At 38.1% G+C, this 134437-nt stretch overlaps 3 protein-coding genes across 3 annotated transcripts; 2 read left to right on the top strand and 1 right to left on the bottom strand.

Annotated features, from left to right (window-relative positions):
- Positions 1 to 4556: 4556 nt before the first annotated feature.
- On the bottom strand, positions 4557 to 10619 carry LOC108676664 (the record flags this gene model as incomplete). The annotated part of the gene is given in 4 exon segments (XM_018164784.2): positions 4557 to 4745; positions 6596 to 6700; positions 8221 to 8849; positions 9948 to 10619. Coding segments are annotated over 4 exon segments (1166 nt in total), but the record flags the coding sequence as incomplete, so codon positions are not given.
- A 32124-nt stretch (positions 10620 to 42743) lies between these two features.
- Positions 42744 to 104705, top strand: LOC108676643. The gene is made up of 14 exons (XM_047885384.1): positions 42744 to 42972; positions 43390 to 43511; positions 43856 to 43966; positions 44502 to 44565; positions 44936 to 45047; positions 50431 to 50435; positions 87504 to 87515; positions 89445 to 89542; positions 90078 to 90087; positions 101946 to 102067; positions 102410 to 102520; positions 103055 to 103118; positions 103518 to 103747; positions 104538 to 104705. The coding sequence occupies exons 1-14, from the start codon at positions 42834 to 42836 to the stop codon at positions 104703 to 104705; spliced, it is 1368 nt and encodes a 455-aa protein (XP_047741340.1). The 5' UTR covers positions 42744 to 42833.
- Positions 104706 to 127599: 22894 nt separating this feature from the next.
- Positions 127600 to 129191, top strand: LOC108676654. Its single transcript, XM_018164773.2, has 4 exons — positions 127600 to 127820; positions 128048 to 128169; positions 128513 to 128623; positions 129099 to 129191. The coding sequence occupies exons 1-4, from the start codon at positions 127682 to 127684 to the stop codon at positions 129189 to 129191; spliced, it is 465 nt and encodes a 154-aa protein (XP_018020262.1). The 5' UTR covers positions 127600 to 127681.
- The last annotated feature ends 5246 nt before the right edge of the window (positions 129192 to 134437 follow it).

Below are 134437 nucleotides of genomic sequence, written 5' to 3' on the forward strand. Positions count from 1 at the left end.
CAAGGTAATGATAAAGCTTCCAAACTTGAGCGAAACTCCCTCCTCTGGTCAGTGTAAAGTGCACAGCTCAAGATGAAATGTCTGATTGTGTCTTCTGTGTTGCACTCGGGGCAGATGCTAGAATTAGCCATGTTGAAACGGGCCAGGTGGGCCTTCACCCCCGAAACATCGTTGAAAGTAACATAAATGCATCTTTTTATACCACACCCACGTCCCACAGCATATTATCCGGAAAAGATAGCGGCGACTAATACAATCAAAGAGGTCCGTTCTTCCGGAAGAAACTGATAAGAATAAGTTGTTAAAAAACCTTTAATAAAATTTAGAATATATCTCATTTCTAACAAAGAAATTATTTAGCAAAATATTTTGCATACATTGGGATCATAATTCGAAAAATAAAGATTTTCTTTTAAAAAAAGCTGTGGGTCAGTCGAGGTATATCGATATATCTAAATCAGATAGTCGACGGACGTTGATGATGCCTATGTAGTATCATCTATGGACATCAGCCTAATGGCATGCAGTCTGAAGAAGGTGACAAGCGTTCTGCAAAATTTTAAAACGAATGTGTGGTACAGAATTATACAATAAAAAAAAACCCTAAATATGCAGCACACAGGCATAAAATGATAACAGTTGCTGAGGTACCGGAAATAAAAAAAAATTCTACAAAAACCTGCTATGTATATGCTTTCTTCAAATGCCACCTCACACTATTTTTGTTTTCCTCTCAAGGGACCGCGATCCACCGCATCAATCGATCCCCAACTCTCGCTTGGTTTCTGATCTCCGGGAGAGTAAACTCATTTCATTGTATGGGTTAATGAGACTTCACTAGGATAAACATTCTCAGGGTGATACACTCAACTATTTTTTCTCTGGAATAATAAATTTGCCTCTCAACAACTGGCTTCGGCGCTTGCGTCTCACCTCAATTCATTTTAGCTCCATGCGTGTCTACATTGTGCTTCCTATATACTCTATTAAGATGAACTCGGTGTTGATTGCTGCTAAAGAATAAATAGTTACCGGCTCTACCGACATTAGCGGCCCAAAATGTAATATTGTCAAAGGAGATATTGTCAACCTATCGTTTCTTCTCATTATAACGATACTATTACATTCCTCAGTCACATTTCGGCATCTTTGCTTATCTTTCGGATTTGGACTGACGAACATCATCTCTTCCTCGGACCAATGTTCTTTGTAAGGGACTTTCATGACTTCCAGGAATCTTGATACTCCTACCCCGACATTGTTGCCGACAACCACTGAGCCATAGCGCGGAGTGTCACATTCCTTTCCGTGAACTCAATATGTACTCTTAACCCAGTGTCCCTATCAGGCCTGAACACTTGCTAATTAATGCCCACATACTGTTTGGTATAGCCGAGTCTCTCACTTGTCAGACAATTTTGTCCATATCGCCATAAGGCTCTCTCTCAATCACCATCAACACCCTTTCATCTCAGAAAGCTATCACCTTCGTTTGTGTAACTAAACTGACTGACCTAGTTGGATCCTGATCCAAAGGTATTTGCCTCGTTATATAGAGCAAGGTAGTATAGATCGACATCATAAAATTCCGTTTTACGAATACCGCAGAGGCTTTTCCTCTACATCGAACACGATTTTCGGGCTCACGTCGACCGCTTGAATTACAGAACGTGAGACTTCTCGATAACATGCGGGAATAATTTTTAAAATCGTAGAAAGCCAACTCTCTGACGCAGTTCGACACCTAGAGGGCCAACTTGACTGAGTTCGGCAGACGCTCGCACTTCTTCAATTTGAGCTTTTTTCAATCTGTTGTCAATAAGTTCTGCAACATCGCCCGAATCAGTCTGTCGAGTTCGACCTCACCCTTCATTCATCCCAACAGATGATTGTAAATGTCATCAATAAGGAGTTCATTTATGTTGTTCCCTATTCACAAAATCATGCCACCTTCTCAATCAGCCTTCTTTTATAGTGATAGAGGGTCCAACGATGATAGAGATAGAGGGTCCAAATAGATAGAGGGTCCAACGATAACTATATAACATCAACTCTTTTTAGCGCATTTTCTCATTTATGGAAAAAATGCACTATTGTGCTCGCCATGTCCGTCCGTCCGTCTGTCTGTCCGTCCGTCTGTCCGTGACCTCAAGTTTTCGTCGACGAGAAAATGCGCTCTCTGTCACTCACTGTAGTGAGTACTGAGTTATATTTTTTATACGAGTCCGCTTCCGTTGTTCCCGTTTTGGCTTTTTGAAAAATAAGTATTCTTTTAAATAAAATAGTTGAATAAGAGAAACTCTAAAGTAGTTTTTCACTGTAACTCTTTTCCATATCCACATGTTTATGTGTTGAAAAGGCTCGCGTTCCTCCAAATCACAGCATCCGTCGCTAGCTTATCCAAATGTCCTCGGCCCCAGACATTCAAATGTATCCTCATTGGAGACTCGGACCATCACTTCAAATAGCGTCGGTCTCCTGTTTTGATCAACATTCTTGATCCGTCCAAAGCAAGCGAAAGAATCGACCGTGAATTTACTTTGTCGGTCTAGTATTATTGCATTTGCCTTTCATTACAACCTGATCCAATGCCTCTATCGCCAACTTTAATGCACTCATGTTCAAACACACGCTCCTGGGATAATTTTTCATGTTACCTGTTAACACGAGGTTAAATATATTAGGAATTCGGGCTTATTCCCGTAGACTCCCAAGGAATCATAGGGCTGCAAGCAAACCACGCTAACCAACTCTGTTTCGTGTAATTCCCCAGCTTGACCCACTTTAATCCAGCAGCCTTCGCCTCGCTCTCGACAGATCTTTAGCACATGTCTGCTCCGGTCTTACGGCTTTCCCCTTCCCCTTCGGATACCTTATACCACACGGTATAAGCTATTGATTCTCTTCAGTTCCCAGCCAAAATTACTGAGTATATGCAAGAATAAATAATTGAAAGAGTTTATTACGCCCTGGTCAGGACGTAACTGTCGATATTGTCCGTTGGTCTTTGTAGCGTGTGTCCTATTTAATCCCACTCGCACACAGAGAATTGAGATGGTCATCAACATCAGGATGTGAGATTAGGGGTCATCAGCAATACACTTTTTGCACTTACGTAAGCCATCGGGGCCCAGTTTAGCCCGGCAAAAAGGCGTATCTGTGCTACAAGCTTAAAGCGTGTTACAATTTGGAAACTATGACTCATTCCTTTTTCTGAGAGTGCACTTATTTTTATCATGGCTAATGGGGATCTGACAAGTTCTCTTAAAAAGGCTGGCGTTGTAGATCTTCTCGGTGCACAGGACTTGCAGAATATGTATTCGATCGCTATATTGGTGAAAGACTGGAGCTTATGGGGATGATGGTCAGGAGATTATGAGGATAATGGTCTCAGTTGATTTAAACGGCAAGGAATGAGTTACACCGAAGGCCAGGTCTTACAGCATTCGAGTCATACGATTCTATAAAGTCAATTAAGTATGTAAAATGTATGAGAAGTTTACATAATCAATCGTCGACGTCGATGCAATATCTTCGCTACCAATATTTCTGAGCTGACATTTTTTCAATAAATTTTCATTAAATGATGCCCCATTGGTTTATACGCATTTTATTTAAATGACATTAAATATAAAAAGAACCTGATAAGTAATTATAAACCGCAAATTCAGTTTCCGCAAATAGCGCATTCATCTCTTTGTAACACAAACGTAACATAATTCCTCATCTGTTTATTTTACAGGCAATCCTTAGTTACGCAATTTTGTCTATTCTTTTTCTATAATTAACTCCTATAAGCCCGTACTGCTTGATGTACGATTAAAAATAATGCACAGATTTACTCCTTAATGCACGAATAACAGCAACAATGCACAGATTCACTCCGTAATGCACGAATAACAGCAACAATGCACAGACTTACTCCGTAATGCACGAATAACAGCAACAATGCACAGATTTACTCCGTAATGCACGTTACTCCGTAATGCACGAATAACAGCAACAATGCACAGACTTACTCTTTAATGCAAGAATAACAGCAACAATGCAGAAATTTACTCTGTAATGCACGAATAAAATTTAATTTTTAATGCACGAATAACAGCAACAATTAACAGATTTATTCCATAACGCACGAATAAAAATAAAACACCAGCCTTTGATTTACCGATGTCAAATTTCGAACTGCGTGATGCGCACAACAATAAAGGAGTCCAAACTTACCATAATGCCAAATTTGGATACTATAACCATAAATAATTTGTTATGCTACCTAGATAATTTGTTATGCTAGTCTATATGACAGTTACACTAACGGGTGACTCGTGCAATGTTTTTCAAAGAAATTGGTAATATTGTTATAGTGAATTAAATTGTCATGAACAGCGTTTTCATGATCAAGGGAATAACAATGATGTTCAATAACCAATGATGTCTAGTACAAGTAAGGTAAAGGACGTTTATATCTCACGTGGAATAAATAGTTGTATCTTATCCAGCCTTCTCATATTCAGCAAATGAGTATAAATATATTTTTTTATTGTTATTATTAACTTTTTTCAAAAATGCCGAAATTGAGAACTTGCTGCCTGATGACGGGTAGCATCTGGAAGATAGAGGAGGGACAGGCGCCGAAGTTCTTATCACAGCCACCCAGCGTGCGACCGAGTTCTTCAGCCTCCAGATACTCGCGTATGCTTTCTATGTCTGCAGCTCTGGACGCTGCCACTGTAGCTACGGAGGGCCTGGACGAAAATAAGGACATTGTATCGCATTATTTTAATTTGAATTAAATCAAATGTGCCCTTGTGAATTAAGTCACGAAAAAACGGAGGGCCTGGGGGAAAATTGGGAAACTTGTATCGCATTATTTTAATTTTAATCAAATCAAATGTGCCCTTGTGAATCAAGTCACGAAAACACGGAGGGCCTGGTCTAAAATTGGGAAACTTGTATGGCATTATTTTAAGAATTAAATCAATTGTGTCCTTGTGAATCAAGTCACGAAAACACGAAGGGCCTGGGCGAAAATTGGGAAACTTGTATTGCATTATTTTAATTTGAATTAAATTTAATGTGTCCGTGTGAATCAAGTCACGAAAATTACAAGAATTGGCACCAGGCCATGGGCCTATTTCTTCAGTGCTGACACTTTCTATTCTTAGATGTGAGACTTCTTGATTATTTGGAATGATTTAGATTGTTTGCAGTGATTTTTATTACTTGCAGTGATTTTGATTATTGCAGTGATTTTGATTATTTGGAGAGATTTTCACTATTTGCAGTGATTTTGTTTATTTGGAGAGATTTTGATTATTTGGAGTGATTTTGATTATTTGCAGTGATTTTGAATATTTGGAGTGATTTTGATTATTTGCAGTGATTTTGAATATTTGGAGTGATTTTGATTATTTGCAGTGATTTTGAATATTTGGAGTGATTTTGATTATGACGAGTAATTTGATTATTTGCAGTGATTTTGATTATTTGGAGTGATTTTGATTATGACGATTAATTTGATTATTTGCAGTGATTTTGATTATTTGGAGTGATTTTGTTTATCGGAGCAATTTTGATTATTTTGAGTGATTTTGAGTATTCGGAGTGATAGATTTTTGCACTCGTCATCAATTGGTTTATGCAGTTTGGAATCGAAATAATATTCAGCGTAAAAATTTGTGCCTGCCTTTGTAAAACACTTTATGGTCGACGTGAAAAAAAAAGAAAATATTCCAAACATTCCACTCACATGCGTATAACGTAATGGTAATTGATGAATCATGATGAGAATCAAGTCGGAAATGGGATGTTTAACCAGTTTATTTATGTTTATTCGCAATTTACCATTGAAACGACTTTTTTTCTACAATGTATTGCGGAAGTGGTTCAGTCGAGGCAAATTCTCCGATTCCAGAATGGAGATTAATAGAAACATTATAATTTTTTACGCAATACTAAAGTAAGCAATGTTTTTATTAAAACGTAGTTTTTAATTTTAGTCGAACGTAGTTTTTATTTAAAAAAAGGAAATTTGAGGCAGGAGTAATTTTTTAATTTGGAAGGTAGTTGAATATTTCAAACTAACTCCGGAGAGCAATGAGTTATATACTAATTCTTTTGAAAAAGCATATTTAAAATAGACTCCGTAAAGACTCCACTGTTTCAAAAGTATTCGTAAATTTTTCTGACAATTTTGCTTTTCTCACTTGCGAGTGACAAGTATACCAAAAAATTAATAATACGAGAAATACGACGTGCTTGAATGATAAAAGATAATACAAGAAATAAAAAGGATATCATATAAGAAATAAAAAAAATAATATTACGTCGTTGAAACAATACAAGAAATACGACGTACTTGAATGATAACAAATAATACAAGAAATGAAAAAAAGATACAATAGAGGAAATAAAATAAATAATAGTACGTCGTTGAAAATAATACAAGAAATACGACGGTTTTGAATGATACAAAACTGTGCAATATCACCGTAAGTTAATAGCACCAGCTTCTAAATATTTTCTGCTATTTTCCACGGATTTAATTAAAGGACTTAGCTATATAAACTAATGTTTATGATGCAGATAAACTTACGTGAACAAAATATTAAGGATATCACCAATGAAGCCAAAGTGCAGCGGAGCCTCGGCCACCTCACACACCGTCCGCAGCACACACTGTCGCCCTGCCAGCCCGTGACTGCAACACACCGACCATCATCAGGGTGATGATACATATAGCCATCATCCATGTATAGCTATCATCTATGTACAGCCATCAACTATGTGATGATACAACCATCATACATGTGCTGGTACGACATATCTCTATGTGATGATGCAGCCAGCATCTATGGAGAGCCATCATCAATGTAATGATATAGCCATCATCTATGTACAGCTATCATCTATGTACAGCTATTATCTATGTACAGCTATTATCTATGTACAGCCATCATCTATGTACAGCTATTATCTATGTACAGCTATCATCTATGTACAGCTATCATCTATGTACAGCCATCATCTATGTACAGCTATCATCNCGCCAAAATTTCAGTATTCAATGCTTCCTATAACTTGAAAATGAATGATGTCACATTCGAAACGTCGTTAATAAATTAATTTACTTCCTTGAACCTGAATTTTTATCAACCAACGTCAGCTGAAGAATATTGTTCGATCCTGAAAATTTAAATAGATGATTTCTCTGGTCATTAACCACTCGTGTTTAAATCTATCATCTATGTACAGCTATCAATCTATGTACAGCTATCATCCATACGCGATACGCCGGTACAACAAAAATATACGTTCTAGGACAACAATGTCAACATTTTTCATTACCCATGGTAATTTTCAAAGTTGTCTCATAAAAAATCTGACCAAGAATGGAAAAGCAAATATAATAAAATAAAAACTCCGAGGAAATTCAATTTATCTCGGCTGAAAATTATTCGGAAATCGGATCCATTGTCATTTCAAAATTTTGTGAATAAACGTAAAATAAGTAAAATAAAGAAAATATAAATATACACGAGTACAAAATTTAATAGAATAGCCGAAACGTTTTCAATGACGAAATTGCGAATTTAATTAGCGTTTTACATTCTATGTGAACATTTCACTTACGCAAAAAAAATGAACTGACATTGTGTTTTTTTAATCGCATAAAATAGCTGTTTTTTGTGTACATAGTGATATAAGGTGAAAATTATATTGGTACATTGTTTATGAAAACAATCTCACGCAGGCTGTTTTATGTCTTTCATCAAGATGACAAAATTACTTCAGAAAATTGATTAAATAAATTTATTTTACATTGATTGGGATGGTCCATTCGAACGAATATGACGTAATGATATAGAAATGTATTCACTTTTCATGGAAATTCAAATGGCACATCAGATTTGCAATCCTCGAGAAATTTACTGTCCAGAATATCTATTTTCATATATTTGTCTGCTATGCAAATGCTTGGAGATAACTTGGGCCAGGGAATGTATATTTATATCGGCAACACCTCATGGGAGTAATACTTGCACCGTATTATCTAGCATATATTAAAAGTGTTCTTTAAATCCGTTTTTAAATCTTAAATTTAAAAATTTAAATCTTTAAATCTTTGTCTATGCTGGGGGTGCCAGTTGCGTTTAGTAATGAATAATATTTCAACCAATTGAATTAATAAGTTTGTCTCTATAACAATCGCACACAAACCTTGTTAGGATCTTGCCAATAGCTTCGTAAGTGTCCCTTCTTTGTGATAAGTGGAGGTGACTCAGGTTATCTTCTCGGTACTTAGTGCGTTCATTTTCTTTGTTTAGTTTCTTATGACGAAAATCATCATCCTCATCTTCAGCATATTCCAAATTCGAGGATTCAACGTTTCGCTCTTTACGATTTCGTTTAATTTCATCTGTTCCGGGCCCCACTCCGCTTTTTTCTGCGCCACGCAAAAGAGTTTTATTCTTTTTCAGGAAAAATCCATTGATATTTTTTATATTAGAAGTCCGATGCTTTTTATTCTTACGATTTTTAGTCAGGGTCTTCTTATTCATTCCTGAAGAAGCTACATGCCTGGTTTTGCTCGTGTGATGAGAACTATTTCCTTTAGTCACATCTTTTGAATTGACTCGATGTTCGTGAGCTTTGGTTTCGGTTTTCGCTTCAGCTGCGTCATCTACAGGGAGTTGGTTTTTAGTGCCAAAAAGCGTGTTGAAGGGAGGCTGATAGTCAGCGTCCGCCAGATATGCCGGCAGTTCGATGTACGAGGCAAGTTCGATTTCATATCTTGTTTCTTCGAGCTGCTCTTCCACAGGAATCAGCACAACCAGCGCCCATTTTACCTGGCATGGAAAAGCTATACATAATTAAGAATGTTTTCTTCAACCACCGCCCATTTTACCTGGCATGGAAAAGCTCTACATTATTAAGAATGTTCTCTTCAACCAGCGCCCATTTTACCCTGTCTCTTATACACATCTAGATGTGTATAAGAGACAGTNTTTATCTGGTTTGGAAAAGCTTTACATTATTAAGAATGTTTTCCGCAACTACCGCCCATTTTATCTGGCATGGAAAAGCTCTACATTATTAAGAATGTTCTCCTCAACCACCGCCCATTTTATCTGGTTTGGAAAAGCTTTACATTATTAAGAATGTTTTCCGCAACTACCGCCCATTTTATCTGGCATGGAAAAGCTCTACATTATTAAGAATGTTCTCCTCAACCACCGCCCATTTTACCTGGCATGGAAAAGCTCTACATTATTTAGAATGTTCTCCTCAATCAGCGCGCATTTTACTTCTAATGCAAAAGTGTAATATTAATTACAATGTCGGCCTCTGCAGTCGCTCCAAAAATTACCAGTATAAATACATTTAGATTGTACATAAAATTAACCAACTACAACAGTTATTTTAATTTGGCTTTCACCCGTTTCCTTGCGCGTACTTGCCTGTTCAGTTCTCACGTAATTCGAAATAATGAAATGCATCATGAATGCTTTATTTGAATTCAAAGTTTAACCTATTATTTATGTACGGACCCACACGGTATATGTAAGCTGCCGATACTCTTTAGTTCCCAGTCAAAATTATGGTGTATGCGCATGAATTTTATAATGACTAATTGAAATGGGTCATGTAGTGGACTCTATTTTATAGTGAATTTAATAACTTTACCCATAGCTGCAGCTATTTTAAGGGCGTTGTATTCAATGTAATTACTTATCTGCTTAAATCGCAAATTCATCAAAGATTCAAAATCTAAGAAAACATTACTTATTTCTCCGTATTTTAATTGAAAACGTTTAATCAGTGCGTTTTCAATGAAATCGCTTTAGCTTTTATCTACTAAGTTATCAGGGAAGATATGGTAAATTTAATGGACATTTTATTTGATTTTAAATTCTCAATTAATGTTGTGATTTAAATTTTTTTACCTCCAATTCAGTGCCAGCAGGGAACCTGAAAGTGAAATGAATTAATCTCTTCTGCCGCGAGTGAACGTCTTGCATGCCGTCAAGCGCCATAATAATGCGCTTGAACCTTTCCTTCAAGTTATATTGTGACCGAAGCACTTTTCTTGCGGTTGTCGCATCATTTTTAGTGATGTCAGATGACACGAGGTGCAAGATTACCAACAGCACGACGAGTGTAAGACTCTTGAAGAAATGGATCTTCATGACATAAAACTTATCGCTTAATCTCGAATATAGGACAGCGCCAAGATAACACCAAACTTGTTAATAACTGTAAAGCATATCATGGACATATACTCGTTAATACTGAAAGTAAGTTTTGAAATTATTTCACTTGGTTAGAAATATGGTCGTGGTCTTGCACTCTCTTGCACTGTAATAAATGGTCGTCCGAACTTTTTTAACTCGTAAGTCTTCGTAAAGATTGGGGCCCCTAACGTTATTATTGATCTATAAACTAGATCTGTCAAGTACTAATAAAATCTTTGCTGTACTAAAATCTATAAATGAATTCTGATATTAATTGGCAAATTCTTACAAAAGTTGACAAAGCTCGCACTCTTCCGTCTTTTGATAACAATTGTTATAGCGGGGGGAAATTTCGTTCAAATATTAGCGCAGCACTGCACTTGCTCTCGCTACCTGCAGGCTGCTGCTCGAGACAGTGGGCACCTGGCAGCTGCCAACCTGAGGAAGCTCCTCCTGGAAGCCAACGGTTTCGTCGATAGCTCCTCCTTCCCATAGCAGAACAACTGAAGTCGTTTTTTCGCAACCGGAATCTTTAATGTTTAATGCTAATTTATATCCCATTAAGTGTTCAGGACTAGAGTCACCAAAACCGTTAGAGTTTAATTAAAACGGAGGTTGTGGTGTATTTTTCCTCGTCGCGCTTCGTATAACTAATTCTTAACCATTTTGCTTAACGTTCACAGCAAAATTTTTGCTATCGAATTAGCTGGAAAAACTTTGTTTCAAAAATTGCACTTTTCAGACTATCAACCATCAAAACTCAGACGGTATATCTCAAGCATTGCTTATTTTCCGAAAAAATTCAATTATCCAAGGCCGAACAATTTAATGTAAAGAAGATTCTGAAAAAAGATTTCATTCTTGCCTCCACTTTTTAAAGATGGTAACCTTCTATAGGTCGGTCAATATCATAGAGTTTTAATCTCCACCAACCGGTGGGATCCGAGCTTTCGAAAAGAAGTAAATATGAGTGGTTTCCAACTAAATTATCTACTATCCAATAAATAGACGCAACTTCTGCTGTCAGCTCTATTGAATAATTGAATATATACCATCCCAGTGTGACTACGACGGCACTAAGGAAATTCACCGCCCATTGATTTTTATTCCATGCAGGATTCACCAGACTTTATTTGTTACACTTTGGCGGCGCTGGGGCAGGCAACGACAGTCCGTCTCCCACCTGACTACGAACGAGTGTAGATGACCCGAGTCTGGGGAAGACACGAATACGAATGAATATAACGCAGGTCTAAGGATGACACGGATACGAATGAGTATGACGCGGGTCTGAGGGTGACATGGATACGAATGAGTATGACGCGGGTCTGAGGGTGACATGGATACGAATGAGTATGACGCAGGTCTGAGGGTGACACGGATACGAATGAGTATGACGCGGGTCTGAGGGTGACATGGATACGAATGAGTATGACGCGGGTCTGAGGGTGACACGGGTACGAATGAGTATGACGCGGGTCTGAGGGTGACATGGATACGAATGAGTATGACGTGGGTCTGAGGGTGCCACGGATACGAATGAGGATGACGTGGGTCTGAGGGTGACACGGATACAAATGAGTACGACGCGGGTCTGAGGGTGACATGGATACGAATGAGTATGACGTTGGTCTGAGGTGACATGGATACGAATGAGTATGACGCAGGTCTGAGGGTGACACGGATACGAATGAGTATGACGTGGGTCTGAGGGTGACATGGATACGAATGAGTATGACGTGGGTCTGAGGGTGACACGGAAGTATGACGCAGGTCTGAGGGTGACACGGATACGAATGAGTATGACGTGGGTCTGAGGGTGACATGGATACGAATGAGTATGACGTGGGTCTGAGGGTGACACGGATACGAATGAGTATGACGCATGTCTGAGGGTGACATGGATACGAATGAGTATGACGTGGGTCTGAGGGTGACATGGATACGAATGAGTGTGACGTGGGTCTGAGGGTGACACGGATACGAATGAGTATGACGTTGGTCTGAGGGTGACACGGATACGAATGAGCACGACGCATGTCTGAGGGTGACACGAGTACGAATGAGAATGGCCAAACCACAGGGCCACCCTAATAATATTAGAAAACATGAGTTAATGCATGTTGAGGCTGACTATGCAGGCAAAACCATTTTTAACATCTTATTCGCAAATTTTAGGATTTAAATAAATGTCTTTTTGCAGTTGAAAAGCACTGGAGTCTTTTTTCAAAGTCTGCGAGGAAAAAAAAATCAACGATAATAGTGAAAAATTTTGTATTTGCACGGTTCAAATGCAACAATTAAATGTATATGACAGATTTATCTTTTTCTAATTTTGTCTTCTTTAATTGTCGATCCTTGAGAAGGTTCAACGAGGAGGTGATGTATTAAAAGCACGCGTCCTAAAAATAGGTTGAATTCGTCTAGGATATTCTGTACATGGAGCTGGTAATTACGTCCTGCAGGTACGTTGGCTGAGTGCATGATGATGGAGCACGGGTGCGCCGACGTGCTTTGTATTGTAGAGGAACTGAAGCGCGTGGGTGGTGTGAGTATAGGTGCGCCGACGTTCTCTGTATTATATAGAGGGACTGAAGCGCGTGAGCGGTGTGAGTATAGGCTGTCTCTTATACACATCTAGATGTGTATAAGAGACAGGTGTGAGTATAGGTGAGCCGACGTTCCCTGTATTATATAGAGGGATTGAAGCGCGTGAGCGGTGTGAGTCCTGTCTCTTATACACATCTAGATGTGTATAAGAGACAGGAGTATAGGTGCGCCGACGTTCTCTGTATTATATAGAGGAACTGAAGCGCGTGGGTGATGTGAGTATAGGTGCGCCGTCATTCTCTGTATTATATTGAGGAACTCAAGCGCGTGGGTGGTGTGAGTATAGGTGCGCCGTCGTTCTCTGTGTTATATAGAGGGACCGAAGCGCGTGGGTAGTGTGAGTATAGGTGAGCCGACGTTCTCTGTATTATATAGAGGAACTGGAGCACGCGAGCGGTGTGAGTATAGGTGCGCCGACGTTATTTGTATTATATAGAGCAGTGGTAGGCACAGCTAACCGAAAAGTTAGCATTGATAACCGTTAATTCGCTAACTGAAAAGTTAGCTTTTATGTATAACGCTGAACCGATAAAAAGCCGAAAAATTTAGCTGAATTTACCGCTAACCGCCAACTTTCAGTTTATCAATTTAGCTTTGGCTTAATTTTTTGGGGTGCTGTGTAAAACTCTGAGAAACAGACGTGGAGAGCTGAACTTTTAATATGTTGTAGCATTGACAAGGAGCTTCCCAAAAATGTGTAGCATGCCAAGATCAGATGATGATCGAGATGTACATAAATAATTAAATGAATTAAGCAGTAGTTGACATTAAACATACAGTTTATTAATCAAATAAGAAATATCAAGAAATAAAAACACATTTTTAAAAGCAGGGTTACACACTACTTTTACTCTGGCCTGCTCTTCATCTCCTCGAGGTGATGATTATTGCTCTTGATGAACATCAGCCTCTCAAATTTGGAATCTGACAGGGTGGCTCTCTTGGCCCTTAAGATGTCCTTGCCTTGGCTCTATGGATGCCCTTGGCGCTCAACTGCAGCACTTGATGGGATGGCCGTGTTGTACTTAACGAAGAGGTCCATCAACACCTGCTCACCCAAGAAAACAACGTCAGTCAGGACCTCCTTCGAGCTGGCCTCCAGCCAGGTCTTCACCAAGTTCTGTGTCATGGACTTCAGTGACCTGTGGCTCCTCCTACACTCCTGGGGCTGAATGATGCTGCTGCAGATCATTTTCCCCATTCTCGTCATTGCTGGTGGTGCTGCTGCCCTCCTCAACGGTCTCCCACAGGGCTGTCTCCATGGCCTTCTTTACCCTGCTGAGATGCTGTGATTATGCTTCTCCGGCCAGAACAGGCGAAATTTAGGGTGGAAGGCAGCTGCCAGCTGGCACTCCTTGTCTTCTAGGAGGGGCCCAAACCTTTTCGTGATGCCTGCCTGCAAGGCGTCTACCAGAGGACTGTAGGACAAGAAGCCTTTGGACTTAGCCTCCGTCAATTTCATGATGGTAGCTGCTGCAGATGGAAGAAGGCTCATGAGATAGGCTTGATCCTCTTCCTAAATCTTATCCAAGGCCTTGGCAACATTCTACATCACTTGGGAGCACAAGACGCGATCGGTTGACGTAGCCAGCCATCAGTGTAACGCTCGGCGGCTAACGATACTTAGCATTAATATTAACACCTGATTGAATTCTTCAGAAAATATTTTTAAACATTTTTAGCGGACTGCCAGTTAGCGGAACTAAATTTAGCGGAAGCTAATTGGTCCGCTGATGGTTTTGAAAGTTAGCTGAAAAGCTAATCTGATAAGAAAAAAGTTAGCTTCTCTAATTAGTGGTTAGCGGATTAGCGGAACTGTGCCCACCACTAATATAGAAGGACTAAAGCACATGAGCGGTGTGTGTATAGGTGCGCTGACGTTCTATGTATTATATAGAGGAACTGCAGAATGTGAGAGGTGTGAGTTTAGGTGCGCCGACGTTCTCTGTATTATATAGAGGAACTGAAGAATGTGAGCGGTGTGAGTATAGGTGCTCTGACGTTCTCTGTATTATATAGAGGAACTGAAGAATGTGAGCGGTGTGAGTATGGGTGCGCCGACGTTCTCTGTATTATAAAAAGGAACTGAAGAATGTGAGCGGTGTGAGTATAGGTGCTCTGACGTTCTCTGTATTATATAGAGGAACTGAACAATGTGAGCGGTGTGAATATTGGTGCGCCGACGTTCTCTGTATTGAATTACGTCGAAGAGGTTGCTTAGTACTCAACTCTCTTTAACGTCACGAGTTGATGATGATGCTTGGGAAAACATTTCTAAATTTAACGCCAGAAATCGTGAAACAGAAGACATGAACATCTTGCGCTGTGTGTTATGAGATGGAGCTAACTAATATTCAACTTTGAATGTATTGGAATGCAGCATGCACAGTTTTGTATGAAATGTAGCGTGTTCTCCACATTGTACATATTAGTCTTACATATACGTCTGACATATTCGTATAACATATTAGTCTTACATGTAAGTCATACATATTAGTCTTTCACATTAATCATTGTACATATTAGTTCTTCTTCGATTTCTTGCATTATTTAAGAAGCAGCAACGTACCCTTTTATTAAATTATTGCAGTGATGATTTAATATTCATATATATAATATAATAGCGCGTTTAGGCCTGTCGCCGATTCTTAACATCGCAGAACATTCACAGCTTGTTGCGGTCTCGAACTCGCAACTCACTGCTACAATTCTGCTGTGCTTAACCGCTCGTCCTCCTCGCCGATTCTGACCAGAAACTGGCGCACAGAGCTGGGATCGAACCCGCGCCTCTCTGCGCCAATCTTGGTACTCTGAACTTTAACCACTGGGCCATGATTTCATGATGGAAATTAACATCCAAAACACTCACATTTTAAGAGTAAAAACTCAAAAACGCTCGCAGCGTGTAGTAAACATAATTTCAATAAACACTCTCCGCATGTTATGACTTATGAGTATAAACTTATGAAACGTCCACCGCATGTCATGAGTATAAACTTTCGAAACTGTGTCGTACGTTGTTGCTGAAGAGCTCCAACTCATACCTATTTCTTGAAGGTAAAGAAAAATCATTTATTTGACCAGTTCATTAGATGGTGTTCTTATAGAGACCACGGTCGGACCGATAATAATCGGAGTAATAATAAAATCGAAGTTTTAATAATTTATTGAATGACGATGATTAGATGACACGTTGATGATTTGCTTGAAACAAGAAAAATTTTAAATTTCTCCCATCGACCATAAACCAAGACTTCTAGCCTTATAACAAAGACTTATAGCCAAAGGCTTCTAGCGACGAATTTTCTTGCCAGTGCAAAATAGCTGGATGATATTTAAAATTTGTTCCTATTTAAATATTTATTTAAATTTCAGCAATGTGGCTTGGATAACCACATTGCTGAAAAAAATGACGGGGCGGCATATTTCTGTGCTCCTGGTAATTTCGTAGCCTGAATTTTATGGCCATAAATTTATTAAATTTGACGAATGAGCATCATACATAAGCAAAAAAGTCATTTTGTAAATAGACATTTATAGACAGTTCAACGCCAAAGAGTTAACACACGAGGGATGTGATCAATTGGACGGCATACATTGGAGAACAAATAGAGAGAATACTTGTAAGTTGTAACCCAAGCAGTACATCCTAGTAAAGCTCGATGTTGCCGTTTAGAAGCCGGACGAAAACGAACATGCGAACTTATACAATGTGAAAATTATATGCTTATCAAATTCTGCGGCATGGGACGAGTGTTAACACGTGAAACGCTCGCTCACTTACAAACAATTTTTCAACTCGGTGGGATTGAATTTTCTCTGGCAATCGATTTTTTCTTGTGTCAATATAATTCTCTTTCATCTATAATGGGACTCAACATATATGCATCGAGCGTCTTTAACGGCACGCTATTTCTGGATATGTATTAATAAGTAAGAATAGTGCAATATTCCACAGTAAATTATTCGAAGCAATATACGCAACACTCAACAAAGTTCATTCATATCCAAAGTTAATTCATATCATTCGTTGAGCGTCGGGTGAATTTATTTCCACTATACGGTTATAATGTCAAGCAAAATAAGATCAATAGTGCTCAAGCTATCAAGGACATTGTTCAAAACATTTGTTAATGATACTATACATACAAATCAACGCCAAAAAATAAATAAACGACTCGATTAGAAGTAAACAAAGAATTGAATTATTCGCATTATAAATATTTCGTTAAGTCAAATAACTGCGAGATACGTTACAATTAAGAAGATTTTAAAACACGTGTATGTTGGAGGGTACACACAAATATCTATATTCAAGAGCGAGCTCCATGCCTTGATTTGACAATCACTCTATCCTGCGCATCGACCTCCCTGCTCTGAATATAATCAGGTCTTCATAAACCTATCCAGAGCCTTTGTGTTTGAGGTCCAATGATATACTAGGCCAATCAGATACATTAACGTTTTTGTATGACAACCAAGCTATAGCGATCATTTTCCAATCGTTTTACTTTAATAATTGAATTTTGGTAATTGCTGTTCATTTAATATAATTAGCAATTTTTAAAAATTACTATAGTGAACAACTATAAACAATTAGCATAATTAACAATTTTGTTAATTGCTGATAATTAACAGCAATCAACAATGCAGCCATCAATCGTGAAAATTACAACAATTATTTGAATAAATCGCCAATGAACGAACGGTATCTTGCGGCTGTCGGAATATTATACCATATACGTATTAGTAACTGGTTTTGATAGCTAATATTTTTTGGATTATTTCGTGCACTTCAATACCTGAATAAATTAAATTCAGCGCCCTATTACATTAAAATTTAGGGGATAGAATTTATTCTATAGGAGATAGAATAAAGTTATTTTTATATCATCAAGCTCGTGAAAGGAGTTGTAAACGGTCACCGAAGATGTCATCTTAGTAGAACATGAAGCAATAATAAATTCAAAAATCGGCAACAGATTTTTTATTTCCTCACCTACTTCAGATTTGAACCAATATCTTATGTTTGGTAATGCTGGTATCCATGATACTTTGCTGGTTTACTTATAGGACTCAAACAAACTTGGGAAAGAGTCTAAAAAAGTCTCTGCTCTGACACTATGGACTGGGGAGGAAGTTTGCGGAATGTGGTTCTTGAATCCACGTGGTTCTTGAATGTGGTTCTTGAATGTGGTCTTTGAATGTGGTCCTTGAATGACATTATAATGAGCCTCAATCTAAGGAGTTGGGCACGCTCGAGAAGTAACGCAGCGATAAAAAATCGACAGTTGCAATGAGTAATTGTTACGTCCATGAATTCCTTTTAAATTTAAGGCAGCTCTCAGATGTGAAATTTTTTGCATCAGAATTTTGTTTTTCATTTTTGATAGCCAAATACTCCGCTGATGTTTTAAGTTGATTGTGTGATGCCGGCTGAAAATTCTCTTTTTCTATCATAAAAGATAATGTAGCTAATAGATCTATATGCTTAATTATAGATCAGTTAAGTGTGTGATGCTTCAGACTTCAATTGTCTAATTTATTACAATTGAACTCTAATTTTTTAAGTTTAATTAAGTGGATATGGCTCTAATTCAAGCTCTATTCTAGGGTTAACGCCAAATTGCTTTAATTTTAATCTTACTTCAACGAACCAATCTTTAACTTTTCTTAGTTTATTTTCGTCAGAAGCATCCACCTTCTACTAATTTCTTCTATTTCACCAAATTAAATTCTCCCCAAAAGTGCGCTAGCACAGAGTGGCAAATTAATCTAAGGTGAAAAGATTTAGTTTACAGTACAATAACCTAATTTGAATTTACTGCTTTAAATTGTTGGATGATTTTTACATTTTCTTCAGTGATCCTTTCATTTAAATTAACTCATTTTTCGACAGTATCAACCGTAAACCTGGTGCGTAGCTCGCGGCGATTCAGCCACTTCGACTTGCTCTTATTATTATATCTTATTTTATTTTCCTTGACGCAGTTCCAGCCATTTATTCTCGCTTGGATATTACTTTTGATGACATGAATCTGTCCCGCGGCTCCAAGAATACAAGCATTCAAGATTTCCAGTTCAAGTTCAAATTCAATCCAATCCTCGTTTCAATACATTTTCATAACGTTTGAGTTGCTTCACCACCTTCGATTGCGTAGGTAGTGCTTCACTTGCTGCCTACCTAAGGTACGATTGTATGGAATTATTCATACGTTCTATGAATCATTATTTTAATGAATGATAAGCTAGATGCCATGTTAAAGTCGCCTGTCTTATTATCTCAGGGGCCAAGCAAGGAAGACCGCAGGCATATTCACCGCGCCTTCCAACCTCCGTAATGTATTACTTTTAATCATTCGTTATCATAAAATCTTTGCCAGCTCAATTGTTCGGTCACCTGAAATATTTATATTTTTCACGTTCCATTACCGCATCCATAATATAACATAGCATTGTGATGTCGGCGCTGAAGTGTAGGCCTAATGTGGCCTGTCGCAGATTCTTTTACTTTTCGTGCGTTGTTCACAGAAGGTCTAAAATCGTGTCATTTGACCGGATATTTTCAGGACTGACGATAGTTTGAAATAGCTACTAGACTTCCACCGGGTTCGATATGGTGCTAGGCATTTCAAGTCTGAACATATATTTTTCAATAGCTTTATCTAGTCTGTTCTTGACCGCGTTAATACTTGGAGCGCCAACGATGTAATCGGGGAGGCTGTTCCACATGTCGGTGATTCCAATTGCGAGAAGAAATGTTGGCGCGTGGAGAAGTTGCAGCGCAGTTTTTTTAGTTTATAGCCGTGGCCCCTGGTGTTGGTTCTCGTTTCAAATTCTATTAATCCTTCGGGGACCTAGTATGAACCATATGAGTATATTTGTATACTTCAATGAGGTCCCCAAGCTGACGTCGATAACTGAGGCTTGGAAGCTTCATAATCTTTCTTCATAGGACTTGCCCTTCAAGCCTGGAATTTTCCTTGTTGCATGTCTTTGAACATTCTCTATTAAATTTGTGTCCTTTCCAAATCTCGGTAACCACACGTTTCCAAACTCTAGATTCGGGCGCACGACAGCAACAAATAACTGCTTCATCGCTTCTGCATCTAGGAACTCGTATGAGCGTCTGATTAGTCCAAGAAGTTTGTTGGATGTATTAGCTTGCATTTCAACATGCTTAGAAAATTTTAGCTCCTTGTCGACATAAACTCAGATCTTTTTCCACACTAGACTTTTCAATAATTACTCTCTCGTTGCAACCATGTCTTCTCATACTGTAATCTTCTGTTCATTGTTCTTCCCGCGGTGAAGTACTTTACACTTGTCAGCATAACAGCATTACACCGCAGCTGTCACGTATCAGCCCAGTTAACTAAACTGTCAAGATCATCTTGCAATTGCGCTTTATTTGACGCATCCTTCACTGTATTTTAAACTTTTGTGTCGTCGGCATACATGGAGCATACGCTGGACACTGTTTCTGGCAGATCGTTTATAAAAGCTACGAACAAAATAGGTCCAAGAAAGCTTACATGTGGCACGCCGATGCGCACTGATACCCAGTCTGACACGGTTTCGTTAATACTGACACGTTGTCGTCTACCTACTAGAAGTTAGTGGTGCAGGATTTACCGGCAATAAAACCATGTTGACAATCTGATAGGAGATGGTGAACATATGGGTATTGTTTATTTACGTTACCTATCCATATATGTAATTTTAGACTCGTATCAGAGGATTATTTAAGGCCAGTACAACTTGTATCGTTCACTAACTCAGATAGAAAGGTTTAGGTGCGGTACGACGAAACTGGTCGGGAAAAGTAAACACACAATAATGAGACAAAGTGAATTTATTGGTTTAGCTCACGTGACCTGCTCGAGGTGATGATCCAGGAGGAACTGGAAGGCCAGGCCAGCGGTGAAGGTCGATGGGACACACGTGGTTGCGTGGTGAATGTAGATACGTTTGGTTGCGTGGTGAGTGGAGATACGCGTGGTTGCGTGGTGAGAAATCGTGGACGTGCCGTCGTCGTGGAGACGTTGAAACGGCGGAGATGATGGTGCGATGCTGAGACTCGAGAGGACGCTATCCGAAACACGTGGTGATGTGGGAAGATTCACTGAATGTATATGGAGAAAGTTCACTGAACGCACATGAACAAAATTCACTGAATGTGCGTGCCTGCGTGGCAAAAGTTCACTGAACGCACATGGGCGTAATTCACTGAATGTGCGTTGGGAAAGTTCACTGAACGCACATGGACAAAATTCACTGAATGTGTGTAGAGAAAGTTCACTGAACGCACGTGCACAAAATTCACTGAATGTGCGTGGAGAAAGTTCAGTGAACGCACATGGGCGTAATTCACTAAATGTGCGTGGAGAAAGTTCACTGAACGCACGCGGACAAAATTCACTGAATGTGCGTGGAGAAAGTTCACTGAACGCATATGTGCGTAATTCGCTAAATGTGCGTGGAGAAAGTTCACTGAACGCACGTGGACAAAATTCACTGAATGTGTGTAGAGAAAGTTCACTGAACGCACGTGGACAAAATTCACTGAATGTGCGTGGAGAAAGTTCACTGAACGCACGTGGACGAAATTCACTGAATGTGCGTGGAGAAAGTTCACTGAACGCACATGGACAAAATTCACTGATGTGCGTGTAGAAGCGTCGGCACATAGATGAAGATGGCGTCGGCGTGCAGGGCGGCAAGATGGCGGCGGTGCGCAGGGCGGCAATTAAGATGCTGGCTCAGAAGCCGACAGAGATTGTTGACTGCGACGGGAGCTTGCAAGAGTTTTCACGTTGCAGGGCCAAATGTTAGCCGATGTTGGAGACACTGCGAAATATGGCAATGTTAATACACTATTTACACACCATTTCACAAATGAGCTATATGTCACGAGAGCTACGTTATAATGAATATTGATTACTAAAAACATGCAATGTCTCTGACATGACTTTACTCTCACACTTACCACATGGAACAAGGGCTATTTAGGTGCTTATACACGGGGCTAGTAGTTGCGTCTACTACAGTTTTGCAGGCTGAGAGCCTATACACGAGTATAGTGTTTTCGGTACACTGCGCTCGCGCCAGTGCGACGTTGGGAGTTGTCGAGTATGGCCCCTTTCACACAGGGCAGTAAATACTGCCAGCGTCCGACAGTATTTACTGCCGAACCTTAGCGGACATACGAAATGTGCACTGCTGTTCACACACGACTGCTTTTACTGCGGCGTAGAACTTGACGCCTGACGCCAGCGTCTGTCCTGCTAAAACTGCGGCAGTAGATTTAGAGATATATTTTCATAAAGAAATATTGTTACATAAACATAGAGATGGACTGATGGTGCATAAAGCACTGCAAGACTGATAGATCCCAGCAGTAAAAAGTGCCTCGTGTGAAAGATTGCGCTGTAAATACTGCCGCGGCATTTTTGACGCGCGCAGTATCTACTGCCCTGTGTGAAAGGTACTTAAGGGTGTGCACTGTGGAGTCATGCGAGAGCACGACAGCAGTGCACGCTACAGTGGGCGAGAGAGAGAGAGCGACACAGCTGTACTCGGTATCATGGTTGAATTAATACATTCAACCATGTATTATTCAACCATGCTCGGTATGACGGCCAGGCGGCTACTGAGCGCAATAGACTGCTTCAAAACAACTCTAGTTGCCTTGCCTGCAATGAACCAGCTAGTTGCCTCTGAACACGTCAAGCATCACAAATTTTTGTAGCCTGGGCTAGTAGACGCAACTAATAGCCACGTGTATAAGCACCTACTATTCTAAGGGCAGAGTTTCTAAGTTAGAGAGCTTACGCGAGATGTGGTCTGCTCGATGCCAGGAGTCAAAATAGGACGCTATAGTTCTAGGAGGCTGTGAAATGGCAAGGCGTGGCGGAAGTGCGATGTTGCCATGGACTAAACTGAGCTTTCTCCGAACTATTCTTGTGATGATATTATAATTATTTAATGTGATAAATTTAATATGGTAACTATTAATATTAATATGAACATAAAAATTAATATTAATACGAACATAAAATTAGTTCTAGGTAGCGAGATATGATATACATAATTTTAGTTTTATGTAGCGAGATCCGCTACATCACTCCCCACCTTTGGAAGAGACTAGGGAGGAAAGCAAAAATTAGCAAAGATTAGCAAGAGGCCTAGGAGGAAAGCAACTCGAACTCATTACAGTGCGTAGCATTTCTACTCATTATGGCGTGAGGTGTTTGTGATGTTAATTGGTAAGTAAATTAGATGAATAATTATATCTAGCAGGGCCACTAATTTGTCTTTCCCGTCTGGTGGCTGAAACGTAAGACTTGATGTGGCCGTTTGATCAGGAAATGATACGCGTGTACGGGACGCAACAGTGGGCGCAGCTCGAGGGGTATGCAGTATAGAGTATACCAGTGCTAGTCACAGCTGGAAGTGGTGCCGCAGGTTCTGCTCGGTTTATTGGCACCGAATTTGAAGGATTGTTGACTGGTATTGGGATTGGGACGCGTTTTGGTGTATTGTGAGCATTTGAAAGAACATCGTTCTGCAAGTGAGCGGCCTTGAGCCTATCGATGGTCACGGTATCCGATCTGTTTGGGATGATAATATTTGTTAGTTCTTTTAAAGACTTTAAATGATCCTGAATAATTCGAGGTTAATCCAGTTCTGGCATTGTTGCGCACAAAAACGTATTCGCAGGTTAACAGATTTGGATCAACATGAGAGGCGGATGAGGGTGTGCGTGTTTTTATTGGTCCAACTGACTGCATGAAAAAGCCATGAATGTTTGAAGACGCTCTGTGTAGGATGAGGGATCGAGGAAGGGTTGCTGGTTATTGAAGAGAAGATCAATTGGTAAGCGTAGAGCGGTAGAGGAGTGCCGTATACAATATCTGACATGCTCAGCTGGCCGTCATCGCGAATTGCTGTGCGCAGCGAGAGCACCATCAGAAGTATTTTGTCAACCCAGTGGTGCGGATCGGCAGAGGCTCTTAGGGCATCCTTGAGTCGTCTGTGTGTTTTTCAATCAACCCGTTACTGCGGGGGTGGTATGCAGTTGTGGTTATCCGCAAGCATCCTCTATCAGAGCTGATAGATACTGAAACATCAAAGCGTGCGATCCAATTGTTCAGAATGGCGTTTGCGACGAGCGGCGATGTTTGATGATGATATTTCAGCGGTGATGTTTGCCAATGGTACAGCTTTTGTCCATCTCGAGTAACGGTCAATCATGGTAAGTATGTAGCTAAATCCCTTATTATTAGGGAGCGGGCCTACGAGATCCACATGTAATTGATCGAACTTGCCGCCTTCAGTAGGAATGGCGGAGACAGCATGCAGAGACGTTGTGTCGTTTGATCTTGGCACGCTGACAAGCTGGACAACATTTTGTCCACAGTTTAATGTCGGAGTTTATGCGAGGCCAAATTAAGCGAGCTCGCACTTGCCTTAGCGAAGATCGCGCTCCGGGATGAGACACGTTGTGAATTTGCTCGAAGATTTTGCGGCGCATGCTTGCGGGGACGCGTGGCGTAACCACTGCGCCGTCCGTGGCATGACCACTGCGCCGTGCGTGGCGTGACCACTGCGCCGTGCGTGGCGTAACCACTGCGCCGTCCGTAGCATGACCACTGCGCCGTGTGTGGCGTGACCACTGCACCGTGCGTGGCGTGACCACTGCACCGTGTGTGGCAGTGCGTGGCGTGACCACTGCGCTGTGCGTGGCGTGACCACTGCGCTGTGCGTGGCGTGACCACTGCGCTGTGCGTGGCGTGACCACTGCGCTGTGCGTGGCACAACTCAGATAAAACAGCGAGAAAATAATATCTAAGCATTCGTGCATCGATTAGTATACTACGCTAAAACAGCATTACTAACGCTCAGATAACATATATGTTAACCGAGCATTATAACAGCATGAAATTTCGCTATTTGCTGCGCTATATGCATAGCTTCATTGGTATTTTCAACACCATAATTTGCACCTACGAAAATTTATCATTTGTGTAGAACTAAGAAAGAGGTAAAGATTTGGTCCATTTTGAGCACAATGTGTGCACTACAATCCAATACCTGCCTGTTGGAAACTCTCGGGGTGCCAGCAGCCGAGTTTCAGTATCTCAACGTGGAAATGTTTTACATCATCCGCCGTTAAATCAATGCGTCACATAAACATGCACAAAGTTATGTTAAGAAAACGAATTAGAGAAACGATGAGGAGCTACACAAAGCTCCTGCCAATATATTATTCACTGAAACCCAATCTAGGTGATAATTCAAGCTCAGAGATTGAAACTGATCCATTGAAAAGACCGGTTCGAGTAAAACGTGCTCCAGCACGCTATTCTGACAGTAATTTCTCGGTAGCTGAAACTAAACCTGAGAAGATGGATCAAGCTTAAGCAGCGGCACAAGTGCCTGCTGTTCCAGCATCAACTCCATCATCGGTACCTCCGAGAACGGATTCAGCAGTATTTTATCGACCTTCCATGCAGTACGTACCTTCACACCAAGAAACACCAAATTTCCGAGGCCATGTATTCGAGGGTGAACCACCTGCAGCAGTTGGTACTGCGGAAGTTGACGTACAAGCCTGGCTTGAACTCATGGAGACCTACTCCATAAGGCCCCTTTCACACAGGGCAGTAAATACCGCCAGCGTCCGACGGTATGTACCGCCGAACCTTAGCGGACATACGAAATGTGCACTGCTGTTCACACACGACGGCTTTTAACGCGGCGTAGAATTTGACGCCTGGTGCCTGCGTGCGTCCTGCTAAAACTGCGGCGGTAGATTTGCCGCGACACTTTAGTTTGCAATGGTATTCAATGCAATCTTTCACACTGAGCGGTGTTTCACGCCGACGCCACTACCTTTGTGGTACAGACAGTGGGTCGGCGAGGGTGTAGGCAGCTCCAGCTACTAAAAGGTAAGAATAATTTAACTCATTTCTTTTTGTTAATGAATGTAATGAGTAATGAAATAATTTTGTAATGACAAGTTTGTGAACGTTGCCTTCCAAACAGTGTGGCAAATTCTCCTTCTTGCGGCTTTAAATTTACTATATTGTGAATCCGGCACCGCCTTTTTTCCTCCTTTACTGTTTTTTATACAGCAAGTATAAAAGGAGAGCCTTCTTTTCTTTACTCTGAGCAGCCATTAATAGACACAGTCAGGACCACTTGCGCAGAACAGCACTGCAAGACATAGATTCCAGCGTTAAAAACCGCCTCGTGTGAAAGATTGCGCGGTAAATACTGCCGAGGCATTTTTGACGCGCGCGGGATTTGTCGCCCTGTGTGAAAGCTGCTTAAGGATAACTTGCTGAAGACAAATTCAAGTGTCGCAACAGTCTTCTTCGTAGATGCGTCCCGTGAGTTATTAGACGTCGGTAATTCAGCTAAACCCATAAAAAATAAACGCGTGTAACATCTCAGCGCCATTCGATGCTTCTATTAAAAGTAGCAACTACATTCGTCGCACGCTCTTGTTACATTGCAGAAGAAGATAAAAGATCAATGGTCGACAAAATTATGGTTGTTTTAGTGGCCTTAGTTGCTAGCGCTTCAGATCGAGCTATCTCGCGCCGAATGTCGCGTTGGGCATCATGGACTGAGATTGGGGTACATCACCTGCCGGGTTATAAACTTTCGAACACTTTATTGCTCTCAGGTATTCTATGAGTCGATCGACATTAGAATGGCGGTGTTCTGTTGGGCCAAGATACTTTTGAGGTGTATGTCGGGATCATTTCGACATCGGTGGGGAAAAATTGCCTTCGGGCATCACCAAATGACAGGCATTGACAGAGGAAGTGGGTTACGGTCTGGGGCACTAGGCAATCCATACAATAAGGTGCAGACGTGCGTTCCTTGAGGTGGCCACGGGTGACTCTCTTCCTCTTGCACGTGTCCAATGCGAAGGCGGGTGAGACATACCTTCGCCCGACACAAGTGGTGGGCCGAGGACGGCTAAGGGCCTAAGGCCTTACACTCTTTTTAATTTTTCGGAGTTATTTCGAAGCGTGTCTATTGTAATGAAGCTGGTTGCTTCCTTGGGTTCGTTTCATACTAGTGTAGCGTGCGTGGCGACGGTGGCGTAACGCACGCGTTCCATAAAACTCTCCTATCAACCAATAAGAGTTTATTCAAACAGGACTAAAGGGAACAGTTAATACATTAATACAAAAGAATGTTATCAAAGGAACACAAAATGTATACGCTTGGCATTATAGATACAATATACTGGTAACGGCTTCACCGTCACAACACGAGATCAGGACTCCTCCTTGATCCGAAAACACCCCCAGACGGGATCTTCAAACTCGACCTTCAATCTGGTCTACGGCCCGCTATCTAAAGAAGCACACTGACTCCAGCTCTGCAACCCCATAAAGGCAGTGCTTATCAGCCATGATAAGGTAACTAAGCTGTGCTTTAGCAAGTAGACAGTCCGTTACACGGTTTGCAAACTATATAACGACTTGCTTCCAAATGACACGTCGCGGTCGACCCCAGCTGAGGTCGCCTCCCATTCAGTGCCTTCTAGAACTTAATTTTACATCCTTATATCCACTCTCCCTGCCATTCGTCCAGCAAATCCTTGAGGAATATGGGGTAATGATCCCGGTAGGCTACTTCATCATCCCAGTGTGGCGTCTCTTCAGCTGCTGCACGCCGCACGGCGTGAAAGCTCATCTACGGCTTTGTTGCCTGCTATCCGAACATGGGGGCACCTCAGCAAAATTTAACTGTCATTTGGCGTGCACTGCAGAATAGAACTGTCTCTTGGCGTTGGCGTGCACTGCAGAATGTAACTGTCTCTTGGTGTGCACGGGAGCGCAGCCGTGCACCACCAATTTTGTGCACCAATCAGCCCTGAATCGAACGCCTTGGATCTCTCTGGACATCCACCAATCAGCCGTGAACCACTCGGCTTTGTCCTCCTCCGGCCTTGCATAAAACCTGCCGTGCACCACCAGACCGCGGATCGAATCTGACTTCCGGGCATCGTTAAGTTACGTAATTTTACGTTCATCGCACCTGAGGTTAGGTTTCAGATAGCATAGTTGTGTTCCAAAATTTATCGTCCTTCGACAAGTGGCCGTTCGACCGAGGGCTGGTTCAACGCACGGCTTAGATACGGACGGTTTGAAGTGTTGGAGGCTACGTTCCGGAAGGCAGGAATCATGATGGTCCATTCATGGAAGTTCCATGGGTCTATGGCTGTGGGCCTCTCAAGTCTCACCCAAATCGGGCAATTGAGACAGCTGTAGCTCGCCTATGTACGGGTCATGCTGGTGCCCGATCACACCTGGCTCGTTTTGGCTTGGCTCCTAATCCACTCTGCCCCTGTGGCTCTGTTGAAACCATTTACCACCTTGTTTTTGAATGCACAAATCATTCTGTGGCCCGCACTCAAATGTTACATGAGCTGGCACCTGGCAGTACTAATTGTCACCCCTAACTTGAAAAATCTCGTGGGAGGAGGCCCCTTCCCGCTGCCAACACAGTCATGCTAGATTGCTAGTCAGCAATTGTTGAAGGTCTGGGAACGCTGCCGTAGCCCAAAAATTTGACTCTTAAATCAGCCCAAAAGCCAATGCCAACCCTCTACATGCAATAGAAATAGTCAGTCTAAAATGTTGGCCAATTTGCTCTGCAGCATGCTTGCGCACGGGGTGAAGTATGAAAATTATGCTGGTATTGGGCAATGCTGGGTTATTTCAGTCGTCCCGAAGGTCTAGCCTCATTCCTCTGCTCCTCGCATGTAATAAACTCAATCTGATAACCATTCATCTGTTAACACTCTGGTAAATGTAGTTACTACCGTAGACAAATTAACACTAGCATATGTCGGAACTAACCTAGATCAATTCATATTTCCCTCTCAGACTGCCATTTTTGCAGTCCCTACTCCCTGGCAACCAGCAGCATTCTCAGCAGCTTTCCTAGGTATTTTTGTTCTGTCTGCCTCATGTAAGGAATAAGGAATGCTGCTGATTCGTGATTCCATCCTTTCATATCACGACCCTCCTAATTCCTTCACAACCCTGCCCACAGGAGTTCCTTGTTTGACACTTATTGATTAATAAAGTAAATCTTATTTTGTTGCTGGCTGCATTGGCACTGAGTTTGGCAGTAAGAAAGCTCCAGGCTGTCCCACCCACACCCAGGCTGGACCTTTGCAACTATTGCAAGTTTGCATAGTATCAGGATACTCATCATCTCATCACAGCTCTTGTGAGGCACAGTGTAGGTCACGAGTCATGACCAAGTTACTAACCTTGGGTAGTTGAAAAGCATTAGAAACCTGACTTTTCTGATGGTTATTATGTGGATTAATTGAATAAGGACAATGAATTATTTTGTGTAGACTTTGTTCGATTAATTGGAGAGCAGTTTTATGTGTTGTCTTCAAGTTCCAGCATCCACCCGTGTGCCCGTCCTCCTGCATGTGGGCCATGGTCAGGAAGATGTGCCAGGTGCGCGGGAATTTATATTGTCATTTTAACGACCTGCGCGGTGCGCCGTACTATGCTGGTAAAAAAATGCGCCGTGCGCCATATTTTAGAAAGCTAAAATAGTTTAAATATGGATGCGCGGCAACGCAAATTACGTAACCACACTGACCGTACACACAAACGTGTATCTGCATTGTGTTGTGGTTGGATACGAGTTAACTAGATTGCTAACGCATCAACTCAGGACTCAGGTTCTAAGAGTCAGCACAGTAATGAATATTCATTCATAGATCACAATTCAATCGGACATGAATTACAGAACGAAAGAAGGCAACATGGCTTTAGATGTGCCATCGGTGCCTTCTAATGAATGACTGGACTAGTTGCGGGCTGCGGCAAGTAGGGTATGAACCTGTAAGTCAACAGTACGATCCTGCATGCCAATGTTGGGACTACATTACCGACATCCTCCCGGCTGGCAAAATCGACACGATCAATACCTAATAACAGACCAGTATCATGATGATACTGGTTTGGTACTCTGGTACCCAGGTAGCAGGTACTAGCTAGCAGGTATATAGTATATACCGGATCTTCAGGAAATATTTTTTGTGATTTGATGAATGATTAACTGGATTCCTGCATAATTAAACTTTTTGCTGCAATCAATGTCACCTGCAGTAATGTTATCACTTACCAGAGTACTTAATTTGAAATATTGGGCAGAAATTTCTCAAAATAGCAGGCAATCCAGGTACTACATGGCAGTGATGGCATAAAACTGATAGATAGCTTTGCTGGTGATTATAAAAAAATTGTGGTGAAAATAGGCCATTTTTCTTATTTTTTACTGTAAAAGACTATAGTAACAGGTGAAATTGCTCAGATTCATGTGTATTTTTGTCCAATTCACATGAGTTTCTGCCCAATTTTCCACTTGCGCTTAAGTTGCTGGCTTTCAGTTTCACTACAAACAATCTATTATGTAAACAAAACTGAACCACATTTTTCTGTAATTCTATGCTGTCACAGTCAAAACAGCTCTACAGTCATCATGTTGCTATTGTAGGCTACAAATTGTAGTTCTGACCAGTATTAATTTAATACTGGTAAATAATATATACTATTAAATAATATTGATTCTGTGACATGCCTGAGCATCTGAACCACAAGTTATCTTACCATGAACAATTAAATGAAACTCTGGAAATATTGGAGGAACATGAAGTTTATTTACTGCTTTGAATGAAATCTTGTGGCTATTTTTTTTGAGATATTTATGCATATACCTTGCAATGAATATTTTGTGGTTATTCAACCAGTTAAGTATTTGAAAAAACATGGACTTGAAAACTTTGAATAATCACCTTCCAGCAAGAGAATTTCTTTCATAAAAAGAAGTAATTCACATTTCTGTTCAAATTTTATTATTCTACACAAATTAATTCAGTGTTGTCTGATGTGTCTAATGAGGACATTATCAAATTGCCCTTTCATCAATGATTGATTGGAACAGGTGAACAGTGCAGCTAGGCTGTAACCAAGATATATATGCATCCATTTGTTCCTAACTATTGGTAAAGCTGCTTGCTTATAAAGTTTAAAAAATTGTATATAAATTATTTTCTTAAGTTAGAATGTACGCAACCCATGTTCAACATATAGATTTGTAAATTTGGCAATGAGATGCCAAATTTTTAATGGGGAAGGAAATGAGATAGTTAATCAAGTGGCAAGCTTTGTTCATAGCACTGAAAGAGCTTTTCAAATAAGTTTCAACTCCTGAAGTAGTATTGACGGAGTTTATTTCATAGCTTCAGGAGTGTAGTGGTTATGAGTGCCTGCATGAGGTTGAACTAGTGAGGCCTACCAAAGATTCTATAAAGCTCAATCAGTCTCAATCAATGACAAAGAATGTAGCCCTCTTTCCAAGCAAATTCAGTGTGAAATGGATTATTAGGGGAATATAATATATAATTTGAAATGGAACATGAGAGAATGCTTTTATTTTTTTTGTTGGTGTAGTACGACAGGCAGGGTGGCCCAGTGGTTACAGTTCAGAGTACTGTGATTGGAGCAGATAGGTGCGGGTTCGATCCCAGCTCTGTGGGCCAGTTTCTGGTCAAAATTGGCAAGGAGGCTGGGTGGTTAAGCAAATGCGAAATTGAAGTAGTGAGTTGCGCGTTTGAGACCTCAACAAGCTGTGAATATTCTGCAACGTTAGGAATTGGCAACAGGCCTACAACTTACTAAATGCTGAAACCGCTATTATTATTATTATTATTATTTTTACTTATTATTATAACACATTTCCTGGAAAAGAAACCTGATTCAATTGAATATATCATGGTGACCTGCATTAGAACTGCCTTCTTTGGAAACATCCTGCTGCATGGACTGGATTTGGAAGTCTGCGTGGCTTCTGGAAGTCTTTGGGGTCCCAGGTGTTCAGGTCATTTTTGCTCTAAAACCTTGAATGCCTTTTTAAACCTAGTCATGAATTCATTACTATCATCATTTTTTTAAGAGCTAGGGCATCAAAAGAGGGTTGTTTGATCTCATTTTCCTCTTAAATGACCCACATCTTATGTAATCAAATTGTAATAGATGCAATATTCAAATTACACACTTTAATATCTGAGTGCACAATTTCTATGCCAAGCAGAGAGTTCAGTTCAGAGAATCTAATTGTCTGTAATAAATTTACTGGTAATTTTTTGGCAGCATCAAAAGTCCTTGCATCACATGAACATTTATTTCTATGATCATTTTCATTGATTGCTGTTGTAAAGCAGAAAAATTCATCATATTGCTGGATTCCTCATTATTTTTTTGAATTTACATAACTATTTGTGTGTTATTTCAATCTGGCAAAAGCTTGGAGTTTGCATGGTGTTGTCACAGACTAAAATCAACCTATGGCAATAGTGGGTAGTAAAAAACCTACCCATTAAAAAGTTATGTAGATATTACTAGGCCCTCCAATTTGCTTTATAGTCATTCAGGACCTATTAGAATGCAATGAAATAAAGAGAGCACACCAGATATTTCCTTAATGTTAAAGTACATTTTACATTTTATGCATTTTCATATAAATTATTGGATGCATTTTTTGTCATATTTGTTGCATCATTCCTGGAGAATTATATTTCACAGAGATTGTAACTACTATTTAATATTAACCCCATCTAGACTGTAACTATAACAACAATTTCAATTTGCTGTGAGCCTAATTTGTGTACTACTGCATTTTCTCAAAGTGAAATATTGATAAAAGAAAAATTAGCTGAAAAAAATATTTTCAGAATTAAATATAGACACAGTATGTTTTTAGAGACTATAACTTCATCAAATCAACTCAAAAGTCCATAAAACTAATTTAAAAATAAAAGTCATCGATAAAAGCCTACAGTCATGTGTGTTGAATAAGGTAGCCAAGCCCTTAGAACAGGTGCCTTCAAACTTTTTTCACCAAGAACTAAGAGCAAGCTTACTGAAAATTTCACAGGCCGGTCGGTCACAGGCCCATGAATTGTTTTTAGTTTATGTGTAACCAGTAATAAACGCCACGCTTGATTTTGTACACATTATATTGAACTATGAGATATCCCACAGGCCGGATAGAACCTAGCCGTGGGCTGGATCTGGCTTGCATGCTGCAGTTTGGAGACCCCTGCCTTAGACATTCATCTGTTTTGACATGTAACCAGTTGATAATTTAAGTCATTAAATGGACCCAAATCTTGATGAACTCATCAAAAGAAAGCTGGTAATGAAGAAAAAAGATCAAACCCTCAAGGTATAGGTATATTATTTGTGGGGGCAAAATTCACTTGTAACACACTGGGATTTATTTTGAGAGCATGTAATTTTTATTTATAATAATTTAGCTCCCTAGATAAAAACTATTAGCATTACAAGCCTGGAAATTATTGAGTATATACACTAGTAGTACTCGTGAGGTTTGGTACAAATTTCACAGTGCTAAGTGCAATTCCTCAAAAGATGTGCAAAAAATACTTATTTTTTTTAGTCTGATCCTATATATACCCATTTGTTTGCCTACCTGCCTCCAAGATAATAGTAAACATCAGTAAGACTACAACCAATGGCTATATGGAAAAGCTTATCAGAATGAATAATTTCACACTCTTTTTATCTCAGAAAAAGGCTTTCTTGGCTGTGCCTGAAATAAAATTTGGTTCATCATAAAGAAGGCATTGAAGGCGTGAATGAAGGGTATCATTTCAATGGCATCATATCAAAAGCCATCATAATGCCTTTTTTTTAGAATGCCTATGAATTTTGAAATGACATGAAGAATCTGCTGGAATTTCCAAAGTTGTCTCTGGTAATCAAATTAATGTATCATTACAGCAATCCCTTGATTAGCACGGTTTTGAATACCGCGGTTTTGATTAACGCGGAAAAAAAATTTGCGACCTACCCTTAATCTACGCGGTGCCAGTTTTGATTAGCGCGACTTTTTTTTTCACAACGCATCATTTTCCCGCCTCTAGCCAGAGGTACGTTCGTAACAAAAGTGTTACTTTTTGCTTATTAGATCTTATGTTGTTACTTTTGTTACGACTTTTGTTACAAATTTCAGCCAATAATTCTTTAAAGTCTAGCCGCAAGTGTGACGGTAGCGTCACATGTTGTGAACTCGTTCGAACGACGTTCGATTTAGTTAGGCGCGCCGCTACTGCCAGTACATACAACACAAAGACTGCTCGTGATCTGAAAAGTAATTCAGATTGTTTTTTCACTTTCGAAACATAATTCAGTGATGAATAAGTGTGACGGTAGCGTCACATGTTGTGAACTCGTTCGAACGACGTTCGATGGAGTTAGGCGCGCCGCTACTGCCAGTACATACATCACAAAGACTGCTCGTCATCTGAAAAGTAATTCAGATTGTTTTTTCACTTTCGAAACATAATTCAGTGATGAATTTTAGTGGAAATATGATGAATTTTAGTGGAAAAAAAAATTCTTATGTAACTTTGCTATTTTTGAGGATTCATTATAATTATTCCCATATATTCTTAAGTTTGATTAGCGCGGTTTTGCTCAACACGGTAAAACTCGGGGATTTATTAACCGCGTTAATCAAGGGATTGCTGTACAAGAAAGTTTTTTATATTTCTTATTGAATTTCACGGCAGAATTGAGCATCTAAAATTGTTTGTGACTTGAGATCTGCATGGCTATAGTCATAATTAGGCAAGGATTTCCCTGTGCGAGTATTGTCATAATTTGCAGCCACAAAATATTGATTAAAATTTCATAAGTGAGCCGAGAATCTTTCATGTTTTCAAATTTTGTACCAATTTGTCCATGAATATGTAATTAGTATCAGAAGGCAGAATAAGCTTGTTTCAACACGGTTGGTTAATGACCAGAGAATTCGTCACATTAAATTTTCAGGGTATTCTTCAGATGACATTAGTTGATCAAAATGCAGGTTCAAGGGAGTAATATCAATTTATTAACGACGTTTCGAATGTAACAACATTCATTTTCAAGTTACAGGAAGCATTGAATTGAATTGAAGAATACCCTGAAAATTTAATGTGACGAATTCTCTGGTCATTAACCAACCGTGTTGAATATGTAATTCTGCAGCTATTGAGCTTTCATTGTTTTTTTGCTAATGAAATTTCCACTGTTTTCCATTATCTCATTCTCCTGTGCTTAAAATATCCTTGATTCGATGCTGCTTCTTATACTTCAGGTGTCGACACATTTAAACATTTGTGTCATGAAGAATTTTTATTGCAATGACACTCAAATATTGTATAATAATATAAATATAAATTATTCCATGTAAGAATCACTTCTTCAGCAGCATTGTACTCTCTTTGAAATGATCTCTTTTCATGACTGCCAATACCTAGCTGAATTTAAATGATATTTAAATGTAGTAGTACGGTATGTGGTAGTGTTTGAAAACCTTGCAAGTAATTGCAATTATGATGATATTTTGAAAATGTTGATTCTCTGATAATAATGACTTAACTATTATTGAGTTTAATTATATGGATGATGAAGTTGCATTAGAATTTTTGCATATGGGGAATCTAGATTTGGCCTCTTCAGTTTTTTCTTAACCAGCATCAAAATTTGAAAATAAATTTCTGGAATATTTTTGGTCAAGTATATCCTGGGAGGGAGATCCAACTTTGTTCAAGCCTCATAATGTGATTGGAACTAGAAGCCACATTGCACTGTTCAGTACTTGCTCTGCAGAACTAAGCAGTAAGCTTAGGCTGTGTAATAAAATTATTATAAAACCCATTTGGCAGGGTGGCGATGTGGTTACAGTTCATAATACTAGGATTGGAGCAGAATGTTGTCTGTGAGAACTAAGCTACCTGCAACTGTTCTGGTCAAATTGGTGAGGAGGCCATTAAGCACAGCAAAATTGAAGCAGTGAATTGCGTGTTCAAGACCATAACAAGCTGTAAATGTTCTGCAAGATTAAGAATAGGTGACATGTCTAATGGCTTGATGAATGCTGACACAGCTCTAACATAACATGTAATCATTCTGCCCAGTAATTTTCCTGCAGAACTAAAGCAGTTGTTATGGGCTAACTCTCATACTGCCAGCAAGTGGTGCTACCTTGAAGTTTGAACCCACTTGCGGAATTGCTGCTCTGCAAGTTCCGAGTTGATGCGAGACTTGATAAACACTTGATATCCATATTGAGTATTACTGAGTCAATGTTAGTGCATTCAATCTCATTCTCTCATCATTCTCTATGCCTTTTGCAATCCATTTTTATGGTACTGATTGTGTTGTTAGACACTGCAACCAGCCCTGCTAAGACCAGCCACCTGATACACTGTACTCTTGGCTATTGAGCTTATGAACTAAATTCTTGAGCTTCAATGTTGTTGAAATCGTGGAAAGAATATGAATAAAGAAAATGGATATTATTAACCACTAAATAAACAACTGAACTTTTTGTAAAACTATCAGATTGTAACATGTCTCAGACCAGATACCATAGTATCACAACTCCCAGTAGTAGTACTAGGATCCTCCACTCATCCTCATACTTGCAGTCACTTAGAGTAGCCTATGGATTTCATGACTTTTCATCAAATGCTCACTCATTTACATAATTTCATACTCCTGAGCTTGGTAATCATAAGTATTTGTTCAAACTTGGAATGCCTAGCACCACTGCAACTAATAAAAGTCCAGAGCATTTTCTCATTTATGTAAAAAAATGCGCTACCTTGCTCGTGAAGTCCGTCCGTCCGTCTGTCTGTGACTTCACGCATGAGAAAATGCGTGCTGTCACTCATTGCAGTGAATAATGAGCTATATTTTTTTAGATCTGTGGACAAGTCACAATAAGTACAAGAATTGCAACAGGCCTAATCTGCCTAGGGCTATTCTTCAGCACTGATGCTACTATACTATGCTATTCTAGGGATGCTATTGCCATTTATGATGGTTACTGCAATAGAATATAACCAATTGTTACTTGTAATTATTTCTTTCCGCTTCCTCAAGCCTGGTACAATGTGACATACACTGATTAGATTTATGGCAAAAATGTCAATAGCAACCTCAGCCCCCTAATATTAAGATAATATCTTTGATCTTGTTGAAGAATATGCAATGGGTGGTGGCATTTTTATAACCTTGTACAAATTCACTATATGATTTTGAGTCAGCTCAAATTGCCAATAATCCCACTAATTGCATGATTCCATTCATTATAAACCAGTTTAATTTTTTCTATAAGACTTCACTGTCAAGCAATAGGCTTTGTATTTGCTAAAAGCTCTTGCTATAATTTGCTTGTTGATTCTGATGGATCATCTGAATGGTATTCACATTTTGTCATTAATTAGCTTGATGAAACTTTGATTCATAACTAGATGGATGAAACTATTTCTTGATCTCTAAACTATTACCAGTCATGCTGTTGTAGGGGGAATGGCATTGCTTCTGTAGCTATACATTTTGGCTTTCATGATTGTTTCCTTCTGTATTGTTTTTTCAAATATGTAAATTTACATAATTTATATTTTTTCCTTTGTCCTGAAATGGAAGTAAACAAATTGATGTAATATAAATGAAATTATAAAATTTAGACAAATAATATAAAAGTAACCTTCAATTCATATTGTTGATAATTGTACCAGCATTGGAATCTTGGTGTACATGGATTGTGATGTTCCCGTGTTAATTACGGGGAGGATTAACACATAATGCACTTTAAATTAGGAGTGGAAGCTAAATTAGTCTAATAATAGTGTGTATAAAAGCGATGCTTTGTTTATAAAGTTTAGTCATACTTGTAAAGACGTGACATGCCAATGAGTGCACCTAGATAGAGGTTATGTTTAAGGTGATGGGTGATGAATTTATTGGTTTAGATGTTGTGTTGAATAATTTGGTATAGAGAGCACAGGATGGCAATGGTGCATAATAATTGCTGATAGAAATAAAAATGAGAATGAACGATGCTGCTAATAACATTATTAAACTTGTATGCAAGGCTGGGAGTATAATCTATCATGCCAAAATTAAAGTTAGCTTGAAGATTCATTCTAAAACTGAGACAATGTACTATCATCATAATCATTGTGATGAAACTGGTTGCTTCCTTGGGTTCATTTCTAACAATTGTTAGGTACTCTCCTTAAAACACTCCTATTAATCAACAAGCATTAATTCAAACAGGACTAAATGGAGCAGTTATGCATTAAAACAAAAGTACATTTATCGGAAGAACACCCTAAATACATTCACTTGGCATTATAGATACAAATTACGGGAAGTGGCTTACGGGAAGTGGCTTACCATATCAATACGAGATCAGGACGCCTTGATCCGGGAATGCCCCAGACAGGATCTTCAAACTCAACTTTCAACCCTTGCTCTCCACAGTCCCGAAGATTACTGACTCCTCAGCTCAGCAACCCAATAAACACAGTTCTTGTCAGCTATACTAAAGTCACTAAGATGTGCTACAGCAAGTTGACAATGCTGTTACATTGGTTGCTAACAGTATGACTTCTGGCTTCAAACTGACATGCCGTAGTCTTTCCCTACTGTTGTTGCCTTGCATTCAGCGCCTTCTAGAACTCGTTTTATGTCCCTAATTTTACATCCTTACAATCATGAAAATTAGTTACTGATAATTTAATCTAGCAGCAAAGATGTGTGGAAACCTGTAATAAAAAATTATAATGGATTACACATGAAAACATCAAGATTAGGATTTACACAATGAAGCTAGTGCAGTCATTAAGACAAGTACCACATAATCATCAGTCTATAGACTTTGGGAAGGTAAACTCATCTAATCAATATTAGTTATAATAAAGTAATAAAGGCAAGTAATCCAATGATGAATGAAGCTGTGAAAATTAATAAATAACTGGATCACAGTTAAATTTCAGGAAAAGCTTCAATTGTCAATCAGTATTCCTGAGTGGAACTTGGAACAAAACTGCTATCATGGCAGCAAATTAGTTATAGCCTTGCATTGAAAAACAGCAATAATGCCTCTCAGCAATACAGTCAAACGGGGTAATAAGCTACGGGCGGGGTAAATCAGGACAGTCGTCCCACATTTTGCACAAATGTTTAGCAGCAAAACTAATAAAAATATTGCAAAACTAAAAATAGTGGCTAAATTTAATTAGTTTTACTATCTATCTAGCATAAAGCAAGTAAAGAAATCATATATTTACTACCTCTAAAAAATCCCTGAAAAAAGTGTGAAAAGTGAGATTTTGGAAAAGAACATCTGCTAAAGTCTGTAGCAAGAAAAAAATATTTGCCATATTAAAAAATTTTACTCTCATAAAAGTTGCACACAGATGTTGGCTTTAAAACAAGATTTATGAAATTAGCATAGCTCATCCCCCCCCCCCAAAATGGCGGCCCTTTCCGTAAGATGGTTTAATAAGGGACCCCTCCAGGGTAATAAGGGACAAATTTGAAAATGCATTTACAGTAGAACCTCAATTAACAAAGGCTACAGTTTGCAAAAAAAGTCAAGAAATGAGCAAGAATTTTGATAACATTTACCTCACTCAGCAAAAACATTTTGCCTAACAAAATATTAATGCATCGTCGTTCATCACAAAATATTTCATAGATTGTCATAGACAGAATTCTGCACCATGCAGCGTAGGATGAAAAGTAATTAAACTAAACTATGATTTATTTCTCCAAAAATTATAACGGTTGTCTCTAAAATATTCATTTCTGTTTCAGGTATGTTTTTTACAATCTATTTTTATAACACATCTCTTTAATTTCACTTCTTGTTTGTATGTCTTGTCTGTCTGTCTGTCTGTCTGCTACAAATTGATATTTAACACATTTCTGCCTGTCCAATCGATCTGAAATTTGGCACACTTGCATAAAGTTGGAGACAATGCATGAATCAATTGATAGAATAATTGATTTTGAAATTAAATTTTTTTTTTCATTATTGCAAAAAAATTTAAAATAATTTTGTCAGCTACAAATGTTATTATTGATATTTGATACACTTCTACCTGTCCAATCGATCTGAAATTTTGCACACATGCATAAAGTTATAGACAATGCACGAATCAATTGACAGAATAAATAATTTTATAAATTAACATTTTTTTTCAATATTAAGAAAATGTAAAAATAATTTCATCTCCTACAAATCTTAAAATCCATATATGACACAATTTGACCTGTCCAATCGATCTTAAATTTTGCACAATTGCATAAAGTCAGAGACAATGCATGAATCAGTTGACAGAATAAATAATTTTGAAAATTTACAAAATTTTTATATCATACAAAAATTTTGAAAAATAATTTTTTTAATATTTGAAATTAAATTTAGAAATTCTTTGTACATGTCTAACATCCAAGACACAGGATTCTTCAGAAGTGTTGTATTTAAAAAGAAATTTTTAAACGCATATTATTGGTATAGTTAATTAACTTGACCCAATTAAAATGGTGCAAAATTACAAGCTGTCCTGAAGCTTACAGATACAGAAGAAATGCTATATGGCTGCTGATACGAAGATTGCAGTGGACAAGGTCATTATCAATGCTCATTGGCATGTCCATGGATATGGTAATATCACATCAATAATATGGTAATGTATGACTATGGTAATATCATATCAATATAGGAGAAAAAGGGAAAATCACAGAAAATGTCATTTATTCTACATCTACATTATCTGCAAAAGAAGAGGAGGACTTCAGAGTACTGTTTGTAATGGATGAGTACACTCTACATGCTCCAAACATTTTAAAATTTAGTTTTATTTCAGGTGTCCCAGAATAACCCATTTCCAGGGGTAATTTGGATGCCTATATTTTGCATCTGGCACCTTATGAATAGCATATGGAATTTTTTCGGAGATGACATATCATAACCCTTGCAAAGGCCTTTAAAATAAGCCCAAACTTATCTATGAAATGTTTATGGTAAGAAGTTATAAACAAAAAAAAAAAAATGCTCAAACTATCCCATATTACCCCATTTGACGGTATTGAGTGTCCTTGGCTTATTTATCCAGTTACAAAATTCATGTTGGGGGTTTAAAAAGCATGTTACCTATTTCACTTATATATATATATGTAATCTGCAAGTTTATGTTAGGTTTAACTCCATTTATTCTTACTTTTATTTGATTGTGATTAGTGTGCTTAAATCTACTAGCTTCATCTTTAGTGCTCATTAAATGTTCACTGAGCTGTTTTGATACCATAGCAGTATCTTGGTTGTTTGTGTTGTGGGGAGACAAATTTCCATAAACTAGGCAAGGAAGCAGGAGTTTCCTGTTAAGGGGTATTTGCAAACCCCCAATTCCTGAAGTGCAATTTGATTTAGTAAACATGAACTATTGCATTTGTTTCTGATGACTATTGCTAACTACCCTATATTAAGTAGGGAAAGGATGCTTAAATATTGATGAAGTGTACTAGTTAGGCTAATCACATTTCTTTCCAATCTGTGACTTTTCCAGAGTGGGATGAAACAGGAAAATATTGAATGAATAACTAGAGGTAATGTTAGACTCCTGTGCTTTGGTTTTGTCCCTGGTCTCTGTTCTCCATTTGTACATGCTGTTACTTTAGTAAATTGTAATTATTCCTCACTTAACCCTCTACCATCTGACATGAGTAACTGGAGCAATATTGTCACACAAGCCCTCCCAAAAAGGATACGTTCTAGTGAGTGCAAAATGACTTACACTAATAGTTGCCGCCGCATACATTAACTTTCAAATCTTATTGAGTACAAACGTTTTCGGGTTGCTACACTCAATAATTTATGTATAATTGTATGTTCCCGGAGAGTGACACAGGGCGGTAGAGGGTTGAGTAAATAAATGAAATTTGCAAAAATACAAAAGTTTTACAGAGTGGTTGTTTAGGATGGCTGTAGGGGAGGTGAAGACCATCAGGCAAATCACTGGTTTGAAAACCCTGACGCAGCAAACATTCTCAGTCACATTAAGTCACCTATAATATCATCAAGAGTGCATCCTATAACATCTGTATTCATTATATAGCGCTTTTAAGGTGTCACAAATGAGGTTATTGACTATTGCTCTGCTTTTCTTTTTACTTGATAATCCAAAGCTTGCATTACTTTGAAATCCATTTCTTGAAGTCATGGCCACATGCCCAAGGCCTAATCAATTTTTTATTTAAGCAAGTTATAGCTTATAACTAATAATTTTTATTTTCCTTCATGACATATCCCATATGCATCTTGTCAATGTTCCCAATATAAACTCTTCGTTTGTGCTTCTTACACTCCTTTTTATTTTTAACCCATGGTCTTAATAACTCAGGCGCCAAGAATGTATACATGAACACCATTATCCTTAATGTTTGTTAACACTCCTTACAGTCAATACATTCTCTGTTCACTTGGCACAACACTCCTTGCTCACCATTAACCCATTTAACCTTTAACATTTTAACCTTTTCCTATTGAATAGAACTGTATCCTGCACTCCATTTATATTGACAGTAATAAATGAGCAATTTTATAGGTTGTTGCCACCTAGAAACCTAAAGTATTCAATGTGTTTGTCTCGCCTACTAGAGAGACACACAGCAACAATGCCATTTAGAAGCAGTATAAACAATGGTTTGGGCAATGCTTGTTGTATTCCTTTATTTAGAATTTTTCCAAGCCGTGTTTGAATTCAATTGATACTTGCTGTTGATGTGATAGGGATTTTAACTTGCTGTCGATGTGATAGGGATTTTAACAAATTGGGGACTTCCATATAAATCAACTTTGTTTCTTATCATACATATATAAAAATAAAAACAACAAAACTCAGAGGTCCCACTAGCAATATTCAGGTATTCTTTTTTACCAAAAATCTTTTGCAATTATGTGACTGTATTTATATTTATTTGTGGTAAAATCTTTTGCTTGGCTATTGAACAAATTGTTGTTTATTTTTAAACTTTTCCAACTTGGACCCAGTAGAATCTAATGGATATCATAATGGATGACATGAAAGTATGTCGTGTTGTGCTGCACAAACTCTCTGATGATGCAGTTGAGAGAGGCTGGTGGTCTGGGCTGAACCTCCTGCTAAGGCCTTCTGGTGTTGACAAAATTAAGTCTGCTGGTAAGCTCAACATTTAGATATGAACCAATATCCAAGGTAGGATTAATTTATAAAGATAAAAATAATATTCTGTGGGCTATCACTTATATTTGACTTTCCATTTATATTAACAGAGACTGTGTTGCTTCCAATTATTTGCATACAATGAATTAAAGGCCTTCTGGTGTTGACAAAATTAAGTCTGCTGGTAAGCTCAACATTTAGATATGAACCAATATCCAAGGTAGGATTAATTTATGAAGATAAAAATAATATTCTGTGGGCTATCACTTATATTTGACTTTCCATTTATATTAACAGAGACTGTGTTGCTTCCAATTATTTGCATACAATGAATTGCTGTTTTTATTTTGTCAATGTGTTTATATTTTTGGTACTAGTTTTGCCTCCATTTAATTTCATATCAATTCTATCCAGCAACAGCGGCCAGTGGCTCATCTCTGCGCACTGAAGTCGTTGCCGTTAACATCAAGCTTGAGCCTCTATATGAGGAGGACATATCTGTGAAGGATGAGCCAATTGATATTGATGAAAATCAGGTAAAGTTATTACTCTATATCTTTACATTGATGATCATTCCAATTTTGACATTAATATTTTCCTTCTTGGGGTTAATTTTAACTTCAATGGAAATCCTGTGCTTGAAGAACTGTGCTCCTATTTTTTGTGATATATGTTACTGAAATTCTCTAAGAAAAGGAAATGCATTGATTAAAAATTATGTTCTAGGGCTGCAGGTGAATCTCATACAACATAAAATACTTATATTATCTTTGCAAAGAGCCTACTTAAATGCATGGATAATATTCTGATATATTTATAATTTAGTCATCATACCAATCAGTCAATGAAGTCTCTGTTCATGATTGTTTCATTTGGCCAGCAAACTCCACCTTCCTCATCTTGTGTGCCATGCAAGGAGGAAGCTCAAGTTGAAGCTCGGGACGCCCACCGACGTTCCTCACAGGACGCTGCTGCTGTGCCTGAGGAACAGGTTGGTGGGGCTTGGTGCTGTGTTCTTTATTTAGATTTTCAGTGCAAATGCTGGTTTTGTATGTGAATTAGTGAAGCCCATCATGTTTTATAACGGACATTGGGATCCATTATGATTTTCTGTGATCACTTAAGTGCTATTATGTAAATAACTGAGTTTATGGTTTTTGATCACAATTCTGCATTCTAATAAAATTTGTATGATTATGTCTCTGGCAGTGAACTTCGTAATGACATGCATATGCTCCCTGAGCCTTGTTAGGTGAAATGATTCCTATGCATGCTGTGTATGATTCATTCATATTTCATTTAAATCGAGGTTCTTTAGGGGGAACCATTTGATGATGAATGACTAAATTGAAATTCTATTCGAATGTTTCATTGCAAATGCCAGTGTTTGAGGTAATATTATACACTTAACACTTTATCTTTGAGGTCAATTTTGAATTATTAGTTCAAAATCCACCACAGCTAATTTACATTCATTAAGATATTATCAAAGTATACGTGACTGATGTGACCACCTGTTGTGTCAGGCTGGTTCAGGTGAGCCTCCCAGCCCTGGGTGTGGTGGCCAGCTAGCTCCACCTCCCCCATCAGGTATTTACCACAAACAAACGAAAATATAGTGACATCACTGAAAAAGATTTTTGAGTGGTATAAATTGTGTATTTTCATATTTCTAACATCATGAAAAAATTAGATTTACATGGGAGTCCGTATCACATCAACAGCAAAAAGGATCAATTGAAATAAAACGCACCAATTACTTGAGATATGATTATGAAGATGAAAATTATATTCTGTGGGTTAACATATATATAAGACTTTCTCATTATATTAACAAGACTGCATTGCTCACAATTATGTGCATACAATGAATTACTGTGTAGATTTCGTCAATGTGTCTATAGATTTTGGTACCAGTTTTGCCTTCATGTAATTTTATTTCAATTCTATCCCTCAACAGCGGCCAGTGGCTCATCTCTGTGCCATAAAGTCGTTGCAGCTAACATCAAAATTGAGCCTCTATATGAGGAAGAGGACATATCTGTGAAGGATGAGCCTATTGATATTGATGAGCTAGCTCCACCTCCCGCATCCGGTTGGCCGGACAAGATGGAAGCTCAAATTGAGGCTCGTGAAGCACATGTAGCCCACCGTCCTGCCTCGCTCTCCTCTACCATGCCTGGACATGTGGTGGGTGGTTGTGTGTTAGGACGATTGAGAATTTAAACTCATGTATCACTTGATGGTTTACATAAAAGCCTCATTATCTTGGTTGATTTTTTCAATCACTTATCATCAGGCATATAAGTTCTAATTAATGGATATATTCATATGCTAATTTAACAATAAAATAACCTGCTATTATCATACTACCTTGTAACCTACTTCATTGTGACCTGTTGTTACTTGTTTGTTTAAAATTATTGTCCAATTTCACTTCACCAGTAAATTCTGCATACACTGAGATGTTGGTTAAAAGTAAGGTGTATAAGCCAACCATGGAGCTGTACCATCTGGTGCAAAAGCTTCACACAGAATTTGGAAACTTATAGAGCCGCATTGTATCAGCTCATTGTGAGATTCTGTGCATGGCGAGCGCCAAGTGCTTCGTTTCTTCATCATCTTCTCTCTGAAACGCCATCAAGCTCTTCTTTGTCCTTATCTCTTCTTTGTTCTTATAAGTGACAGTTCAACATTAATTAGAATAAGCAATCCAAGCATTACGTACTTATCAAATAATCCTTTTTGACGCATAAAATGTCCAATTTAGCCCAAAACAGTATGAATACACAAAAACAAACCAAAAATTTCTAAATGCAATTCAACAAAATTACATTATATTCCATGACTTTTTGAATAATGGAAGCTAAGATTTGTATAGATTTTGGTCAAAGTTGCAGGTAAGTTCCAATAAAATTTTAAATTCATTTGGATGTATTTCCTGTAACAAATCCTTGTTGCCAATGCGCCCTCAGAACGTGGGTAGGAGGCAGTCCGCACCTGCAGGAGATCCAGAAGACGCTGGTGACAGCGGCGGCGTCTCTGAAGCGTCCAGCTCCCAGCAGCGCAGCGAGAGGCTCCCGTATTCCCAGCGGGGTTTTGTTGATGCCAAGGTTACCTGCCAAATGCAGCAGCGCCATCCAGATGAGCAGGCATCCTCACATCTGTACCCATGCTCTGACTGTGAATATTCCTGCGGTTCAGAGCTTCAACTTCTGAAACACATTTCTGCTAAACATAAGCGAGAAAGTACACATCGTTGTTCGGGGCCACAATGCGTTTGTTTCATGGAACAAAATCCTGCCAGCAACATTATTTACAAACATTTATCTAAGAAACCACATCGCTGCAAAGAATGTGAATATTCATGTGTGACTAAGAGCCATCTGAAGAGTCATGTTCTTTATAAGCATTCATCTAAAAAACCTCTTAGCTGCTCAGAATGTGAATATTCTTGTGTGACTAAGAGCACACTGAAGAGGCATGTTCTTCATAATCATTCATCTAGAAAACCATTTAGCTGCTCAGTATGTGACTATTCTTGTGTGACTAAGAGCCAACTGAAGAGTCATGTTCTTTATAAGCATTCGTCTAAAAAACCTGTTAGCTGCTCAGAGTGTGAATATTCTTGTGTGAATAAGAGCCAAATGAAGAGTCATGTTCTTTCTAAGCATTCGTCTACAAAACCTCTTAGCTGCTCAGAGTGTGAATATTCTTGTGTGACTAAGAGCCTGCTGAAGAGTCATGTTCTTTATAAACATTCTTCTAACAAACCTCTTAGTTGCTCAGAATGTGAATATTCTTGTGTGACTAAGAGCCAACTAAAGATTCATGTTCATTCTAAGCATTCGTCTAAAAAACCTCTTAGCTGCTCAGAGTGTGAATATTCGTGTGTGACTAAGAGCCATCTGAAGAGTCATGTTCTTTATAAGCATTCGTCTAAAAAACCTGTTAGCTGCTCAGAATGTGAATATTCTTGTGTGACTAAGAGCACACTGAAGAGGCATGTTCTTCATAATCATTCATCTAGATAACCATTTAGCTGCTCAGTGTGTGACTATTCTTGTGTGACTAAGAGCCGCCTGAAGAGTCATGTTCTTTATAAGCATTCGTCTAAAAAACCTCTTAGCTGCTCAGAGTGTGAATATTCTTGTGTGACTAAGAGCCAGCTAAAAAATCATATTCTTCAAAAACATACATTTGAGTAAACTCTCCGCTGTTCTAAGTGCAAACATGCTTGCTTCAGGAAAGAAAGCTTAATTCGACACTTTGAGGCTAAACATTTAAGTGAAAACTCTTCAGTACTCAATGTGTAAATGAAAGACATTGAGCTAACTGACTCACTGAATATCATCTGTCGTTTCATTGACCAGAGGAACACCTTTGCTGCTGCGAGTTGATCACATTGAAACCATCTTTTATGTGAAAATTTATTGCCGACGACTTCCAAATTTACTGAAGAAGTCATTTGAATGTTAATTTTATGGAGTACAACTAGTACAGAGGATAGTATTACCTGTTCGGTTCATTCTGTCCATACGATGCCTCAAGTTTGCTCCTACATCGTCTGCGATGCTCCAACGCCTGCACCAGCATCGTCATGCGGTGCCCCGACGCTACAAGACTGGTGATAGCTGAAGCCCTCATCATTAAGGATAAGTCTCCAGCTATCAATTTACCTACCACTGGATGTTGGAATTGTTATCAGCGCACTTCATTGAACTATGATCAGAGTTCAAGGTGGTTCTGAAGGAATTCGTCCCGTGTCCGTCTAAACGCCTTTGAGAACTCCATGTTGCCAGTATCTTTGAGACAGGTATCTTGGATACCACCATATTCGTTATATTTTGGATATGGTTTTTTTAATACTGTCATTTCTGTATTATTGTCATGCAGACGAGACCTGTGAGGTGTCATCTGCCCGCACATCAGCTGGTGGTCATGCCTTAGTTTCGCATCTTTGCTACTTTACATTCGCCTCAGCACGCCAATCTGCAATCCTTCCTTTACATTTATCAACTACTTTTCTCGCGCTGACCACTGCTTCGTTGGACAACCCTGCTCATATTTTTTATTACTTAAAAGCAATTATAACGAGCGAGCATAAGCAAAGCCTTTGTGGCTCGCGTGTCGATCGCTAGTTGAATATTCGCCACGAAAATTTAAGATAGGAATGAGAGAGCTCCCGCGGCCACAGCTTGGCAGCGCTCCGATTATTGGGACAACTCGCGCCTCCGCCAGCCGCTGTCGCTTTAGTCGGTCACTGAGTAGGGTAGTGTTGTGTAACTGTGGCAACATCAGAGTTTCATCCATTCTTTATAGGAACGTTTCCAGTCATAAGTTGCGCATTTAGAAACAGATTTTATAAAACAATCTATATGAATACAAAGCAAAAACATAGCGGTGCGTGCTGGATGAAAAATATACGAATAATTCATTGAACAAAGTCATACAAACATGTCAACAGCGTGTTGCTTGCATCCGACGCGATTAGGGTTGACACGGCGTGTGAACGGAAAGAAGTCGACCCATGGGAGCTTTAACCATACGGATGAACAAAACAGCTGGCAGGAATTTCCGTGCAGCAGATGACAAAAGCCTATTGTGATGATTGCGAGGTTCTGACGTCATTTAACTCATTAAGCTGTTATTAAGTTCCTATTCAACAAGGTAACAAAAAGTCACGCTCAATAATATCCGGTTTTCATACTTTGCCATAAATCACACCCTCAGAGCGTTCGAAGCCTTGAGGTTGGAGTAATCCTAGCGCCTGTTCGTGGTTTCTTGATGTCCATTTGATCTTCTGGCAATGACGCTGGAGTCGCCACTCAGCAGATACTGACCTTATCTCGCCACTCGTCAATAAAAACAATATATTATTGGTGAGAACTACTAATTGTGTTTAATTATCCCATAATATTTTTATGCTGTTCACATTTACCAGGATATTTGGATTGAATATATTTTGGAAAATAAGTCGTTGTTATTTGAGGCCGGCGACATCGGTGAAGTGGCAATTTAATTGGCACTGACGTTTACTTATATATATTACTTATATATCTTATATATTTTGATGGACTCCAGGACCTATTTTGTGTATGCAGGATACGACCAAGAAATTTGAAGTCAATGCCAAAGTTAGAATTTATTTGCCATTTGTTGCGCACGAGTGAAATATTGAGGCAGCCCGCAGAATATTGAGGCAGCCCGCAGAATATTGAGGCAGCCCGCAGAATATTGAGGCAGCCCGCAGAATAGTGAGGCAGCCCGCAGAATATTGAGGCAGCCCGAAGCCATTTCTTCGCTCCATTCCTCAGTAACGGCCGATAAATCACACTTCCACGCGAGCCAGTTGTTGCTGCCTGTTATAACGGCTACAAATAAATTTAACCAGTTTTTCCGGCCAGTAACTTTATACACGTGGCCATTAATGACGGCCAACGTTTCATGGCCGTCATTGCTTCTTGAGTGGCCGCACAGGTTATTTGACAGGTTAGAACAAAGACAGTTTATTTGCCAATTCCAGTCTGGAATTATTGTTCTGCATGCCAACACCTCTATTTCACGCTTCATTCCCAAAGTCCATCAAAAAATCATTAACGGGTTACAATCTTCTTAAAAAGCGAGTCTCGCAACATGAATGTAATATAACTTAGAAGAAAGAAAAGTTAGAATGTCGCCTTGCCGCAATTTTCTGAATGTCAAAATCTTTGCTCACGGATACCTTACCCATCGTCAATAGTATTCGCTTCTAAAATTCTGGCCACATGGCTAATGGTTCGTATATATGAAATTCAAAGGTCGTAATTTAAAAAATAAATCAGAAATTAATAGGATACAATTTTTAAGGCACTTGCGTGAAGTAAACAAAATTTCTCATGTTAGTAACAATTTTTAATGAATAACATACATCTAGAAATATTTGGAAACGAAATAAAAATATTATACATTGCAGTCTACAATGAATGTTGATCCAAAGATTGATTGCACAGCAAAATTTCACTTATTTGTATAACTCCAAGACTTACGCAAAGTTATTTGCAGTGAGCCGTTGCCTTTACCACAACCACGCGGCCGCCAGTTGGTCTTGTGACAGCTACTGTCCGCCCCTCTTTACTGGCCCCTGAACAAGCCAGTAACCATAAACACGTGGCCAGTAGCCCAATTGTTAGTGGCGGTTAGTACTTGCCACTTATAGTGGCACTAAATAATGTTAATAACTCCAATAAATAAGTTGCCCCGTATACAAGCACCTGTAGAAGCAGGACCGCGTGTTGTAGCTAACCCTGCAGTCATGTATAAGCCTGAGCTTGTCCCGAGGGCGGCTGCTCAGCGGCAGGAATAAAAATAAGCAATTTCGCGTCTTCTTTAGAAGTTTAACGGAGGAGCAGGGGATAAAAACGCCTTGTATATGTGAGTGCATTTGATGGTGACACGAATAAAAGTCCGAGACAGAAATCAACGACTGGAGATATAACTATAATGAAGGAAATGAAAATCAGGACTGTGGCTAATTACTGGAGGAGTAGTTGTATGACTATTTCATGATGACTGGTTGCTTGTGTATTTATTAAAATTTATATTCAGGTGACATTGAAACGCATTTGTCGATTTTTTAAAATAATAATAATAATGTCTCACAAACGTACATAAAATTATTGAGGGGCTTAACCTCTCCTAAAATAGGCATAACGAGCATAATATTCTTGAATGGCTAAAATAAGCTACGGCCACTCTCGCCATAGTGGCAATTACGTACGGACACAGTTACTGACAAGACGACTAGCAAGCGACCCAATTGTGATTTATATAGCTCCTCTACTGGCACTTCAGTTAAAGAATTCCACTGAAAAGACATCATTTTCAACCAAAAAATGAGGAACTTCTTAAGAATTTACTTTGTATGTTGCAAATTATTTTAACCCCAACGCAAATCTAAGTACCGCCAGGGCGGCAAGTGAGGCAAATTGCTTAGACAATAATTTTAAGACGACAACAAATGTGAGTTGAGTCTGTATACTTAATATTTAAATGCAGCCAAGTGCAATTTCAACAGAGATAAGATTATTATGTGACCAGCAATAATGGTAACCACTTCACACAGCTAAAGTAACAGCACTCATGCGTGGCATCACCACTTCACACAGCTAAAGTAAATTTCGCATGCCAACACCCCTATTTCGCATGCCAACACCCCTATTTCGAATGCCAACACCCGTATTTCGCATGCCAACACCCCTATTTCGCATGCCCAAGCTCAGCGAGCGAGTCGAGCACACGTTCGTACCTTCGAGCGAATCGAGTTAGTATACGTTCATACCTGTTAGGTTGACGCTTCGGCGCTGAGCTTCTTTTCTACTAATCTTTACAATGTCTTGCTTGAAATGAAATATGTGCTTTACGGGAAATTTGTTTGCCCAAAAAAGTATCCTCTATTAGGCAGAGCGGTACGAGTAAAAATTCGTCTTTCTATCGGTGGCTTCGATAGTGAAATTCAATTATTTATGGTAGATTTGCTTATACTGTCAGATTGTTATTTTGGGTTGAAGTACACATTGCTAATAAAGTGGTCACGGTATCTTTCCTATGTAAAAGGTTATAGATTAGGCTAGAGAAAAATAGCGACACGAGGTGGTGAAGGTATTGCACGCCGAAGGTTTCAAAATCATCACGTGAAGTCAATTCCTTATTTCACGCAAGAATATTCTTGGCGAAAACATTCCGAATCAAACCTTTGTCATAAATGATGTAATATCTGAACACGATGGAACAGGTTGCAAAGCGTAATCCGCTTATTTGCAAGTAAGTTAGTAGCTTATGTTCAGTTACTATCTGCTCTATTTCGTTGTATCATCAGGTTTCATGACGGAGTTACATTCAAGTATAAGGATAAATTGGGTTATTTCTGATGAACTACAAATTATACGACGATAGATTCATGAAATTTCCATCGAGCTAAGCAATATTGGAATGATCACTGAATTAGACGTTATAACTTCTTCTATTCTTCGTTTTTCGGCAGATGCATGCAATATTTCCTGACCCCGGTAAAATTATTTGCTAGACGAATGGTTTCTTCAACATGAAACCTGTTGAGCTTTGGTCATATGTCTGCATGCTTTAGCTTATTGCTCAAGCAGAAGATAGCCTATGAACTATCGGTTACAAAGAGCCCATCTGTGAGCAACATTTTTGATTTGAGGATTTCCATAACTATCGTATATTACGCTATTTATTGATTGTCTCACCAGAAAATTTGAGTGCAGTTGTTAACTCATGCTTGATAAGAACTACGTGCGAAACTCAATACTGCCAATGAAGCAGCCGACGGTGGTTGCGAAAAGATCCTTATTTGCTATGAAGTCTGAACAACTGAAAACTGCAAACAAGTTACTGTCGTAACTCGATTTTGTTAAGATTAATATGTGCTTCTCCATTCGATTGTGTAGTTTTTCTTTCATCAAGGGACGCAGAATTTTGAGGCCCATGCAGAACTGTTTGCTCGATAGAAATTTAATGTGACGAGAGTTAAATGACATGCTACGGCAAATAATTCAAATATTAATTTAAACACAACATTGATCATTCGGCAAAATACATGGATGAATAGGAAAAATTTGCTGGACTTACATTCCCTCGAAACAGTTATATATATATTTATCGATTGAATTTTTTAAATCACGTCATGTCAACTTACTTACTAGTTGTAAACGTCTATGCAAGGAAATTGAGCCTCTGATAGACTGAGCTCTGATCTTAAAACTAAGCGAGTAGTACAAGACTGCATATATATAGTACCTATACAGAGATACAAATGCCCCCTGCTTTTCCCCATATATGGGGGAACGCATTTTATTATAATATTTCATATTTTTTTTTAATATTTATTTTCAATGCATTTCTCAGATTCGGCCGTGTCTCTCCCGAAGGTATCAGGCGCCAAATACGCACGCCCCACACTCGCCTCCACGGTTGTCAAGGAATAGACCGGATTCTAATCAGGTGCTTATATTCCTCGTACAACCAAAACCTAAAGCGGACTTAGAGCCGCTAATTCACGCTCTAAGCGAGCTTGGGGCGTCCATGGGCCAGCGGCTGACAGGAATCAAAATTTTGATTGGGGCGATGCTTGTCCGCTTTAGTGCAATAAATTGACTATCTAAATAGTGATTTACACAATGAATTCAACTCATTTTTCCAAAGCGTTCAAGCATAATATAAATTGTAGAGGGTGCCAACTAATAGTTAATGTTCTATTAGATTAACTTCTTTTTAATATTAGAATCTGCTTAACAGATCGAATCGGATAATTCTGTAAACACAAGAGGTGACTAAATAACTGTTCGCTTGCGCTCAAGAGTCAAGATCATGAAAAAATAAAGTTGAATGGTGGTAATCACTTTTTACAACACTTCTCTTTAACTTCACTTTTTGTCTGTTTGTCTGTCTGCTACAAATCTTGTAATCGAAATTTAATACACTTCTACTTATCCTATCAATCCGAAATTTTGCACACTTGCGTAAAGTTGGAGACAATGCATGAATCAAATCACTGAATAAATAATTTTAGGAATACAATTTTTTCCCCCAATATTAAAAAATTAAAAAATAATTTTATCAGCTACAAATCTTATAATTGATATTTGACACACTTTCACCTGTCCAATTAATCTGAAATTTTGCACACTTGTGTGAAGTCGGAGGCAATGCTTGAATCAATTGACAGAATAAATACTTTTGGAAAAAATTCATATATCAGAAAAAGTGAAAAATTAATTTTTTTATTATTCGAAAATAAAATGAGAAATTCATTGTACATCTTTAACATTGGAGACACTGGATTCTTTAGAAGTGTTTTCACTAAAAAGTAATTTTTAAGCGTATTGTAATAACTTGATAGGGTTCTTCACCAAGTCAGTTTATAAAGAGTTTTCGTCGGAGTATTAATGAAGACTTGTTCCCACAAGCATTTATTCAAATAAAGTTTATTTACAGCACAGTTGAATAATAGGTTGAAATTAACATACGGGACACGCATCTGAATAGGCAGAAGGCTAACTAACACGTCGCACACACTACCACCTTCGAGGTAACCTTCGGTCTTGACACTTCATTATGGAAAACCCGCTATTTTGTTAGAAATAGTCCTTACACGTATATTATTAAAAAAAGAGCGCACGCTTGAACTAAAGTATTAAAATTTATGAAGCATGCATAATAATTTAAGCTAATAACAATGAACTTCAGATTGGAACTAATTAATACCTTGAGTGCAGTCGCATCCAGATTATTACTCAGATTCAATTTAATTTTCTTTCGTCTCCCGTAAATTGTTTTTGCATTGGAGGAAATTTAATAAAATAAGATGATATTAATTTTTATTTCAAACATGATAAAACATGGATTATAAATAATGGATCGAATTCCTTCAATGGAGTGTCCCATTGAGTACCAAAAAAAGAAATTAAGGGCTATAGTTATCTATGCATCACAAAATCGGATTGACAACTTATCGAAGACGTTCCAGAGTAGTTATTATGTTCTTCTGAAAGATAGGTATGAAAGGACAGTAAAAATCAATTCAAGGATTCAACGTTCGTTGCAATTAATTTTGATCCGTTGATGCTAATTTTAATGCAACAATTCCCCTCAGAACTAATTTTGGATAGAGTGGGATATATAAATAAGTGAGCCAAGCACGATCTAACTCTGAGTGGAGGTGGTGATGGTCGTGCCTTGTTCGAAATGAAAGAGGAGGATGATCGAGGTAAAGAAATCGATGGAAATTTTACTTACTAGAGACCAGGATAAAAATGGTTAAGGTGAAGGGTAATTGTAGAAATAGCCGTGAAATTATCTTCTATATTCGACTCAGTCATCAATTGGTAAAGGATACGCCTCCTTAACCATAGTAAAAAATTTTGTTCCAATGTGGTCGAAGTTAAGAATGTTCACCAGAATATAGATTCAATGCGAATACATTTTTTATTTATTAGTGCAGAACAGTGCAGTTATATTAGTGCAGAATTGTTTTAGTGAAGCTTGCGTAGATATAGAGTACTAATATATATAGAATATATAGAGTGCTAATACAGTACGGATATTAACATACACAGTATAGGTATACAGTACAGATATACAGTGGAACTGCGGTTCGTTGTCGGCATCTCGGTGCGGTTAGTTCCCGTACCATTTGCTGTACGTTTTTGAGATTAGGCAGTGTATTAGGGCTAGAACCCCTAGTCTCTGCGGTTCGTTGTCGGCATCTCGGTGCGGTTAGTTCCCGTACCATTTGCTATCCGTTGTGATTTCGCGGTGTATTAGGGCTAGAACCCCTAGAACTTGTATTTGCCTGAAGATTACCAGTATACTACGAAAACTTCATCGTGTTCATTACTCCTTTCTACAACGCAATGGAATTTAGAGCCGGACCAAAGAGCGACCCTTTAGCCCTTGTGTTTAGGATCAGAACGAAAGTCTATACCCAGTCGGCACGCTACCCGTAAATATTTCAACTTCGCGACGGTGTTTCCGGTTACACATGCTTGCTCCAGGAAAGAAAGCTTAACTCGACACTTTGAGGCTAAACATTTAAGTGAAAACACTTCAGTACTCAATGTGTAAATGGAAGACACTGTGTGAACTGACTCACTGAATATCATCTGTCGTTTCATTGACCACACAAAGTCACTTTGCTGCTGCGAGTTGATCACATTGAAACTATCTTTTATGTGAAATTTCATTGCCAACGACTTCCAAATTTACTGAAGAAGTCATTTGAATGTTAATTTTTTGGAGTACAACTAGTAAAAGTTGTGGTTCATTCTGTACTTACGATGCCTCAAGTTTGTACCTGTGACACGGCGTCATTGCTAGAGGCCGCAGATGGTTCGCGGAGAATGAAATACAGAGATTTTCTTGATCTTACTGTACTTGTTCTTTTCAGTCCATCTTCGCATGACGTGCTCTGCAAAACAGAGTACCGTAAGAAGGCAGAACTTAAAATTAGTCTTAATAGTAACTCCTAGAAACGTTAGTCGGTAACGATTGAGCAATTCAAGACCCTTAGGAATATTCAGAATTTCCATCTAGGCGGCAACAGAAAATATTTTGTCAAGGAAAAATTCCGCTCAGGGTTATACAGTACAAACTGCCTGGTTACGTTACAAAAGTGAATTTAAAATAGTAATTGATTCATAAATCATAGACAATTAGATTAATTCGCACAATCACTTTGATATTGCAGTAAGCTAGAAAATCAGTCTCAGAAAAAACAAACACACGTTATAAATGAGGCAAAACTGCTAATAATTGACAGTATCAAGATCATTTATGAATTTAACCGGATTCAATGACACAGAACATAGTTTTCAGGTTGTGCATCATGAGATAGAAAAACATGACACAGTAAATAATGCTTGAACATCCCTGCTCATATCACTGATAAATCAGACAAAAGACATCAGACGTGTTACATCGTTGTTTATTTCGGCAACAGGGATCTTCTTCTTCTTTTCGGGGTGTCTACACTGGGTAGACTTAAAGCCACAGGTCGACGTCGAGGACGGCCGTTGGGCCTGAGAGCTTGTATAGTGTTTAAATTCTTCTAAGTAGGTAACCACTGGATTCTTGTTTATAGTCATCAGTGGATACAGTGGCTCAGGATGCAAACTGTGGAAAACATGGCACACGAAAACATCCACAAGCAAGAGCCGCTGCTCAGACAGGCACCAACTACTTTTCATATCAAGCTAGAAGAATGAATTACAAATAATAAGACAAAATAGGCTATCCAAATATATCAGCTGTATTTACAATTCAGTTTAGTTCTTACAATTTAACCCAGTTAAAGTTCCCTCAGTCTACCTGACTTCAAAATAAATGTGGTCAGAAACTGAAAGATCTTACGTTGTACATCATTGTTATAATTCCCTCTCCCCAGGAGGTCACGTATAGTAAATGGTACATTTAAAAATCTTAAATTAGTCTCCAGTTCTTGTCTGGGCGGCAACAGGGATCGACGCTTCTCTAACCGCAAAATTTCTAAGTCACCCGGAACGCGCCTGTTCGTGTACGCGGATACTAAAAAATATTAAAACTAAAACTAATAGTAATGCTAATGCTGGGATTTATTCCAGCACAACTTGCTTCGTCAGCGATGCGCTAACGCCTCCACCAGCATCGTAATGCTTTGCCCCGACGCTACAAGACTGGTGATAGCTGAAGCACTCATCATTAAGGATAAGTCTCCAGCTATCAATTTACCAATCACTGGATGTTGAAATTGTTGTCAGCGCACTTCATTGAACTATGATCAGAGTTCAAGGTGATCCTGAAGGAATTCGTCCCGTACCGTCTAAACGCCTTTGAGAACTCCATGTTGCCAGTATCTTTGAGACAGGTATCTTGGATACCACCATATTCGTTATATTTTGGATACGTTTTTTTAATACTGCTATTTCTGTATTATTGTCATGCAGACGAGACCTGTGAGGTGTCATCTGCCAGCACATCAGCTGTGGTCATGCCTTAGTTTCACATCTTTGCTACTTTACATTCGCCTCCGCACGCCAATCTGCAATCCTTCATTTCCATTCACCAACTACTTTTCTCACATAGACCTCTGCTACGCTGGACAACCCTGCTCATATTTTTCCTGCTAATATTTTTATTACTCAAGGTAATTGAAACGAGCAAGAATGAGCAAAGCCTTTGTGGCTCGCGTCTCAATCGTTAGTTAAATATTCGCCACGAAAATTTAAGACAGGAATGAGAGCTCCCGCGGCCACAGCTTAGCAGCGCTCCGATTATTGGGACAACTCGCACCTCCGCCAGTCGCTGTCGGTTTGGTCGGTCACTGAGTAGGGTAGTGTTGTGTAATTGTGGGAAGATCAGAGTTTCATCCATTATTTCTTTGATGATGATTTATTTCTTTCACTGTGCGTGTTGGATCAAAGAAATATGTGAATAACTCATTAAAACTAAATCCTACAAACGTGTCAGCAGCGTGTTGCTTGCACCTGACAAGATTAGGGTTGACACAGTGTTTGAACGGAAAGACGAGAAATGGGAGTTTTAACTACACGGGCGAACATAATAGCTGATAGGAGTTGCCGTGTAGATGTCGAGAGCTTATTGTGATATTTGCGAGTTTCTGACGTCATTACATTAATTAAGCTGTTATTAAGTTCATTTGTAACAATGTACACACAAAGTCACGCTTAATAATATTTGGTTTTCACAATTTGCCATAAATCACAGCCTCAGAGCGTTCGAAGCCTTGAGGTTGGAGTAATCCTAGCGGGATGCATGCCGGAGGCCAGCATAGCCCAAGACCAGCATATCTTTCATCCTCCTTTCCGTGCGTAAGCCTGCTAAAGGGCAGAGTAGACGAAGGGATTACAAGTTAAAAGCCAAAGGTACAAATCCCCTTCATGGAAATTAACCAGCGAGCTAATGAGAAGTAAGCCACCAATACAATCGCTCTACGCCGTATTGAAAACCGTCCAACAGCTCTATCCCATGCCGTCTAACCTCCTCACGATTTTCGGTAAGCAACTTCCTACGCCATACCGCTGTTGATACACAGTCAGCACTCCAGCCCTTCCGTTCGTCGCAGCTGTTATCCCCCGCCATAACTCTACCTCCACGCTTACCCCGTCTCCCCGCCTATTTTCACCGACTGCCGAACGGCTTTTCTTAGTTTCTACTCACTTGACTGCATTACGCTATGAAAAGAGGATCTATACGAGTTGTAAACTAACTACAAGCAATTTTAGATTGTAATTAGGGATTGATTTTATTGCCTGACCATGCGTTTGCCATTTGTATCTTGTGTGATGTCAGCCCGTGTGGGTGACCTTGGTTAACTGGTTCTTTTGTTTTAGTGATTAGGACTTGCGATTTGCTAGCTGCAACCAGGACTGAGGGCCTGGTGATTTTGCGAGATTTCGGCTGTGTTGTTAACGTGCAAGCTCCAACTGCTAGTGTGCCTTGCTGCTGCCATACCATCATAACACTACTAACCCCATTTCACTCTGCACCAACTGGCGGTGTCTGCACACTTTGTTGGTTGTATGCTGGTTTCAGTGTTTCATAATATATTTCTCTAAGCTGTGCTCAGGTGGTTTCAGTAGCCCTACATGCCAGTCTTGTCCACAGCTGTACCATCTACCTCCTTAATATAAATATTAAACTTACCGGGGCCGAACGCCTCCCCTTACATGATGAAGCTGATTGCTTTCTTGGGTTCATTTCTAACAATTGTGAGGTACTCTTCTTAAAACACTCCTATAAATCAACAAGCATTAATCCAAACAGGACTAAATGGAACAGTTAAACATTAATACAAAAGTACATTTATCATAGGAACACCCTAAATACATCCACTTGGCATTATAGATACAAATTACGGGAAGTGGCTTAACCATATCAATACAAGAGCAAGACGCCTTGATCTGGGAACACCCCAGACGGGATCTTCAAACTCAACTTTCAACCTTGTCTATGTCCCGCTCTCCACAGTCTCGAAAAACTCTGACTCCTCAGCTCAGCGACCTAATAAAGGCAGTTCTTGTCAGCTATACTAAAGTCACTAAGATGCACTACAGCAAGTTGACAATGCCGTTACATGGGTTGCTAACAATATGACTACTGGCTTCAAACTGACATGCTGCAGTCTTTCCCTACTGTTGTTGCCTTGCATTCAGTGCCGTCTAGAACTAATTACTGATAATTTAATCTAGCAGCAAAGATGTGTGGAAACTTGTAATAAAAAATTATAATGGATTACACATGAAAACATCAAGATTAGGATTGACACAGTGAAGATAGTGCGGTCATTAAGACAAGTACCACATATTCATCAGTCTATAAACTTTGGGAAGGTAAACTCATCTAATCGATATTAGTTTTAATAAAGTAATAAAGGCAAGTAAACCAATGATGAATAAAGCTGTGAAAATTAATAAATAACTGGATCACAGTTAAATGTCAGAAAAAGCTTCTATTGTCAATCAGTATTCCTGAGTGGAACTTGAAACAAAACTGCTATCATGGCAGCAAATTAGTTATAGCCTTGCATTGAAAAACAGCAATAATGCCTCTCAGCAATACAGTTAAACGGGGTAATAAGGGACGGGCGGGGTAAATCGGGACCGTCGTCCCACATTTTGCACAAATGTTTATCAGCAAAACTAATAAAAATATAGCAAAACTAAAAATAGTGGCTAAGTTGAATTATTTTTACTATCTATCCAGCATAAAGCAAGTAAAGAAATCATACATTTACTATGGTACCTGTAAAAAATCTCTGAAAAAAAGTGTGAAAAGTGAGATTTTGGAAAAGTACATCTGCTGAGGTCTTTAGCAAAAAAATATTTGCCATATTAAAAAATTTTACTCTCATAAAAGTTGCGCACAGATGTTGGCTCTAAAACAAGATGTATGAAATTAGTGTAGCTCATCCCCCCCCAAAAATGGCGGCCATTTCCTCAAGATGGTTTAATAAGGGTCCCCTCCAGGGTAATAAGGGACACACTTAAAAATGCATTTACAGTAGAACCTCAATTAGCAAAGGCTACAGTTTGCAAAAAAAGTCAAGAAATAACCAAGAATTTTGATAACATTTACCTCACTCAGCAAAAACATTTTGCCTAAAGAAAAATTAATGCATCATCATTCATCACAAAATTGTTCAAAGATTGTAATAGATAGAATTATGCACCGTTCAGCATAGGATGAAAAGTAATTAAATTAAACTATGATTTATTTCTCTGCAAATTATAATGGTTGTCTCTAAAATATTCATTTCTGTTTCAGGTATGTTTTTTACAATCTATTTTTACAACACATCTCTTTTATTTTCACTTCTTGTTTGTCTGTCTTGTCTGTCTGTCTGTCTGCTACAAATCTTATAATCGATATTTAACACATTTCTGCCTGTCCAATCGAACACTTCACACAGGTAATACAACGCCTTACGAAACTACACAGCAAAGCAGAGTAGTATTTTTCGACTTCCTTTATATTGCCCATAACTACTAATGATATACTTCAATATTTTGTTTGGAATGGCCTAAACAATGATTTCAAATCTAATTTAATTAGCATAACCAATAAATGTAAACCTTCCATCCAGGAAATCAATGACAACATATATGAAGCATCCGAACGTTACGTCGGACAAATCGAGCAGAAGCGCGTCAAATTAGGCAATGATGCTGGGAAGCCGCTTAGACCGAGAGAAGCGCCAGTTGCCGATGCGACCGCGATGGCTGCTGACGTCCGCGGCAACAAAACTTTGTGCAATCTATGTTCCAATGACAGGAAACGCGCTGATCATTCAATGCCTACTTGCCCTACTTACGATTCTCCGAAAAAGAAAATTTATCAATGAAAACTTATGAATGCTTGTACTAGGTGCAGCGTTTTTAATCACACTACTAATTATTGAAAATTTAAATTTAAATCACCTTGCTGTCATTGCAACGGGAACCATATGTCATACTTGTGCATTATTGATACTTGTGCATTATTGAGCAGAGAGACCTTGGAATTATCGTGAAAGTAGAAATTCTTCCACAGTTCATGGAACTGCATCCAGAGTGCAGTTTCTTGCCTCATTCCGCAGTGTACCGGATGAACCACGAGTCTACCAAGTGCCGTGTTGTGTTCTTGTCCAACCTGTGTGAAAAGAAAAATAACAGGATTAGTCATAACCAGGCAATGCTACCTGGTCTAGGTCTTAATCACAAAATTACTAATGCCCTCATGCTTCCAGGTTTGATTCTCGGCTGATGGTCTTTGATTTGAAGAAAGCTTTTCTCACCATTAAATTGCCAGAACATGACCAAAATCGGCTTATGTTTCTTTGGGTTAGAGATGCGGAGAAGGGAGACTTTACTGTGGTCGGATATCATAATCTTAGACTCAGTTTTGGTCTCCGGTGTAGTCCAGCTTTACTCATGCTAGCATTGTACAAAATCCTTGTGCTTGACAAATCTGGAGACGAAAAGCTCGACCGGCTGAAAACTTTTCTCTATAACACCATTTAGATGGATAACGCTATCTACTCTTGCAATTCTCGGGATGAGCTGATCTATGCATACAATTCATTAGAAGCTATATTTTCACCTTACAAATTTGAGTTGCAACAGTTCAGCGCGAATTCGGAAGTCTTGCAGCTGCAGTTGGCAGCCCCAGCTGAGGAATCGGCTCCGAATGAGACTAAATTTTTTGGGATGTCCTGGAATAAAGTCAGCGACGAGTTGATACCAAACAATATCAACCTAGATCTCAATGCTTCCACAAAAAGGACAATTTTGAGTACTATTAACGCAATATATGACATCTAAAATTTGGACGCACCGATCTTGCTAAGGGTTAGAATGTTCATTGAAAAATTACTGTGTGATAAATCATTAACTTGGGATTCTCCCTTACCTGAAAGTTTGCTATGTGAACGGCAAAGAATTGCCAAGCAGGTGAATGACTGTCCCCGAGTCAGCGTGGCGCGTTCCGTTGGACCAAGAGCTGGGAGGTTCAGCCTGATTGCCTTCACTGATGCTTTGCGAGATGCTACCGGTGTGGTGATCTACGTCAAAGACATGACTTCTGGGAAAGTAAGTTTTCTTCTGGCTAAAAACCGCCTCGCAGCAACTAACTGCAGAAAGACAATCCCTACACTTGAGCTCGATGCTTTTCGTTTGGGAGTAGAGACGCTTATTGATACTCGCAGAGCTCTGGCCGGGGAGACTGTCGCAGAACCCATTAACGTTGAAATATTTTTTTCTGGCAGCATGGTGAGCCTTCATTGGATTCATTCATTTGCTGTTAAATTTGCCAAAATTCGAAGTCTTTCTATCACTGTAAGGAATACTTTACGTTCAATTGAAGAATTTTGCCGTGACTGTCCAATTACCTTTTCTCACATCTCGGGCGAACTCAATCCTGCAGATAATCTCACCCGCCCACACAGTTACAGAGTACTAATGAAAACTAATTATTACAAGGGTCCTTTTTTATTGTCGGGAGACAATCTTGCAATTTCTGACCTGACCATTTTGTTACCTAATCCTTTGTGCGAACCAGTGGATGAAGTTGCGTCCAAAGACACGACATTTCATGTCGCCGTTAATTCAGTTCAATGTCCAGCAGAAAAACCTTCCCACTTGATCCCGCTGGAAAAATTTTCAAGCTTTAAAAACTTTTTAATGTATACAGCATTGTTCTGCAATTCATTGATAAACTAGAGTCACGTAAACTTCAAATTCCGGTAGCCAAACCAAATTACTATATTGCTGCATTTAATTCCATTATTGCTGTTGAACAGAAATTAAAATTTCCTGAAGAGTTGGCTTACCTTGAATATAGTAATAAAGGGGTGCGTAAAATGCCTCAATTGGTCGCACAGCTAAATTTGTTCAAATGTAAAGACGGCTTGCTACGCATGCGAAGCAAGTTTGGTCATAATAATGCCTACAGTTGCAAACTGATTTTGTTACCTAAAACTAGCCTTTTGACAACTTTGATCATTAGAAGTATTCACGAACAACTCTGTCATTCAGGGATTTATTGCGTTTTGAAGGAACTACAAAACCAATTTTGGGTATCGCAATGCTTCTCAGTTGTTAAGCGTGTCATCAAGCAATGTATTCCTTGTCGCAAGATTCATGAACGTCCCATTAAACTTAACCAAAGCCCCTACAGGGACTTTAGAGTATATCCTCCTTAAAGACAATTTTCTTCAGTATTTATTGATTATATTGGACCTTTTTCAGTGAAGAATGGTGGCGCGAAGGGGAAAGCCTGGCTCTTGATCATTACTTGTTTGTGGAGTCGTGCAGTGAACCTGAAGGTTTGTCATACTGCTACGTCTGAGGATTTTCTCAGAGCCATTCAGCTTCACATCTTCGGATACGGTCTGTTCTAATCTTGCTTTCCTGATCCGGGTAACCAACTTCAAGCTGGTGCTAACTTGATTTCCACCTTTTTAAGCGATTACGATACACAGCAATTTTTCAACTGCAATGGAATTAATCCAACCAAGTTCCAGCATTGCCCGAAGGGCAACAGCTCTTTAGGATCGATGGTGGAGGTTTTCGTAAAGCAGGTAAAATAATTGATTTATAAATCCATCCGAAATGTCATTTTACAAATTGCTGAATTCGAATTTTTGATAGCTAAAGTCACTAGTTTAACTAATAAACGTCCAATCGCATTCAATGAATGTCTCCGCTCCTTGCCTTGTGAATATGTATCTAGTCCTATTACACCTGAGATTTTGGTGCGCGGTTATGAGACTTTAGCTCTGAACGTTGTTCCTGATTTGCAGCCGGTGGAGCACGATGACTATGTTCCTGGGTCAGGTAATTCTAGTATCAAGCACAACTACGAACGTTTGCGTAAAGTCCGGGAGAGATTAATTAACTTGTACCATTCTGAGTTTCCAACTACTCTCGTATCGCATGCGGTAGACAAGCCAGACCGATATCGACCAGTCCTGCAAAAGGAAATTAAGCCCGGCGATATTGTTCTCTTGACAGCGAATAACACTAAAAGATACCATTTTCCGATGGGCAGGGTTAACAGGGTGGAGCGGAATTCATTGGGCGAAGTGACCGCAGCATACGTTTTCAAAGGAGGTACTCGCGAAACGGTATACCGTCATGCGACCTCGCTTATTCGTTTAATTTCATGTGATAATTTGCTCCCTGACGTGCCTAATGTTCCTCCTCAGGTTGAACCTTAGTACCTATATTACTCGTGCTATTATATCAATTCTGCAACCGTTTCGTGAACGAAACGACGGCATTGAGGCATATGTCGTTATGGCAGGCACGTTTCATCGAAGTGATAACCTCGAATCATGTCACGTACATGAAGATGGTGATATAACATATACATAGATAAGATATGGATTCTTTAATTGTTTCAACGAGTTTTGCTATAATGAAATAATTGATCCAATATTTTTTCATTTTCCGCGGAAAGTTTGGAGCTTCCGTTTTTTGTCGTCGAGCCATTGCTTCATGCCGGAACCCGGAAGAGTCTGCATGGACTAGTATGATCCAGTCACCAGTGCTCCTTAAAAAAGAAATTATTGCTTTATGCCTGTTGAGAGTCTGTTTTGTAAACGCCTTGCAGTAAGGATATATACTGAATTCGTTCTGCAGGTCGATATTCATCTAATCATCTTCAATCGTTTGCCGCTTAATTATGACGTTCTCAATTGAAGTATTCAAATAATTCATGAGAAACAAAAAGTGTCAAAAATTTTCACTTTTAGTGTTGAGCAGCCAAGGTTTTCATCAAAGTTGTCTTCATTATTTTACTTCTTAGTTCAAAAGAATTTTCCTAAAAATCACTAAAATTGAGTACATATGGTAGTAGATTAAAAGTTTACTATTTACCATTTTATGCATAATAGCTAGTATGGCAATTTTAACTTAATTTACAATCCGGTCAATGTTACCCCGTCACGGCTGACATTAGGTGGTCAAAGTTCCCCCATTGGGGGGCGGTGCCCCCCATTTGCAAACTATGACACTTTCCTAAAATTTGTCTTTTGCATATGTAACTACCTAGAAGAGAGTGGAGTAGGTTGAAAAATGAAAAAGATATTTTTTTTTTCTTTTTTCTATTTCACCTTAAAAATGGACCAACTTCTGTCAATTTTTTGGAAAAACTATCATTTGTAGGTTTCCTATGAGCCGATTTCAAAGTTTTTAGCACCATTAGAAAGCTCTTGTTGTAGGCTATCTATTCTAACTAGAATAAAACATTTTGGTTGAGACTTTGACTGCAGGTGGGTGGGGGAAATGGGTGCAACTGCTAGATATCAATGCTATAAGTTAACTTAAAGGCAGAATTGGACGGATTAAATTTCAGTTTCATGGTCTTGGCACCATAATTGAGCTTAAAAATATGAAATTAAATAGAATACGCAAATAAAATTTACTAGTAATAATATTAATAATATTAATTTTTATTAATATTAATTCTTAACTAATAATAATGAATAATATTGAATATTGATATTAATAATAATATTAAATATGATCAGTCATCATGTCATGTCTCATCTCATCTCAATATCTCATGCCTCATCTCATGTCTCGTCTCATCTCATCTCATGTCTCGTCTCATGTCCAGTCTCGTGTCTTGTCTCAAGTCCCATCTCATCTCATGTCTCATCTCATGTCTCGTCTCATCTCATGTCTCATCTCATGTCTCGTCTCATCTCATGTCCCGTCTCGTCTCAAGTCTCGTCTCGTCTCATCTCATGTCTTGTCTCGTGTCCCGTCTCATGTCTCATCTCATGTCCCGTCTCATGTCTCGTCTCATGTCTCGTCTCATGTTTCGTCTCATGTCTCGTCTCATCTCATGTCTCGTCTCATGTTTCGTCTCATGTCTCGTCTCATCTCATGTCTCGTCTCATCTTATATCTCGTCTCATCTCATATCTCGTCTCATCTCATGTCTCGTCTCATGTCTCGTCTTATCTCATGTCTCATCTCATATCATGTCTCGTCTCATATCATGTCCCATCTCATGTCTCGTCTCATGTCTCGTCTCATGTCTCGTCTCATATCATGTCTCATCTCATATCATGTCTCTTCTCATATCATGTCTCGTCTCATATCATGTCTCGTCTCATATCATGTCTCATCTCTGTCTCTTATACACATCTAGATGTGTATAAGAGACAGTATTAGATATGCAAACTTTTCAAATCTTTCTATTGTGTTATGTAGCCTCAGTATTAGGCCTTTAATGCCCATTGACAAAATTTTTCTATGTCAAATAGTTTTTGAGTTGTGGGGGTTTTTGTTAAAAAAACGAAAAGTGGTCTAAGTTGCCCCGCCGGTCTAAGTTACCCCATTTTACGGTATCAGAGATCTCATGTCTCGTCTCATGTCTCATCTAACGTCTCGTCTCATGCTTGTCTCATGTCTTGTCTCGCATCTCATCTCATGTCTCGTCTCATGCCTCGTCTCATGCCTCGTCTCATGCTTGTCTCAAGCCTTATCTCACGTCTCGTCTCCTTGTCTCATGTCCAATCTCATGTCTCGTCTTATGTCTCGTCCTATACCTCCTATATGTCTCATCTTATGTCTTGTCTTATGTCTCGTCTTATGTCGTGTTCGTGATGCTGTACTATAGTACCGCATCACGAACGCCATTTTGGATGTCATTCACAGGTCAGATCTCAAACCAAAAATCGTATTTTTATCAGACCTCACCATCACTATTTGACGGTAGGCAGAGCTTCTGACATGTTACAAGCATGTTCAAAGAACTCTTAGCTTGCTCTGATAACATTTTGATAAATTTTGTAATACGATATCACATTTTATTTTCAGCACAAAATGGCACCCTTTGTGAATGCCCGCTGATTAAGTAAACTACGCTGATTTCTCGAAAAATGAAATGGCATCGTCATAATTAAAGTTTTTTTTGTTCATTTCCAAGCATGAGCTGGTTGAATAGTGGTTTTGGTCAGACGGGACTTGCAGAACTAAATGTCTTCCGCGCGTGCTAACGAAAACTGCTGGTCCGCCATTTTGCTTGGTTTGTTGTGATTCGTACGTCGTTTGTGCACATACCTACGTATAGTCAGATGGGGGAGACAGGACCAAAATCGCTAACAAGCATGTAGCACCTATACCATGAATGAATGAAAAACCTTGAACCTACCAAATGGTATGTTGGTGCAATGGACTTCTATCCCCCACCTCAGACTTTTTGAAAATTGAACCCTTCTTTGTACAATGCAAATAAAGTGGGCTGGTCCCACCGTCCCATCTTACCCCACTAGGGTAAGATGGGACCAGGTTGGGGTAAGACAGGACCAGGCTCTAACTTCAAGATTTCTAGGTTATTAAGCAAAGTAAGGACTTGATATTTAATATTATTCGTCTAGAAACATATTAGATAATGAAATGACAAATAAATTAATCTTTTCAAATAAAAAAATGGTGCTTACAGATTAATATAATTTACTGCAGGCCTTGTTTTGTTCACCAAATATATGTATTTCATTACCAACACCAAGTCCTTCAGTCAGTCCATTACCAAGTCCATGGTTGTTAGTTGAATCTTGGTGCAACGTTTTTTCTTTGATTTGTTGAAGAATGGCTGTTGCCTCTACATCAGGGAACTGAAAAAAATTTATTTATGAAATTTGGTTATACCGGGCCAAACGGCACATATTCAATGCTTATAAATTGTATCTACTGCCTTCTGCTGTCCCAGGGCCCAGGTGACAGGTCCAGCTGGCAGCTAGAAATGCTACTTGCTAGATGTGTCACTGGTTATTGTTTTCTTTTGTTATTGTATTGTTTTGTTTGTTATCATTTAAAATGTATAGCTCATTATTCCTGTGAAAAGGAAGGCGATGAGTTACACTCCATGCATATATGATATATGAGCCCTGTTTTGGCCTCCACGAAGTTACTTTATGAACATAAAAATTTGTTATTTTTCGCAGCAGATAAAAATTTTATTTTAATACTCCCTATATACATCTGTTGAATAATTTAATCTATGAGGCAAGATAGGACCATTTAGTGGTAATACAGGACCTCTTGTGGGATAAAACTGAAACATTTGGTAGTAGTCCCATATTACCCCATGTCTGGTCATTTTTAACCACATTTTAGATTGCACATCAGGCAGTTAGGGTAACTGGTAGGAATGTCTGGTATGGCTCAAAAATTACTTCTTACTTAAGGTTACCTGAATACATCCACAAACCTGGCAAAAAAATATTATGTCATTAGACAGAGGCACAGAGCTCATTTCCCAAATAAGGTTAACTATTTTCTGACCTATCTCCACATAGGTTAAAAAAAATTGCCTAGAATTAATTATTTGCAGAACATTGTTGAAAAAAACACCAAAATGACAGGAAATAGATTCTCTAACAGATTCTTATATCAAATTGAACTCAGTCCAATCAGTATGCATACCGCAGGCCCGTCCTTTCTTACCCCATGAAGGCTGTGACCCCGTCTTATCCATCTGACTGTATGGGTATAGGGTAAACACACCATATTCCAACACCTTAAGGATGGAGCAAGAAATAAATGGCTACAAATAGATCATTGTATGCACAACTTGAGTTCTGATTGGTTTACGTCTTTCTCAAAACACCACACTATGTGCCAGCAATGATGAAACATCACAAACTGTTGCCATATTTATTTAAAAGCCTTTAGAATTCATACCTACAAAATCGTTGAATTCCGACACTGTGTGTGACTAAATCCGGTATTTTGTGAGACTAATTCTGACAGTGCTTCAAAATTGTAATTCGTAATTCTGACGTAATTCTGACACCCTGTGTCAGAATTCCAACACCCTATGTTGGAATACGACACCCTGTGTGACAGTGTGTGTTGTAATTCTGACACCCTGTGTCGGAATTAGTTTTTATGTGTCAAAAACCGTCTCTTGTATCAATCATCTATTAATTCATTGACCACTTAAAATCAGCAAATACAAGTATACTTAAAGGATTCCTAATATATTCACAGACTTATTTAAAAGTCTCAAACCAAATATTCCTTCTACACAAACAGTTTATCAAAATTTAGTAAAGCAAGGTCAACTAACAACTTTCATACGTGTTTTGATGTTCTGACTAAGCTGACTGGGACTTTCACTCTGCGGATCTTAACATTTCTGCTAGAACTAGTGTTTTGCAAAAATCTTGCGCACAATAGTATGACGTCACTATTTCAACCATCTACACATGCGTGGAACTAAGACCAAGCTTAATATAAAGGAAAAAGTTGAGGGGTGTCGGAATTACCCAGTGTCGGAATATGGTGCATTTACCCTAATACCTTTATTGCTAGTTAAAAGTAGTTATGCTACCAACTTCGCTGCACTCAGCGTCTGCAGCACTTCACACTTGTGTGAGTTGTGTCACCAGCCTCCAAAATGAACGTTCCATTTTATTATCAAAACTGGGCTATAACTTTCTAGCACTTCTCATATCATGTCTCGTCTCATATCATGTCTCATCTCATCTCATGTCTCCTCTAACGTCTTGTCTCATGCTTGTCTCATCTCATGTCTCGTCTCATCTCATGTCTCGTCTCATCTCATGTATCAGAGATCTCATGTCTCGTCTCATGTCTCATCTAACGTCTCGTCTCATGCTTGTCTCATGTCTTGTCTTGCATCTCATCTCATGTCTCGTCTCATGCCTCGTCTCATGCTTGTCTCAAGTCTTATCTCACGTCTCGTCTCCTTGTCTCATGTCCAATCTCATGTCTCGTCTTATGTCTTGTCCTATACCTCCTATATGTCTCATCTTATGTCTTGTCTTATGTCTCGTCTTATGTCGCGTTCGTGATGCGGTACTATAGTACCGCATCACGAACGCCATTTTGGATGTCATTCACAGGTCAGATCTCAAACCAAAAATCGTCTTTTTATCAGACCTCACAATCACTATTTGACGGTAGGCAGAGCTTCTGACATGTTACAAGCATGTTCAAAGAACTCTTAGCTTGCTCTGATAACATTTTGGTAAATTTTGTAATACGATATCACATTTTATTTTCAGCACAAAATGGCACCCTTTGTGAATGCCCGCTAATTAAGTAAACTACGCTGATTTCTCGAAAAATGAAATGGCATCGTCATAATTAAAGTTTTTTTTTTTCATTTCCAAGCATGAGCTGGTTGAATAGTGGTTTCGGTCAGACAGGACTTGCAGAACTAAATGTCTTCCGCGCGTGCTAACGAAAACTGCTGGTCCGCCATTTTGCTTGGTTTGTTGTGATTCGTACGTCGTTTGTGCACGTACCTACGTATAGTCAGATGGGGGAGACAGGACCAAAATCGCTAACAAGCTTGTAGCACCTATACCATGAATGAATGAAAAACCTTGAACCTACCAAATGGTATGTTGGTGCAATGGACTTCTATCCCCCACCTCAGACTTTTTGAAAATTGAACCCTTCTTTGTACAATGCAAATAAAGTGGGCTGGTCCCACCGTCCCATCTTACCCCACTAGGGTAAGATGGGACCAGGTTGGGGTAAGACAGGACCAGGCTCTAACTTCAAGATTTCTAGGTTATTAAGCAAAGTAAGGACTTGATATTCAATATTATTCGTCTAGAAACATATTAGATAATGAAATGACAAATAAATTAATCTTTTTAAATAAAAAAATGGTGCTTACAGATTATTATAATTTACTGCAGGCCTTGTTTTGTTCACCAAATATATGTATTTCATTACCAACACCAAGTCCTTCAGTCAGTCCATTACCAAGTCCATGGTTGTTAGTCTAATCTTGGTGCAACGTTTTTTCTTTGTTTTGTTGAAGAATGGCTGTTGCCTCTACATCAGGGAACTGAAAAAAAACTTATTTATGAAATTTGGTTATACCGGGCCAAACAGCACATATTCAATGCTTATAAATTGTATCTACTGCCTTCTGCTGTCCCAGGACCCAGGTGACAGGTCCAGCTGGCAGCTAGAAATGCTACTTGCTAGATGTGTCACTGGTTATTGTTTTCTTTTGTTATTGTATTGTTTTGTTTGTTATCATTTAAAATGTATAGCTCATTATTCCTGTGAAAAGGAAGGCGATGAGTTACACTCCATGCATATATGATATATGAGCCCTGTTTTGGCCTCCACAAAGTTATTTTATGAACATAAAAATTTGTTATTTTTCGCAGCAGATAAAAATTTTATTTTAATACTCCCTATATACATCTGTTGAATAATTTAATCTATGAGGCAAGATAGGACCATTTAGTGGTAATACAGGACCTCTTGTGGGATAAAACTGAAACATTTGGTAGTAGTCCCATCTTACCCCATGTCTAGTCATTTTTAACCACATTTTAGACTGCACATCAAGCAGTTAGGGTAACTGGTAGGAATGTCTGGTATGGCTCAAAAATTACTTCTTACTTGAGGTTACCTGAATACATACACAAACCTGGCAAAAAAATATTATGTCATTAGACAGAGGCACAGAGCTCATTTCCCAAATAAGGTTAACTATTTTCTGACCTATCTCCACATAGGTTTAAAAAAATTTGCTTGGATTTATTTTTTTGTGGACCTTTTTTGAAAAAACACCGAAATGACAGGAAATAGATTCTCTAACAGATTCTTATATCAAATTGAACTCAGTCCAATCAGTATGCATGCCGCAGGCCCGTCCTTTCTTACCCCATGAAGGCTGTGACCCCGTCTTACCCATCTGACTATATGGGTATAGGGTAAACATACCATATTCCAACACCTTAAGGATGGAGCAAGAAATAAATGGCTATAAATAGATCATTGTATGCAAAACTTGAGTTCTGATTGGTTTACGTCTTTCTCAAAACACCACACTATGTGCCAGCAATGATGAAACGTCACAAACTGTTGCCATATTTATTTAAAAGCCTTTAGAATTCATATCTACAAAATCGCTGAATTCCGACACTGTGTGTGACAAAATCCGGTATTTTGTGAGACTAATTCTGACAGTGCTTCAAAATTGTAATTCGTAATTCTGACGTAATTCTGACACCCTGTGTCAGAATTCCAACACCCTGTGTTGGAATACGACACCCTGTGTGACAGTGTGTGTTGTAATTCTGACACCCTGTGTCGGAATTAGTTTTTATGTGTCAAAAACCGTCTCTTGTATCAATCATCTATTAATTCATTGACCACTTAAAATCAGCAAATACAAGTATACTTAAAGGATTCCTAATATATTCACAGACTTATTTAAAAGTCTCAAACCAAATATTCCTTCTACACAAACAGTTTATCACTATTTAGTAAAGCAAGGTCAACTAACAACTTTCATACGTGTTTTGATGTTCTGACTAAGCTGACTGGGACTTTCACTCTGCAGATCTTAACATTTTCTGCTAGAACTAGTGTTTTGCAAAAATCTTGCGCACAATAGTATGACGTCACTATTTCAACCATCTACGCATGCGTGGAACTAAGGCCAAGCTTAATATAAAGGAAAAAGTTGAGGGGTGTCGGAATTACCCACAGTGTCGGAATATGGTGCATTTACCCTAATACCTTTATTGCTAATTAAAAGTAGTTATGCTACCAACTTCGCTGCACTCAGCGTCTGCAGCACTTCACACTTGTGTGAGTTGTGTCACCAGCCTCCAAAATGAACGTTCCATTTTATTATCAAAACTGGGCTATAACTTTCTAGCACAATGGACATGGCTTCTTGATTATTAAGTGGCAATTGAACCCCAAAAATCCTTATTCAGATTGGTAGAATTACTATTATATGCTATTATACTCTTATATGCTGTACAGTTTTTAATGGGCCAGCAGGACTAGGCGGAGTAGTTGCTGAGTGCAGACTGCAGAGTGCTGGGTTGCTTGAGTTGCCACTAACCACGGCCCGAAGTGACCAACTTGTCATGCAGTCATGGTTTGTGTCAAGTTGCCACATGGCTGAGTTGGCACTCACTCAGCACATCATGATCATGCACATGACATGAGTTGCCACTGGCAACTCATGTCTTTTGATGCCTGACAGTAGCCAATTTGGAAAAAGTATTACTTTTCTGATATATTGTGGCTCTAATATCATATATTTTCTGTAGGAATGAAATCTCATGGCTCTAATGTAATGTATTTTTGTTCAATTGAAGAAATCATGGTTCACAAAATTTTTAACTTCTGCAGTACAGTACTAGTACTTAGTACTATGCTCCTGGATCATGGCTCCTGCCAAAATATCCCGAATAATGTGTAACCCAAAATGTTTCATTGGAGATTGCATAGTTGCGGACTTTCGGTCACGTCACTTGTCAGACATCATTATCACTTATTAAGTTATTTAGTTGCCTCTAAAGTAAAGATGAATGCTTTTATTGCTGTTTCTAGGATAAAGTTAGAGATTTGAGATAACACATGCACATGCATAGAACTTTGTTGCATTTGCAGCTCATGAATGCTCTTCATTGCCAGGATATGGGATTCAATGCTCAAAGAAATTGAACTATGGCTCAAAAAATGGAATCACGGCTTGCAAATCAATAATATCTCGCTCAAGAAATCCAGTCCCAGTTCAGAGAGTAAATATTTTTCTCATTAGATGGTAGCTAGGTCCTAAGCAGGATGGAATTCTGAAAATTATGCTTCATATATTATTGTCGATCCACCTCCGCCACTTCAATCCAAAAATTTTAGTTAAGATAGAAAGGATAAAAATAGGAGCGATTAAAATTGCACTAGAAGAAATAAGGAATGAAGGTTGCAACACTTTAGGATTTCAATTAGACTAAATATTAATTCATGAGCAATTTGTCTCCAAGTCAAACACAACAAACTGATAATGCATACCATGAAAGCTATTTAAGGCCCTGATTGAGACCCGAGAGGCTTCAAACAGGCTGGGCTCTTCCCTATGCGTTTCTTCACTAATTAGGATAGACTTTACTCGACTCGCAAATGAGATGGCGATATGGATTTTTCCATACTTACCCAGCTATTTATAAGCGTCGACCAGTAATAAAAAATATGTAAACTTTGTATTAAGAGTTTTAATGAGAGGAAATTTCAAGAAACTTTGAATATTATTGTTCATCATGTCTGCGACTTTTAAACTTTTTTTGAGATACATATAAACGGTTGTAATTTTTATTGTCAATTGAATGGTATATTTGGCATTCCTTGATCAGCTTCCTTGTTATAGATATTTTCTACCAAAAAATATTTATGATTGAGTCTGCTGATACGCGGAGGGAAAATCCCGCATACCAGCTGCTCAAATGGAGACATTGTGCAATGTTTGAGGGGAAAGAGACGTCATAAATTACTCAACTGTCAGTTCACAACAGGTGGCATGGTAAAGGCGTAGTCAATGAGGGGCAAAGAATAATAGGTGGCCAGTGGTCGGCCTATCCAATTAGTTATAGCCAACTGTTGGCCATTCCTCGGCCACCTGAAAGCGACCAGTTACCGCGAAAAAGGGTCTGGCTAGGATATCATACTACAAAGAGTACAAGCTCGAGGGTAGTGACTGGCTGAGCTTTGGGCAGATCAAGGATTTTACGCGATGATCGCGAAAACCTCCCTCTCAGACTTGGCTGCATTTTGACTACAAGCCTTAAGGTAGAAAAATCTCATACAAAATTACACAATGAAAGCAAACGCACAACTGACTTTTTTGGATTATGGCCACCAGCAGGTAAGTCTAGTATTATTATGGTATGGTTACGGTAGTGTGGTACCATCAAACGGGGTTATAAGGGCCAGGCGGGGTAAATCAGGACAGTTGTCCCACATTTGTATAAATGTTGTAGCAGCAAAAGTAATCAAAATATATAATATATTTTAACATATAATTATATATATAATAACTTATTACATATACAGCCCGACGCAAAAGGTTAGCCCCACCCCTTTAAAACATCATAACACATCGAGTTTTGCCAGTTTTAACGTGCAAATGGTGGCGAACGAATAGTATTGGTCTCAGTAATCTATAGCAGGTGAAATTTGGTGAAAAAAGTTAATTACTGGCGAAAAAATCAAGCGGTCCGTGTTTTTGCACCGACGCAAAAGGTTAGCCCCACTTTGGTAATTTTGGCGCTCTTGCGGACAGGACGCAGTGCAGACTCGCTGCAAAGGGTGCGTTCATAGCGCAGTAGTTGTGCACGGATCTTATGCTCACTTAGGCAAGAAATGGGCGCGGGAAAGCCTCTAACTGAGTTTCAGAAAGGTGCCATTCAAGCCCTGATGGCGCTGCCTGAGGGCGAGCGTCGTAGCCTGCGTCAAATGGAGGCACAAGTGGGGTATAGCCGCATAGCCATCTCCAACTATCTCAAGGACACCGTGAACTACGGAAAGCGGCACACCTAAGGCCGCCCCAAGAAGATGTCGGCCCGTGACACGCGTCGCCTCTTCCGAGTTGCGGCGCCCGGCGACTTGAGCGCGCCCAAACTAGTCCAAAAGTTGGAGCTCAATGTCTCCAAGTCTACCATCTCTCGCACCCTCGCATCCTCCGGCATCTTCCAATACGTGAAGATGAATAATGCCCCCCAATTGACCGATGCTCGCAAGCATGCCAGGGTCGCCTGGGGCACAAAGTATGCAAGTACTAGTGATGACACCTTGGCCGAAACCATCTTCTCTGATGAGAAGAAATGGAATTTGGATGGCCCAGATGGTCTGAAACACTACTGGCATTACCGCAGGAATGATCCAAAGGCAGCTTTTAGCCGCCAAAATGGTGGGGGTAGTGTAATGGTGTGAAGAGCCTTTCATGTAAACGGGACGAGCGAGCTCGTCTTCCTCAAAGGAAACCAGTGCGCGGACGGCTATGTCCAAATGCTCGAGGACCATCTACTTCCCGTCGTCCACCACCAAATTCGCCTCAGCGCCATCTTCCAACAAGGTAATGCCTCAATCTATATGGCGCGCACGACCAAGGCCTTCTTCAAGCGTGCCAAAATCCGGGTTATGGACTGGTCAGCCAAGTCCCCCGATCTGAATCCCATTGAGAACGTCTGGGGGTACATGGCTGGGATCGTCTATGCCTGCGGGAAGCAGTATGACACGAAGGAAAAACTCAAGTTGGCCATTCAAGCCGCCTGGTCCAATCTGGACCCCAACTACCTCCGTAGATTGTCTCAGGGCATGAAAAAGCGGTGCTTGGATGTCTACAAAGCCAACGGAGAGCATATCGGTGCATAATTTTTAGTTTTGAAGCTGACGTTTGTTTTGTTTTGCCTAAAATGTCAAAGTGTACAAAGTGGGGCTAACCTTTTGCGTCGGTGCAAAAACACGTGTTTTCAATTTTCTCCGTTACTAATTGTATTTTCAAAGCAGTCTATTGTATTTTGATTACTGAGACCAAGACGATTCGTTTGCCACCATTTGCACAATAAAACTCACAAAACTCGATGTGTTATGATGTTTTGAAGGGGTGGGGCTAACCTTTTGCGTCGGGCTGTATTACATTAGTATATATAAATATATTATATATACCGTAAAATGGGGTTACTTTAACCAGCGGGGTAACATTGACCACTTTTCGTTTTTTTTAACAAAAACTCCCAAAACTCAAAAACGATTTGACATAGAAAAATTTTGTTAATGGCCATCAAAGGCCTAATACTGAGGCTACGTAACACAATAGAAAGATTTAAAAAGTTTGCATATCTAATAGGTTAAAAAATTAATAATGTGACCCAAGAAAAAGAGCTATCATTTTGACCATCACTTTTTTTGAAATTACATCAAAACTATAAAAGGCAGGAGCCAGCAATTTATGGTGAGTAAAGCTAGAGTATAGACCTGTATTTTGCATGTTTAAATTTAAGTTTAACTTATCTAGTAAAAAAATGGCATTTTGAAAAAAAGTGGTCAAAGTTACCCCATTTTACGGTATTTAATATATAATTTTATTAATATAATATAAATAAAGTAATCAACTAAAAATGGTGGCATAAAGTTTAACATTTTTACTATCTATGTAGCACCAAGCAGGTTAAGAAATCATATATTTACTACCTCTGAAAAAAAGTGTGAAAGTGAGAGAAAGTGTGAAAAGTAAAATTTTGGAAACGTACCTCTGCTAAAGTCTGTAGCAAAAAAAATGTATTTGCCATATCGAAAAATTTTACTCACATAAAAGTTGCACACAGGTGTTGGACTAAAAACGCGATTGACAGAACTCGCATATCTCAATCCAAAAAAATGGTGGCCATTTCTGCAAGAATGGGTTTAAAGGGACACCCCCCTGGGGTATTAAGGGGCACCCCTAAAAACGCATTTACAGTAGAACCTTGATTGGAAAAGGATCCAGTTAGCAAAAAAATCAATTAACAACCAAAAATTTTGATTATATTTACCATGCTCAGCAAAAAAATTTCAAATAACAATAAATTAATGCATCACAAAATTGTGCAGAGAATGTCATAGATTGAATTGTTCACTGGGCAACATGAAATGAAAAGTAATTCACCTAAACTACGATTTTTAGGCCCTTGGGTGGGCACTGAAGGGAGAAGGAAGAGAGAACGCCCACAAACAACTTGAAGGCGAACAATGGAAGAGGAGAGAAACACAGCAGGCAGGCTGTAATTCGTGGAACACAGCACGGCAGGCCGCTGCAAACTGGATCCCGTGGAGGAGTGATGTCCAAGCCTTGCGTGCTTTATGGCACGAAGAGAACTGAACTGAATGATTTATTTCTCCAAAAAATATGATGGTTGTTATTAGAATATTCCTTTCTGTTTCAGGTATGTTTTTATATCTTTTTTTTTTTGTTATAGTGAATTCACTTGACCCAATTAAAATGGTGTGAAATCACAAGCCATCCTATAAGCTTACATATACAGAAAAGTGCTATACAGCTGCTGAAATAAAGCTTGCAGTGGCCACATTGCAAGCTCATGATACATCAGGATGGAATTCTAAAAAGTAAGGTTCATATATTATTTTTGATCGACCACCACCACTTCTTTTGTCCAAAAATTTTAGTTAAGATAGAAAGCTTAAAAATATGAGGGATTAAAGTTTCACTTGAAAGAATCAAGAATGAATTGAAAAAAAACTTTCCATCATTTAAATCTCTGTGGAATGTGGATCAAATCTATTGTGTAAACAAATTTGAAATTACCAAAACAAAGTGTGGGACACTCATTTTTTCACAATTGTTCAGTTGTGTGAACTCAACAAGTCCATTGTACTCTGAAGTTTGACAAATTAATATATCCTGTTTGATTATAGTTTAGTTGTGTGTAAATGTTTAGTTGTGTGTACTCAACATCTCCCTGTATTGTCAAGTTTGATGTATGGTTATACTGTACTCTGATTGATAATATTTAGTAGTACGGTTCTCGTTTTGAATGGAAATTTTTTAATTTTTCTTGTTCACTTGTTTTATTATGTGAACTGAAAACTCCCTTGTATTCTCAAGTTTGATTAATGAAAATTTTCTGTTTGATTAATGAATATTAATAATTTGACTAATGAATATTTTTAATTTGAATAATTAATACCATCAAATGGGGTAAAAAGGGACGGTTTGGAGTGTTTTTTGTTAATAACTTCTTACTATGAAGCATTTCGTAAACAAGTCTGGGCTCATTTTAAAGGTCTTTGCAAGGGCTATTGTATGGCATCTCCCAAAAAATTCCATATGCTATTTGTAAGGTTCTAGACGCAATATAATAGGCTCCTGAATTAATCTGGAAATGGGGTAAAAAGGGACACTTGAAATAAAACTCAATTTTAAGCATTTGAAGCATGCAGAGTGTACTCATCTATTACTAACAGTACTCTGAAGTCCTCCTCTTTCTTTGTAGATGATTTAAATGTANTGCATTGCTCCTGTCTCTTATACACATCTAGATGTGTATAAGAGACAGGCCCCGCCATGCGGAGATGGCTGCCATTTTTTTGGTGATTGAGGTATGTAAATTCCGCAAATAAAGTTTTCATGCTGACACTTGTCTGCCACTTTTTTAAGCAAAATTTTTTTAATACAGCAAATCTTTTTTTTACTACAGACCTTAGCAGAAGTTACTTTTCAAAATATCATTTTTCACCATTTTATTCAGGAATTTTCAAAGCTAGTAAATGTAGTATTTTTTAACTTCCTTCATACTACATAGATAGGAAAAATATTGACATTTACACCACTATATTTAGTTTTGCAATATTCCAATTAGTTTTGCTACTAAAACAGTTTTACGCCGTGTCGGAGGACTGTCCCGAGTTACCCCGCCTGTCCCGAGTAGCTCCGGTTGACGGTAGTTCAGCTGCTACAACATTTCTACAAAATGTTGGATGACTCCCTTTTTACCCTGCTCGTCCCTTTTTACCCAGTTTGATGGTATTCTTCATTTGATTAGTGGATATTTTTATAATTGTTTGATGAATATTTCGTGATGGATTAATGAATACTTTATTTTTGTTTGATGAATAAATTCTGTTTGATTAATGACTATTTTATTCCATCAAGTTAACATTTAATTTACCAATCTTAACTATTTGCATATCTCAAAACAGTATGGGATGCTGAAGAAATAATAATAACAGTATAGCTTGCTGATGGTAATAACAGTGTAGCATAGCACCTCACGCAACATATCAGAACATAGCATAACATAACACATAACAGTATGGCCTGCTGATTATAAAATTTTCATGAAAAATAATGATTGGCAACAGCTGGCAGCTGTAGTACACTACTTTATTTGTTGAAGAACGGTTCAGCTTTAAACCTGTTGTATATCCTGGGAATTTCAATAACTTTATTAATATATTCTTTGATACTGGATAGAATCTGTTAATGTTGGAAGTGCATGCAACAAGATATGAGCATAATTAATCTGAATGTTAGAAGAAAATGAAAAGATCCTGTGAAATATACTTAGATTTAATTGAACTTTTTATTGATGAAAATGCAATTCTTGTCTAATGGCATTAGCATGGCGTTTATTGTGGTAAAATGGAGATTTTCCTAATTTTCCCAAACATTACTTGGATGGAAAAAATTCAATGACACACATTTTCTAGAATCTATTTCCTGACTAAACTAAACTCTGTGGCAGCATTTGTCAAGACAACATCACTTACTCTTAACAGAGAACTATGACAACATTCACAATTAATTGCCAATAAGCTGAGCTGTAGCAATGTTACATTCATCCAATATCATTCACTTTCCCAGTGACATTGTATATGACGTGAATAATCAAAGGATACAACATTAGAGACAAAGTAAATGCAAGTACCTAGAAGGAAAGACTTGTCCATGACATGCTCTACAGCACTGAGCTGGCTGTGGCATGCCTGCCTGAATTTTTTTAAAAGTCAATTAATTTAGATTATATTTTCATATGTTCAAGTGAACATGACAGTGTGAAGTTTTATGAGAGCTGAGACAGGGCAGTTAGGAAGTCTGTAGAGTCAGGAAAAGTTGTTGCTTGTGATAGCTTCTAGTATTTAGGTGGGTTTTTAGCAGCAGATAATTTGATTCGAACTAAGCTAAAAAACAAAATTTCTGGGCAAATTAAACTGTAATTTTGGATTTTAAGCCTGAGCATCTGATTGACAGGTGCTGGTACCATGAATGATCAAATAAAACTCAATGGAAATGCTAGAGTAACTTGAAGTTCATTTGATGGTTTGAATAAAATCTTTAACAGTTTCTGGCCGAGACAGAAATTGTTTCTCATTTTGTTTTTCAGCTATGCTCAATCATCTAAGGAGTAATTTTTTGAGATATATATGCATATACCATGCAATGAATAACTTGTGGTTATTCAACTAGTTACTTATTTGGAAAAAAACATGGACTGGTGAACTGTGAATATTCTCCTTGCTGCAATGAACATATCCTTCATAAAAAATAGTTATTTTCATTTTTGTTCAAATTTGATTATTTTATAAAAATTAAGCCAGTTTTGTCTGATGTATCAAACAAGGACATTATCAAATCGCATATGATAGTGCAGCTAGGCTGTTACCAAGATATATATACATCCATTGGTTCCTAACTATTGTTTTCTTTATTTAGGATGTATGCACACCCCACATTCAACCTATATATTTGTAAATTAGGTGATGAGATGAGACGGTGATGTGACTGGGAAGGCATTGAGATAGTTAATCAAGTGGTAAGCTTTGTTCATAGCGCTGAAAGAGCTTTTCAAATAAGTTTCAACTTCTGAAGCGATATTGACTGAGTTTATTTCATAGTTTTTATTTTATTTCTCCATTGACTAGTTTATTTCATATCTAGAGTGGTTATGAGTGCCTGCATGAGGTTGAACTAGTGAGGCCTACCATGGATTCTATAAAGTTCAATCAGTCTCAATCAATGACAATGAATGTAGCCCTCTTTCCAAGCAAATTCAGTGTGAAATGGATGAGTAGGAGAATATAATATATAATTTGGTATGGTCCACGAGGGAATGTTTTCCATTTTATGTTGATGTAGTCCATGTTCCTGAAAAGGATATAGTAGGAAACCTTTCCATGTTTGCTGGAAAAGAAACCTGATTCACCTGAATATTTCGTGGTGATCTGCACCAGAACTGCCTTCCTTGGAAACATCCTGCTGCATAGACTGGATTTGGAAGTCTGTGTGGCATCTGGAAGTCTTGAGAGTCCCAGCTGTTTGTGCCAATTTTGCTCTGAAGCCTTGAATGCCTTTTTAAACCTAGTTATGAATCCATTACTATCATCCTTTTTTTAAAGCTATATCATCAAAAACAAGATTTTTTGATCTCCTTTACTTCTTAAATGACCAACGTCTTATGTAATCAAATTGTAATTGATATAATATTCAAATTACAAACTTTGATATATGAGTGCACAATTTCTATGCGAGGCTTACCATCAACCGGGGCTACTCGGGACAGTTTTGAGCCTTTTTTTTGTTAATAATTGTTAATAACTTCTTACAATGAAACATTTCATAAACAAGTTTAGGCTCATTTTATAGCTCTTTGCAAGGGCTATCAAATGGCATTGTCAAAAAAATTCCCTATGCTATTTGTAAGGTGCCAGAAGCAAAAAAAAAGAGTGTCCCGAGTAGCCCCGTCAAACGGGGCTACTCGGGACACTTGCAATAAAACTTCATTTTAAAATATTTGAAAAATGCAGAGTGTACTCATCCATTACTAACAGTCCTCTGAAGTCCTCCTCTTTCATTGCAGATGATGTAGAGGTAGAATAAACTAAATTTTCTGTGATTTTTACTCGTTTTTCCTTTGTTGATATGATTACCATAAACATTAATTACTGTCAACTGGGGTGACTTTGGCCGCATTTTTGATTTTGTTTGGCAAACAAAAACGGGGTTGTAAATGCCAGGGTCATAAACGCCAGGGTTGTAAACGAGTTCATAAACGCTGGAGTGACTTTGGCCATCGTTATGAATGCGGCAGAATCCCCCAGTTGAGGGTACCGTATTATTGATGGGATATTACCCTATCCATGAACATGCCAATGAGCATTTACAACAACCTTGTTCACTGCAAGCTTCATGTCAGCGGCCTTATAGCATTTTTTCTGTATCTGTAAGCTTACAGAAAGGCTTGTAATTTGTGTGACGATAAGTGAACTTTTTTCCCCTGAGCGAGGTAAATGTAATCAATATTCTTTGTTTTTAATCAATTTTTTTCTTAACTGGAGCCTTTGCTAACTGAGGTTCTACTGTAAATGCGCTTTTGGGGGTGTCCCGAATAGCCCCGGGGGGGGGGTGTCCCAAGTGGCCTGGCCGTGTGGAAATGACCGCCATTTTTTTTAATGAGATAGGCAAAATCTGTCAATTATGTTTTCAAGCCGACACCTGGGTGCAACTTTTGTGTAAGTAAAATTTTTTAATACGGTGAATATTTTTTCTACTACAGACCTTAGCAGAAGTAACTTTTCAAAATATCGTTTTTCACCATTTTTTTCAGGAATTTTTCAAAGCTAGTGAATGTAGTATTTTTGAACTTCCTTTATACTACATAGATAGGAAAAATGTTGACATTTACGCCACTATATTTAGTTTTGCAATATTCCAATTAGTTTTGCTACTAAAACAGTTTTACGCCGTGTCGGAGGACTGTCCCGAGTTACCCCGCCCGTCCTGAGTAGCCCCGGTTGACGGTAGTGTTCAGTTCAGAGAATCTTATTGTCTGTAATAAATTTATTGGTAATTTTTTTGGCAGCATCACAAGTGCTTACATCACTTTAACATTTATTTATATGATCATTTTAATTTAGTGCTGTTGTAAAGCAGAAAAATTTATCACACTGCTGGATTGCTCATTATTTTCTTGACTGTACTTAACTATTTGTTTGTTATTTCAACCTGGCAAAAGCTTGGAGTTTGCATGGTGTTGCATGGTGTTGTTACAGACGAAAAACAACCTATGGCAATAGTGGGTAGTAAAAACCTACCAATTAAAAAATTATATGGCAATTACTAGGCCCTCCAATTTGTTCTATAGTCATTCAGGACCTATTACAATGCAATGAAATGAAGAAAGGAACCACCAGATATTTCCTTGATGTTAGAGCCCATTTTGCAGTTTTTGCATTTTCATATAAATTATTGGATGCATTTTTGTCATATTTGTCCCATCATTGTTGGAGAAATATATTTCACAGAGATTGTAACTACTATTTAATATTAACCCACCTAGACTGTAACTTTAACAACAATTTCAATTTGTTAAAAAATATTTTCATAATTAAATATAGACACAGTATGTTTTTAGAGACTATAACTTATATAACTTATTACAAAACTCACTGGGCAGGGTGGCCAGGTGGTTACTGTTCAGAGAATTAGTATTGGATCAGAATTCTGTGGGTTTGATTTCAGCTACCTGCAACTGTTCTGGTCAAATTGGTGAGGAGGCCATTAAGCACAGCAAAATTGAAGCAGTGAGTTGCGTGTTCAAGACTGCAACAAGCTATGAATGTTCTGCAATATTAAGAATCAGTGCCATACTGACACTGACACTGCCATACCATACTATGTAATCATTCTGCTCAGTAATTTTACTGTAGAACTACCAGGCAATAAGCCAGCAGCTATTTTACTGACCAGGCAATAAGCCAGCAGTTATCTCAATCAATCGTCAGTCATGGAAAGATTGGGTTCAAAAGGCCGGATCCATTGTGAATCAAGTCACAAAAAGTACAGTACAAAAGTACGGTCAAATTAGTGAGGTTTAGCACAGCAAAATTAAAGCAAGAGGTTTTTAAGGGCTGTCTCTCATACTGCTTGTGAGTGGTGTACCCTGATGATTGAACCCGCCTAGGGAATTAATGCTCTGCAAGTTCCGATTTGATTTGAAACTAGATTAAAACTTGATATCCATATAAAATGTTACTGATTCAGTGTTGTTTGTGCATTCCATCTCATTCTCTCGTCATTCTCTTTGCCCATTTTTATGGCACTGATTGTGTTGTTAGACACTGCAACCAGCCCTGCTAAGACAAGCCACCTGATACACTGTACTCTTGGCTATTGAGCTTATGAACTAAATTCTTGAGCTTCATCGTTGTTGTAATCATGAAAGGAACATGAATAAAGAAAATGAATATTATTAACCACTTAATAAGCAACTGAACTTTTTGTAAAACTATCTGATAGTAACCTGTCTCTAACCAGATATCATAATATCACAACACTCAGTAAAGCACTCATCTTTGTAATTGCAGTTACTTAGAATTGCCTGTGGATTTCATGATTTTTCATCATATGCTTACTCATTTACCATAATTTCATACTCTGTAGTATAGAAATCTTAAATAAATGTTCAAACTGGAAATGCCTAGAACCCCATGGAACTAATAAAGGCCAGTAACGAGTTCAAACCAACGTCAGTTGAAAAATGTGTCAAAAGGCCAGTTTTTTAGATCTGCAGTTAAGTCATGAAAAGTATAAGAATCGGAAACAGGCCTTTTCTCCAGCGCTGGTGATACTAAACTATGCTATGCTAGGTGTGCTATTGCCATTTATGATGGTTACTTCATTATAATATAATCAATTGCTACTTATAATTATGTCTTTCTGCTTCCTCAAACCTGTTAAAATGAGGATTTGTTATCTAATTGAAATTGTAGTAAGAATCATTAAGGGACAAATACACTAATTAGATTTATGGCAAAAATGCCATTAGTAACCTTAGCCCCCTGATATGAAGAAAATATCTTTGATCTTATTGAAGAAAATGCAATGGGTGGTGCCATTTTCATAAGCTTGTCCCATTTCATTATATTGTTTTGAATCAGCCCAAATTGCCAATAATATGCTACTTGCATGATCTTATCCATTATAAGCCAGTTTAACTTATTTTTGTACAACTTCACTGTCAAGCAAAAGGCTTTGGAATTGCTAAAATCTCTTGCTCTAGTATGCTTCTTGATTTTGATGTATTCTAATGGATCATCTAAAAATTATTCACAATTTGTCATTAATTAGGTGGATGAAACTTGGATTCATAACTAGATGGACGGAAATGTTTCCTAATCTCACTATTACTAGTCATGCTGTAGTAGGTAGAGTTGTGCTTTGGAGCCAAACCTTATGGCTGACATGATTGTCTATTTTTGTACTGTTAGTTCAATTATGTGAATTCACATACTCTATTTTTTCTCCTTTGTTCAGACATGGAAGTAAATAAATTGATGTAGTATAAATGAAATTCTCAAACAATTTAAATGGTACTTGTCATTTCATACTGTTGATAATAAAACCAGCATTGGAATCTTGGCGCCCATGGATTGTGTTGTTCCCGTGCCAATACGGGGAGGATTAATTCATAATGCACTTTAAGTTAGGAATGGAAGTTAAATTAGTCTATTAATAGTGTGAGTAAATGAGATGCAGTGTAGCTCAAGTTTAGTCATACTTTTGAAGTCACATGGCAAGCCAATGGGTGCAAATAGATAGAAATTATGTTTAATGTGATGTGCAATGAATTTATTGGTTTACATATTGTGTAAATAACGAGGTATAGGGAGCATAGGATGGGCAATGGTGCATAATAAAAGCTGAAAGAAGTAAAAATAAGAATGAATGCAACTGCTAATAACATTATTAAACTTAGTTGTAAGGCAGGGAGTATAATCTATCATGACAAAATTTAAAAATTGGCATGACACAATCATGATAAAACTAAGATGATGTACAATCATCCTGAAAATTAGTAACTGATGATTTATTCTAGCAGCTAAGATGCAAGGAAACGTGTGGAGAAAAATTGTAATGGATAAGCACATGAAAACAACATTAATAGTAGGTTGGATACAATGAACCAAGTGCAGTCAGTATGTTAGGACAAGTAGCTCATAACCATTAGTTTATTGATTTGGTAAGGTGAACTTATCTAATTGATATTAATTTTAATGATGTAATGCAGGCAAGTAAACCATTGATGAATAAAGCTGTAAATTTATTGAAAAACCAAGTTAGAGTTAAATATCAGGGAGAGTTTGAGTCATTCATCAGTATTCCTGAGAGGAACTTGGAACAAAAGTGCTATCTTGACAGCAAATAAGTTACAGCCTTGCATAGAAAAGTAACAATAATGCCTTCCAGCAATAGTGAGTGTCCTTGGCCTATTTATCCAATTACAAAATTCATCTTGAGAGTTTTAACAAGCTTGTAACCTATTTAACGTATATATATATATATATATGTTATCTGCAAGTTCAGGAATGGATTTAGCTCCATTTATTCATACCTTTATTTGATTGTGATTAGTATGCTTATATCTACTAGCTTTATCTTAAATGCTAATTAATGTTCACTAACTATTTTAATACCATATGAGTTTGCTTGGTGTATGTTTGTGTTGTGGGGAGACAAATTTCCATTAACTCTACAAGGAAGCAGGAGTTTCCTGTTAAGGGGTATTTGCAAACCCCCACTTCCAGAAGTGCAATTTGATTTAGTAAACATGAACTATTCTACTTGTATCTAATGACTACTGGTATTGCTGACTACCCTGTATTAAGTAGGGAAAGGATACCTAAATATTGATGAAGCAAACTCCTTAGGCTAATCACATTTCTAATTAATGTTTGACTTTTCATAACTGAGATGAAGCAGGAAAATATTAAATGAATAACTAAATATAATAGTGGACTCCCGTGCTTTGGTTTTGCTCCTGGTCTCTGTTCTCCATTTTTAACAGCTGTTACTTCAGTAAATTGTAATTGTTCTTCACTTTAGTAAATGAATAAAATTTGCAAAAACACAAAAGATTTCAAACTGGTTGTTTAGGATGGCTGTAGGGGAGATGGAGGCCATCAGACTAATTACTGGTTTGAAAACCCTGACGCAGCAAACATTCACACTCCCCCATCTAAGGGATCGCGGGTCCCCACGACTGGAGCCTCCCCATCTCAGTCACATTAGGGCACCAATAATAGCATCTGGAGAGAGTCACTAATAACATCTTCCAAAGTACTTCCTGTAACATCTGTAGCCATTATTAATAAAATGGTTTCAAGGTGTCAAAAAAAATTATTTACTTGCTCTGTTTTTTTTTTGCTTGATAATGTAATTCTTGCATTACTTCGAAATCCATCCTTTAGCCCATTTAAACTTTAATTTTTAACCTTTAACTATTGCATAGAACTGTATCCTGCATCCAATTATTAAACAGTTATATTAACAGTAATAAATGAGCAATCTTATAGGTTGTTGCCACCTAAAAAACTAAAGTATTCAATGCTTTTGTCTCGCCTACTAGAGAGACACACAGCAACAATGCCATTTAGAAGCAGTACAAACAATGGTTTGGGCAATGCTTGTTGTAGTCCTTTATTTAGGATTTTTCCAAGCTGCAGTTGAATTCAATTGATACTTTTTTTGCTGTTGATGTGATGAGGATTTTAACAAATTAGGGATTTCCAAATTAATATATTTTTTTCTTAATATACAAATATGAAAATACAAAACAATACTCAGAGGACCCACTATTAATATTCAGGTATTCTTTTATACCAAAAATCTTTTTTAGTTATGTCACTTTATTTTTTATTTGTGTGCAGTAAGTACTTATATTTGTCAATTGGGCCAATTGCTGTTTAATTTTAAGAAGCTTCTTCAACTTGGACTCAGCAGAATCTACTGGATATCATAATGGATGACATGAAAGAATGTCGTGTTGTGCTGCACAAACTCTCCAACGATGCAGTTGAGAAGGGCTGGTGGTCTGGGCTGAACCTCCTGCTAAGGCCTCCTGGTGTTGGCAAAATTAAGTCTGATGGTAAGCTGTAGATTTAGCAATGAAACAATTATCCGAGGTAGGACTATGTAGCTGAAAATAATATTCTGTGAATTGTTCTGCATATATGTCTTTTCATTCATAATAACAGGACTGCATTGCTCACAATTGTGTGCAGACAATGTGTTATTGTTTTGGCTTTTATCAATGTGTTGATATGTTTTGTCATTAGTTGTTATTAACATGTAATTTCATATCAATTCTATCCAGCAACAGTGGCCAGTGGCTCATCTCTGTGCCCTAAAGTCGTTGCAGTTAACATCAAGCTTGAGCCTCTATATGAGGAGGACATGTCCGTGAAGGATGAACCCATTGATATTGATGAAAATCAGGTAAAGTTATTAGTCTGTATCTTTTCTTTGTTGATCATTCCAAATTTGACAAAAATAAATTCCCCGTGGGATTTATTTCAACTTCTATGGAAATCTAGTGCTTGAAAAAATATACTCCTATTTTGTGAAATTCATTACTCGGATTCCCCATTGAATGGAATAAATTGATTAAAATTATGTTACTGGTCTGTAGATGACTCTAATACAACATAATATAGTTATATTAACTTTGGAAAGGGCCTACTTGAATACTTGAATGCATGGATAATATTCTCATATATTTATAATTTGGTCCTCATACCAATCAGTCAATGAAGTCTCTGTTCATGATTGTTTCATTTGGCCAGGAAACTCCACCACCCTCATCTTGTGTGCCATGCAAGGAGGAAGCTCAAGTTGAGGCTCGGGACGCCCACCGACGTTCCTCACAGGACGCTGCTGCTGTGCCTGAGGAACAGGTTGGTGGGGCTTGGTGCTGTGTTCTTTGTTTAGATTTTCAGTGCAAATGCTGGTTTTGTATGTGAATTAGTGAAGCCCATCAAGTTTTATAACGGACATTGGGATCCAACATGATTTTCTGTGCTCACTTAAATGCTATTATGTAAATAACTGAGTTCATGGTTTTTGATCACAATTCTGCATTCTAATAAAATTTGTATGATTATGTCTCTGGCAGTGAACTTCGTAATGACACGCATCTGCTCCCTGAGCCCTGTTAGGTGTAATGATTGCCATGCATGCTGTATACAATTCATTCATATTTCATTTAAATCGAGGTTCTTTAGGGGGAACTCTTTGATGATGAATGACTGAATTGAAATTCTATTCGAATGTTTCATTGCAAATGCCAGTGTTTGAGGTAATATTATACACTTAACACTTTATCTTTGAGGTCAATTTTGAATTATTATTTCAAAATCCACCGCAACTAATTTGCCTTCATTAGGATATTATCAGAGTATACATGACTGATGTGACCACATGTTGTGTCAGGCTGGTTCAGGTGAGCCTCCCAGCCCTGGGTGTGGTGGCCAGCTAGCTCCACCTTCCCCATCAGGTATTTACCACAAACAAACGAAAATATAGTGACATCACTAAAAAAGAATTTTGAGTGGTATAAAAAATACCTGAAGTATTGTTGTGTATTTTCATATTTCTAACATCATGAAAAAATTAGATTTACATGGGAGTCCCTAATTTTTAAAATCCCTATCACATCAACAGCAAAAAGGATCAATTGAAATAAAAAGCACCAATTACTTGATATATGATTATGAAGATGAAAATTATATTCTGTGGGTTAACATATATATAAGACTTTCCCTTTATATTAACAAGACTCACAATTATGTGCATACAATGAATTACTGCGTGGATTTCGTCAATGTGTCTATATATTTTGGTACCAGTTTTGCCTTCATGTAATTTTATTTCAATTCTATCCCACAACAGTGGCCAGTGGCTCATCTCTGCGCCCTAAAGTCGTTGCAGCTAACATCAAAATTGAGCCTCTATATGAGGAAGAGGACATATCTGTGAAGGATGAGCCTATTGATATTGATGAGCTAGCTCCACCTCCCGCATCCGGTTGGCCGGACAAGATGGAAGCTCAAATTGAGGCTCGTGAAGCACATGTAGCCCACCGTCCTGCCTCGCTCTCCTCTACCATGCCTGGACATGTGGTGGGTGGTTGTGTGCTGGGACAATTGAGAATTTAAACTAATGTATCACTTGATGGTTTACATAGAAGCCTCATAAGCTTGGTTGAATTTTTCAATCACTTATCATCAAGCATTTAATTTCTAATTAATGGATATATTCATATGCTAATTTAACTATAAAATAACCTGCTATTATCATACTACCTCGTAACCTACTCCATGGTGACCTGCTGTTACTTCTTGTTTGTTTAAAATTATTGTCCAATTTCACTTTACCAGTAAATTTAGCATACCCTGAGATGTTGGTTAAAAGTACCATAAAACTTAGACTCCCGAGGTAACTTAGACCACTTTTCGTTTTTTTAACAAAAACCCCCAAAGCTCAAAAACTATTTGACATAGAAAATTTTGTCAATAGTCATTAAAGGCCTAATACTGAAGCTACGTAACACAATAGAAAGATTTAAAAAGTTTGCATATCTAATTGGTTAAAAAATTAATAATGTGACCCACGAAAAAGAGCTATTATTTAAAGCCTGTCAGAGTACCCTCTCCAATTTTTTTTTCATTTTTTGGTAAAATAACTCCAGGTTTGGATGCATTGTAGTAGAACTATTCTAGTTACATATGCAAATGACAAATTTGAGGAAAGTGTAATAGTTTGCAAATGGGGGCGCTGCCCCCAATGGGGGAACTTAGACCACCTAATGTCAGCCTAGACGGGGGTAACATAGACCAGCTTGGAAATTAATTCAAAATTCCCATATATAACATATTTCATGTTTGATACACCTATTAATGTTTTTCTTTATGTTTCAGACTCTACAGAGTCTTATATATGGTAATTTTAACTTAATTTCCAAGCCGGTCAATATTAGCCTTTCACGGCTAACATTAGGTGGTCTAAGTTCCCCCATTGGGGGGCGGCGCCCCCCATTTGCAAACTATGACACTTTCCTCAAATTTGTCATTTGCATATGCAACTAGAAGAGTTCTACTACAATGCACCAAAACCTGGAGTTATTTTACCAAAACATATAATTGATGTTTCCACCCAGTCTAAGATACCCCAAGAGCTGGGGTAACAAAGACCATCACTTTTTTATGAATTACATCAAAACTATGAGAGGCAGGAGCCAGCAATTTATGGTGAGTGAACCCAGAGTATAGACCTGTATTTTGCATGTTTCAATTTAAGTTTAATTTAGCTAGTAAAAAAATGGCATCATTTAAAAAAAAGTAGTCTAAGTTACCCCATTTTAAGGTAAGGTGTATAAGCCAATCATGGAGCTGTACCATCTGGTGCAAAAGCTTCACACAGAGTTTGGAAACTTATAGAGCCGCATTGTATCAGCTCATTGTGAGATTCTGTGCATGGCGAGCGCCGAGTGCTTCGTTTCTTCATCATCTCCTTCTCTCTGAAACGCCATCAAGCTCTTCTTTGTTCTTATAAGTGACAGTTCAACATTATATAGAATAAGCAATCCAAGCTTATCAAATAATCCTTTTTGACGCATAAAATGTCCAATTCAGCCCAAGACAGTATGAATACACATAAAAATAAACCAAAAATTACTAAATGCAATTCAACAAAATTATATTATATTCCATGACTTTTTGAATAATTAAAGCTAAGATTCATCAAAGATTCGTGTAGATTTTGGTCAAAGTTGCGGGTAAGCGCCAATAAAATTTTAAATCCATTTGGATTTATTTCCTGTAACAAATCCTTGTTGCCAATGTGCCCTCAGAACGTGGGTAGGAGGCAGTCCGCACCTGCAGGAGATCCAGAAGACGCTGGTGGCAGCGGCCGCGTCTCTGAAGCGTCCAGCTCCCAGCAGCGCAGCGAGAGGCTCCCGTATTCCCAGCGGGGTTTTGTTGATGCCAAGGTTACCTGCCAAATGCAGCAGCGCCATCCAGATGAGCAGGCATCCTCACATCTGTACTCATGCTTTGACTGTGAATATTCCTGCGGTTCAGAGCTTCAACTTCTGAAACACATTTCTGCTAAACATAGTCAAGGAAAATCGCATCGTTGTTCGGGGCCACAATGCGTTTGTTTCATGGAACGAAATCCTGCAAACGACATTATTTATCATCATTTATCTAAGAAACCACATCACTGCAAAGAATGTGAATATTCTTGTGACACTAAGAGCCATCTGAAGAGACATGTTCTTTATAAGCATTCATCTAAAAAACCTCTTGGCTGCTCAGAATGTGAATATTCTTGTGTGACTAAGAGCGATCTGGAGAAGCATATTCTTCGTAAGCATTCATCTAAAAAACCTCTTGGGTGCTCAGAGTGCGAATATTCTTGTGTGACTAAGAGCGATCTGAAGAGTCATGTTCTTTATAAGCATTCGTCTAACAAACCTCTTAGCTGCTCAGTATGTGAATATTCTTGTGTGACTAAGAGCGTTCTGAAGATGCATGTTCTTAATAAGCATTCATCTAAAAAACCTCTTAGCTGTTCAGAGTGTGAATATTCTTGTGTGACTAAGAGCGTTCTGAAGAGTCATGTTCTTCATAAGCATTCATCTAAAAAACCTCTTAGCTGTTCAGAGTGTGAATATTCTTGTGTGACTAAGAGCGATCTGAAGAGTCATGTTCTTCATAAGCATTCATCTAAAAAACCTCTTAGCTGCTCAGAGTGTGAATATTCTTGTGTGACTAAGAGCCAGCTAAAAAATCATAATCTTCAAAAACATACATTTGAGTAAACTCACCACTGCTCCAAGTGCAAATATGCTTGCGCCAGGAAAGAAAGCTTAACTCGACACATTCAGGTCAAACATTTTAGATGTTCTTCAGTACTCAATGTGTAAATGGAAGACACTGTGTAAACAGACTCACTGAATGTCGTCTGTCGTTTCATTGACCAGAGGAACCACTTTGCACTTTGCTGCTGCGAGTTGAGCACATTGAAACCATCTTTTATGTGAAATTTTATTGCCGACGACTTCCAAATTTACTGAACAAGTCATTTGAATGTTAATTTTATGGAGTACAACTAGTAAAGGGGACAGTATTGCCTGTTTGGTTCATTCTGTCCATACGATGCCTCAAGTTTGCACCTGCATCGTCAGCGATGCTCCAACGCCTGCACCAGCATCGTCATGCGGTGCCCCGACGCTACAAGACTGGTGATAGCTGAAGCCCTCATCATAAAGGATAAGTCTCCAGCTATCAATTTACCAACCACTGGATGTTGGAATTGTTATCGGCGCACTTCATTGAACTATGATCAGAGTTCAAGGTGGTTCTGAAGGAATTCGTCCCGTGCCGTCTAAACGCCTCTGAGAACTCCATGTTGAGACAGGTATCTTCGAGACAGGTATCTTTGAGACAGGTATCTTTGAGACAGGTATCTTGGATACCACCATATTCGTTATATTTTGGATACGGTTTTTTAATACTGCCATTTCTGTATTATTGTCATGCAGACGAGACCTGTGAGGTGTCATCTGCCCGCACATCAGCTGGTGGTCATGCCTTAGTTTCGCATTTTTGCTACTTTACATTCGCCTCAGCACGCCAATCTGCAATCCTTCCTTTACATTTACCAACTACTTTTCACACGTACATCACTGCTACGCTCGACTACCCTGCTCATATTTTTATTACTCAAGGCAATTAGAACGAGCAAGAATAAGCAAAGCCTTTGTGGCTCGCGTGTCGATCGTTAAATAAATATTCGCCACGAAAATTTAAGATAGGAATGAGAGAGCTCCCGCGGCCACAGCTTAGCAGCGCTCCGATAATTGGGACAACTCGCACCTCCGCCAGCCGCTGTCGCTTTAGTCGGTCACTGAGTAGGGTAGTGTGTAATTGTGGCAACATCAGAGTTTCATCCATTATTTCTTTGATGATGATTTCTTTCTTTTACTGTGCGTGTTGGATCAAAGAAATATGTGCATAATTCATTAAACGAAATCCTACAAACGTGTCAACAGCATGCTGCTTGCACCCGACGCGATTAGGGTTGACACAGTGTTTGAACGGAAAGAAGACAAATGGGAGCTTTAACCACACAGGTTAACAAAACAGCTGATAGGAATTGCCCTGCAGATGTCAAAAGCCTATTGGAATGTTTGCGAGTTTATGACGTCATTTAACTCATTATGCTGTCATGAAGTTCATTTGCAACAATGTAACACACAAAGTCACGCTTAATAATATTTGGTTTTCTTAATTTGCCATAAATCACAGCCTCAGAGCGTTCGAAGCCTTGAGGTTGGAGTAATCCTAGCGCCTGTTCGTGGTTTCTTGATGTCCATTTGATCTTCCGACAATGACGCTGGAGTCGCCACTCATCAGATACTGACCTTAACTCGCCACTCGTCAGTAAAAACAATATATTATTGGTGAGAACTACTAATTGTGTTTAATTATCCCATAATATTTTTACGCAGTCCAGATTTAACTGGATATTTGGATTGAATCACAAAATGAACCGTTGTTTTAAGTCGGCGACATCAGTGAATTTGCAACTCAATTGGCACTGACGTTTGCTTATTTATATTACTTATATATCTTATATATTTTGATGGACTCCAGGGAATGTTTTGTGTTCCAGGACGTGGCGGTTAGTACTGGCCACTTATAGTGGCACTAAATAATGTTAATAACTCCAATAAATAAGTTGCCCCGTGTACAAGCACCTGTAGAAGCAGGACCGCGTGTTGTAGCTAACCCTGCAGTCACGTATAAGCCTGAGCTTGTCCCGAGGGCGGCTGCTCAGGGGCAGGAATAAAAATAAACAATTTCGCGTCTTCTTTAGAAGTTTAACGGAGGAGCGGGGGATAAAAACGCCTTGTAAATGTGAGTACATTTGATGGTGACACGAATAAATGTCTGAGACAGAAATCAACGACTGGAGATATAACTATAATGAAGGAAATGGAAACCAGGACTGTGGCTAATTACTGGAGGAGTGGTTGTATGACTATTTCATGATGACTGGTTGCTTGTGTATTTATCAAAATTTATATTCTGGTGACATTGAAACGCATTTGTCGATTTTTTAAAATAATAATAATAATTTCTCACAAACGTACATAAAATTATTGAGGGGCTTAACCTCTCCTAAAATAGGCATAACGAGCATAATATTCTTGAATGGCTAAAATAAGCCTACTGCGGCCACTCTCGCCATAGTGGCAATTACGTACGGACACAGTTACTGACAAGACGACTAGCAAGCGACCCAATTGTGATTTATATAGCTCCTCTACTGGCACTTTAGTTAAAGAATTCCACTGAAAAGACATCCTTTTCAACCAAAAAATGAGGAACTTCTTAAGAATTTACTTTGTATGTTGTAAATTATTTTAACCCCAACGCAAATCTAAGTACCGCCAGGGCGGCAAGTGAGGCAATTTGCCCAGAAAATAATTTTATTACGACAACAAATGTGAGTTAAATCTTTATGCTTGATATTTAAATGCAGTCAAAAGCTAGAAGATTACTATGTGACCGACATTAACGGTCATCTTTTAGAAAGCTAATCCAGAATATCTGAGATAAATGAACTAACAACCACGCCTCAAGTAACAAAACTCGCTTTTGGCAGCATATCATGCAGCTAAAGTAACAGCACTCGTGCGTGGCATCACCACTTCACACAGCTAAAGTAACAGAACTCATGCGTGGCATCACCACTTCACACAGCTAAAGTAACAGCACTCGTGCGTGGCATCATCACTTCACACAGTTAAAGTAACAGCACTCGTGCGTGGCATCACCACTTCACACAGCTAAAGTAACAGCACTCGTGCTCAATTCGTATTGTTGATAATTGTACCAGCATTAGAAACTTGGTGTACATGGATTGTGATGTTCCAGTGTTAATTACGGGGAGGATTAACACATAATGCACTTTAAATTAGGAGTGGAAGCTAAATTAGTCTAATAATAGTGTGAATGAAAGTGATGCTTTGTTTATAAAGTTTAGTCATACTTGTAAAGACGTGACAAGCCAATGAGTGCACCTAGCTAGAGGTTATGTTTAAGGTGATGGGTGATGAATTTATTTGTTTAGATATTATGTTGAATAGTTTGGTATAGAGAGCACAGGATGGGCAATGGTGCGTAATAATTGCTGATAGAAATATAAATGAGAATGAATGATGCTGCTAATAACATTATTAAACTTGAATACAAAGCTTGGAGTATAATCTATCATGCCAAAATTAAAGTTAGCTTGAAGATTCATTCTAAAACTGAGACAATGTACTATCATCATAATCATTGTGATGAAGCTGGTTGCTTCCTTGGGTTCATTTCTAACAATTGTGAGGTAGGTACTCTCCTTAAAACACTCCTATTAAGCAACAAGCATTAATTCAAACAGGACTAAATGGAACAGTTAAACATTAAAACAAAAGTACATTTATCAGAGGAACACCCTAAATACATTCACTTGGCATTATAGATACAAATTACGGGAAGTGGCTTAACCATATCAATACGAGATCAGGATGCCTTGATCTGGGAACACCCCAGATGGGATCTTCAAACTCAACTTTCAACCTTGTCTACGTCCCGCTCTCCACAGTCCCAAAGCACAGTGACTCCTCAACTCAGCAACCCAATAAACACAGTTCTTGCCAGCTATACTAAAGTCACTAAGATGCGCTACAGCAAGTTGACAATGCCGTTACATGGGTTGCTAACAGTATGACTACTGACTTCAAACTGACATGTCGTAGTCTTTCCCTACTGTTGTTGCCTTGAATTCAGTGCCTTCTAGAACTCATTCTATGTCCCTAATTTTACATCTTTACAATCATGAAAATTAGTTACTGATAATTTAATCTAGCAGCAGAAATGTGTGGAAATTTGTGATGAAAAATTATAAAGGATTACACATGAAAACATCAAGATTACCGTAGGATTGACACAATGAAGCTAGTGCAATCATTAAGACAAGTACCACATAATCATCTGTTTATAGACTTTGGTAAAGTAAACTCATCTAATTGATATTAGTTTTAATGAAGTAATACAGGCAAGTAAACCATTGATGAATAAAGCTGTGAAAATTTATAGATAACTGGATCAGAGTTACAGTATATGTCAGAAAATGCTTCAGTTGTCAATATGTATTCCTGAGTGGAACTTGGAACAAAACTGCTATCTTGGCAGCAAATTAGTTATAGACTTGCATTGAAAAATAGCAATAATGCCTCTCAGCAATACTGTCAAACGGGGTAATAAGAGACGGGCGGGGTAAATCGGGACAGTTGTCCCAAATTTTGAACAAATGTTGTAGTAGCAAAACTAATAAAAATATTGCAAAACTAAAAATAGTGGCTAAATTTCAACATTTTTACTATCTATGTAGCATAAAGCAAGTTAAGAAATCATACATTTACTACCTCTTAAAATTCCCGGAAAAAAAGTGTGAGAGTGAGATTTTGGATTTAAGTACCTCTGCTAAGGTCTGTAGCAAAAAAAATATTCGCCATATTAAAAAATTTTACTCCCTTAAAGTTGCACACAGATGTTGGCTTTAAAACGAGATTGATGAAATTTGTGTAGCTCATCCCCCCCCCCCAAAACGGCAGCCATTTCTGCAAGATGCACCTGCATTCTGCAGGTGCAATTAAAAAATTAATGCATCATCATTCATCACAAAATTGTGTGTAGATTGTCATAGATAGAATTATGCACCATGCAGCATGGGATGAAAAGTAATTAAAATATACTATGATTTATTTCTCCAAAAAATAAAATGGTTGTCTCTAAAATATTCTTTTTTGTTTCAGGTATGTTTTTTTTACAATCTATTATTGTTATAGTGAATTCACTTGACCCAATTAAAATGGTGCAAAATTACAAGCTGTCCTGAAGCTTACAGATACAGAAGAAATGCTATATGGCTGCTGATATGAAACTTGCAGTGGACAAGGTCATTATCAATGCTCATTGGCATGTCCATGAATATGGTAATATCACATCAATAATACGGTAATGTATGGATATGGTAATATATCAATATAGGAAAATCAAGGGAAATCACAGAAAATGTCATTTATTCTACATCTACATTGTCGACAAAAGAAGAGGGGGACTTCAGAGTATTGTTAGTAATGGATGAGTACACTCTGCATGCTTCAAACTTTTTGAAATTAGGTTTTATTTAAGGTGTCCCAGATTACCCCATTCCCAGGGGTAATTTGGACGCTTATATTTTGCGTCTGGCACCTTATGAATAGCATATGGAATTTTTTCAGAGATGCCATATGATAACTCTTGCAAAGGCTTTTGAAATAAGCCCAAATTTGTTTATGAAATATTTCATGGTAAGAAGTTATAAACAAAAAAAGCTTAAAACGTCCTGTATTGCCCCGTTTGATGGTAGTGAGTGTCCTTGGCATATTTATCCAAAATTCATGTTGGTGGTTTAACAAGCGTGTCACCTAGTTCACTTATATATGTTATCTGAAAGTTTGTGTTGGGTTTAACTCCATTTATCTTACTTTTATTACAACACTTCTCTTTAACTTCATTTCTTGTTTTGTTTGTCTGTCTGCTACAAATTTTATTATCAATATTTAACACGTTTTTACCTGTCCAATTGATCTGAAATTTTGCACATTTGGGTAAAGTTGGAGACAATGCATGAATCAATTGGCAGAATGAATAATTTTCAAAATTTAAAATTTTTTATTTTTCACCTCAAAAAAGTGAAAAAAATAATTTTGTCCGCTACAATTCTTATAATCAATATTTAACACACTTCTACCTGTTCAATCGATCTGAAATTTTGCACACTTGTGTAAAGTCGGAGACAATGCATGTATGAATTAACAGAATGACTAATTTTAAAAAATTTAAAAAAATTTGTAATTTTAAAAACAAAATTAACAAATTTATTTTGTAATTTTTGACAATAAAATTAGAAATTCATTGTACATGTGTAACATTGGAGACACATTGGAGAAGAAGTGTTGTCTTTAAAAAGTAGTTTGTAAACTCAAATTATTATTTGATTGTGATTAATGTGCTTAAATCTACCAACTTCATCTTTAGTGCTAATTAAATGTTCATTAAGCTGTTTTGATACCATATGAGTATCTTGGTTGTTTGTGTTGTGGGGAGACCCATTTCCATTAACTCTGCAAGGAAGCAGGAGTTTCTTGCTAAGGGGTATTTGCAAACCCCCAATTCCTGAAGTGCAATTTATTTAGTAAACATGAACTATTGGAATTGTATCTGGTGACTATTTCTGACTACCCCAAATTAAGTAGGGAAAGGATGCCTAAATATTGATGAAGTGCACTAATTAGGCTAATCACATTTCTTTTAAATGTGTGACTTTTCCAGAGTGGGATGAAACAGGAAAATATTGAATGAAAAACTAAAGGTAATGTTAGACTCCCGTGCTTTGGTTTTGCTCCTGGTCTCTGTTCTCCAATTTTACATGCTGTTACTTTAGTAAATTGTAATTATTCCTCACTTAACCCTCTACCGTCTGACATGAGTAACCGGAGCAATATTGTCACACAAGCCCTCCCAAAAAGGATACTTTCTAGTGAGCACAAAATGACTTGCACTGATGGTTGCCGCCACATACTTCAACTTTGAAATCTTATTGAGTACAAACATCCTCGGGTTGCTACACTCAATAATTTACGTATACTTGTATGTTCCCGGAGAGTGACACAGGGCGGTAGAGGGTTGAGTAAATGAATAAAATTTCCAAAAACACAAAAGATTTACGAAGTGGTTGTTTAGGATGGCTGTAGGGGAGGTGGAGACCATCTGTCAAATTGCTGGTTTGAAAACCCTGATGCAGCAAACATTCTCGGTCACATTGAGTCACCAGTAATATCATCCAGAGTGCATCCTATAACATCTGCATTCATTATATACCAGTAGCGCTTATAAGGTGTCACAGATGAGGTTCTTGACTATTGCTCTGTTTTTCTTTTTGCTTGATAATCTAATGCTTGCATTACTTTGAAATCCATTTCTTGAAGTCATGGCCACATGCCCAAGGCCCAAGCAATTTTTTATTTAGGCAAGTTATAGCTTATAACTAATAATTTTTATTTTCCTTCATGACATTTCCCATATGCATCTCGTCATGTTCCCAATATAAACTCTTCGTCTGTGCTTCTTACACTCCTTTTTATTTTTAACCCATGGTCTTAATAACTCAGGCTCCAAGAATGTATACATGAACACCATTATCCTTAATGTTTGTAAATCTCCTTACACATTCTCTGTTCACTTATGCACAATACTCCTTGCTCACCTTTAACCCATTTAACCTCTAACATTTTAACCTTTACCTATTGAATAGAACTGTATCCTGCACTCCATTTATATTGACAGTAATAAATGAGCAATCTTATGGGTTGTTACCCACCTAAAAACCTAAATTATTCAATGTTTTTGTCTTGCCTATTAGAGAGACACACAGCAACAATGTCATTTAGAAGAAGTATAAACAAAGGCTTGGGCAATGCTTGTTGTATTAATTTATTTAGAATTTTTCCAAGCCGCGTTTGAATTCAATTGATACTTGCTGTTGATGTGATAGGGATTTAACTTGCTGTCGATGTGATAGGGATTTTAACAAATTGGGGACTTCCATATAAATCTACTTTGTTTCTTATTATACATACATAAAAATACACAACAAAACTCAGAGGTCCCACTAGCAATATTCAGGTCTTCTTTTTTACCAAAAATCTTTTTCAATTATGTAGCTATATTTATATTTATTTGTGGTAAAATCTTTTGCTTGGCTATTGAACAATTTGTTGTTTGTTTTTAAACTTCTCCAACTTGGACCCAACAGAATCTAATTGATATTATAATGGATAACATGAAAGAATGTCGTGTTGTGCTGCACAAACTCTCTGATGATGCAGTTGAGAAGGGCTGGTGGTCTGGGCTGAACCTCCTGCTAAGGCCTTCTGGTGTTGGCAAAAGCAAGTCTGATGGTAAGCTCAACATTTAGATATGAACCAATATCCAAGGTGGGATTAATTTATGAGGATAAAAATAATATTCTGTGAGCTATCACTTATATATGACTTTCCATTTATATTAACAGAGACTGTGTTGCTCCCAATTATGTGCATTTGTGTATACAATGAATTACTGTTTTTATTGTGTCAATGTATTTATATCTTTTGGTACTAGTTTCACCTCCATGTAATTTCATATCAACTCTATCCAGCAACAGAGGCCAGTGGCTCATCTCTGAGCCCTAAAGTCGTTGCAGCTAACATCAAGCTTGAGCCTCTATATGAGGAGGACATATCTGTGAAGGATGAGCCTATTGATATTGATGAAAATCAGGTAAAATTATTATTCAATATCTTTTCATTGATAATCATTCCAATTTTGACAATAATATTTTCCTTCATGGGGTTAATTTTAACTTCAATGGCAATCCAGTGCTTGAAGAACTATGCTCCTATTTTGTGAAATTTGTTACTGAAATTCCCTAACAAAAGGAAATGCGTCGATTAAATATTATGTTCCAGGGCTGCAGATGAGTCTCATTTAATATAATATAGTTATATTATATTTGCAAAGAGCCTACTTAAATGCATGGATAATATTCTCATATATTTATAGGTTAGTCCTCATACCAATCAGTCAATGAAGTCTCTGTTCATGATTGTTTCACTTGGCCAGCAAACTCCCCCTTCCTCATCTTGTGTGCCATGCAAGGAGGAAGCTCAAGTTGAGGCTCGGGACGCCCACCAACGTTCCTCACAGGACGCTGCTGCTGTGCCTGAGAAACAGGTTGGTTGGGCTTGGTGCTGTGTTCTTTGTTTAGATTTTCAGTGCAAATGCTGGTTTTGTATGTGAATTAGTGAAGCCCATCATGTTTTATAACGGACATTGGGATCCATTATGATTTTCTGTGATCACTTAAATGCTATTATGTAAATAACTTAGTTTATGGTTTTTGATCACAATTCTGCATTCTAATAAAATTTGTATGATTATGTCTCTGGCAGTGAACTTCGTAATGACACGCATCTGCTCCCTGAGCCCTGTTAGGTGTAATGATTCCCATGCATGCTGTATACAATTCATTCATATTTCATTGAAATCGAGGTTCTTTAGGGGGAACCATTTGATGATGAATGACTGAATTGAAATTCTATTTGAATGTTCCATTTCAAATGCCAGTGTTTGAGGTAATATTATACACTTAACACTTTATCTATGAGGTCAATTTGAATTATTAGCTCAAAATCCACCGCAACTAATTTGCCTTCATTAGGATATTATCAAAGTATACGTGACTGATGTGACCACCTGTTGTGTCAGGTTGGTTCAGGTGAGCCTCCCAGCCCTGGGTGTGGTGGCCAGCTAGCTCCACCTCCCCCATCAGGTATTTACCACAAACGAAAATATAGTGACATCACTGAAAAAGATTTTTGAGTGGTATAAAAAATACCTGAAGTATTGTTGTGTATTTTCATATTTCTAAAATCGTGAAAAAATTATATTTACATGGGAGTCCCTAATTTTTAAAGTCCTTATCACATCAACAGCAAAAAGGATCAATTGAAATAAAATGCACCAATTACTTGAGGTATGATTATGAAGATGAAAATTATATTCTGTGGGTTAACATATATATAAGACTTTCCCTTTATTTTAACATGAGTGCATTGCTCCCAATTATGTGCATACAATGAATTACTGTGTGGATTTCGTCAATGTGTTTAAAGATTTTGGTACCAGTTTTGCCTCCATGTAATTTTATTTCAATTTTATCCCACAACAGCGGCCAGTGGCTCATCTCTGCGCCCTAAAGCCGTTGCAGTTAACATCAAAATTGAGCCTCTATATGAGGAAGAGGACATATCTGTGAAGGATGAGCCTATTGATATTGATGAGCTAGCTCCACCTCCCGCATCTGGTTGGCCGGACAAGATGGAAGCTCAAGTTGAGGCTCGTGAAGCACATGTAGCCCACCGTCCTGCCTCGCTCTCCTCTACCATGCCTGGACATGTGGTGGGTGGTTGTGTGCTGGGACGATTGAGAATTTAAACTAATGCATCACTTGATGGTTTACATAAAAGCCTCATAAGCTTGTTTGATTTTTTCAATCACTTATCATCAGGCATTTAAGTTCGATTTAATGGATATATTCATATGCTAATTTAACTATAAAATAACCTGCTATTATCAAACTACCTCGTAACCTACTTCATTGTGACCTTCTGTTACTTGTTTGTTTAAAATTATTGTCAAATTTCACTTCACCTGTAAATTCTGCATACACTGAGATGGTGGTTAAAAGTAAGGTGTATAAGCCAACCATGGAGCTGTACCATCTGGTGCAAAAGCTTCACACAGAATTTGGAAACTTATAGAGCCGCATTGTATCAGCTCATTGTGAGATTCTGTGCATGGCGAGCGCCGAGTGCTTCGTTTCTTCATCATCTCCTTCTCTCTGAAACGCCATCAAGCTCTTCTTTGTCCTTATCTCTTCTTTGTTTTTATAAGTGTCAGTTAAACATTAAATAGAATAAGCAATCCAAGCATGACGTGCTTATCAAATAATCCTTTTTTATGCATAAAATGTCCAATTTAGCCCAAAACAGTATGAATACACATAAAAAATAAACCAAAAATTACTAAATGCAATTCAACAAAATTACATTATATTCCATGACTTTTTGAATAATTGAAGCTAAGATTTGTATAGATTTTGGTCAAAGTTGCAGGTAAGCGCCAATAAAATTTTGATTCATTTGGATGCATTTCCTCTAACAAATCCTTGTTGCCAATGTGCCCTCAGAACGTGGGTAGGAGGCAGTCCGCACCTGCAGGAGATCCAGAAGACGCTGGTGGCAGCGGCGGCGTCTCTGAAGCGTCCAGCTCCCAGCAGCGCAGCGAGAGGCTCCCGTATTCCCAGCGGGGTTTTGTTGATGCCAAGGTTACCTGCCAAATGCAGCAAGCCAGCTGAAGAGGCATGGTCTTTTTAAGCATTCTTCTAACAAACCTCTTAGCTGCTCAGAGTGTGAATATTCTTGTGTGACTAAGAGCCAGCTAAGAAATCATATTCTTCAAAAACATACATTTGAGTAAACTCTCCGCTGTTCTAAGTGCAAACATGCTTGCTCCAGGAAAGAAAGCTTAACTCGACACTTTGAGGCTAAACATTTAAGTGAAAACTCTTCAGTACTCAATGTGTAAATGAAAGACATTGAGTAAACTGACTCGTTGAATATCATCTGTCGTTTCATTGACCAGAGGAACCACTTTGCTGCTGCGAGTTGATCACATTCAAACCATCTTTTATGTGAAATTTTATTGCCAACGACTTCCAAATTTACTGAACAAGTCATTTGAATGTTAATTTTATGGAGTACAACTAGTAAAGGGGATAGTATTACCTGTTTGGTTCATTCTGTCCATACGATGCCTCAAGTTTGCACCTGCATCGACTGCGATGCTCCAACGCCTGCACCAGCATCGTCATGCGGTGCCCCGACGCTACGAGACTGGTGATAGCTGAAGCCCTCATCATTAAGGATAAGTCTCCAGCTATCAATTTACCAACCACTGGATGTTGGAATTGTTATCAGCGCACTTCATTGAACTATGATCAGAGTTCAAGGTGGTCCTGAAGGAATTCGTCCCGTGCCGTCTAAACGCCTTTGAGAACTCCATGTTAGTATCTTCGAGACAGGTATCTTGGATACCACCATATTCGCTATATTTTGGATACGGTTTTTTTAATACTGCCATTTCAGTATTATTGTCATGCAGACGAGGCCTGTGAGGTGTCATCTGCCCGCACATCAGCTGGTGGTCATGCTTTAGTTTCGCATCTTTGCTACTTTACATTCGCCTCAGCACGCCAATCTGCAATCCTTCCTTTGCAAGTTTACATTTACCAACTACTTTTCACACGCAGACCTCTGCTACACTCGACTACCCTGCTCATATTTTTATTACTCAAGGCAATTAAAACGAGCAAGAATAAGCCAACCCCCTTGTGGCTCGCGTTTCGATAGTTACAGAGTGGGGCTGAGAAACTTGCTCATTTGAAACATATTATAACAGAAGTATAAAAAATATACAAGTGAATTTTGCAATAGTCTAATCAAGAACGAGTAAATTTTACAATTAGCCAGTTCTAAAGATGATATCGCGCAAATTACGTCCGTTATTGCCAATACATTGTGTCATGAAAGTGCCAACGAAATGCACGCTGTGTAGCGATGATTGATTTACCACAGGAGAAATATGCCTCAACCACAAAAGCACGTACCACGTTAGTCCATTCCATGAATACTGCGAAGAAAAAAATAGAATAATGCGGCTCATCACATAAACAAAACCTTACAGTTCGCGCTCTTGATTAAGCTCCTACTTGAAGTTACCGAAGCCAATCACACTTCTGGAAGGCTAATTAAAATAAGCAAGTTCCTCTTCCCCACCCTGTATATTCATCACAAAAATTAAGATGGGAATGAGAGAGCTCCCGCGGCCACAGCTCCGATTATTGGGACAACTGGCGCCTCCGCCAGCCGCTGTCGGTTTGGTCGGTCACTGGGTAGGGTAGTGTTGTGTAATTGTGGCAACATCAGAGTTTCATCCATTATTTCTTTGATGATGATTTCTTTCTTTTACTGTGCGTGTTGCATCAAAGAAATATGTGAATAATTCATTAAACTAAATCCTAAAAACGTGTCAACAGCGTGTTGCTTGCACCTGACGCGATTAGGGTTGACACAGTGTTTGAACGGAAAGACGAGAAATGGGAGTTTTAACTACACGGGCGAACATAATAGCTGATAGGAGTTGCCGTGTAGATGTCGAGAGCTTATTGTGATATTTGCGCATTTCTGACGTCATTACATTAATTAAGCTGTTATTAAGTTCATTTGCAACAATGTACACACAAAGTCACGCTTAATAATATTTGGTTTTCATAATTTGCCATAAATCACAGCCTCAGAGCGTTCGAAGCCTTGAGGTTGGAGTAATCCTAGCGCCTGTTCGTGGTTTCTTGATGTCCATTTGATCTTCCGGCAATGACGCTGGACTCGCCACTCAGCAGATACTGACCTTAACTCACCACTCGTCAATAAAGACTATTTATTATTGGTGAGAACTACTAATTGTGTTTAATTATCCCATAATATTTTCTGCTGTTCACATTTTTTACCAGGATGTTTGTACTGAATATATTTCACAAAATGAATCGTTGTTATTTGAGGCCGGCGACATGTTATTGGCACTGACGTTTACTTATATATATTACTTAAATATCTTATATATTTTGATGGACTCCAGGACCTGTTTTGTGTATGCAGGATACGACCAAGAAATTTGAAGTCAATGCCAAAGTTAGAATTTATTTGCCATTTGTTACGCACGAGTGGAATATTGAGGCAGCCCGCAGAATATTGAGGCAGCCCGCAGAATATTGAGGCAGCCCGCAGAATATTGAGGCAGCCCGCAGATCGTCAATCCCGGGCAAAGTCTGGTCGACTTATTTATTATGAATGTCTTTAATAAATTTTAGTTGATGTTATCTGTGTAATTTTCCCCTATTTAGACCGTGACTAACCGTTACAATCACTGTTGTTGTCGGCGAAGTGACATCATGGAGGCACTTGGGCGACTTATGGAGTCCGTGTTCCTGAGGAGCTCTTGCGGTGCCATGGCGGGACTCGAGTGACGTCACGAACTCCATATCTTCGATTGTAACTGAAAATTGTGCACAGTACGAATGATGTGTTGATTGATGTATACCTGCATCAAATAACTTGCTATTAGACCGGTTCTTGATGAGATTTGGTGAACTGTTACGGATTGGATTATTCACATACAATTTTTGATCACTAGTTTCTTTAAGAAACGCTTCACATTTAGCCATTTCTTCGCTCCATTCCTCAGTAACGGCCGATAAATCACACTTCCACGCGAGCCAGTTGTTGCTGCCTGTTATAACGGCCACAAATAAATTTAACCAGTTTTTCCGGCCAGTAACTTTGTACACGTGGCCATTAATGACTACCAGCGTTTCATGGCCGACATTGTTTCTTGAGTGGCCGCAGAAAGACAGGTTATTCGAAATTTCAAGCCTGGCATTATTATTCAGCATACCAAGACGTCTATTTCATGATTAATATATATCCGATTATATGATATTCGATTAATATTACTATTAATATTTTATTTATAACTGTATTATTTGTTAATATACATGTTAATTTTAATTAATTACAGTTATCATTCTATTAATATAACGATTATTATAATTGATATATATACGTATATATAACATAATTATTTATAACACCCCTATTTCGCATACCTACACCCCTATTTCGCATACCAACACCCCTATTTCACAAGCCAACACCCCTATTTCGCATACCAACACCCCTATTTCGCATGCCAACACCCCTATTTCACATGCCAAAATCCCTATTTCGCATACCAACACCCCTATTTCGTATACCAACACCCCTATTTCGGATGCCAACACCCCTACTTCGCATTCCAACACCCATATTTCGCATATCAACACCCCTACTTCGCATGCCAACACCCCAATTTCACATGCCAACACCCCTATTTTGCATAGCAACACCACTATTTCGCATACCAACACCCCTATATCGCATGCCAACACCCCTATTTCGCATGCCATCACCCCTATTTCGCATGCCAACACCCCTATTTCGCATGCCAACACCCCTATTTCACATGCCAACACCCGTATTTTGCATACCAACACCCCTATTTCGCATGCCAACACCCCTATTTCACATGCCAACACCCTTCGCATGCCAATACCCCTATTTCGCATATCAACACCCCTATTTCACATGCCAACACCCCCATTTCGCATGCCAACACCCCTATTTCGCATGCCAACACCCCTATTTCGCATATCAACACCTCTATTTCACATGCTAACACCCCCATTTCACATGCCAACATCCCTATTTCGCATGCCATCACCCCTATTTCACAATTCATTTATGGAGAAAATTAAATAAATTAAAAATTAAACAATAGAATAGTTCATCAGAAATTCCATTACCAGGTCACAATCTTCTTAAAAAAAAGTTTCACAACGTGAATGTATTCTTACTAGAAAGAAATAACAGTTAGAACATCATCTTGGCAAAATTGTCCGCTGAATATCAAACTCTGTGCTTACATTAACCCCCTACCGCCGTATGTCAATCTCCGGGAACATAACTTTCAACTTATATTATACGTTAACTATTTAGTGTAGCAACCTGAGGACGTCTGTACGCAACAGAGAACATTTTAAAGTTGTCGTACGTGGCGGCAACCATCAGTGCAAGTCATTTTGCGCTCACTAGAACATATCCTCTGCGGGAAGTAGGCGCGTGACAATGTTGTTCGGTTACTCATGTTAGGCGGTAGAGGGTTAACCATCGTCAACAGCATTTGCTTTTAAAATTCTGGTAACATGAATTATGGTACGTATTTATAAAATTCCAATGTCGCGATTTATAAAGTTAATCAGAAATTAATAGGACGTAAAATTGTTAAGTAACTTGGAGAATTGAGTGACGTAAACAAAACTTATCATAAATGTCACAATTTTTAATGTATAGTATACACCTATAAATATTTGGGAACAAAAAAAGAAATATTATGCATCGCAGTCTACGATGAATGTTGATCCGACGATGGAATGAACATAAAAACTTATCTAATTTTTGTAACTCCAAGACTTGCGTAAAGTTATTCGTAGTGAGTCGTTAACTTTACCAATCTCATTTATCCTTATTCTCAGCCAACCACGCGGCCGCCAGTTGGTCTTGTAACAGCTACTGCATTGGGCTTAGCTATGCGACCAGACTCAACCTCCTCCATGGGGAGGGAAGGGACGGTGGACATTAATACTTCTTATTGAGAGATAACTTGAAGACAGACAAGGCCGCACGACGGGAGTAAAAATATCGTGAAGACACTACAAGTAATATAAGTTTCTTGATACCTCCGGTGTTTGGGGCCTGCCTTTATGTCTGTAAAGCATTCCAATGAACGGCTTGGCGGGCGAGAAATAACGGCTTTGGCCGTTAACTATGTATAATTATTGTATAACTAAAGAGCTGCAAGCAGACAGATTTCTTGGTCCTCTTCTCAGCACATTCACAGTCACAGGAGGAGAGCCGCAACAGAATTCAAATCCGCGAGAGACGCTGGACATTCCAAGGTATGATAAAAAATTATGAATGCAATCATATTGTCTTGCTTGTTCCTTGTAAATGGCACCACAATTATCGATGAGACTGAAAATTTTTTTTGTAAAATAATGATGCTTTCTCACACACAATGATGCCTTATTACGAGAGTTTGTGTACATTCCAACATGTGTAAAATACTCAGACGTTGAAGTTTGTTATGAATTTTCCATCAGCCAAGAGAAATATTGTACAGGATACGCAATATGCTTGTACGTAATATACATTAACAGCCTAATAAAGATGACATATTCTGTCGTATTTTCACTCGCGTTTAGGCAGCAACACCGCAGAGTTGTTCCGCCGCTGGCGTGACGTGACCGCGGCATGAGTTTACAGAGCTGAAGCACACCCCTGATGTCATCGTGAATGAGACATATTACACATTAAGGAGCTCACGCAGTGCAGGAAATAGAGGTAGAGTTTTTCAACCCAAATCCAAAACTCTCTAACGAAGAGTCGTTCATATGGCATTCGCTTGTATCACTGAGTTATTATTTCTATTCGATAGCTAATCGGCGTGATAGTTGCAGGTGAAATGTTTAATCTATTCTGTGCAAGTATCGCCACATATACAGTAGAGTTCAATCACATTTTAGTAGAGACAACGTACCATTCAACGTACCGAATGTAAGCGGCGATGTGATGCTTCGAGCGCTATTTGGACGGTGATGCTGTCGTTCGTAGTAGGAAGAGACGAAGCTATTAGAAGCCATTCGTTTGTGGAGGTCAAAATTCCGGGAATGGGAGGCTAGTAGTTTACGGAAAGTTGATATCAAAATATCATCTCAAAAATTGAAGTAGTATTAACTCTCTCTCAGTGTTTCACAAAATGTTCAGCATTAATGGACATTATAAATTTTAATTGACAGGTAGCGATTCTTTATTGCCCATTACATCAGCTTTCGTCAGCATGGGGCAAGCCAGGAAATAATGAACGAGGAATCAAAACTTAAAAGGATGGGGAAAGTTAATATAGTCAATATGTTAACACCTTTTAATCTGGAAACAGCTCAAGTATTCTAAAGACGTATCAAGTATTCTAAGTCTCAAGTATCAAGTATTCTAAAGACGTTTTATGATGACTTCCGTCCATTTTGACTTCTAAAAATGCTGTGTCGATTTTTGTTAAAATTTTCGTTTATATGCAATTCCTCCGTATTTATCAAATTTCTATACGACACTCGAATTATGGAAGAATCTACCCAGGGTTTGAAATTATTCTACACATCGTTTTCATGAACTTGCTAAGCTTTTCGGCACCATTATTAAACTGAACTTAAAACAGTTGAAAAAACGCTCCGCCCTGGAATTTGAAGAATATCACTTCATGGCGAATGATTTTTATCGATTTTCTGCCTCGTACATTTTTCGGAGACACTGATCTATAAATGGGGACTCATCACACATTATCATTTCTGGATGCATTTCATTTAAAAGCACCGTCGTTTATTTGAAGTTTCTCAACTTCCAAAATTCTTAAATAATAAATAATCTTATTGCCACCCTACATACCTATAGCAGAGTTGGAGTAAGACCGGCACGTAATTTCATAGTTATATGGATAAATATAGAGAAATAATTTTTCAGTCATAATTTATCTATTTCCTAGAGTTTTCTTATCCGATTTCGGTGATTTGATTCATTTTCTCATATGATACGACGAGAAAATAAGCGTGTTCAACTTGAAATATCATTTTGAATCCATATAAATGATATCACTTTTTGATAGGGTGACTAAATGAAACTATCCTGTTGAGTCATCCATGCACCTCGGTTGATCAAAAAACTTTTAGTTATACCTTTCAAAGAGTAACTCTTATATTTTTTCCTTTTTAAAACTTACAAAAAGCGCTCCATAGTTGATGTTCTTGCGGTCAATATAACGAAGTACTCACGGTTTACATAAAGATTTCATGATTGTTCTGAACTTATCATGAAAAAAGTCCTTTCACGTTTCCAAATGGATCCGCCGAATTGCTTTAATGCGCTAACTTTCACAGTACACATTTGTTCGACATATAATAATAATAATAAAAGCGAACCATTGATTGATTAAACCGGTAGAACTGCCGCTGATTCTTCATATTGCGGAACATTCACAGCGGGTTGCGGAAAATAAAATGAATTATTTAAGTCTGCAACTAAAAAAAATGTTCTCATTTTAAGTTAAGTGAAACAAACAGGTTTCCAATCAAGGATGTTATATACACGTCTATATTATGAATTTTAGCTGGAATAAGTCGCATGAACGATCAATTTAAATTTATATATAACAAGTTTGGTAACTTACCAATACCGAAAATTATAGTCTCATTATTTTTTGGCATTACTTGGTGATGAAAAGATGAAGATGAAAAAAATTTATGTAACCGTTACATGACTTTCTCTACCACAATGGAATGAATAGGTATGCGATTTATTGACTTGAAAAAGTGATTAGAACAAGAAATTATTCAGTATTAAATATGTAAAAAAGTGATTTAATATATAAGTTACGGGGAGGTAGAGTATTACAGTCCGCAATGAAAGATTTCCTTTAGAGAAAACGTAATTTTCAGGGGTACTTCTTTTAAACGACATATGCGGAAGCTTTTCTGCCCAACACAAACCGGCAATCCTCTCAATTAAATTAAAAAATACAGTATAGGCAATGAACTATCATTGTGCGTAAACATCTGAAATCAAAAGAGCAGTCAAAACATTTCAACAAACAATGGTCCTCACGAGGAAACCCATTTGTAGTTACCTTCTTCAAGCAGCAAGCGACAGATAAGAGCTATACGTGTTTATCTTACTTAATGGAAAGCGAGCCTCCATAGGCCCAGCAATTGTTGTAGTTATGAAATAATATATTCAGCAGAACAAATGATTGCGGAGAATGACTGGGATGTTTATAAAAATTTACGAGGCCGTCTGGGAAATCGGGAAAAAGTCACCCGTCGATGAGCCAAAACCGCCCGTGCCCCTGAACCCGTAGCCTCCTTATAGAATATCCCCCGCGCTGGCCGTGGTCGCAGCGCTAGCAAGATTTCACCTTTATATATTATATTTATATTCAATATCATATATTTTACCTGTACCTATCAAACTAAACGTGTCTGCGGCAATAATTCAGACATGAATGCCAATCATCAAATGAAATTCAGAGTACAGACATGAGGACGGAGGATATTTTATACATGATGATTCGAGACAGATGCGATCATGATGTAAACCACAAGTTATTATTTATTCTCACCACGTCGACATTACCTTGGCAGTGATTTTCGTGCTTCATCGTAACGAAAATTAGAAGAAAAGGACACAACCAGCAGAGCTATAAATCGTACTGGTCAAAAAAGTTTGATTTTTGTTTCTACCGAACAGGATTTTGTCCGATTTCCCAATTCTTGTGATTTTCACGTGTCGGTACTTCAACAGAGGAACCCTTCGTGAGGGTCTTGACATAAGACCAGTACGATTTAGAGCTCTGCTGCTTATGTCATTTTCTACATCAATCTCAGCTTCCTCCAGGTCGCTTTTAATGTCACCACGAGCAACAAACGGGTTCTTCTGTACCTTTCTGCTAATGCACCTTGCATTACCGTCTGTTAGTTTCCTTGGACGACCACAGGTCTTGGAAGGTTTGCAACAGCATGCTCGGATGATATCATCAGGATAATTGCTTACTGATGATATTCTAGCTGTACTCAATGATAGATCAAGCTCTTTGGATATTATTCGATACCCCTTCCTTTCTTGTGACAATCTATGATCTTTTGACTTAAATCTGTCGCCAAATGTCAAGTTTTCGCCATCATAAATTAAATTTAAAATATGAAGCTTAATAATATTTTCACTGGAACACAAGATCTTGTAAACAATGGCAAACTGCTCTGATTGGCCAATTAGATAACGATATGAGATTAGTGGAACGTCCAAAGCGAAAAACGAGTTTTGAGTATCTTAAAAATAGCTATTTTTGTAAATTTTTGAACATGTACCCAATACTTTTGCGCGGGCTAATTGTTCTGTTTTGTTGGATAAAATCTAAACAATGCTCATTCATCAATATCCTTTCTATATAATATTTCTGGTACCATTATCAATATACTGACCAAATATTAGGTAAAATCTTGCGCTTTAACTTGAGATATAAAGAAAACTGTAATTTATCCAATACTTTTGCGTGTCACTGTAAGTCGCCACTCGGCCGAAAATGAAATTATTTAAATTCAGTATTAGCATCCAACACGAAAATGAAATTATTCAGTATTAACATCCAACTCGTTTACGTATATTAGACGCGTGGATATTTACCACGTTCATGAATATTGGATCTGTGTTGTTAGGATCTGTGTTAACATTCATTGAGAGTGTTACCGTGGACGTCAAATGCGTTTATGAACATTCAACCCTTACGCATTAAACATATCATTTGCATCGATCCCACGGGAGTTTATCTTATCATGACCATTCAACCACGGGCGGTTACTTCATTTATATGCACTAAACTAATTGCAATGTTACCCATGAGATCTTATACAAAATACTATCGCGAAGAGTAGTGGATAAAATTGAATGGCAAATGTTGGTTTTAACGGTTAATTTTCATTGGCTACCGAGTGTTGATTGGCGTGCGGGTGATCCTGAAATGTCTTCGTTCCTGAATAATGGCGATCTCGTGACGGCACCACCCGATTCAGGGCATTTTTAATACGAAACTCAAAATTAAGGCATGCATATATTGAGAAATGTTTAACTCATATCGACCAAATATATTCTAATGATATTGCCTGTGAATGAGCGAGTAGCGACGTCAACATGAGTTGGCATACCAATGCCAGGTGCAACACGACACGATTATTAAAAAACGTGTCTAGGTGAGGAAACTACTGTAATGTTCAGAAACTGTTACAATTATTTGGAAAATCTTCTAACCTCTATTACTCGCGCTATTCTGTCGATTCTGCAACCATTTCGTTTACCAACGACGGTATTGTTGCATATATGACGTTATGTCAGGCACGTTTCGTCGAAGTGATAACCTAGAATCATGTCACGAACATGAAGATGGTGATATGAGATATACATAGATAAGAAATACATATATTAAATGTTCAAGCGAATTCTGCTAAAATGAAATTATTTATCCAGTAATTTTTCAATTACCGCGGAAAGTTTGAAGTTCTCCGTTTTTTGTCGTCGAGCTGTTTTTTTTTTCTTTTTCCATGTGTGTGTGTTCTCTCTTTGTTTCAGATTTTAACTTTCAGAGCTGTTAGAGTGTTAGGTACCAATTAAACCCAGTTTAGGCAAGGGGCTTTATGGACTAGCTTCCAGTGCTCCTATAAGAATAAATTAGAAGAAGAAGAATTGCTCCACGCTGGATTCCTGTTCTGACCGTTGAAGCAAGAGGATTCCTGTGCTGAGCTTCCGTGACACTGTGACGGTTGGTGCTCCCAGGTGAGTGATTAGTGCCCCCATCATCGCCCCATGTGACTTGTGAGTGGTTGGTGCCCCCAGGATCTGGCCGATCTGCCCTGGGCCTGGTGTGGGACTTTCTGCCCCGGTGTGGTCACCAGTCTCTACTTTGAGAACCCCGTTTTGTAGCCCTTCAGGCTTCAGCCTCTGAGAAACCTTGAGCAACTCTTCAAGACACCCAATTTCGCATCTGAAAACAAAATTCAGTCAAATTCCTCAAACTGTCCTGACATGAGGCCACATTGAACTAGTCTTCAGAGGCTTTCATATTCGTGCTGCAAGCCTGCAAGGTTGGTATTCATCTTCTTCATTTGCAGCTTATTTATCACATTCTCAACTAAAGTATTCAAATAATTCATGAGAAACAAAAATTTTCAATATTAGTGTTGAGCATTCAAGGTTTTAATCAAAATTGTCTTCAATTATCTTACTTTAAGTTGAAGAGAATTTTCCTAAAAATCATTCAAATTGACTTTATATAGAAATTTTCCTATGTATGAATGTAATCTCATGGTTCCAAAGGAACCAATTCTTGATACATTTGGAATCTTCAGTCTTGCAGCCCAATCATGCAGTTTTATTACCAATTAAATAGTAGATAATTTGTCCCCTGGGTCTGTGTGGCCCAGCACAGGAGTCTCAGTCTTACTGCTCCAAAAATTGGGAGACAGCTCTAGACTCTAGTTGTGGCTCAAAGCCTCAAATGTTTGACATATTCCATGCCAGCAAATCATACAAATGGACAATGGTTATACCTAATACTCATGATAGTCCCATGGTCAGGAAGATGTGCCAGGTGCGCGGGAATTTATATTGTCATTTTAACAACCTGTGCGGTGCGCCGTACTATGCTGGTAAAAAAATGCGCCGTGCGCCATACTTTTAGAAAGCTAAAATAGCTTAAATATGGACGCGCGGCAATGCAAATTACGTAATCACACTGACCGTACACACAAACGTGTATCCGCATTGTGTTGTGGTTGAATACGAGTTAACTAGATTGCTAACCCGTCAACTCAGGACTCAGGTTCTAAGAGTCAGCACAGTAATGAATATTCATTCATAGATCACAATTCAATTGGACATGAATTACAGAACTAAAGAAGGCAACATGGCTTTAGATGTGCCATCGGTGCCTTCTAATGACTGACTGGACTGGTTGTGGGCTGCGGCAAGTAGGGTATGAACCTGTAAGTCAACAGTACGATCCTGCATGCCAATGTTGGGACTACATTACCGACATCCTCCCGTTCGGCAAAATCGACACAATCAATACCTAATAACAGACCAGTATCATGATGATACTGGTCTGGTACTCTGGTACCCAGGTAGCAGGTACTAGCTAGCAGGTATATAGTATATACCGGATCTTCAGGAAATATTTTTTGTGATTTGATGAATGATTCACTGGATTCCTGCATAATTAAACTTTTTGCTGCAATCAATGTCACCTGCAGTAATGTTTTCACTTACCAGAGTACTTAATTTGGAATATTGGGCAGAAATTTCTCAAAATAGCAGGCAATCCAGGTACTACATGGCAATGATGGCATAAAACTGATAGATAGCTTTGCTGGTGATTATAAAAAAATTATGGTGAAAATAGGCCATTTTTCTTATTTTTTACTGTAAAAGACTATAGTAACAGGTGAAATTGCTCAGATTCATGTGTATTTTTGTCCAATTCACACGAGTTTCTGCCCAATTTTCCACTTGCGCTTAAGTTGCTGGCTTTCAGTTTCACTAGAAACAATCTATAATGTAAACAAAACTGAACCACATTTTTCTGTAATTCTATGCTGTCACAGTCAAAACAGCTCTACAGTCATCATGTTGCTATTGTAGGCTACAAATTGTAGTTGTGACCAGTATTAATTTAATACTGGTAAATAATATATCCTATTAAATAATATTGATTCTGTGACATGCCTGAGCGTCTGAACCACAAGTTATGTTATCATGAACAATTAAATGAAACTCTGGAAATATTGGAGGAACATGAAGTTTATTTACTGCTTTGAATGAAATCTTGTGGCTAGCTCTAAAATTCATGTCTGTTTCAGGTGTGGAAAATATTTTTCTAGGCTGCAGCTGGATTAATATGGATAGAATTTTATTGACTAAGCAGCCTTTAACAATTTCTGGCCAAGATAAAAATTGTTTCTCACTTTATTTTTTTTTGTCAGCTATGCTCAATCATCTAGGGAGTCATTTCTTGAGATATTTATGCATATACCTTGCAATGAATATTTTGTGGTTATTCAACCAGTTAAGTATTTGAAAAAAACATGGACTTGAAAACTTTGAATAATCAATCACCTTCCAGCAATGAGCATTTCTTTCATAAAAAGAAGTAATTAACATTTCTCTTCAAATTTTATTATTCTACACAAATTAATTCATTGTTGTCTGATGTGTCTAATGAGGACATTATCAAATTGCCCTTTCATCAATGATTGATAGGAACAGGTGAACGATGCAGCTAGGCTGTAACCAAGATATATATGCATCCATTTGTTCCTTACTATTGGTAAAGCTGCTTGCTTAGAAAGTTTAAAAAATTGTATATAAATTATTTTCTTAAGTTAGGATGTACGCAACCCATGTTCAACCTATAGATTTGTAAATTTGGCGATGAGATGCCAAATTTTTAATGGGGAAGAAAATGAGATAGTTAATCAAGTGGCAAGCTTTGTTCATAGCACTGCAATAGCTTTTCAAATAAGTTTCAACTCCTGAAGTAGTATTGACTGACTTTATTTCATAGCTTCAGCAGTGGAGTGGTTATGAGTGCCTGCATGAGGTTGAACTAGTGAGGCCTACCAAAGATTCTATAAAGCTCAATCAGTCTCAATCAATGACAAAGAATGTAGCCCTCTTTCCAAGCAAATTCAGTGTGAAATGGATTATTAGGGGAATATAATATATAATTTGAAATGGAACATGAGAGAACGCTTTCAATTTTTTTTTTGTTGGTGTAGTACAACTGGCAGGGTGGTCCAGTGGTTACAGTTCAGAGTACCATGATTGGAGCAGAGAGGTGCAGGTTCGATCCCAGCTCTGTGGGCCAGTTTCTGGTCAAAATTGGCAAGGAGGCTGGGCGGTTAAGCAAATGCAAAATTGAAGTAGTGAATTGCGCATTTGAGAGCTCAACAAGCTGTGAATATTCTGCAATGTTAGGAATTGGCAACAGGCCTGCAACATAATAAATGCTAAAACCCCTATTATTATTATTATATTATTATTATTATTTTTACTTATTATTATATTATTATTATTATTTATTATTATTCCACGAAGAGATTGTCGTGGCGTTTCGTTCGGATCGAACTTTGAGGGCACGTTACAAGTGGCTAAAAAAGACATGAGAGGATAAAAACAGATGACGTCCATGCTAAAACAAAGGACATATGCCAAGACTGACGACGTCTATGCTAGAACAAACAACACCTATGCTGAACCAGTAATATACATAATAGATTAGATGACGGCTAGGTCTAAGATTCAAAGGCTCTACGGATAATTTCTGTTTTTAGGCGTCGACGAAACAATGGCAGCGAATAAGCAGATGTCACCGATGCTGGCAGACCATTCCATGTTCTGGCCGCAGCGACCGGGAACGCTCTGTCGCCGACTGTGGACAGATGTGAGGACGGGACGACAAGGTCAGCCTTCGAGGAGGAACGCAGTCGCCTTCTAGAAAGCAGATCCGACACGCGCCGCAGGCCTTCAGCGAGATAAGGTGGTGCTAAACCATGGAGGCAGCGGAACGTCAGAACAGCGACTTTAAACTGCGTGCGCTGCTGGATGCGCAGCCAGTGAAGGTCACGCAAAATCGGTGTCACGTGGTCAAATTTCCGCCGGGCACAAACGATAACACGTTTCCTGGAAAAGAAACCTGATTCAATTGAATATATCATGGTGATCTGCATTAGAACTGCCTTCCTTGGAAACATCCTGCTGCATAGACTGGATTTGGAAGTCTGCATGGCTTCTGGAAGTCTTTGGGGTCCCAGGTGTTCAGGTCATTTGTGTTCTAAAGCCTTGAATGCCTTTTTAAACCTAGTCATGAGTTATTACTATCATCATTTTTTTAATAGCTAGGGCATCAAAAACAGGGTTGCTTGATCTCTTGTACTTCTTAAATGACCACCTCTTATGTGATCAAATTGTAATTGATACAATAATCAAATTACACACTTTAGTATCTGAGTGCACAATATCTATGCCAAGCAGAGAGTTCAGTTCAGAGAATCTAATTGTCTGTAATAAATTTACTGGTATTTTTTTTGGCAGCATCAAAAGTCCTTGCATCACATGGACATTTATTTCTATGATCATTTTCATTGATTGCTGTTGTAAAGCAGAAAAATTCATCATATTGCTGGATTCCTAATTATTTTTTTGAATTTACATAACTATTTATGTGTTATTTCAATCTGGCAAAAGCTTGGAGTTTGCATGGTGTTGTCACAGACTAAAAACAACCTATGGCAATAGTGGGTAATGTAGTAAAAAAACCTACCCATTAAAAAGTTATGTTGATATTACTAGGCCCTCCAATTTGTTTTATAGTCATTCAGGACCTATTATAATGCAATGAAATAAAGAGAGCACACCAGATATTTCCTTAATGTTAAAGTACATTTTACATTTTATGCATTTTCATATAAATTATTGGATGCGTTTTTTGTCATTTTTGTTGCATCATTCCTGGAGAATTATATTTCACAGAGATTGTAACTACTATTTAATATTAACCCCACCTAGACTGTAACTTTAACAACAATTTCAATTTGTTGTTCAATACTGAATTTTTTTTTTTGAGTCTGAGGCTATACCCACTTGTTTGCCAACCTGCCTCCAAGATAATTGTAAACATCAGTAAAACTACAACCACTGGCTCTATAGAAAAGCTTATCAGAATGAATAATTTCACTCTCTTTTTATCTCAGAAAAAGGCTTTCTTGGCTGGGCCTGAAANTTTATTTGCCAACCTACCTCCAAGATAATTGTAAACATCAGTAAAACTACAACCACTGGCTCTATAGAAAAGCTTATCAGAATGAATAATTTCACTCTCTTTTTATCTCAGAAAAAGGCTTTCTTGGCTGGGCCTGAAATAAAATTTGGTTCATCATAAAGAAGGCATTGAAGGTGTGAATGAAGGGTATCATTTCAATCACATCATATCAAAAGCCATCATAGCGCCTATTTTTAGAATGCCTATAAATTTTGAAATGACATGGAAAGTGTGCTGGAATTTCTAAGTTGTCTCTGGTAATCAAATTAATGCATCGTCACAAGAAAGTTTTTTATATTTCTTATTGAATTTCATGGCAGAATTAGGCATTTAAAATTGTTTGTGACTTGAGATCTGCATGACTATAGTCATAATTAGGCAAAGCTTTCCCTGTGTGAGTCTTGTCATAATTTGCAGCCACAAAATATTGATTAAAATTTCATAAGTGAGCCAAGAATCTTGCACGTTTTCAAATTTTGTACCTACCAATTTGTCCATGAATCTGTAATTCTGCAGCTATTGAGCTTTCATTGTTTTTTGCTAATGAAGTTTCCACTGTTTTCCCATTATCTCATTCTCCTGAGCTTAGAAATCCTTGATCCAATGCTGCTTCTTATACTTCAGGTGTCGACACATTTAAACATTTGTGTCATGAAGACTTTTTATTGCAATGACACTCAAATATTGTATAATAATATAAATATAAATTATTCCATGTAAGAATGACTTCTTCAGCAGCATTGTACTCTCTTTGAAATTATCTCTTTTCATGACTCTGCCAATTCCTAGCTTATTTAAATAATATTTAAATGTAGTAGTATGCGGTAGTGTTTGGAAACCTTGCAAGTAATTGCAATTATGATGATATTTTGAAAATGTTGATTCTCTGATAATAATGACTTAACTATTATTGAGTTTAATTATATGGATGATGAAGTTGCATCAGAATTTTTGCATATGGGGAATCTAGATTTGGCCTCTTCAGTTTTTTCCTAACCAGCATCAAAATTTGAAAATGAATTTCTGGAATATTTTTGGTCGAGTATATCCTGGGAGGGAAATCCAACTTAGTTCAAGCCTCATAATTTGAGTGGAACTAGAAGCCACATTGCTCTGTTCAGTACTTGCTCTGCAGAACTAAGCAGTAAGCTTAGGCTGTGTAATAAAATTATTACAAAACCCATTTGGCAGGGTGGCGATGTGGTTACAGTTCATAATACTAGGATTGGAGCAGAATGTTGTGGGTGTGAACTAAGCTACCTGCAACTGTTCTGGTCAAATTTGTGAGGAGGCCGTTAAGCAGAGCAAAATTGAAGCAGTGAGTTGCGTGATCAAGACCATAACAAGCTGTAAATGTTCTGCAAGATTAAGAATACATGGCATGTGTAATGGCTTGATGAATGCTGACATACTCAAACAATATATGTCATCATTATGCTCAGTAATTTTCCTGCAGAACTAAAGCAGTTGTTATTTGCTATCTCTCATACTGCCAGTAAGTGGTGCTACCTTGAAGATTGAACCCACTTGCGGAATTACTGCTCTGCAAGTTCCGAGTTGATGCAAGACTTGATAAACACTTGATATCCTTATTGAGTATTACTGAGTCAATGTTAGTGCATTCAATCTCATTCTCTCATCACTCTCTATGCCTTTTGCAATCCATTTTTATGGCACTGATTGTGTTGTTAGACACTGCAACCAGCCCTGCTAAGACAAGCCACCTGATACACTGTACTCTTGGCTATTGAGTTTATGAACTAAATTCTTGAGCTTCAATGTTGGTGAAATTGTGGAAAGAATATGAAGAAAAAAATTGATTTTATTAACCACTTAATAAACCACTGAACTTTTTGCAAAACTATCAGATTGTAACATGTCTCAGACCAGATACCATAGTATCACAACTCCCAATAGTAGTACTAGGATCCTCCACTCATCCTCATACTTGCAGTCACTTAGAGTTGCCTATGGATTTCATGACTTTTCATCAAATGCTTACTCATTTACCATAATTTCATACTTCTGAACTTGGAATTAATAAGTATTTATTCAAACTTGGAATGCCTGGCACCCCTTGGAGCTAATAAAAGTCCAGAGCATTTTCTCATTTATGGAAAAAAACGCTATTGTGCTTGTCAAGTCCATCCGTCCATTTGTCCATGACTTCACGCACAAGAAAATGTGCGCTGTCACTCACTGCAGTGAGTAATGAGCTATATTTTCTTAGATCTGTGGACAAGTCACAATAAGTACAAGAATTGGCAACAGGCCTAATCTGCCTAGGGCTATTCTTCAGCACTGATGCTACTATACTATGCTATTCTAGGGATGCTATTGTCATTTATGATGGTTACTGCAATAGAATATAACCAATTGTTACTTGTAATTATTTCTTTTTGCTTCCTCAAGCCTGGTACAATGAGGATTTGTTATCTAATTGAAATTGAAATAAAAATTATTAAAAGACATACACCAATTAGATTTATGGCAAAAATGTCATTAGTAACCTCAGCCCCCTAATATTAAGAAAATATCTTTGATCTTATTGAAGAATATGCAATGGGTGGTGGCATTTTTATAACCTTGTCCAAATTCACTGTATGATTTTGAGTCAGCTCAAATTGCCAATAATCCAACTAATTGCATGATTCCATTCATTATAAACCAGTTTAATTTTTTTAATAAGACTTCACTATCAAGCAATAGGCTTTGTATTTGCTAAAAGCTCTCGCTCTAATTTGCTTGTTGATTCTGATGGATCATCTGAATGGTATTCACGATTTGTCATTAATTAGCTTGATGAAACTTTGATTCGTAACTAAATGGATGAAACTATTTCTTGATCTCTAAACTATTACCAGTCATGCTGTTGTAGGGGAGTGGCATTGCTTCTGTAGCTAAACATTTTGGCTTTCATGATTGTTTCCTTCTGTACTGTTTTTTCAAATATGTAAATTTACATAATTTATATTTTTCTCCTTTGTCCTGAAATGGAAGTAAAGAAATTGATGTAATATAAATAAAATGATAAAATTTAGACAAATAATATAAAAGTAACCTTCAATTCGTATTGTTGATAATTGTACCAGCATTAGAAACTTGGCGTACATGGATTGTGATGTTCCCATGTTAATTACGGGGAGGATTAACACATAATGCACTTTAAAATAGGAGTGGATGCTATATTAGTCTAATAATAGTGTGAATAAAAGCGATGCTTTGTTTATAAAGTTTAGTCATACTTGTAAAGACGTGACAAGCCAATGAGTGCACCTAGATAGAGGTTATGTTTTAGGTGGTGGATGATGAATTTATTGGTTTAGATATTGTGTTGAATAATTTGGTATAGAGAGCACAGGATGGGCAATGGTGCGTAATAATTGCTGATAGAAATATAAATGAGAATGAATGATGCTGCTAATAACATTATTAAACTTGAATGCAAAGCTTGGAGTATAATCTATCATGCCAAAATTAAAGTTAGCTTGAAGATTCATTCTAAAACTGAGACAATGTACTATCATCATAATCATTGTGATGAAGCTGGTTGCTTCCTTGGGTTCATTTCTAACAATTGTGAGGTAGGTACTCTCCTTAAAACACTCCTATTAATCAACAAGCATTAATCCAAACAGGACTAAACGGAACAGTTAAACATTAAAACAAAAGTACATTCATCAGAAGAACACCCTAAATACATTCACTTGGCATTATAGATACAAATTATGGTAAGCGGCATACCATATCAATACGAGATCAGGCACCCCAGACATGATCTTCAAACTCAACTTTCAACTGTGTCTACGTCCCGCTCTCCACAGTCCCGAAGCTTACTGACTCCTCAGCTCAGCGACCCAATAAAGGCAGTTCTTTTCAGCTATACTAAAGTCACTAAGATGCGCTACAGCAAGTTGACAATGCTGTTACATGGGTTGCTAACAGTATGACTACTGGCTTCAAACTGACATGCCGTAGTCTTTCCCTACTGTTGTTGCCTTGCATTCAGCGACTTCTAGAACTCGTTTTATGTCCCTAATTTTACATCCTTACAATCATGAAAATTAGTTACTGATAATTTAATCTAGCAGCAAAGATGTGTGGAAACTTGTAATAAAAAATTATAATGGATTACACATGAAAACATCAAGATTACGATTGACACAATGAAGATACATGTAGTGCGGTCATTAAGACAAGTACCACATATTCATCAGTATAAACTTTGGGAAGGTAAACTCATCTAATCGATATTAGTTTTAATAAAGTAATAAAGGCAAGTAAACCAATGATGAATTAAGCTGTGAAAATTAATAAATAACTGGATCACAGTTAAATGTCAGAAAAAGCTTCAATTGTCAATCAGTATTCCTGAGTGGAACTTGGAACAAAACTGCTATCTTGGCAGCAAATTAGTTATAGCCTTGCATTGAAAAACCGCAATAATGCCTCTCAGCAATACAGTCAAACGGGTTAATAAGGGACGGGCGGGGTAAATCGGGACAGTCGTCCCACATTTTGCACAAATGTTTAGCAGCAAAACTAATAAAAATATAGCAAAACTAAAAATAGTGGCTAAGTTGAATTATTTTTACTATCTATCTAGCATAAAGCAAGCAAAGAAATCATACATTTACTACCTCTAAAAAATCTATGAAAAAAAGTGTGAAAAGTGAGATTTTGGAAAAGTACATCTGCTGAGGTCTGTAGCAAAAAAAATATTTGCCATATTAAAAAATTTTACTCTCATAAAAGTTGCACACAGATGTTGGCTCTAAAACAAGATTTATGAGATTAGCGTAGCTCATCCCTCCCAAGAAATGGCGGCCATTTCCGCAAGATGTTTTATTAAGGGTCCCCTCCAGGGTAATAAGGGACACACTTAAAAATACATATACAGTAGAACCTCAATTAGCAAAGGCTACAGTTTGCAAAAAAGTCAAGAAATAACCAAGAATTTTGATAACATTTACCTCACTCAGCAAAAACATTTTGCCTAACGAACAATTAATGCATCATCATTCATCACAAAATTGTTCAAAGATTGTAATAGATAGAATTATGCACCGTTCAGCATAGGATGAAAAGTAATTAAATTAAACAATGATTTATTTCTCTGAAAATTATAATGGTTGTCTCTAAAATATTCATTTCTGTTTCAGGTATGTTTTTTACAATCTATTTTTACAACACATCTCTTTATTTTCACTTCTTGTTTGTCTGTCTGTCTGCTACAAATCTTATAATCGATATTTAACACATTTCTGCCTGTCCAATCGATCTGAAATTTGGCACACTTGCATGAAGTTGGATACAATGCACGAATCAATTGACAGAATAAATTATTTTAACAATTGCAAAATTTTTTCATTATTGAAAAAATTAAAAATAATTTTGTCTGCTACAAATCTTATTATCAATATTTGATACACTTCTACCTGTCCAATAGTTCTGAAATTTTGCACACATGCGTAAAGTTAGAGATGATGCATGAATCAATTGACAAAATAAATTATTTTATAAATTAGAAATTTTTTTTCATTATTAAAAAAATGTAAAAATAATTTCATCTGCTACAAATCTTATAATCCATATATGACACAATTTGACCTGTCCAATCGATCTTAAATTTTGCACAATTGCATAAAGTCAGAGACAAAGCATGAATCAGTTGACAGAATAAATAATTTTGAAAATTTACAAAATTTTTTCTTTTAAATGTGTGACTTTTCCAGAGTGGGATGAAACAGGAAAATATTGAATGAATAACTAAAGGTAATGTTAGACTCCCGTGCTTTGGTTTTGCTCCTGGTCTCTGTTCTCCATTTGTACATGCTGTTACTTTAGTAAATTGTAATTATTCCTCACTTAACCCTCTACCTTCTGACATGAGTAACCGGAGTAATATTGTCACACAAGCCCTCCCAAAAAGGATACTTTCTAGTGAGTGCAAAATGACTTGCACTGATGGTTGCCGCCACATACTTGAACTTTGAAATCTTACTTATTGAGTACAAACATCCTCGGGTTGCAACACTCAATAATTTACGTATACTTGTATGTTCCCGGAGAGTGACACAGGGCGTTAGAGGGTTGAGTAAATGAATAAAATTTGCAAAAAACACAAAAGATTTACAAAGTGGTTGTTCAGGATGGCTGTAGGGGAAGTAGAGACCATCAGTCAAATCACTGGTTTGAAAACCCTGATGCAGCAAACATTCTCAGTCACATTAAGTCACCAATAATATCATCCAGAGTGCATCCTATAACATCTGTATCCATTATATAGTGCCTTTAAGGTGTCACAAACGAGGTTCTTGACTATTGCTCTGTTTTTCGTTTTGCTTGATAATCTAATGCTTGCATTACTTTGAAATCCATTTTTTGAAGTCATGGCCACATGCCCAAGGCCCAAGCAGTTTTTTATTTAGGCAAGTTATAGCTTATAACTAATAATTTTTCTTTCCTTCATGACATATCCCATATGCATCTTGTCAATGTTCCCAATATAAACTCTTTGTCTGGTATTCTTACACTCCTTTTTATTTTTAACACATGCCCTTAATAACTCAGGCTCCAAGAATGTATACATGAACACCGTTATCCTTAATTTTTGTGCTCCTTAGAGTTAACACATTCTCTGTTCACTCATGCACAATACTCCTTGCTTACCTTTAACCTTTAACTTTTTAACCTTTAACTATTGAAAAGAACTGTATCCTGCACACCATTTATATTGACAGTAATAAATGGGAAATCTTATAGGTTGTTGCCCACCTAAAGACCTAAAGTATTCAATATGTTTGTCACACCTATTAGATACACACACACCAATAATGCCATTTACAAGCCGTATAGACAATGGTTTGGCAATGCTTGTTTGGCAATGCTTGTTATTTAAAATTTTTCCAAGCCACATATGTAGTGAATTGATATTTTATTTGCAGTTGATGTGACAGGGATTTTTTCAAATTAGGGACTTCCAAATAAATCTACTTTTTTCCTATTATGGAAATAGTAAAGTGCACAACAAAACTCCGAGGTCCCGCTAGCAATAGTCAGGTCTTCTTTTATACCAAAAATTTTTTCATGTGATGTCACTGTATTTTTATTTGTGTGCAGTATGTGCAGTAAGTACTTTTGCTTGTCAATTTTGCCTATTGTTGTTTAATTTTAAGAGCTTCTTCAACTTGGAGCCAGTAGATTCTAATGGATATCAGAATGGATGATGTGAAAAAATGTCGTGTTGTGCTGCACAAACTCTCTGATGATGCAGTTGAGAGGGGCTGGTGGTCTGGGCTGAACCTCCTGCTAAGGCCTTCTAGTGTTGGCAAAATTAAGTCTGATGGTAAGTTGTAAATTTAGCAATGAATCAATTATCCGAGGTAGTATTTTGTAGCTGTAAATAATATACTGTGGATTATCACTTATATATGACTTTCCATTTATATTAACAGAGACTGTGTTGCTCCCAATTATGTGCATACAAAGAATTACTCTTTTTATTTTGTTAATGTGTTTATATCTTTTGGTACTAGTTTTGCCATCATGTAATTTCATATCAATTCTATCCAGCAACAGCGGCCAGTGGCTCATCTCTGAGCCCTGAAGTCGTTGCAGTTAACATCAAGCTTGAGCCTCTATATGAGGAGGACATATCTGTGAAGGATGAGCCTATTGATATTGATGAAAATCAGGTAAAGTTATTACTCTATATCTTTTCATTGATGATCATTCCAATTTTGACATTAATATTTTCCTTCATGGGGTTTATTTTAACTTCAATGGAAATCCTGTGCTTGAAGAACTGGGCTCCTATTTTTTGTGATATTTGTTACTGAAAGTCCCTAAGAAAAGGAAATGCATTGATTAAAAATTATGTTCTAGGGCTGCAGTGAATCTCATACAACATAATATACTTATATTATCTTTGCAAAAAGCCTACTTAAATGCATGGATAATATTCTCATATATTTATAATTTAGTCCTCATACCAATCAGTCAATGAAGTATCTGTTCATGATTGTTTCATTTGGCCAGCAAACTCCACCTTCCTCATCTTGTGTGCCATGCAAGGAGGAAGCTCAAGTTGAGGCTCGGGACGCCCACCAACGTTCCTCACAGGACGCTGCTGCTGTGCCTGAGAAACAGGTTGGTGGGGCTTGGTGCCCATCAAGTTTTATAACGGACATTGGGATCCAACATGATTTTCTGTGCTCAATTAAATGCTATTATGTAAATAACTGAGTTTATGGTTTTTGATCACAATTCTGCATTCTAATAAAATTTGTATGATTATGTCTCTGGCAGTGAACTTCGTAATGACACGCATCTGCTCCCTGAGCCCTGTTAGGTGTAATGATTCCCATGCATGCTGTATACAATTCATTTATATTTCATTTAAATCTAGGTTCTTTAGGGGAACCATTTGATGATGAATGACTGAATCGAAATTCTATTCGAATGTTTCATTGCAAATGCCAGTGTTTGAGGTAATATTATACACTTAACACTTTATCTTTGAGGTCAATTTTGAATTATTAGCTCAAAATCCACCGCAACTAATTTGCCTTCATTAGGATATTATCAAAGTATACATGACTGACGTGACCACATGTTGTGTCAGGCTGGTTCACGTGAGCCTCCCAGCCCTGGGTGTGGTGGCCAGCTAGCTCCACCTCCCCCATCAGGTATTTACCACAAACAAACGAAAATATAGTGACACAGAATTTCCCAGAAAAAGATTTTTGAGTGGTATAAAAAAATACCTGAAGTATTGTTGTGTATTTTCATATTTCTAAATTCGTGAAAAAATTATACTTACATGGGAGTCCCTAATTTTTAAAGTCCTTATCACATCAACAGCAAAAAGGATCAATTGAAATAAAACGCACCAATTACTTGAGGTATGATTATGAAGATGAAAATTATATTCTGTGGGTTAACATATATATAAGACTTTCCCTTTATATTAACAAGACTGCATTGCTCACAATTATGTGCATACAATGAATTACTGTGTGGATTTCGTCAATGTGTCTATGGATTTTGGTACCAGTTTTGCCTTCATGTAATTTTATACCAATTCTATCCCACAACAGCGGCCTGTGGCTCATCTCTGAGCCCTAAAGTCGTTGCAGCTAACATCAAAATTGAGCCTCTATATGAGGAAGAGGACATATCTGTGAAGGATGAGCCTATTGATATTGATGAGCTAGCTCCACCTCCCGCATCCTGTTGGCCGGACAAGATGGAAGCTCAAATTGAGGCTCGTGAAGCACATGTAGCCCACCGTCCTGCCTCGCTCTCCTCTACCATGCCTGGACATGTGGTGGGTGGTTGTGTGTTAAGACGATTGAGAATTTAAACTAATGTATCACTTGATGGTTTACATAAAAGCCTCATAAGCTTGTTTGATTTTTTCAATCACTTATCATCAGGCATTCAAGTTCTATTTAATGGATATATTCATATGCTAATTTAACTATAAAATAATTGCTATTATCATACTACCTCGTAATCTACTTCATTGTGACCTGCTGTTACTTATTGTTTGTTTAAAGTTATTGTCCAATTTCACTTTACCAGTAAAGTCTGCATACACTGAGATGTTGGTTAAAAGTAAGGTGTATAAGCCAATCATGGAGATGTACCATCTGGTGCAAAAGCTTCACACAGAATTTGGAAACTTATAGAGCCGCATTGTATCAGCTCATTGTAAGATTCTGTGATGGCGAGCGCCGAGTGCTTCGTTTCTTCATCATCTCCTTCTCTCTGAAACGCCATCAAGCTCTTCTTTGTTCTTATAAGTGACAGTTCAACATTAAAAAGAATAAGCAATCCAAGCATGACGTGCTTATCAAATAATCCTTTTTGACGCATAAAATGTCCAATTTAGCCTAAAACAGTATGAATACATAAAAACAAAGCAAAAATTACTAAATGCATTATATACCATGATTTTTTGAATAATTTAAGCTAAGATTCGTGTAGATTTTGGTCAAAGTTGTACGTAAGCGCCAATCAAATTTTGATTCATTTGGATTTATTTCCTCTAACAAATCCTTGGTACCAATGCGCCCTCAGAACGTGGGTAGGAGGCAGTCCGCACCTACAGGAGATCCAGAAGACGCTGGTGGCAGCGGCGGCGTCTCTGAAGCGTCCAGCTCCCAGCAACGCAGCGAGAGGCTCCCGTATTCCCAGCGGGGTTTTGTTGATGCCAAGGTTACCTGCCAAATGCAGCAGCGCCATACAGATGAGCAGGCATCCTCACATCTGTACTCATGCTCTGACTGTGAATATTCCTGCGGTTCAGAGCTTCAACTTCTGAAACACATTTCTGCTAAACATAAGCGAGAAAATACGCATCGTTGTTCGGGGCCACAATGCGTTTGTTTCATGGAACGAAATCCTGCCAACGACATTATTTACCATCATTTATCTAAGAAACCACATCACTGCACAGAATGCGAATATTCTTGTCTGAGAAAGAGCAGCATGAAGAGACATGTTCTTTTTAAGCATTCAACGGTGAAACGTTTTAGCTGCTCAGAATGTGAATATTCTTGTGTGTGGAAGAGCCGTCTGGAGAGTCATGTTCTTCATAAGCATTCATCTAAAAAACCTCTTAGCTGTTCAGAGTGTGAATATTCTTGTGACACTAAGAGCCATCTGAAGAGTCATGTTCTTCATAAGCATTCATCTAAAAAACCTCTTAGCTGTTCAGAGTGTGAATATTCTTGTGTGACTAAGAGCCAACTGAAGAGGCATGTTCTTCATGTTCTTTATAAGCATTCATCTAAAAAACCTCTTAGCTGCTCAGAGTGTGAATATTCTTGTGTGACTAAGAGCCATCTGAAGAGTCATGTTCTTTATAAGCATTCATCTAAAAAACCTCTTGGCTGCCCAGAATGCGAACATTCTTATGCTTCTAAGAGGCAGCTAAAAAATCATATTCTTCAAAAACATACATTTGAGTAAACTCACCACTGCTCCAAGTGCAAATATGCTTGCGCCAGGAAAGTAAGCTTAACTCGACACTTTGAGGCTAATCATTTTAGATGTTCTTCAGAACTCAATTTGTAAATGGAAGACACTGTGTAAACAGACTCACTGAATGTCATCTGTCGTTTCATTGACCAGAGGAACCACTTTGCTGCTGCGAGTTGAGCACATTGAAACCATCTTTTATGTGAAATTTTATTGCCGACGAATTCCAAATTTACTGAACAAGTCATTTGAATGTTAATTTTATGGAGTACAACTAGTAAAGGGGACAGTATTACCTGTTCGGTTCATTCTGTCCATACGATGCCTCAAGTTTGCACCTGCATCGTCTGCGATGCTCCAACGCCTGCACCAGCATCGTCATGCGGTGCCCCGACGCTACAAGACTGGTGATAGCTGAAGCCCTCATCATTAAGGATAAGTCTCCAGCTATCAATTTACAAACCACTGGATGTTGGAATTGTTATCAGCACACTTCATTGAACTATGATCAGAGTTCAAGGTGGTTCTGAAGGAATTCGTCCCGTGCCAGTCAAAACGCCTTTGAGAACTCCATGTTGCCAGTATCTTTAAGACAGGTATCTTGGATACCACCATATTCGTTATATTTTTGATACGGTTTTTTAATACTGCCATTTCTGTATTATTGTCATGCAGACGAGACCTGTGAGGTGTCATCAGCCCGCACATCAGCTGTGGTCATGCCTTAGTTTCGCATCTTTGCTACTTTACATTCGCCTCAGCACGCCAATCTGCAATCCTTCCTTTCCATTTACCAACTACTTCTCTCGCGCTGACCATTGCTACGCTCGATAACCCTGCTCATATTTTTATTACTCAGAGCAATTATAACGATCAAGCCTAAGCAAAGCCTAAGTGGCTCGCGTCTCAATCGTTAGTTAAATATTCGTCACGAAAATTAAGATAGGAATGAGAGAGCTCCCGCGGCCACAGCTTAGCAGCGCTCCGATTATTGGGACAACTCGCACCTCCGCCAGCCGCTGTCGCTTTAGTCGGTCATTGAGTAGGGTAGTGTTGTGTAATTGTGGCAACATAAGAGTTTAATCCATTATTTATTAGAAACGTTTCGAGTCATAAATTGCGCATTTAGAAACAGATTTTATAAAACAATCTATATGAATACCAAGCAAAAACATAGCGGTGCGTGCTGGATGAAAAATATATGAATAATTCATTGAACAAAGTCTTACAAACATGTCAACAGCGTGTTGCTTGCACCCGACGCGATTAGGGTTGACACGGCGTTTGAACGGAAAGAAGTCGACCCATGGGAGCTTTAACCATACGGATGAACAAAACAGCTGGCAGGAATTTCCGTGCAGATGTCAAGAGAATATTGTGATGACTGCGAGGTTCTGACGTCATTTAAACTAATTAAGCTGTTATTAAGTTCCTATGCGACAATGTAACGCACAAAGTCACGCTCAATAATATTTGGTTTTCATAATTTGCCATAAATCACAGCCTCAGAGCGTTCGAAGCCTTGAGGTTGGAGTAATCCTAGTACTAAGGAGTAATTGGAGTAATTACTGTAATTTATTACAGTAATCATTCTATTAATATAACGATTAATATAATTGATATATATACATATATATATAGCATAATTATTTATTACAGCCATATTTCGCATGCCAACACCCCTATATCGCAAGCCAACACCCCTATTTCGCATACCAACATCCCTATTTCGCACACCAACACCCCTATTTCGCATGCCAACACCCCTATTTCACATGCCAACACCCCTATTTCGCATACCAACACCCCTACTTCGCATTCCAACACCCATATTTCGCATATCAACACCCCTATTTCGCATGCCAACACCCCTATTTTGCATGCCTTCACCCCTATTTCGCATGCCAACATCCCTATTTCGCATGCCAATACCCCTATTTCACATGCCAACACCCCTATTTCGCATGCCAACACCCCTATTTCACATGCCAACACCCCTATTTCACATGCCAACACCCCTATTTCGCATATCAACACCCCTATTTCACATGCAACACCCATATTTCGCATGCCATCACCCCTATTTCACAATTCATTAATGGAGAAAATTAAATAAATTAAAAATTAAACAATAGAATAGTTCATCAGAAATTCCATTACAGGGTAACAATCTTCTTAAAAAAAAGTTTCACAACGTGAATGTATTATAACTTGAAAGAAATAACAGTTAGAACATCATCTCGGCAAAATTTTCCGCTGAATATCAAACTCTGTGCTTACATTAACCCCCTACCGCCGTATGTCACTCTCCGGGAAGATAACTTTCAACTTATATTATACGTTAACGATTTAGTGTAGTAACCTGAGTACGTTTGTACGCAACAGAGAACATTTTAAAGTTGTTCGTGGCGGCAACCATCAGTGCAAGTCATTTTGGGCTCACTAGAACCTATCCTCTGCGGGAAGTAGGCGCGTGACAATATTGTTCAGTTACTCATGTTAGGCGGTAGAGGGTTAACCATCGTCAACAGCATTCGCTTTTAAAATCCTGGTAACATGAATTATGGTATGTATTTATAAAATTCCAATGTCGCGATTTATAAAGTCAATCAGAAATTAATAGGACATAAAATTATTAAATCACTTGGAGAATTGAGTGACGTAAACAAAACTTATAAATATCACAATTTTTAATGAATAGTATACACCTATAAATAGTTGGGAACAAAAAAGAAATATTTTGCATTGCAGTCTACGATAAATGTTTATCCGATGATGGATTGAACATAAAAATTTCACTAATTTTTGCAACTCCAAGACTTGCGCAAAGTTATTTGTAGTGAGCCGTTCTTTCTTTACCAATCTCATTTGTCTTTATTCTCAGCCACGCGGGTGCCAGTTGGTCTTGTAACAGCTACTGGCCGCCCCTCTTTACTGGCCCCTGAACAAGCCAGTAACCATAAACACGTGGCCAGT

The sequence above is a fragment of the Hyalella azteca genome, unplaced genomic scaffold (genome assembly GCF_000764305.2).
Source record: "Hyalella azteca isolate HAZT.00-mixed unplaced genomic scaffold, Hazt_2.0.2 contig17761, whole genome shotgun sequence".
NCBI lineage: Eukaryota > Metazoa > Arthropoda > Malacostraca > Amphipoda > Hyalellidae > Hyalella > Hyalella azteca.

Excerpts from the sequence above, each read along its gene's own strand:
- LOC108676654 (XM_018164773.2), top strand. The coding sequence starts at position 127,682 with ATGGATATCAGAATGGATGATGTGAAAAAATGTCGTGTTGTGCTGCAC. Across the intron at positions 127,821-128,047 it reads TGGCAAAATTAAGTCTGATG|CAACAGCGGCCAGTGGCTCA; the intron begins GTAAGTTGTAAA and ends AATTCTATCCAG. Across the intron at positions 128,170-128,512 it reads TTGATATTGATGAAAATCAG|CAAACTCCACCTTCCTCATC; the intron begins GTAAAGTTATTA and ends TCATTTGGCCAG.
- LOC108676643 (XM_047885384.1), top strand. The coding sequence starts at position 42,834 with ATGGATATCATAATGGATGACATGAAAGTATGTCGTGTTGTGCTGCAC. Across the intron at positions 42,973-43,389 it reads TGACAAAATTAAGTCTGCTG|CAACAGCGGCCAGTGGCTCA; the intron begins GTAAGCTCAACA and ends AATTCTATCCAG. Across the intron at positions 102,068-102,409 it reads TTGATATTGATGAAAATCAG|CAAACTCCCCCTTCCTCATC; the intron begins GTAAAATTATTA and ends TCACTTGGCCAG.